Source organism: Lissotriton vulgaris, chromosome 1_1 (genome assembly GCF_964263255.1).
Source record: "Lissotriton vulgaris chromosome 1_1, aLisVul1.2, whole genome shotgun sequence".
In the NCBI taxonomy this organism is placed as follows: Eukaryota; Metazoa; Chordata; class Amphibia; order Caudata; family Salamandridae; genus Lissotriton; species Lissotriton vulgaris.
Window position 1 is genome coordinate 848,490,408 of NC_141685.1, and position 144,179 is coordinate 848,634,586.

Sequence of the window (144,179 nt, forward strand, 5' to 3'; positions counted from 1 at the left end):
TATGATCTTGCCACCTCACTTTCAAACTGTACACTATAGCACTCTGCCTAGTTGTGCTGTTTTGCATGCACAATGTGCATTCATGTGGCCAAGAGGTGATTTTGTAACACATGTCCTGTACAACTCTACACACCGGACAACCTTGCTACACTGCAGGAATGTGTGAGGGCATGTACTTACCATGTATTTCCTATTTTTGGCTACTAATTTGCTTTGATTGGCTAGACATCTGGCTTCATCTTTGTGGACAGTAGGGTACTGTGTACCAGATCTGAGGGGTTGGGCCCTGTCACACTAGGTAGGTTGCTAGCAAGGACACTGACCACAGTTGATAATTGTCAGAGTTGGGTATCTGCATAGCATAACAGATCTTTTGACTCAGGCCCTCTCACTTGTACATGCCTCCTCTCACACTCATCATTTTGTGCCAGTGACTCAACTTAATGCCACACAGTGAAGTAATCCAGATCATACATTGAGTCTCATATGCCTACAACACCATCAATATGTGTGACTATATCCAATGGACTGACATGGCTGGCTCTTATTGAGGTCTATGGCTAAGCTGTACCCCAAATGGGGGTAATGCTACAATTGGTGGCATGTATGTATGTATGTATGTATGTATAGCGTACTTATATAGCGCATACTGTCACCCAGAGGGTATCCTGGCGCTTTGACTCAAATCACGGCATCACATACAGAGGAGGATTACACAGCCTTAGGAAAGAGGTGGGACTTCAGATCCTTTTTAAAAAGGGTCAACTCGTTCAGCTTCCTTAAAGAAGGCGGAAGAACATTCCATAATTTGGCGGCAGTGAAGCCAAAAGAGCGACCACCCATTCGTGTCCTCAGAATTCAGGGGACCGCCACCAAAAAAGCAGAGGAACGTAAGGGCCTAGCTGCCGAGTACCAGTTGAATCTATTCTGAAGTGCAATGGGCCCCAGTCCATGAAGTGCTCTGAAGACAATTCAAGAAACAATGTCCCACTAGGTATCAATAACAGAGACAATTCAGATTTTTGCATACAGTACGTATTGCAAGAAAGGAACACCAGGGAGTCTCAATACATTTTGTGAGAAGGTTATTAATCACCAGTTACATTAAACACTGGAAGCACAGTTAAAAGGCAGCACTGTACATGAAAAGCAATCATGAAGCAACCCAAATGACACTTGGTGAAAATGTGATGACGCAGTGATAGTGACGACGCAAGTGAAAGTGAAAGACAGCGTGGTCGGCGCAAAGTGATAAAAACAATCAATTAAAGGCTTTCACATTGAATATATACAAATAGACAAGTTCAATTTGGCATGGTGATAAGCCTATTGGTAGTGCGCCGTGAAATCGCGCTGTTGTTGTCGACGGCGTTTCGATCCTCTATGATTCGGGATCCTCTTCAGGACAGGGTTGGCGTTGAATTAGGGTGCTGCATGGGAAAATAATTAATTTTAGGAGATCGGGCATGAAACGGAGGCTAAGGATGGAGCGTGGTTGTGAGCCGAGTGATCTGGTACTTCACAGTTAACATGAAGTCAAGGGGGGGAGGATCTATTGGTGTGGCCAGTGATGGATGGCATGCAACTCTGCAGGGTGCTTAGGGATGGTTGGACTAGGGTGGAGGGGGGGGGGGGCTTGGGGGGGGAAGGGGGAAAGGTCAAAGTTAAACAAACCTGGAAAATAGGAGCACTGACTGGATCAAGGGGTCAGTCCTCCACAAGGTAGTGGGTCCGGAACCTCGTATACACTTAACGAGTGTTGTTTCAGGTATCTGTGGGGCGCCTAAAAAGGGAAGGGAAGGCATAGATCGGTGTCTGGGTTTAAACAAACAGTTAGGAGTGGTCCAAATAGTCCATAATGGCGGCGATTCAAGGAAGTTTAGGCAGGTTACCTGAATCGCTGGAAGCTGAAAGTCACCAATTGCGAGTCAAAAGATCACGCTGGGGGGTTAATAATCCTCTGTTTAAGTCGGGCGCCTAAAGGAGAATGGAAAGAGCGATTTAGCGCGTTGGTGCAAGGGCCGTGGCGGCATGGTTGCACATTAGCGCGTTGTTAGTGGGTCAAGAGGAAGTCAATTACCTGGATTAGTCTGGCGGGGGCTGCCGATTAAATCTTTGGCGGTAACGTCCCGCGCAGAGTAGCGGGTTGACTGAAGTCCGTGAATCGAACCAGGAAGTAACCGGAGGGGAGGGGGCGGGGCTACAGGGAGTAGGGGCGGGACGGGGTGGGAAACAACAGTGGGGGTAACGCCCATAGGCTGGGTCTGTCCGTGGAGGCAGAGAAACGTTAAGGAAGGATTGCATACCTTAAACTGCTGGAATCAGAATTACATTTGGATATGTATCACAAAGTACAGATATACATCAGAATAAATATATAATCTAACTAAAAATGCAAGGTTAAATGAAAACATTTTAAGAACCAAATCACGATGTATACATTTATAAAGTATGCGCTCATGGCGCCTGAAAGTACAGACCATGACAAATTCTAGTCTGGGTGGTTAGGGTGATTTATATAGGTATATAGGTATTAGTGATGGTAGGGAATGGGAAAGGAAAGGTTACACAGTGAAGTACATGGGACTACATGGGGGTTCAAGTAATGACCGTGCTACTCCATTCATCAAGGGTATTCAGGCCCCTATTTACGGAGTCTGTGAGTGAGATCCATTTACATTCAGCTCGGTTTAGGAGTGCGTTTATATTGCCACCTCTGGTTGGAAGTGTGAGATGTTCAATTACTTGCCACCTAATATCAGTGTCCCGGTGACCTTTTTCAATGAAGTGTGAAACAAGGGGGGCTGACAGCACTTGACAGTTGACTCGGCTCTTGTGTTGGATAATGCGCTGTTTCACCATTTGGGTGGTCTGGCCGATGTAGAGTAGGCCGCAGGGACAGCGGATCGCATAAATCACGTTAGTGGTTTTACAATTGGTATGACATGTGAGTTCATATCTTTTCTCATTGTACAAAAATTCTTTAGTGTTGGTAGTGAGTTCGCAGACGCTACAGCCTTGGCACTTGAAATGTCCAAGGATTGGGGGCAGGCCCCAGGCAGAGGTGATACTGTTTTGGTTTTTGGTTGTTTCCGGCCAAGTAATCGCACGTACCAAATGATTCGCAATGTTGTTACTGCGTTGGTATGAGAACAAGGGTGGATCCCGGAATTGTTCTTCGGATCTTAACACCGTCCAGTTTTTCTTAATGATGGAACTCACTTTATTGCTGTCTGGTCCAAAGGTCGAGACGAAAGGAATCCTTGTCATTGGTTCCCTGGCTTTGGGTATTGGTAAGTTTTTGCGATGGAAGTACAAGGCACGTTTCTTAGCTCTGGTGACCAATCTACGGGGATAACCTCTATGTATAAGTTTGTTCATCAGGATGTCTGCTTCGCGAAAGTAGTCTTTTCTCCATTTACAGTTGCGCCTGATACGTAAAAATTGACCAAAGGGCAATCCATCTTTGAGTCCTCTTGGGTGATGACTTGAGTAGTGTAGCAGGGTGTTCCGTTCTGTAGGCTTCCGGTAAAGGACTGTGCAACTTGGAACACTATCGACCTCTCACAAAAGACCCCTTGCAAGACATCAAATCCAAAATACTCAGGACGACATCCTCAGCTAGAGAACTTGGCATTATTACCAAAAAAGAACATGCCTTCCTAAACAATTCTCACCCCAGGACACCTGTCCTATACGTTCTGCCTAAAATCCACAAGAATACAACCAATCCCCCGGGTCGACCAATTGTTTCCGGGTGTGGCTCAATCCTCGAACCCCTGGGCAAATTTATCGACGCCATCATAAAAGAATTTGTGCCTCTAACCGACACCTATATACGAGATACTATGGATCTCATTACCACTATAGAGAACAAAGATTTTGACACTACCGTTCAACTCATGGTCAGTCTGGACATAGAATCACTATATACTAACATCCCTCACAGAGAAGGCCTCCAAGTCATTCATGACCTACTACTAACCAGACCACTACCCGCAAGAATTCCAACGGAATTTATCATGGACTTGCTTCGAATTGCCCTACAAAACAACTACTTTCTATATCGCGAGACATATTATTTACAAATTAAAGGAGTCTCAATGGGCGCTTGCTTTGCGCCCAACTTTGCGATTCTCTATGTACATAATCTGGAGAAATCATTATTCCTTAACCCAGTTAACCCCCACCTCCAACATGTGGGGCTTTGGCGTCGCTACATTGACGACATTCTCCTCCTCTGGCATGGCTCTTCCGATGACTTAACACCTTTCATTGAGTGGCTCAATAACAGTCAAGAACATCTAAACTTCACCAGTGAATCTAAAGTGAACGATCTGCCATTCCTAGATGTGATTATACATGCCGAGGAAGGTAAACTGGGTACCATCCTTTACCGGAAGCCTACAGAACGGAACACCCTGCTACACTACTCAAGTCATCACCCAAGAGGACTCAAAGATGGATTGCCCTTTGGTCAATTTTTACGTATCAGGCGCAACTGTAAATGGAGAAAAGACTACTTTCGCGAAGCAGACATCCTGATGAACAAACTTATACATAGAGGTTATCCCCGTAGATTGGTCACCAGAGCTAAGAAACGTGCCTGGTACTTCCATCGTGAAAACTTACTAATACCCAAAGCCAGGGAACCAATGACAAGGATTCCTTTCGTCTCGACCTTTGGACCAGACAGCAATAAAGTGAGTTCCATCATTAAGAAAAACTGGACGGTGTTAAGATCCGAAGAACAATTCCGGGATCCACCCTTGTTCTCATACCAACGCAGTAACAACATTGCGAATCATTTGGTACGTGCGATTACTTGGCCGGAAACAACCAAAAACCAAAACAGTATCACCTCTGCCTGGGGCCTGCCCCCAATCCTTGGACATTTCAAGTGCCAAGGCTGTAGCGTCTGCGAACTCACTACCAACACTAAAGAATTTTTGTACAATGAGAAAAGATATGAACTCACATGTCATACCAATTGTAAAACCACTAACGTGATTTATGCGATCCGCTGTCCCTGCGGCCTACTCTACATCGGCCAGACCACCCAAATGGTGAAACAGCGCATTATCCAACACAAGAGCCGAGTCAACTGTCAAGTGCTGTCAGCCCCCCTTGTTTCACACTTCATTGAAAAAGGTCACCGGGACACTGATATTAGGTGGCAAGTAATTGAACATCTCACACTTCCAACCAGAGGTGGCAATATAAACGCACTCCTAAACCGAGCTGAATGTAAATGGATCTCACTCACAGACTCCGTAAATAGGGGCCTGAATACCCTTGATGAATGGAGTAGCACGATCATTACTTGAACCCCCATGTAGTCCCATGTACTTCATTGTGTAACCTTTCCTTTCCCATTCCCTACCATCACTAATACCTATATACCTATATAAATCACCCTAACCATCCAGACTAGAATTTGTCATGGTCTGTACTTTCAGGCGCCATGAGCGCATACTTTATAAATGTATACATCGTGATTTGGTTCTTAAAATGTTTTCATTTAACCTTGCATTTTTAGTTAGATTATATATTTATTCTGATGTATATCTGTACTTTGTGATACATATCCAAATGTAATTCTGATTCCAGCAGTTTAAGGTATGCAATCCTTCCTTAACGTTTCTCTGCCTCCACGGACAGACCCAGCCTATGGGCGTTACCCCCACTGTTGTTTCCCACCCCGTCCCGCCCCTACTCCCTGTAGCCCCGCCCCCTCCCCTCCGGTTACTTCCTGGTTCGATTCACGGACTTCAGTCAACCCGCTACTCTGCGCGGGACGTTACCGCCAAAGATTTAATCGGCAGCCCCCGCTAGACTAATCCAGGTAATTGACTTCCTCTTGACCCACTAACAACGCGCTAATGTGCAACCATGCCGCCACGGCCCTTGCACCAATGCGCTAAATCGCTCTTTCCATTCTCCTTTAGGCGCCCGACTTAAACAGAGGATTATTAACCCCCCAGCGTGATCTTTTGACTCGCAATTGGTGACTTTCAGCTTCCAGCGATTCAGGTAACCTGCCTAAACTTCCTTGAATCGCCGCCATTATGGACTATTTGGACCACTCCTAACTGTTTGTTTAAACCCAGACACCGATCTATGCCTTCCCTTCCCTTTTTAGGCGCCCCACAGATACCTGAAACAACACTCGTTAAGTGTATACGAGGTTCCGGACCCACTACCTTGTGGAGGACTGACCCCTTGATCCAGTCAGTGCTCCTATTTTCCAGGTTTGTTTAACTTTGATCTTTCCCCTTTTCCCTCCCCCAAGCCCCCCCCTCCACCCTAGCCCAACCATCCCTAAGCACCCTGCAGAGTTGCATGCCATCCATCACTGGCCACACCAATAGATTCATGTTAACTGTGAAGTACCAGATCACTCGGCTCACAACCACGCTCCTTCCTTAGCCTCCGTTTCATGCCCGATCTCCTAAAATTAATTATTTTCCCATGCAGCACCCTAATTCAACGCCAACCCTGTCCTGAAGAGGATCCCGAATCATAGAGGATCGAAACGCCGTCGACAACAACAGCGCGATTTCACGGCGCACTACCAATAGGCTTATCACCGTGCCAAATTGAACTTGTCTATTTGTATATATTCAATGTGAAAGCCTTTAATTGATTGTTTTTATCACTTTGCGCCGACCACGCTGTCTTTCACTTTCACTTGCGTCGTCACTATCACTGCGTCATCACATTTTCACCAAGTGTCATTTGGGTTGCTTCATGATTGCTTTTCATGTACAGTGCTGCCTTTTAACTGTGCTTCCAGTGTTTAATGTAACTGGTGATTAATAACCTTCTCACAAAATGTATTGAGACTCCCTGGTGTTCCTTTCTTGCAATACGTACTGTATGCAAAAATCTGAATTGTCTCTGTTATTGATACCTAGTGGGACATTGTTTCTTGTTATATTCTACATACCCAGTCCCATTTTGGTCTATGGGTTATACTCCTGTCTTCTTCACTCTGAAGACAATGCAGGCAGCCTTGAAGCATATCCGCTGATGTATCGGCAGCCAATGAAGGTCCCTGAGTGCCAAAGATGACGAAGCAGAGCGCGCACGTGAGAGGGCCAACTTGGCTGCCATATTCTGGATCTGCTGCAATTGTGTAATCAGAGAACTAGGGCCACCTAGAAGCAGTGTGTTACAATAGTCTAATCTACTGAGTATGATACTACGCACTACCTCAGGTCTAGCCAGCGCCGGTAGCATGGGGAGAGTTTTACGCAGCATTCTTAGCAGCATCATACAGGTGCCAATGGTCTTATTCACATAGGCGTCCAGTTGTAGATGCGGACCAAAAATAACTCCCAGATTGCGAGCAGCATCCACTGGCTCAACAGTAACCATGGTAGTGGGAGGCCAGAAGTCAACGGGCAGGGGGCGCGGGATTTTATCTAGTGAGCAATGCAGCACCTCTGTCTTTGATCCATTAAACTGGAGGGAATTTTCCCTCAGCCAGTCCGCCGTGGCTAGCATACAGCGGTGAAAGGTCTCTGTAGAGACAGCATCCTTACCTTCAAAAGAGAAGATAAGTTGCGTGTCATCTGCATAATTTATTACTGTAATACCAAAAGATTTAATCAACTTGATCAGGGGGCAGAGGTAGAGGTTAAACAAAATGGGGCTGATCGCTGAGCCCAGGGGGACGCCTTGCCCTACCATTCTGGTATCAGACATGAAAGGAGGCAGAGTCACTACTTGATGTCTATTATGGAGGTATGAGACTAGCCAGTCCCGAGCCATGCCGGCCACCCCACTATCTTCCAGTCTCCAGATCAATGTAAAATGGTTCACAGTGTCGAACGCGGCCGACATGTCGAGCAGCACCAAAAATGCTGCTCGTCCACTGTCGACTCGCGAACGTAAGTCATCCAGGACAACTACCAGTGCCGATTCCGTGTCATGTGCTGGCCGAAAACCGAACTGGGCCATATCTAGGCAGGCATTCGCCTCAATAAAGTGTGATAGAGACTTAGTAACAAATGTTTCCAAGATTTTAATTAGAAAAGGAAGTAAGGAGATGGGCCTATAGTTCGCGGGGCAAATGGGATCCAAGGTGGCTTTCTTTAATAGGGGGGATACCACCGCCAGTTTCCAACTGTCAGGGACAGTGGCAGTTCTAAGGGACTGACAGCAGATCGAATATAAGAAAGGAAAAAGCTCAGTTTGAAACAGCTTCCAAAACTTATGGGGCAATAGGTCCTGTGGAGGCCTGATGATATACTGTTGGCCATGGTACAAAAATCCTCATATGAAGGGAGGGTGAAACTGGACAGCACCATATGCACAGTGCAATCCCCCTTGTCAGATAGAGTCTGTATAGGTACCAGCTCTACAACAACCTGAGTATGTATCTACCCAGATTTGCAACATAACTGAGCACATCCATCTCAGTCTCCCACCATTGGTGACTCCTGACCTTTGTGGTGGCAGACTAGTTTTTCATGTCCCTTGACAGACCCCTATTTTACATCCTCCAACTGAAACATATGTGGCACAGTGAGACAATTTCCCTTCAGATTTCCCCCCGGCACATGCTACATCTTTACCCAGGACCACATCATATGTAGGTTGTTGAACCCCAGCGGGCTCTTCTCTGTCATCCCTTCCCAGATGCAATGCAAGTGTGACACTGTCAGACACAGCACTGCATGTGAATTAGTTAGGCTACCTGGCCACACATATATGTATTCTGACCTCCTTGCTATGCAATGTCTCCCCATTCAGACACAGTGGCGGTTCTAGCTATTCAACTAGCACTTACAATGCACTGCACAACCAGAGGGCCATAAGGGCAACACATCATATTTGGTTTCAACAAACATGGTCCTCTGATGTCCATCACTTGCATTAAAACTGATCTAGTCAGTTTTAGTACATGGTGGGAATCCTGTTGGCCCCTATCATGGCAAACTGATACCTGTGTGGTCTCACCCCGCACATCAACACAGCTGTGCGCTATGTATTATAATGCCAGATAATGTACATGTGGCTCTTGGCATGTTCCTATATGATGATACTTCACATACCCCACACCTGACCCCCTCTCAGGTGAGCTATTTCTCCTCTGACAAGCCAATCCCATTTGTTTGCTTTAAGGTGGAGATTTCTGTGCATGGGTCCAAGTAACACACAGTGGCCTCATGGTGCAAGGTGGGCTGCATTGTCACCATCAAGTTGTGCATTGTTCAAAGGGCTTATTTACAAGGCCATTGAGACGCGGCTGCTTCACTTTTTGACGCACGGGCAGAGCGCATTCCAGACCCATATCTGCGAGGCCATGCAAAGCCTCATGGGCTCGTAGATATGGAGCTAGGCAAGTCCCTGCATTGCCTTACTCTTTGTCAGAGGGGCGTACCATGGGTGCTGCAGTTGGTTTTCCCAAGCAACGCCCATGGTTTTTGTTGCATTTCCAGATTTCCAAGGATATGTACCCTGAGAATGCGTTACAAGGGTTCGCCTCCCCAGGGAAAGGGTAAATGTTGTTTTTGTGACAGAAGGTACCCCTTCCTGCACAAATGCAACCTGATTTCAACACAAGCACCCTTGCACCATGGTGGAAGGGTGCCTGTGTTGACACTAGGCAGCCATGTGAGTGTCAGCACAGTGTAAGAGGAGAGAAATACACCATAACTCATAGATATGGCACATTCCTGCCCTTTTCTTTTGACACGAGGCAGCACAGCAAATTGCCATGCAGCGCTATCCTGCGTCAAATTGTAGCATTTAAGCGCCTCCTTTGTGCAATCAATTAGACGTGCCACTATATAAAAGTGGACCAGGACTGAAACTGCTCTTCACACATGGAATGGAGAAACATGACAGAGCTGGACGGACCTGTGCAACATGTAACTGGGCAGTGTGACAGACATTTCTAAAATATTAATAGAAGCCCTAATTACATATATCCAACAACTATTTACATCTCTATCTATCCTATATTTATCCACACAGTGCACCAAAGCTGTGACACTGATCACCAACAATAGAGGCCTACCGTCACCAGGAGCAATAAAATAATTGACGTGTCGCGGACATAGGGGTATACCACTCTGCATTAGCACAGGACTCTTCTAATTTCCTACCATCACCCAATGTGACTCAGGACCTAAGGTGCTTGGGTCAAATTCAAAGACAAACATTCAATCAATCAATCAATCATAACATTTGTATAGCGCGCTACTCACCCGGAGGGTCTCAAGGCGCGTGGGGTGGGGGGGGTTCGCTACTGCTCGAACAGCCAGGTCTTGAGTTGCTTCCTGAAGGAGAGGTGGTTTGAGGTCTGGCGGAGGTGGATGGGGAGGGAGTTCCAAGTCTTGGCTGCCAGGTAGGAGAAGGATCTTCCTCCCTTTGTGGCTCTTCGGATGCGTGGAACAGAGGCGAGGGCGAGGCTGGTCGATCGTAGTTGGCGAGTGAAAGTGTAGAAGGTCAGGCGGTTGTTGAGGTACTTGGGGCCCAGGTCGTGGAGGGCCTTGTGTGCGTGGGTGAGGAGTCTGAACGTGAGTGTCTTGCTGACGGGGAGCCAGTGTAGGTCTCTCAGGTATCCAGAGATGTGGCTGTGTCGGGGATGTCCAGGATGAGTCGTGCTGAGGCGTTCTGGATGCGTTGGAGTCTTTTCTGCATTTTGGCTGTGGTTCCGGTGTAGAGGGTGTTTCCGTAGTCCAGTCGGCTGGTGACGAGTGCCTGGGTGAACGTCTTCCTGGCTTTGGTGGGGATCCATCGGAAGATCTTTCGGAGCATGCGTAGGATGTTGAAGCATGACGAGGAGACGGCGTTGACTTGTCTGGTCATCGAGAGGGAGGAATCCAGGATGAAGCCCAGGTTGCGTGCGTGGTCCGTTGGTCTGGGTGCGCTGCCCAGGGCATGGGGCCACCAGGAGTCGTCCCAGGTGGAGGGTGATGATCCCAAGATGAAGACTTCCGTCTTGTCTGAATTCAGTTTCAGGCGGCTGTTCTTCATCCACTCGGCTACGTCTTTCATCCCTTCGTGTAGGTTGGTTCTGGCGGTGGCGGGGTCGTTGGTTAGGGAGAGGATCAGCTGGGTGTCGTCGGCGTAGGAGATAATGTTGATGTTGTGTTGGCGTGCGATGGCCGCGAGGGGGCTCATGTAGATGTTGAAGAGGGTGGGGCTGAGAGATGATCCTTGTGGTACGCCGCAGAGGACTTCGGTGGCCTCGGATCTGAACGGGGGAGGCGGACTCTCTGGGTTCATCCGGCGAGGAACCCATTAAGGGTCTAAACATAGTACCATCAAAGTTTCCAGGGATACCACCACAGCTCCCTGTGCTCATAAATTCTATCCATATCTTAGTGCTCCCCACAATCAATTAAATCAGACACGGGACCACTTCCCCCTACCTATGCGCTTGCTTCACATCATTGGATCCGCTCTCTAACTCAGAGTTGAAACCATACCCTGAGTTTGGGCACCTTCAGCATTCCGGTGCTTGCTCTCTCGAAGGTGCTACCTGTATAAGTGGGAAAAAAAGTGATCAAGAGTGGGTTCGGAGGGCCTCTCTTCAAACAACATGCTAAGCAACTCCGAATGCGGGGATTTAATACTAAATCAAATGACTTTGTATATCCGGAAACCAGAAACCGGAAAAAGAAACAAGCTTCCGAGGACCGGTTTCTGGCATTCCAGCCGTCTTCAGCCCGGCTTGCTTGAATCCAGTCCATCACCTCCTCCTTTTGTACCGCTTTTGGCCGCCATAAGTGTGGCAGGGTATGCTCAGACGTGAGTCCCTTGCTCACTTTGCCACTGGATTCAAGCAAGCCGGGCAGAAGACGGCTGGAATGCCAGAAACCGGTCTTTGGAAGCTTATTTCCGGTCCAGGGAAGACATGGCTCGGCAGTTCGGGCTGGACTGTTCCCATGAGGCACAGGGTCAGACTGATTTGCATATAGCCATGTCTGAACTGGGGTGACAGAGTGGGCTAAAGAACGGTGATGGATTAAACCCAGATCTTTTGACTGGGTGTGAGTGTTTGATTGATTCAGATGCTCCGTCCATCACCACCCCCTTTTGTACCGCTTTTGGCCGCCATAAGTGTGGCAGGGTATGCTCAGACCTGAGTCCCTTGCTCACTTTGCCACTGGATTCAATCAAGCCGGGTAGTAGACGACTGGAATGACAGAAACCGGTCCTCGGAAGCTTGTTTCCGATCCAGGTAAGACATGGCTTGGCAGTTCGGGCTGGACTGTTCCCATGAGGCACAGGTCAGACTGATTTGCATATAGCCATGTCTGCACCGGGGTGGCAGAGTGAGCTAAAGAACGGTGATGGATTAAACCCAGATCTTTTGACTGGGTGTGAGTGTTTGATTGATTCAGATGCTCCGTTCATCACCACCTCCTTTTGTACCGTACTGTTCCTAAAAGCGTGCGTCCTATTACACCCCACCCACTACTCTGAAAGGCCCTGCGCCACACCATTCGAAACTGATAGCCTAATATCTGGCTCCCGCTGACCTGCAAAACACCTATCTAACCTCTTCCGCACCCGACAACGCGTTCCAACGATGCGCCTACGCTAGGAGAATGTCAACACGGGCCAAGCTAACACCAGATAAAAACTTATCTCTCAGCCTCTCTGGTCTGATTTTAAGCTGGCCTGCCATAAATGCACCCCCCTCTGAGAAAAATACTTCCTTTCAAAAATGTTCCATTTCAACTTGGTGCTTAACAGCTCGGAGACTCTAATTGCGCCGAAAAACAAACATGCCATAAAGTAAAAAACAGCCAGGACTCAAATCTATCCTTACAAACACTTGGTAACACATTCACAAGTGTGCTAACCCTTGCCATGACAAAGAGCTGCGTAACAACGCTCCCCGTCTGACTGCCCCTATTCCTCCACTCGCCTACAGGCCTATGATGCTAAGAATTCCTAGGAGTGCTTAGAGCCTCTGCGTATTACCACTGGACCATCTCTTCTGACCTGGCCCTCTGCTCTGCCTTACCCTGCTAATATATGCCAAAACTAAAACTGCCTGCCGCCTCTGAAAACAATTTTGACCTCCCCTTGGAAATTCCAACTCCTTATTCAACGGAACTCCCTTAAAAGAATTGAGAAAAACTGCCCCCATGCGCCAGTCCTCTATCGAAAAAGTTTAGAGAGCCCCTGTTGGTTACCACTGGAACGTCTGTTCTACCTCCAGACGACAGGTGGACTCGGCAGCGAAGCAGGTGATAACCCGCCAAATGCGCCCCCCAAAATCCTACAAAAGGTCCTACCCGCCCTGACTACCCTGCAGACAAAATTAAGGTGGTCAAGCAAGACCTGTATATCTGTCACCATCACTCTCTGTTTTGAGAGCATTCGCTCCAATAATTGTAACATTGCACTTTTGTCATACACAGGCAGGTGAATCTGCATTGCCACATAGTCCAGTTCCATTCCCAAAAAATACGTTGTTGTGTAAGGACCCATTGTCCTCTCTGGGTCCAATGGCACCCCCAAATCCTCCATGCGCTCATGGAACGTGACCAGGGCTACCTGGCACTCCTTAGAGCCCGGGGAATCAACGAAAAGAGTCATCCAAAGAATGTGACACCACCACATGACCGTGTGCTACATGAAGTACTGTAGCAAAAACAAAGTGCTAAAAAGTCAAACAGGGCCCAATACATTGAGCAACCCCTCGCTACTGCTTTGTCCACGTACCATTCTCCATGAAAATGGATCCTCAGAAGATTCCCATCATCTGGATGGACTGGAAGCCACCGAATTGCCGAATTTTTATCACATTTACCATCTCGGCAGTTGCGCCCGCGGTCACAACTAGTGACACTGCAACGTCAACTAAAAGGTGCAAAAATGCCCCAAAACAGGGCACAATACCTTGAGCCACCCATTGGAAATGCTTTTTCCACGTATAATTTTCCTTCAAAATGGATCCTCAGAAAATTCCCATCATCTGGATGGACTGTAAGCAACCGAAGTGCAGATTTTATATCCATTTTACCATCTCTGCAGTTGCGCCCGTGGTCACAACTAGTGACATTGCAACGTCAACTGATGACTATGAACACCAGCCGCCTCCTCAACCTTAAATTCATGAACTGAAGACCCCTTTGGCCATGACAAATCCTGGATCATACGGTAGTGGCCCAACTCTTTTTCGGGCACCACTCCGGTCGGAGAAATAATCAAATCCTCCAGTGGTCAGGCATCAAAGGACCCGCCATTCTCCCTTCTCTCAACTCCTCGACCAGTTTGTCTCGCACAACTGCCTTAACCTCCGCTGCCTATTTTAGATTGCGCACCCTTTAAAATGTATTGAGAGCCCCTGTTGGTTGCCCCCATCAGAAGCACATGTCTTGCCCCTACAAACTCCATACTCTCTCAAACCCTCAGCCAGCGCCCTCAGCTTAACTGGTGTAGGAGCCTATAGGCCCAGATCCTTGAGATCTCTTACCTCACCTACTACTCTGGAACTGTGAAGAGGGCCCCTGACCGGTAGCACCTGTCTGTTGCCACTACTGGCTTCCCTGTTGCTTGCCTCCCCAACATTGAACCAAGGAGTGTTTCTTCCCGCACTAGGCGCGCTCATGACGGACTTACAGTATTCCCTTGTGCCCAGGCCCTTGTTAAACTCCCATCATGCCCGGTCCCAGATTGTGTAGCTGTTGTGCTCCCCACCACACCACGGGTGGACTTCCCCTGGAAACCCCACTAGCCGTAAATATGGTCTTGCCCCCAGTGGTGCATCGTGTGGTGCTACCAGCCCATGTCGAACTACACCCCACTGTGCCTCCGGGTCCCAAGCCTATACGGGCCCAAAGTTCCTCCTCATATTGCGCCCACACGTAGCCACTACCCATGATCTGGGCTTTCTTAATAACATCCTAATATTAGAAAATGGCAACACAGCGCGTTGGAAACCTTAAGCAAATACTCGCTGGCATAAATTAGAAATGCAGCCATTCAATTTTCAAATTGTCAAGGGCACCTTGTGCTGCTTAGCAAACTCATACTCCTCCTCTTTCAAACCTTCCTTTGACTTCACCTTCTTGCAAAGAAGTTTGAGAATGTCAACCTATACCCACTTCCATATGCGATCCCTGGTGGCTAACATTAAATGCGCACCCAGGAGCTTTGTCACGCCCATATAAGACAGGTTTTAACTCTTCCGCTCTTTACTCCGTAAAGGCTCTTTACCTGCGTCAGCTGCCACAGTATTCGTCCTGCTCTCCACGTTATCACCCTGCGCCCCCCCACCTCTCTTGTTTCCACCCCTTGATACGAAACGTATTTACCTTTTTAAAGCTTACCTTCCAACTATCCACCCTTCTCCTTCCCCCCCGTCCCCCCCGTCCCCACAGACACCATATTTGATTTGGCCCGTGGTTCACCAATCTCACCTGGGTCTAACAAAACTGTCCGCTGTGCGCCGACCTCCATGCCACTTGCTCCGTGCTGTCAACCTTCCGAGGAACCCTCACCTAGGGGCCGCACTCTCTTATGGGTCCAGCCGCCACTGCCCTCCTGGGCTGCACCACCACCGGTGCCTTTAAAAAACTATGAGACACGTAAGAAGGCCCCCCCATACAGATCATCCTTCAGATCCCCTTCCACTGGGGTATCATCAACATATTCAAGCATCACTGGCTCCTCCATGAGCCATTTATCTGAAACCACTTCAACCTCACGGGCCTTAACAGACCCTACATTGACCACATTAGCGCTACCGGCCCCTGAATGTCTTCCTGAGTGGGGAGCCGACGGTACACGCCAATACTCCCCCAAGCGTTGATCACCATGAAGAAATCCGTTGCTGGCTTTTCTGGCCAAAGATATCCTGCTTGACGTTGGGGCCAGTGAGGTCGCGCCGGACCTTCGTGTGCTGGCCGCACCGGGATCCCCCGCTGGTATGGAATGTGCTGTGCCAGGCTCCACCCTCCCTTCTCCTCGGCGATGTTGGGCCGCACTTCGCCCTACCGAGTCTGCCATCCTGAAACACTCCCTGCCCCAGAAAGAAAAATCTAGACTGATGTGCCGGGACCCTCAAACTTGCTAACTCCTATGCTCTCTTGCCTGTCCCAAGCGCTATTCCCAAACTTCTGACCCCTACCCGCCCTACGTGACCCGAACTGCCCCCACCCATAGGAGAATAGCCAGGGGGTCAGATTCCCCCTGTCTTCATCCTGAGTAACTTCCAACCAGCAGCCAGCTGACCAGCACCCCAATTGTGCCCCTTCCCCCCCCCCCACTGAGCTACCCACCACAGAAGCCACTTCGCCCCTAGGAAAATATGAGTGAGAAAAAGGAAGAATAAAAGGGGGGGGGGGCTAAAAGGAATCCCTGCCTGCCACAGACATATGCCCCATAAAAATGGGCCCCCCCTAACTGTTCTGCCGACCCGCAGGGGCCCCTATAGCTAAAGAATGTAGCCCACACCGGAGTGCTGTGCACCACCCCCCCTACCCCAGCTCCAGACACCATGCCCTGGTCTCACACACGAAAGGGAAACAAACAGAACCTGGCGCTCCCCCTCCGCTGCTCTTGGCAATATTCTCAGCGCTTGAGGACTCACACCCCCCCAGGTCCCCTTCCTCCCCGCTCTCCCGAGTAGCCATTCCTCTGAAGTCGCGGACACTGAGGTAGAGCGCCTCATGCCGCCCCATGCCCCCCGTGCATACCCCTGAGCACGGGGGCTGAATAAGCCACGTAAAGCAGCCCTGGAGCGGGTATTTATTTATTTATTTTATTCATGCGTTTTTATATAGCGCAGACTTTACCCGAAGGCGTCAGAGCTCTTCCCCATAAGAACAGTAATAATACATGAGGAGAAAATTACCCATGAACAAATTACAAAAGCAGCGTTAAGTTACATGAGGTAAAAGTGACAATTGTGTATAATACTGCAATATATGCTGGACACTCAGGCACAAGAGCAAACGTTACGTAGGCAATGGTGGAGCAAGAGTCAAAAGCCAACAAAATGTGAGAGGTAGCAGTGCCAGCCCTCCCTCCATGCCAGACACAGTCTCAGAGCCGAGGCTTGCCGTACGAGACGTGGAGCCTCCGTGAAAGCCCTATGACTTCTCAGCCCCTATATAACACCCCCGTACCAAAAACCTAGAGCCACAACAAACCTCACAAAAAAATCCTGACTAACAACCTCACCAAAAAATCCTGACTAACCAGGGCTCCTGACCACCAAGTCACCAGAGACAAAATGGTGGCCGGGAGAGGGAGCCCGAAGCATTTATGCTTGGGCTCCCTTTAGGCTATAAACAAGCCCAAAACAAAATGTCCAGCCCGTAGCTGCTAGCCCCTCCACCCCCTTCTCCTCCCAAACCACCTGCGGGGGACCTCCCTGTGGTCGGCTGCCCCCCCAAGCCCCCCATGAGAAAGAGCACCGTGCACCTTGCCGTAGAAGCACCACATTTCCCTACAACATAATATCGACAAATCCTTACTCAATGTTCCACAATGTTGTAAATATGACTCATCCATGGCAAAGGATTCTGACGTACAGAAGCACAAGGTGTTTTGATGCATCACTGATGCAACACAGAGATTCGTAATTTTTTTGTTAATATGCCCCATGGAGTGCAGGCTCTGGCGCACTGTTTTTGTTGCTAGAGTAGTACAGTTTAAAAGGTTGGCCAATTTTTCACAAATAAAAAAACAGAACAAAGTGAACATTCTCAATTTGTTTTCTTCTCATATTAAGAACCAAAATGTATATATATATATGCCTGTGATCAAGGATGTGAGAATCTGAAACGCGTAAGGCACTGTAATTTACCGGTGAAGCCGCAGACTGCGCTGCTGCCTCTTGAGTTTGATGGAGAGTGCGTCCTAAAGCTTGGGCATTGTGAAACTTGGATGTTAAACACGGCTACCCGGCCGTGAGGACTGCACCATGCGCTGGACTGAGCGTACCTGCGGGCACCCTATTTGGAGAGCCATGTTTGGTTCATCATTATGGCAAGGAATTTGAAGCAGCGCAAGACACGGCTCACGTGGAGCCCACTAATGGCTGTATGGAACTTTGAAATTTAGAAGCGGCAGCAAGTTTTATTATGAACTATGGCTTATGTAAATGACTACTGATCCCAGAATGCACACTGTGATGTCATGTGATGCTCCACCTGTGAGTGATTAAAGGAACTGATAAAGTGATCTGTAGTCTTACGCCATTTCTACTAACTGCTGCTTATGCCTGTGATCAAGGATGTGAGAATCTGAAACGCGTAAGGCACTGTAATTCACCGTTGAAGCCGCAGACTGCGCTGCTGCCTCTTGAGTTTGATGGAGAGTGCGTCCTAAAGCTTGGGCATTGTGAAACTTGGATGTTAAACACGGCTACCCGGCTGTGAGGACTGCCCCATGCGCTGGACTGAGCGTACCTGCGGGCACCCTATTTGGAGAGCCATGTTTGGTTCATTATTATGGCAAGGAATTTGAAGCAGCGCAAGACACGGCTCACGTGGAGCCCACTAATGGCTGTATGGAACTTTGAAATTTATAAGCGGCAGCAAGTTTTATTATGAACTATGGCTTATGTAAATGACTACTGATCCCAGAATGCACATTGTGATGTCATGTGATGCTCCACCTGTGAGTGATTAAAGGAACTGATAAAGTGATCGGTAGTCTTACGCAATTCCTACTAACTGCTACTTATGCCTGTGATCAAGGATGTGAGAATCTGAAACGCGTAAGGCACTGTAATTTACCGGTGAAGCCGCAGACTGCGCTGCTGCCTCTTGAGTTTGATGGAGAGTGCGTCCTAAAGCTTGAGCATTGTGAAACTTGGATGTTAAACACGGCTACCCGGCCGTGAGGACTGCACCATGCGCTGGACTGAGCGTACCTGCGGGCACCCTATTTGGAGAGCCATGTTTGGTTCATCATTATGGCAAGGAATTTGAAGCAGCGCAAGACACGGCTCACGTGGAGCCCACTAATGGCTGTATGGAACTTTGAAATTTATAAGCGGCAGCAAGTTTTATTATGAACTATGGCTTATGTAAATGACTACTGATCCCAGAATGCACACTGTGATGTCATGTGATGCTCCACCTGTGAGTGATTAAAGGAACTGATAAAGTGATCGGTAGTCTTACGCCATTCCTACTAACTGCTGCTTATGCCTGTGATCAAGGATGTGAGAATCTGAAACGCGTAAGGCACTGTAATTTACCGGTGAAGCCGCAGACTGCGCTGCTGCCTCTTGAGTTTGATGGAGAGTGCGTCCTAAAGCTTGGGCATTGTGAAACTTGGATGTTAAACACGGCTGCCCGGCTGTGAGGACTGCACCATGCGCTGGACTGAGCGTACCTGCGGGCACCCTATTTGGAGAGCCATGTTTGGTTCATCATTATGGCAAGGAATTTGAAGCAGCGCAAGACACGGCTCACGTGGAGCCCACTAATGGCTGTATGGAACTTTGAAATTTATAAGCGGCAGCAAGTTTTATTATGAACTATGGCTTATGTAAATGACTACTGATCCCAGAATGCACACTGTGATGTCATGTGATGCTCCACCTGTGAGTGATTAAAGGAACTAATAAAGTGATCGGTAGTCTTACGCCATTTCTACTAACTGCTGCTTATGCCTGTGATCAAGGATGTGAGAATCTGAAACGTGTAAGGCACTGTAATTTACGGGTGAAGCCGCAGACTGCACTGCTGCCTCTTGAGTTTGATGGAGAGTGCGTCCTAAAGCTTGGGCATTGTGAAACTTGGATGTTAAACACGGCTACCCGGCCGTGAGGACTGCACCATGCGCTGGACTGAGCGTACCTGCGGGCACCCTATTTGGAGAGCCATGTTTGGTTCATCATTATGGCAAGGAATTTGAAGCAGCGCAAGACACAGCTCACGTGGAGCCCACTAATGGCTGTATGGAACTTTGAAATTTATAAGCGGCAGCAAGTTTTATTATGAACTATGGCTTATGTAAATGACTACTGATCCCAGAATGCACACTGTGATGTCATGTGATGCTTGTTGGACAGGCCTCGTGAAGGGCTCGCTCCCTCCCCGCATGACAGAGCCTGGACACCGGCTCTCCCGGTGCCACCAGAAGAACGACCCCGGCGACCCACAGAAGCAACCCGCAACCCGTCCCCTACGGGACACCTACTCCCGGACATCTCTGTATCACTGGCCCGGGCCCCCGCCAACACCATTGCCCGGCCCAGCCGCCATCTTGGACACTGCACCACGAGGCCACGTGGCCTCAGCTCGACCCCAACCCTGGGCCTGGCCAGGCCCTGACATCCCGGCACCACCATCCACCCAGGAGGTGAACGGACCACTTGGCAGGTCAATGGGAGAGAGGAGTGTCGATGGCTCTCCCCCGCCAGGTGCCGATCGCCCCCAGCCTCGCCGGGCGCTGGCTCCACCCCCCTGCTGGATGTCTGGACTCCCTCATCCCGGACCTTCCGACCTCCAAGAGCGAGGGTCCGGACATCAAAGGGGGCCAGACCTATAACTGGGGCAGCTCCAGAGCAGGAAGGCAGTTGTATCCTGGAGTCGAGAGACACCTAGAAGAACTCATCCTTGACGGACTGCTGGCGCTGCCGCAGCCCTGCCTTGTGAACCATCGTCCTGCCTGCTGGCGCTGCCGCGGCATTCTGCAACCTTCCTCCTCGACGGGACCTGCTGGCGCTGCCGCGGCCCTCTGCAACCTACATCGTCTTCGGGACCTGCTGGCACTGCCGCGGCCCTCTGCAACCTACATCATCGTCGGGACCTGCTGGCGCTGCCGCGGCCCTCCTCAAGTGAGACTTGCCATCCGAGCCTGCTGGCGCTGCCGCGGCCCGACCTTCCAGAACTCCGAGCTCGAGGATTGTGAGCTATCCATCAGACCACCTCAATACCAGAAAGGTATCAAGACTGTCCCGCTACCCCCTTTCCCTTCCAGAGACTAGAATTGAGAGGACCCTCGTGTCCCGATCTCACTGTACCGTGATACTTTGCTTCGAGAACTGCATATAAAAAGCTGTAACCTTATCTCTGTGTGGTGTCCATCTGTGGGGGGGGGGGGGGGGAGTTACTTGTCCATACGATCGCTGGAGACAGCCCTCACCGGAGGCCCACACTCGGCAACTCTGGGCATTAGCTTGCCTAATCTTCACTAACGGCCCCACCAGACCGCCGGGGATGCCTGGTCTCACCCTGGAGATACCCATTAAGGGACCATCTCTCAGGGAAGCCAGGAAGGGTTTTGCAGCGGTCGAAGCGCCTTGGGACCCTACGGGTAAGTAGTGCGCTATATAAATGCCTATACATTACATTTACATTTACATCGAGAGCTAAAGCAATTTTGCATGGAACTAGGCATTGCTACCACCGGGCTGAGCACGAAAGAGGACTTCAAACACGCCCTAGAATCTTGGGCAGAAACGAGTACGGCTGTACCCCGGAACCAAAACAGCGAGACACCAGAAACAAACACCAATCAGACGGAAGAAAGGAGAGCGGGTCTCTCCATGGAAGAGATCCAAGAACGAGAGAAAAGCAGACTCCATGAATTGGAGTTGGTACGGCTCCGGTTGGACGGAGAGCTGAAACTGGCGGAACAAAAGATAAACTTAGAACACTTACGGCTCCGAGAGGAGCGAGAAGAGAAACAAAGGCAGAGAGAACTCGAGGAGAAAAAACTGGCATACGAACACGAGCGCAAGCTAGCAGAAATAGAAATGCGGAAACAGAATAAAGATCTAGGGGTGCCCGAGCGCCCGCACACCCCGGGCACTACCGAACCAAAGGTCCACATCCCCAAGGATGTCGTCAGAGAATATTATCGGAACGACGACATCCAGCAGTGGTTCAAGGCCTACGAGATCGCCATGACCTCCCACCGGATTGATCGAAGTGACTGGGGAGCCGGGCTATGGGGGAGGTTCGTCAATGAAGGCCGCGATGCCCTGCTACAGCTCCCGGACCATCAGATGACCTCCTATGACCACATGAAGGCCGCCCTCCTCACTCGATACGGACTCACGCCCGAGATGTACCGCCAGAGGTTCCACGACTGCAAACGGATCCCGGGTACAACTTGGGTAGAGTATGTGAACTATTTCAGCCGAGCCTTCGAGGGGTGGATCAAGGGCAGCCACGTAACCACCTACGAGCAACTCTTTAACCTCATAGTGTGGGAGCACCTCTCCAACAATTGCTTCGTCGAGCTCAGGCAGCACCTTCTCGACAGTAAACTGACTGAACCTCGGCAGCTCGCCGCTGAAGCTGACCGATGGGAAAGCACTCGAGTGGCCCGGAGTGGGCCAAGTGAACAAAACAGAAACAACCAAGGTCTCCATCGCCCCCGAGGAGGAGGAGGAGGCCAGGGCCGGGGCAGAGATGCCGTCCCGGCAGCTCCCGCCAGCAGCACCCCGCCCCCGGCCGGTCGGGGAAACCCCCCGATGGCCCAGGGTTCCGAGCCAACGTTACTTGCCACCGGTGCCAGCGAATCGGACACTATGCCAACGACCCGAGCTGTCCGAAGAACCAGACTCCCGTGCCCCGCCAGGTCGCTGTCGCCGCGCTAGGAGAGGAGCAAACCTCCGAAGAGTATGAAGAGTACAAGCAGGAACAACCCGAGTGGGAACCCGCCGCCATGACCCTGGCCTGCCTGGGGGAAAGAGACATGATCCCGCGGGCTACCCTACCCGCCAACACCAGAAAATACAGCCAGTGGGTGAACATAAATGGGCGCAAGGCCGAAGCCCTGCGCGACACCAGGGCCAGTGTGACGGCGGTCCGCTGTCACCTGGTGACCCCGGAACAAATCCTGCCAAACGTTCTTTGCCCCGTCCGATCAGCCGACAATTCAGAGAGCCTGTGTCGGATGGCCTGCGTCCCCTTCGAATGGGGAGGAGTGTCCAGTATGCTAAAAGTGACTGTCCGCGATGATGCCCCCGTGGACTGCCTCCTGGGAAACGACCTTGAGAGTTCCCCGTGGGCGGCCGTTGAGAGAAGAGAGCACCTGGGGATGTTGGGCCTCCCGGACTGGGCATGCGTAACAACCCGGTCCATGGCCACCCGTGCCATCCCTAGACCCGAAGAACCTGAATGGCCAGCACCTCCTCCCCCGATCACCACAGAGGAAGACGCCCTCAGTACTGATCCCCCAGAGCAAACCCCAGGAGGGCCCACTCCGCTCCAAGATCTTCCAGAACTGGCTCAGTGGCGTCAAGAGGGTGGACCCACCCAAGAACAATTCCGGCAGGAGCAGAAGACCTGTCCTTCCCTCGAGGGACTCCGACAGCAAGCACTCGCCCAGAGCGCGGGAGACACCGCAGGGGCCCACTGGATCTATTGGGACAATGACCTACTATACAGCGAGCAAAGAATTGCCGAATTGGGGGCCAGTCGAGCGCTGGTGGTGCCCCTCCGCTTCAGAGACTTCCTTTTGAACTTGGCACACAATGTCCCCCTTGCTGGGCACTTGGGGCAAGACAAAACATATAACCGCCTGGTAACACACTTTTACTGGCCCAAAATGCGAAATGACGTCTCCAACCACTGCCGGGCCTGCCCCACCAGCCAGGCCAGCGGGAAGAGCGGCCGAAAACTCAAAGCACCCCTGCAACCATTCCCCGTCGTAACCACCCCGTTCGAACGGGTGGGAATAGACATTGTGGGGCCCCTGGACCCCCGAACAGCACAAGGGCATCGATTCATCCTGGTCCTGGTGGACCACGCCACCCGCTATCCGAGGCCATTCCTCTTCGGACTGTAACAGCACCAGTGGTGGGCCGAGCCCTGATGGGGATCTTCTCCCGAGTAGGATTCCCCCGGGAAGTCGTCAGCGACAGAGGCACGAACTTTATCTCCAAATATATGAAATCTCTCTGGCAGCAGTGCGGGGTTACGTACCGGTTCACGACCCCCTATCACCCGCAAGGAAACGGACTAGTCGAGCGGTTTAACCGCACTCTCAAGGGGATGATCATGGGGCTGGAGGAACCCCTACGTCACCAGTGGGACGTGCTGCTCCCGTGCCTCCTCTTCGCCTACCGAGAAGTCCCCCAGAAATCCCTCGGTTTCAGCCCCTTCGAGCTCCTGTACGGACACCCTGTCCGGGGGCCCCTCAGCCTGGTTAAAGAAGAATGGGAAATGGCCCCCCAGAAGACCCCTCCGGACGTGTATAAGTACCTCCTGGCCCTCCGCAACCAGACCCGGCGATTCAGGGAACTCGCTAAAGCCAATCTCGAGGCCAGTCAGGAGGACATGAAGAAATGGTACGATCAACATGCCTCCTCTATTGAGTTCGAGCCTGGTCAGCAAGTATGGGTAATATCTCCCATCGAACCTTGTGCCTTGCAGGACAAATGGACAGGACCCTTCAAGGTGGTCGAGCGCAAGGGCCCTGTCACCTATCTAATCGACATGGAGTCCCCCCGGAACCCCCTCCGGGTCCTCCACGCCAACAGACTCAAACCACACTTCGTACGCTCGGAGCTCAGCCTACTGATGGCCACAGATAGTGGGGCAGAGGAAGATTCCGAGCCCCTCCCTGACCTACTGAAGACCCGTGAGAAAGATGGCTCGGTGGACGGGGTCCGACTCTCCGATGCCCTGACCCCGGAGCAGCGCCAAGACTGTCGGGCCCTCCTGCGGCAATTTGCAAACCTGTTCTCCCTCACCCCCGGGGTCACCCCCTGGTGCCTTCACGACGTGGACACTGGGGACAGTCCCCCTATCCGACACCGGGCGTACCGAGTGCCAGATCGGGTGCGCGCCTGCATCCAAGACGAAGTCTCCAAAATGCTAACACTCGGAGTCATCGAGCCATCCGACAGCCCCTGGGCCAGCCCAGTCGTACTGGTCCCCAAAGCTGCTGCCCCGGGCACCACCCCGGAGCTACTATCGGGGCCTGAACGCTGTCACCCGAACCGACGCTCACCCCATTCGCCGAGCAGATGAACTGGTTGACCGCATGGGGGCTGCCCGCTACCTGAGCATCTTCGATCTGACAGCGGGCTACTGGCAGATCGGCCTCACCCCCAGAGCCCAAGAACGATCCGCTTTTTCTACCCCGGATGGTCACTACCATTTCAAAGTGATGCCATTCGGCATGAAAAATGCACCCGCCACTTTTCAACGGCTTGTGAACCAGGTATTGGCGGGCCTCGAAGAATTCAGTGCCGCCTACCTGGACGATATCGCTGTGTAAAGCCGCCACTGGACAGATCACCTCCACCACCTCCGAGAAGTCCTGCACGCCCTCCAACAGGCCGGCCTCACCATCAAGGCCAGCAAGTGCCAAATTGGCCAGGGGTCCGTGACCTACCTCGGGCACCAAGTGGGGAGCGGTCTGGTGGCCCCTCTCCAGCTCAAGATCGCTGCCATCCAGTCCTGGCAGCCACCCGTCACCCAAACCGAGGTCCGAGCCTTCTTGGGGCTCACCGGATACTACAGGCGGTTTGTGAAAGACTATGGCAGCATTGTGGGGCCTCTCACGGAACTCACATCCAAAAAAAAGCCCAAAACCGTCAACTGGACCCCGGACTGTCAAGCGGCCTTCGAGAAACTGAAGGCCGCCATGTGCACCGCCCCGGTGCTCCAGGCCCCCGACTACAGCCATGAGTTCATCGTCCAGACGGATGCCTCAGACCATGGCATTGGGGCAGTCCTCTCCCAACTAAACACCGAGGGAGTCGACCAGCCAGTGGCCTTCATTAGCCGACGCCTGCTGGCCCGAGAACAGCGCTGGAGCACCATCGAACGGGAGGCCTTTGCCGTAGTGTGGGCCCTCAAGAAGCTCCGGCCCTACCTCTTCGGTACCCACTTCCGGGTACAAACAGACCATCGACCCCTGCAATGGTTGATGCAGATGTGGGGGGAGAATCCCAAACTGTTGCGATGGTCCATCTCCCTGCAGGGGATGGACTTCACTGTGGAACACCGTCCAGGCCAGGACCACGCCAACGCGGACGGCCTGTCTCGCTTTTTCCGCCTCGACGAGGAGAGTCCCCAAGAGGATGGGTGACTCTCCCCGCCTTCAGCTGGGGGGGACGCATGTTGGACAGGCCTCGTGAAGGGCTCGCTCCCTCCCCGCATGACAGAGCCTGGACACCGGCTCTCCCGGTGCCACCAGAAGAACGACCCCGGCGACCCACAGAAGCAACCCGCAACCCGTCCCCTACGGGACACCTACTCCCGGACATCTCTGTATCACTGGCCCGGGCCCCCGCCAACACCATTGCCCCGCCCAGCCGCCATCTTGGACACTGCACCACGAGGCCGCGTGGCCTCAGCTCGACCCCAACCCTGGGCCTGGCCAGGCCCCGACATCCCGGCACCACCATCCACCCAGGAGGTGAACGGACCACTTGGCAGGTCAATGGGAGAGAGGAGTGTCGATGGCTCTCCCCCGCCAGGTGCCGATCCCCCCAGCCTCCCCGGGTGCTGGCTCTACCCCCCTGCTGGGTGTCTGGACTCCCTCATCCCGGACCTTCCGACCTCCAAGAGCGAGGGTCCGGACATCAAAGGGGGCCAGACCTATAACTGGGGCCGCTCCAGAGCAGGAAGGCAGTTGTATCCTGGAGTCGAGAGACACCTAGAAGAACTCATCCTTGACGGACTGCTGGCGCTGCCGCAGCCCTGCCTTGTGAACCATCGTCCTGCCTGCTGGCGCTGCCGCGGCATTCTGCAACCTTCCTCCTTGACGGGACCTGCTGGCGCTGCCGCGGCCCTCTGCAACCTACATCGCCTTCGGGACCTGCTGGCGCTGCCGCGGCCCTCTGCAACCTACATCATCGTCGGGACCTGCTGGCGCTGCCGCGGCCCTCCTCAAGTGAGACTTGCCATCCGAGCCTGCTGGCGCTGCCGCGGCCCGACCTTCCAGAACTCCGAGCTCGAGGATTGTGAGCTATCCATCAGACAACCTCAATACCAGAAAGGTATCAAGACTGTCCCGCTACCCCCTTTCCCTTCCAGAGACTAGAATTGAGAGGACCCTCGTGTCCCGATCTCACTGTACCGTGATACTTTGCTTCGAGAACTGCATATAAAAAGCCGTAACCTTATCTCTGTGTGGTGTCCATCTGTGGGGGGGGGGGGAAGTTACTTGTCTGTACGATCGCTGGAGACGGCCCTCACCGGAGGCCTCTCCCCTTGTCCTCGGCCGACCCTCCAGGTCCCCGTCTAACAATGCTCCACCTGTGAGTGATTAAAGGAACTGATAAAGTGATCGGTAGTCTTACGCATTTCTACTAACTGCTGCTTATGCCTGTGATCAAGGATGTGAGAATCTGAAACGCGTAAGGCACTGTAATTTACCGGTGAAGCCGCAGACTGCGCTGCTGCCTCTTGAGTTTGATGGAGAGTGCGTCCTAAAGCTTGGGCATTGTGAAACTTGGATGTTAAACATGGCTACCCGGCCGTGAGGACTGCACCATGCGCTGGACTGAGCGTACCTGCGGGCACCCTATTTGGAGAGCCATGTTTGGTTCATCATTATGGCAAGGAATTTAAAGCAGCGCAAGACACGGCTCACGTGGACCCCACTAATGGCTGTATGGAACTTTGAAATTTATAAGCGGCAGCAAGTTTTATTATGAACTATGGCTTATGTAAATGACTACTGATCCCAGAATGCACACTGTGATGTCATGTGATGCTCCACCTGTGAGTGATTAAAGGAACTGATAAAGTGATCGGTAGTCTTACGCCATTTCTACTAACTGCTGCTTATGCCTGTGATCAAGGATGTGAGAATCTGAAACGCGTAAGGCACTGTAATTTACCGGTAAAGCCGCAGACTGCGCTGCTGCCTCTTGAGTTTGATGGAGAGTGCGTCCTAAAGCTTGGGCATTGTGAAACTTGGATGTTAAACACGGCTACCCGGCCGTGAGGACTGCACCATGCGCTGGACTGAGCGTACCTGCGGGCACCCTATTTGGAGAGCCATGTTTGGTTCATCATTATGGCAAGGAATTTGAAGCAGCGCAAGACACGGCTCACGTGGAGCCCACTAATGGCTGTATGGAACTTTGAAATGTATAAGCGGCAGCAAGTTTTATTATGAACTATGGCTTATGTAAATGACTACTGATCCCAGAATGCACACTGTGATGTCATGTGATGCTCCACCTGTGAGTGAGTCACACAGCACCACACACTAAGATGCCTTGCTGTACTGTCATGCATGCACTTTGTGCATTATTGGGCCCTAGGAATCATATCTCACAAACATCCACACAACGCTACATGTCAAGCAACTTTGCTGCACTGAGTGTAAGGGCCTTCACATGCCATAGTTCCAAGTTTTTCAGGAGAATTCTATAGTTTTTGTGCACAAACACAAATAGTCAACTCCAGACTCCACAACACTAAGAACCAAAGATCATCTCTGCAGTGAATAGCCTGATTCAGTATTGGTAGTATGTAACAGCTCATGCTCACTTCACTCCCTCAGACCCAAAGAAGCTCATCTGCAGAGTCCGGCAAATATCTTCACTCTGCCCCACTCTCTTGAGCATGTTGTTATGCTATGTTATAGAAAACTTGTAGAGCACACGTTCACCATAAGGTCTCTTGAACCATCAAAGGGATTTGGAGCACCCTTCTGACACGTCACAGCTGAATTACCTCATGCATCATGGTCGATGTGGTGCAATGTTGCTCGCTTCACACACAGTTCTCACAGTTTGTTGGCCAGTACCAGTATTCTTTTCAAATGTATCCCCAGACACGTGTTTCTAGATTCCTCTTTCATCAGTGGGGAAAAATGTTCATAGGTCGCTGGACGTGTTGCCTCAGTTTCCTCAGGGTTAGTGCCACTCTCAGCGCGCAGGTGCTCACAGGGCTCGTCAGCTCACGGCCCACGGGAGCCATCTTAAACAGTCAAAGGGATTTGGAGCACCTTGCTGACAGGTCACAGCTGAATTACCTCATGCATCATGGTCGATATGGTTCAATGTTGCTCGCTTCACACACAGTTCTCACAGTTTGTTGGCCAGTGCCAGTACCAGTATTCTTTTCAAGTGTATCCCCAGACATGTGTTTCTAGATTCCTCTTTCATCAGTGGGGAAAAATGTTCATAGGTCGCTGGACGTGCTGCCGCAGTTTCCTCAGGGTTAGTGCGACTCTCAGCGCGCAGGTGCTCACAGAGCTCGTCAGCTCACGGCTCACGGGAGCCATCTTAAACAGTCAAAGGGATTTGGAGCACCCTGCTGACACGTCACAGCTGAATTACCTCATGCATCATGGTCGATGTGGTTCAATGTTGCTCGCTTCACACACAGTTCTCACAGTTTGTTGGCCAGTACCAGTACCAGTATTCTTTTCAAGTGTATCCCCAGACACGTGTTTCTAGATTCCTCTTTCATCAGTGGGGAAAAATGTTCATAGGTCGCAGTTTCCTCAGGGTTAGTGCCACTCTCAGCGTGCAGGTGCTCACAGAGCTCGTCAGCTAAGGTCTCTTGATGCTAAGGTAGCAAAAGAACACCGACTAGCATCCGGGTTAGACATAAGTTTGTCTAAACAGACAGGTTTATAAGAGTTTTGTAAAACCCATATAATTGGATGATGATCTAATGTCAGGAGGAAGAGTGTTTCAGGTGTAGGGAGCCAATATGGAAAATATAACCCCTCCTAGCCCTTTTCTTTTACTTCTTGAGATATAAGTAGATAGTGGTGGGAAGATCTAAGATGGTGATTGGTGGTGTAGCCTTGAATTCTGGAGGATACAAAGGCTGGACTTTTGCCATGGAGAGCTTTAAAAATATTGTAAGCTGTTTTGAAAACGGTCCTCTGAGCTACAGGGAGCCAGTGAAGCTTTTTCATCAATGGCTTAATATGGCAGAGTCGTGGCTGTCAAAACACCAGCTGGGCTGCCTGATTTTGAATTAGTTGCAGTCTGTTGTTTAGCGCAGTAGGAAGTACCAAATAGAGCGCATTGGCATAATCAATCCAAGTTATCAGTAGGGCAATGAGAATTTGCATGACAGCCTCTATTGTAAAGTATCCCCTAATTTTCCTTATTCCCCTAAATTGGAGGAAGCATAAGGAAGACACAGCTCCAATCTGATGATTCAGGGTTAGATCCTCATCAATAACAACCCCAAGGCTTTTCACAGCTTTCTGGCACATGGGAGGAGAACCCAAATCTAGGGGGACCAGAAAGAGTGATTCAATTGAGACAGTTTGTTCTTAGTGACCACAACGTTGGTTTTGTTGGAGTTTATCTTGAACTGGTGACTATTCATCCAGTCCTAAATATAGAGCATGATATTTTGGAAAAAAGTATTGGATTCCGTGGTGTTGTCAATGGTGAAAATCAACCGCATGTCGTCAGCATTGTTGTATAGTTCACCTTTGGCTCCTGAAGGGAATGTATTAACAGGTGGATATAAAGATTGAAAAGATGGGGTGATAAGGAGGATCATGTACATGATTCCTCTGAAAATCATCACTCAGACCCAGAGACTGTACATCATCTCTTACTCTGATGACACCCAGATCATACAATAACTGTCAGGAGACACCACAAACAGTAGTTACATTATGCCATTGACCAACATGGTTACCTTTATGTGAAATTAGTTGCTCATACTCAACCAGACAAGTTAGAAGCAATGCCATTCTGCAGCATGTACTCACCCTGGTTGCCCACATGACTAGGCCTGAAACTCTAGCCCTCCAACCACCACAGACAACTGCCCACTATCCTGGAAACCTACATCACCATCAGACTTCAAATTCCTCCATCTGCTTTCACTTTATTTGCATGGTCAGACGTTTCTTCATGTGGCTCCCTCCTGACACCTGTCCGGCAATAACCCAGGCCATTATTACATGTTGACAGTAGTCCACCAATGACCTCTACTCCAGCATCTGTGCACACCTGATAAACAAGAGGCAATCTATCCAACAAACAAATGCCAGACTATCACTCAGCCTACCTTTCGGCATGCACCTCAGAAAATTAAATTGACTCATCATTCAGACACACTGGCAGTTCCAGATGCCACACCTACAAGGCACTAAAATATGACAGACCCCCCTAGCTCACACACCATCTACGCTTCTATTAACCAATCATGAACCTCCACTATCCCTTGTACTCACCCCCAAGAAATAAATGAGGCTACAAGTCCCAGTATTGAGAGGTAATATCTTGACTGGGTCAGGACATCACAAATGGGTCTTGGAAACTTGTCAAGGCTGGACTGAGCTGGTAAAATTGGTACTGCCCAAGGAAAGGACAGTTATGTGAAGAATGATTTGAGATGTGGGGCATTCCTGCCCGTTCCCTGTCATGCAGCGCAGTAAAGGGTGTTGCTGCATTGCCCTGCATGACAGTATATTAATATATGGTCCCTTGTTTTATTTGCCTTGTAGTTCTTTCTGGTCCTCTACTTAAGCACTTTCCTGCCTTTCCACTCCAGCTACCAACTCCATTAGAGGGAGGGATGGCCCCAGCTCCTCCAATTGATCCAACTTCTCCTGGACAACACGTCCGCCTCCACTCCGCATTGATGCTTTAATGTTCCTGGGGAGTTTTTCTTTGGTCATGCTCTTGTAGTTGTGCAACCTCTTCTTGCACTCCAGGATGGCTTTTTTATTTGTGCTACACAAGTAATTTTATCCACTATGGATTGGCAAATGGCAACCTTCCCTTCCTCCCTATTGGCAATTTTGATGTGACAAATAGGAGATGTTACATTTTTGTCACCTAACATTAAAATCTGATTCCCCTCCTCATTGAAGTTAGACTTCCTCTTCCCCGGGGATGATGGCAAGTCTTCCAGGTTGGGGTTGTTACCCTCCTGGCTCCCTGAGGCTCCTTCCATAATTCTCTGTTTTGTGGACTATGGCTGAGTTGATTTTTCAGATGCTCCTGTAGTGCAAAATACTCCTGTGTGATGCAACACTGATTTGTGGCATGTATAGGGGCTTTGCGGCACACATATCAGCTGTGCCTGCTGTCATTTTCAACACTGTTGCATCGTAATTCTTGATGCGTCAATGGTCCTTTCGCCATGGTGTGCCTAACATAAATATGGAGCATTCATCATGCAGGGAAATGCCGCAACACAGCGCACATTTTTATAATGTAATGCTACATTGCGCAGCATTGTGTCAGTTTTAATAAATGTTTCCCTATATATTTTAAACACATAACCTGTCCTCAATTTTTACTGAGTGTTATGTGTTAGAAACCACGTGAGGCAACCACAATGCCCTGGTGGTAGTAAGACTTTTCCCAGTACAAAAACTGAACCCCATGAGAGGCAGTTACACAACTTCCGTCTCTTTCCAACAATGGACTCAGACTATATTTGTTAATGCACGCACTGTAGCCCTTTGTTTCTTGCCTCCTTGCCAAATATTTAGAGATTTTCCTTGCCTGCATGTCAGATGTTACTGGAGGGGAAGCCATGCTGCTTCATTTTTGGAATCCCAGCAATTGCTTTAAAGAGAGCCAAATGAAGTCTGTAAAGATGTCTTTTCAGTGTCCTAAATGGTCCAACACCAAATGTTCTGTAGCTAATTGTTGCCTTAGGAAGGACCTGATGGCCAAGCCTACGATCCACGTTAAGGTTATGAAAGCCTTCAAACATTATAAAAGTATACTAAAAAAAAGGAGAAATGAATTGTCCAAGGCGGACTGAGTAGAGCAGGAGGATGCAGCGGTTAATAAGAATAGTAAAATGTTCTGGGACACAGTCAATACATTTTGACAGGGAGTGCCCCGCTAAACACACTGCATTTCCAGTCCATCTAGCAACCTATGGAGGAAGGGTGCCTAACTCATCTACAAAAGAGTTGGTTGGAGGGTGCCTCGTGTATGTAACTCACATTAGCTGAAGTCACCTTGGCTACTAAACAAAGCTTGGGGGTAAAGCCATAGGGCCTGATGGTAAGACCATTGTTTTGATCAAGTGTAAACCTGAGGGGGGATGTGGCGGTGATGGCGGAGCAGACGGGAGCGGAGACGGATCAACGACACGCCTAATCTTCGTGTATCGACTCCAAAACGGAGGATGTGGTACATGAGCCAGCTGTGAGCTTCATGAGGGCTCTTTTGAAGCTTTGAGATTCGGAATGACTCGTTAATTACGAGTTTCAGTATCGACGCGGCTCCACTGGCCCCCCGACCACCATTTTGAGAAGACTGCTGAGGGTCTAATTTTCTCACAGCGCCTTCCTTATCTTTTTAGGTGCTGCCCACCCTTCGACCATTTCACAAGCATTTCAAGACTTTGCAGGTATCTTTCCTCAGGATGCACTTTGTTATTAATTTGCAGCTCTTTCCTCACAATTTAGGCGCATAATAGCTCTCCTCAGCTTTCATCCGCCATTTCGCTTAACACCTATCTATGTCACTGACGGAGCTTTCATCCTATGCGGTACTTTGTTGAACTTTCATTATCACAAAATAAATACTGTCTGCGCTGCTGGGACGCTGTTTCCTTCAAAACCCTTCGCGAATGCCACAATAGATGACTGTATCAACTGTCTTGTTGCGACGTATTCTGAATTCATGCAGACGGGCTGATTACATTTTTCTGGAACATTTCCCCCTCATTCTCCCAATCTGCTTGTTGCATTACTAGCCTCAGATGCCTTAGTTGTTGTTTATTGTGTGCACAACCAATGCCTTTTATCTATTATATTTATGTGACTCACCACTGTTTTCCATGGTATATTTTTAGGTATGTTTACAATTCCCTTTTCATGATTGTTTGCTACATGTTTATTTGTATACTCATAAAATTACGCTACTGCAGGATTTTTTACCTTCTTGCTTGTTTTCCTATTATGTTGTGAAGCTCATTTTCTAAACTCTCTACTTGGAAGCGGTACCACTATCGATTTTCCATTGCAGTTTTTAGTTTCTTTACGGGAAAACAAGTTAAAGAGTCACTTCAATCCAAATCTTCATCCCGCAGATTTCTTCTTTATACTAGTTCACGCTACCAGTGCTTAGATATGAATGACCCAGCTAATTCTTCACCAAAAAGTGCATCATCAGCGGCGACTACCATAGCTTCTAGTGGTACTAAAACATCAACTTAAAGACTGAAGAAGGATCCTCCCTCTTCTCCTAAACAAGTCTCTTCAGTCACCATGGACTTATTGTTAGAGGAAATTAGGGCTTTACGCCCATTTGTTGAAGAAACCACTTCTACACTCCAGGAAACTACGTCTATACTCCAGGAACTTTCTAATAAATGGTCATGTGTAGAACATCGCGTCACAACTCCGGAACAAACTGTTGACTCTTTGCACTCTTCTACTTCGAAAATTGACTCCTTATGCTCTCAGGTGTCAACTCTACACGAACAAATAGAAAAATTGAAAGTAGAAATAGAAGAAATAATCTCTGTATTTATGGTTTGCCGGAAGGGACAGAAGGGTCAGACTCAATTGCTTTCTTCAAGACTTTTATTCCCAAACTTCTGAAACTTCCAGAAAGCACCAACTTAAACATCCAAAGAGCTCATCGACTAGGTTCATTGTCGCACCTAGCATCTGCTTCCTCAACGAGTAAAGCAAGAGGAGTGATATTATATTTCTTGACTACACCGACTGTTGAAAATTCTTTCTGCAGCCAGAGCATTGAATAAAATCACTTGGTCGGGGAACTCATTATTCTTCACTCAGGATTACGCTAAATCAACAGCAGACCGTCGCAAGGAGTTCTTGGCAATAAGACCTCAGTTACAATCGATGGGAGCGAGATATGGTCTCTTTCACCCATGCTTATTCAACGTGACTATTAACGACAAAACTACTACTTATGAGGATCCACTAAAGCTCAAGAGCTTCCTCTATTCTTCTCAGGCTGATTCAATGGATACCTCTTTTTTTGTCACACTCTAAGTAGATATTTTTCATTCTGTTTTGCCTTCATTCCTTGCATGAGCCTCACCTTACTTATGGTGTAGTCACAAGTATACCCATGGAGCATCTCATGGGCTGGTTTTAATATTGTTACAGTTTTACGTCTCTCATTACTGTACATTTCACTTTTTGCCTCGTTCGTAGATTATTCTTATGTCAGCATGGCACTATTTTTACTTCTATGTTCTTAAACTATGATTAACCTCTTTTTTCCTTTTACAGGTTTGTTATTTGCGTCTTCCTCCTTTCCACATGTTTTTCTACAGTTCATTGGTACCGTTCTCCTCTCCCGTCTCTCCTCGTGGGTCTCGGACACGTCAGTGTTCTGTGTGGCCTCCAATCCCCCCACCCCTCGTATGGTTTGGAATTGATGTAACTTTTTCTTCTCATTTATCCTTTTTAGCTTCTGTACTATCATCCTTCCCGTTCATTTCTTTTTTCCTCTTTTTCTTGTTTGCTTACTTACACTTCTATTCATATCACAATCTTTCTTTCTCTTTCCGCACATTCTATACTTTCAAACATTGTATACTTCTTGCATCTTACTTTTTTTCTTTTTCTTATTCTTATTTCAAACACTTTACTATGTATACAGTTGGTTTATTGATAGAAATGTTTTTATGCTTTCAACACTTTGCCTACTTCGGTATTTATTATATTACTTGTTTTATGCCTTTAAAAATTATATCTTGGAATGTCAGAGGTTTACATTCACCTTATAAGCGGCAGAGAGTTTTGACTCATTTAACTAAACTAGGAAAAGATATTGCATGTCTGCAGGAATCTCATCTATCAGCTGAGGAATCTGCAAAGTTGAAAAGAGGTTGGGTAGGTGAAGTCCTTTTTTCCCCTGGTAATGGCAAATGTAATGGTGTCCTTATTCTCTGCAGAAAGTCCCTTTCTATCAAGGTACTCTCACATACCTCAGATCAAACGGGTAAATGGTTATTTGTAAAGCTCCTGGTGGATAATGTCCTACTCTCTATATTGAATATTTATGCACCTACAGTTGGAGACCCTTCCTTCTGGATATTCCTGTCCCAACATGTTACACAACACTATGCGAATAATTTTATCCTTGCAGGGGACTGCAATGAAATTTGTGACCCCTTTATTGATCGGAATTCCTCAGCCCCTTTTGTCCCTCATAGATCTCACAAATCATTCCCACAAATGATTAGACAACACAAACTTATAGACGCCTGGAGATTATGAAATCCCACACTCAGAGAATACTCCTTTTACTCATCAGTACATCACACTCAGTCAAGATTACATTACTTTTTTCTCTCTCACAATCTCACTTAATCACTAGTGGGTGCAAATATTGGTTATATCCTAATATCAGACCATGCACCCGTAATCATTCGTCTTGATGTGTTGCAGCCACCTCCAGATTCACGCAAGTGGCATTTTAATAACACTTTGCTTTTAGAACCATTATTCACATCTTCTTTTATCTCTTTCTTTAATGAGTACTTTCTTTTGAATCACAGGGACAACATACCTTTTCTTGTGGTTTGGGACGCCTTCAAGGCCTCAGCTAGAGACTTCATTATTAACTTTGTCTCGAAAAAAAGTTGAACATGCTACTATTGCCCTTTTGACCAAAATTAAACAGCTGGAACACTCCTATTATTCTTCCTACTATCTACTAAAATCTAGCGCAAAGTATTATGGTGGTCAGAATAAAGCAGGAAAACTACTAGCTAATTACTTAAAGGTGAAACAAAATAAGCTTAATATAGAATCTATCTTTGATCAAAATCATCAGCTGAAATTTAAGGATAAAGACATTTTAAATGAATTCCTTCTTTTTTACAAGTCACTCTATTCCTCTGAAACTCTTGCCTTAGATCATACTATTTCCCATTTCCTCTCCAAAATTCAGTATGCTCCAAATGTGCACCCAGATCTCTCACCTTTAGAATCTGACCTGTCAAAAAAGAAACTCCTTAATGCCTTAAAAACGCTTAAAAAAGACAAAGCACCGGGCCAAGATGGTTTCACTGTAGAATTTTTCACCCATTATGCACACTTACTCATTCCTAAACTGCATGCCCTCATACTCGCTTTTCTACAATCTGGTGAATCTCATGGTTCCTTCTCAGATGCCCTTATTTGTATTATACCTAAGGAAGGCAAGGATCCCCAACTTTGTAAAAATGACCGTCCCATTTCTTTGGCAAATATTGACTATAACATTTTCTCCAAGGCTTTGGCTTTAAGTTTAGAATCTGGTATGCCCGATTTGTTAGGAACCGAGCAATCTGGTTTTGTTAAGGGATGACTCATCACAGATAACCCACGTTTGTTTTTTGATATTCTTTCTAAATTCTCACATACTAACCACTCATTGGCAGCCATAGTCTTGGACGCAGAAAATGCTTTCCACAGAGTTGAATGGCCTTACCTCTTCAGCACACTAAAATGGTTTGGCTTTGGCCCAAAAAACACTGCTTTCATATCTCTTTTATATTCTAATCCAAGATTAGCTATATCAGCCTATAATGCAGTTTCTTCCTATTTTCATCTGGGCAGAGGTGTCCGACAGAGCTGCCCTCTATCCCCTTTTCTCTTTAATCTTGCTCTGGAACCTTTCTTGCTGCGGATTTGCCAAAATGGTAACATTCACGGTTTCACTTTTAAGGATACTAATGTTAAAATGGTGGCTTACGCTGATGAGATCCTTCAATTCCTTTCACAACCTCAGGTTTCCCTTCCCACTTTTATAGAAGAAGTTGACTCATTTGCATCTGTCTCTGGCTACAAATTAAATAAAGATACATGTGATATCCTACCCCTTACCAAGTATACTTTCAAAGCTGAATTTACTACTTCAGGTTTCATGTGGAATCCTCAATATATTAAATACTTAGGCTTACATTTTACTTCCTCCATATCAGGAACGATATCTCGCTGCTTGGACAATTGTATGCAAAGACTTTAATCTCTAACAGCGAGATGGCATCCCTTATATTTGTCTTGGTGGGGTCGCTTAGACACCATAAAAATTATGCTCTCTCTTATAGTTTTATACACAATTTCTAATATTTCAGTATCTATTCCTTCAAAATATTTTAGAAAGCTTAATTCAGTCTTATCTTCCTTCCTGTGGAGAAACAAAAAACAGCGTATGTCCTTATAAAAATTAATTTGTCCAAACACGGAAGGTGGAACAAATTTCCCCGATTTTCCTACTTACCATAAATCCTTCTTATTATATCAATCGTTAAACTGGCTTTCTGAATCTTCTGTTAATCGTCCTCTCTGGACTACTCTTGAGCAATCTTTTCTTTCACCTTTTTCCTTTCAGGAATATCTATTTTTCACGCGTAAACCACAGTCTGTATCTTCCCCTATAGTTAAATTTACCTCCAAAATACTCCCTCCTACTACCTTACCCTCTTTTCTTAACCTTCCTTTATGGCATAATAAACTTATTGTGATCAATAATAAACCTCTTTTCTGGAAATCCTGGAGACAACGGGGCTTGATTTGGGTGCATCAGTTATATGACAACAGTCAACCTTTATCCTTTACACAGGTCCGTACATTATTTACTTTGCCTTCTAATCTCAGTTCTAAATATTCTCTTTTTTTGAAAGCTGTTCAAGTTGCTTATACACATTATACACCCTCTGTATCACCCGCTCCTCATAGTGATGAATTGAGATCCCTTATTATTAACAATTCCAAGGCATCTGTCATATATACATTTCTTCATATCTCACCTGAATCAAGAGACAAAACCGAAGAAGTAGAAACGTTGTGGGAAAAAAGATTTAGAATCTTCCTGGACAGTGGGCCTTTCGGATGATATATGGCGTAAACTTAGAAAATCTTCTAGGGCTGCAAATACTACACAGACACTTTCCTTCATATATAATAGGCTCTTACTTTCTCCATTAGTTCTCAATACACAACACTCTCATCTTCCTGATACTTGTTGGTCATGCTCGTCACCACGTGCTGGCCTATGCCATATGCTTTTCTACTGCAAATTGGTTAGGGATTTTTGGGAAAAGATGTGGTCTCAAATTAATGCCATCTTTAGTTCTGCTCACCCCCTCTCTATACATCATGGGCCCGATGTAGGAGCCTTAATACCGGTCGGAAACGGCCGATTTCGGCCGTTTCCGACTGGTAAATGGCCATTTGGTATGTAGGTGCCCGTTTCCAAGGGCATATGTAGGTAACTGCACATTTACCGAATCGGTAAAATGACCTAATCGGTAAAATACCGATTCGTTAATTCTACCGATTCGGTAAATTCCTAATGTAGGTGGGACTCTTCTGAGTCCCACAGGTGTTACTGAATTGGTATTTTACCATGAAATACAACTTCATGGTAAAATACCGATTCCGGTGTGCATGCACATGTGTGCAGCATGCACACCTATGCCATGTGGCAGGCAGACCTGCCCCTAGGGCACGTATGCCTGCCACATGGCACCCAAGCCTGTATTGGGAGTGCTAGGGGGTGTCAAAGTGACACCCCCTGCACCCTTGCAGAAATCGGTAATTACCGAATCGGTAAATACCGATTCGGTAATGCCCTTTGATTCCTATGGGCTTCAAGGCCCATAGGAATCAATGGGGGATACCGATTCGGTATTTACAAAATCGCTAAATACCGAATCTTACAGATTCGGTATTTACCGATTCTGAAATACCCACATCTCCCCCCCTCCAATTTACCACTTCTCAAATACCGAATCGGTATGATTTGGTATTTAAGAAGTGGTAAATTGGAGTTTACCTACATCGGGCCCCTAATCTTTTTAGGAAGTTTAGCCCCTGTTTGGATAGGTTGCAACTCTAATATTCGGATCATAGATTTATTATTGGCAGTGACCTTTCAACAAATCACCAAAAATTGGAAAGATTTTACTATATTATCTTAACAGGCATGGTGGTATGCTGTTTGTTATAACCACAGACTGGACACGTCTTTTGTGTATCCATTACACATGGCAATAAAACGTCTAGATTTGTGGTCACCTGTCACGACGTTCATTGACATGAGTGCCAGACGTTCTCTGTCACATACTCCTCGCCAACAAGAAGTGCCTAAACCTCCATGACTTCCCTTATGCTGTTGTTATATAGTTTATCCTACATTGTATTTTATAATATACTTTCTTGTAGATCATCCAAGTTTCCTTTATAAACCAATATTCCATTTATTGTTGCTCTATTATTTGTATATGTTATAACTGACTGTATTTTACTTAAGTGTTTTCTTTTTATTCATTTTACATTGATACTTTATATGTAACTCTTTTATGCTTATTATTATTAATATGTATTTTACATTATTGTATTACTTCAACTTAATGAAATTATTTTGAACTAAAAAGTGTAAATCTGAGATCTGGGGTCCATCTGTTACCAATGTGTTCAACATCTTCCTGAGCGATAGTTTACCCAGCTCTTGGGCATTATCGGTGATTGTCTGATTTTTAACGAGGGAGATTCAAATGCCCCCCGGTGCTCATAACCAATTTCTTTAATTGACAGCACTGTGAAGATCATAGGCAGGGTCGTTTTCTCTCACTTTAAACATTCATCCAAACAAAATAAAATCTTAATCCCCAGTCAATATATTTGAGGTCAGGGCTAAGTACAGTGGAGCAGTGTTTGAACCTGAACCTCATCCTGGGCAAGTACAATATCGCCAGGCGCTGCCCCATGGACCTAGCCTTCAAGCACTTGCCCACAGCTTTTTATTTTGTTAAACGTACCTAGCTGTGGTAGATTTTATTGGATCTGGGGGTAGAGGTATCATTGGTCAATTTTCTCCACACCCTTCATGTTAATTTAGCTGACAGAGTCTGCTATGGTCCTTCGAGGGGGGACTGATTGAATCTTTTTACCTCTCCCGTGCAGTCCACCGAGGATATATCCTTGTCTCATTCTTATTCATTCTCTATATTAACAATGTTTTTCCCTGTCTTACCAATGCCCCTAATGATAATCCTGTGGTGGGGACGAAGCTTGTCCCAGCTTTGTCATATGCTGAAGATGCAGTACTCATGGCCTGTACACCTAACACTCTCTGTAAGCTAGTTGTTTCCTTCATATCTTTTATGGGCGAGTTTGACTCAGTAACCAATCTAAGTCCGGGTAAACCCATCTCAAATTTATCCATGGGCAGTAACATCTTGGCCAGGGCTAGCCACTATACTTACTTAGGAGTTTTTTTGGCTCCTCATGTACTTGATATACTCAGATTAAAAATGCTTGCCATAAATCGTCCAATTCTGACGAAGCCATATTTAATCTAGACCAATCTCAAGGTCACACAGCAGTGCTTCCATTACTTACAGTCTACAAAGTCCAGTGCGGTCGGTTGCATTTAAGGGGCAGGTGTCTGAAGTTGCCCTATCTCATCACTGCTCCAATATGAGGAAAACCACGCATGTCGACAACTTCTTTCAGTTCCACTATGCAGTTCATATTATATTATGCACACTGAGTTGAAGAATTTATCGGATCTATTGCACCTGGCCCCTTTTACCATCTAAGTATCACTATAGACTTTTCAGGAACCAGCTTGAGTAGGGCGATTATAAAGGATTGCTTATCCTGTGAGTATGAGCTTAGAATACCTTGGCTTGCTTACTTGAAGTACTCATGTAATATGATTAACTTTCATGAATGTTTTAATTTTTTTTGATTTCACTGATTTTAATGCATTTTAGCCTGTGAATATATATATTTTTTTGTTTAAGACATTTTTATTGAAATTTTGCAAATACATATCTAGCCATAAAATATCATATATAGCATAGGAAAAATAAACAAACAGACAAATAGCAAATTAGCAAAATAGTGATATTAGAATTAAAAAGAAGGGGAGAGAAAGAAAGAGCAGAAAAGGGAAAGGAGGAAGAAAGAAAAAAGAGAGATAGTAAAACAAAAAGTCAGGGTGGAAAGAACAAGAAATCGTGTTGGATGGTAGTGGAAAGGAAAAGAGAGAAAATGAACGAGCAGGAGGGTGTGTAGAGAGATAAGTAGTAAAAGGAAGCCAAAGAAGATCTGATTTGATTTTATGGGCAACAGAAGAAGAGCAAACAGAAGCAATTTGATGTTCATCACAAATAAAGTTCCAACAAGTGAGAAAGGAAATCTTTGAGTTATCTTTCCAAGATGATAAAATAACTTTAAAAGCTAATGCAATAAAAAGGTCCAATAATCTAGGAGAAGAAAATGCAACATCTATATCAGGAGATAAGGAGCCAGGGAAAACATTCTGTTAAGTTAGAACAGTATTAAAGTTAAATACTAACATGCAAACGTTCCAAACAGAATTCCAAAAGGATAAAACATTGGAACATTCATAAAGGAAATGTGTTAACGTGCCCGTTTCAGTGGAACATGACCAACATAATGGGAATGCTGTGGATGAAAATTTACAAATGGTAATAGGAGTAATAAGTGCTCTTTGATAAATAAAATACAAAGATTGTGTTATACAAGCATCAGCAGAAACTTTAAATAATTTAGACCACAGTTTGTCCTAGGTAATAACAGAAAAAGAAACGGATAAATCTGTTTCCCATGCATTCTCAATTGGAGATTTAGGGCGTTCAGCAACAGTAGACATTAATAACTTATATACAGCAGAGGCTTTAGGTCTGTGAGTTGATAATAAAGAATATAAAGGTGTGCAAGGGGAAATAGACGGTTTTTGAGGAGGGAGGGAAAGAGTAGCTAGATGTGATTGTATGGCATTAACAATAATATCATTTTAAAATGGGGTTTGTAGACAAAAAGGTACAATTTGACATGAAAACTATCTGTTGAAGAGAGAAATCTTTCAAGAGGGAGCGTTCAAAATGATCCCATTTGGGAACGGGGAAATCCACAAAATCATACGCTAATGAAAAAGATTGTTTAATCAAAAAAGCAGAATGATAAGCAGTAAAATGTGGAAAAAGCACACCACCCTTATCCTTAGGACGTATGAGTTTGTGTAGAGCAATTTGTGGGTGTTTACTATTCCACAAACATTTTGTGCATATAGAATTTTAACAGGAAGCATAGATAGTGTATATAAAACATGAGGCATAATCATCAACAGATAATCCATCGGGTCCCGGGGCTTTTGATTTCTTTAGGGCTTTAATGGCATTGGTTATCTCCTGAGAAGTTATGTCTTTTTCTAACGCATTAAATTCATCAGATAAAGATGTAGGGGCGGAGAGACCTGAAAAAAGGTGTTTAAGTTCAAATCAGTGGGAAATGTGTCATCGGTATAAAGAGATTTAAAATAGTCATGGAAAACTTCAGCAATGTCTTTGTCCAATAATACTAGTGTATTAGGAGATTCATTAAGAATAGTGCCAATAGTCTTACGTTCAGATTTAATCTTTAAATAGTTAGCTAACATTTAGATTTAGATGTAATCTTAAGTAAAACATGACATGCATCAGTTGTTGCTAATTTGTTGAGTTCAGATTTAGCCTTGATTAAATCATGTAGGACATTAGAGGAACTGGAAGTAAAATACATATGTTCTAAGCTTTTGATTTGTCGCAGTTGATCTTCATATTTTTTCCTGGTAGATTTCTTTTTCTTAGATACAAAAGAAATGGTAAAGGCACGGAAAGCAGCTTTTAAAGCATCCCAATTGTTAGGAACAGAGGTATATGATGGGTCATTAAGACTAAAGAATTCATTAATAGAAGAGGAAGCTTCTTTAAGAAAAACCGTATCATTCAACAAAAAAGGTATTAATTTTCCATCGGCTAAATTGAGGGGAGACATGTGTAAGATCCAAAACAGCATACACAGGGGCATGATCTGATATGAAAATGGAACCAATTTCAGATTTTTGGATAGAGGGGAGCAAAGATTTACTAGTTAAAATATATTCAATTCTGGAACGGGTGCGATGTACATTAAAAAAAAAGGTAAATTCAGTTAGGTCAGGATCACAAGTTTTCCAATCATCATATAATGGACGAGAGGCAATGGCCGACTGAAAAGATTTGTGAGATCTATCAGGTTGCAATTTACAATTGGATAATCTATCAGAAAAGGGGTCCAACCATTGGTTAAAGTCGCCTGCAACAACAATATTGGGGCAATCAATTGAAGAGATGAGGACTTTAATATCGTTCCAAAATTTGGGATCAGGCTTGACAGGACCATAAATATTCAGTAGAACTAACGTTTAATTTTGTATTACAATCTTTATTCTAATCAAGGGTGTGGGAGGTGGATTCTGGACCCATTCACTTTCCAAAATAGCATGAAATCATCAAAGGGGAATGGATCACTTGTCCTGCTCAACCATTGGGTATACAGGAAATGAGGATGTCCCAGATGAAAAAAGGCCCTCATGCACGTGATGGGTATGGTGGTATCTGAAGCGGTATATGTTGATTCTCCGCTTTTAGATCACGTCAGTGCATAATCATTGGGTCTGATTTCGATTTATGCAGCCTCCACCAGGAGGTTTTTACCCATGGTTGACACAGTAGTGAGCCAGTGGTAAAAAAGTTATGTTAAAAAGACACATCAACCTAAGTTCTGCTGCTTTATTTTACTTGGTTGCAGGTCTAGTAAACTCTATAGGAGTGCATCACCTTGGACTGAGTTACGAGTACTGGATGCACTCAGAGTAGTAAAAAACTAGAGGGGGGGAGATTGTGAGGGTATTTAAAAAAAGGTCGACATGTTTCTGCCTTGGTCTGCCTGGGTATAGGACTTAAGGGCATTCATCAGGACCAGTGATTGGGAAACGTGAGGTTTAACGAAAAATAAGTGCTCAAATGTGAACGAAATAGGTATTAACCTGTTTCTTCGGACTGGAGGTCTTATGGTACCTGTAAAGAGTAAGCACATGGTTTTCGGCATACATACAGGGTTTGGGGGAAGGGCGGACATACATACCGAGCAGAACGTTGCTGCTTCTATCTATTCATACGTGAATATATAAACAACTAAAAAATGGCAATACTTTAAAACCGGTTAACAATCATGGCAATGTCAACTCTCTCTTTTTCTCTCCATACTCATGCAGCGGGTGTTTAGCGTGCTATTCGACAGTGGTTACATTGTGTTTAGTGTCGATCAAGAACGCCAATATTGACTACGGTAGTGATGGTGGTGAGCCAATGGTGGGTGGCTATGCGATAAGGACTATGTTATACAATGTGAGTGCTCAGCACTTGTTACCTCGCGCATTTAATTAACACGCTCCTGTCGGATAGTAGAGTTCTTGGAAGGGGCTAGAGGGTAGAGAAGGGGTAGTTAGCATGGGTGGTGTGGAATACTTGCGGTTTTAGGAGACACCTTCATCGGTCTCGCTACCTGTTGCACCCGATCCTCAGCTTGCTTCGTCAGTGCGCTGCTCTGCCCCTACTGATCCGGAAACGATAGGTACTGTTTCCGGGTCGTTTTAAACGACGGAATGGCCCTGTCGGTGACTCCCTATTGGTCTGCTGCTGTTGCTATAGTAACCTGGGGATGTTTTGTGTTCAAGATTACATAGAATTTATTTATTTGCCAGCGCCAGCCAGGGTATATTATCATTCAGTCCATCGCTGTCAGTTTTGAGCCTATGCACCCATCTTTGTTCTTTTTCGAAAATAACTTTTTCGGCATTGTGGTCTTTGTTTGGCAAGGTTTCAAGGATGACCCACTGTAAGTCTTGGACGGTGTGGCCCTTTTCTAGATAGTGAGTGGCCATCTTAGTAGTGCTCTTTTTACACTTCACGTTGCCTCTGTGTTCGCACAGTCTTTGTTTGGCTTTCCTGCAGGTCATTCCTATGTATCTCAGGTTACATGGACACGTGGCTTGATTTGGGTGCATCAGTTATATGACAACAGTCAACCTTTATCCTTTACACAGGTCCGTACATTATTTACTTTGCCTTCTAATCTCAGTTCTAAATATTCTCTTTTTTTGAAAGCTGTTCAAGTTGCTTATACACATTATACACCCTCTGTATCACCCGCTCCTCATAGTGATGAATTGAGATCCCTTATTATTAACAATTCCAAGGCATCTGTCATATATACATTTCTTCATATCTCACCTGAATCAAGAGACAAAACCGAAGAAGTAGAAACGTTGTGGGAAAAAAGATTTAGAATCTTCCTGGACAGTGGGCCTTTCGGATGATATATGGCGTAAACTTAGAAAATCTTCTAGGGCTGCAAATACTACACAGACACTTTCCTTCATATATAATAGGCTCTTACTTTCTCCATTAGTTCTCAATACACAACACTCTCATCTTCCTGATACTTGTTGGTCATGCTCGTCACCACGTGCTGGCCTATGCCATATGCTTTTCTACTGCAAATTGGTTAGGGATTTTTGGGAAAAGATGTGGTCTCAAATTAATGCCATCTTTAGTTCTGCTCACCCCCTCTCTATACATCATGGGCCCGATGTAGGAGCCTTAATACCGGTCGGAAACGGCCGATTTCGGCCGTTTCCGACTGGTAAATGGCCATTTGGTATGTAGGTGCCCGTTTCCAAGGGCATATGTAGGTAACTGCACATTTACCGAATCGGTAAAATGACCTAATCGGTAAAATACCGATTCGGTAATTCTACCGATTCGGTAAATTCCTAATGTAGGTGGGACTCTTCTGAGTCCCACAGGTGTTACTGAATTGGTATTTTACCATGAAATACAACTTCATGGTAAAATACCGATTCCGGTGTGCATGCACATGTGTGCAGCATGCACACCTATGCCATGTGGCAGGCAGACCTGCCCCTAGGGCACGTATGCCTGCCACATGGCACCCAAGCCTGTATTGGGAGTGCTAGGGGGTGTCAAAGTGACACCCCCTGCACCCTTGCAGAAATCGGTAATTACCGAATCGGTAAATACCGATTCGGTAATGCCCTTTGATTCCTATGGGCTTCAAGGCCCATAGGAATCAATGGGGGATACCGATTCGGTATTTACAAAATCGCTAAATACCGAATCTTACAGATTCGGTATTTACCGATTCTGAAATACCCACATCTCCCCCCCTCCAATTTACCACTTCTCAAATACCGAATCGGTATGATTTGGTATTTAAGAAGTGGTAAATTGGAGTTTACCTACATCGGGCCCCTAATCTTTTTAGGAAGTTTAGCCCCTGTTTGGATAGGTTGCAACTCTAATATTCGGATCATAGATTTATTATTGGCAGTGACCTTTCAACAAATCACCAAAAATTGGAAAGATTTTACTATATTATCTTAACAGGCATGGTGGTATGCTGTTTGTTATAACCACAGACTGGACACGTCTTTTGTGTATCCATTACACATGGCAATAAAACGTCTAGATTTGTGGTCACCTGTCACGACGTTCATTGACATGAGTGCCAGACGTTCTCTGTCACATACTCCTCGCCAACAAGAAGTGCCTAAACCTCCATGACTTCCCTTATGCTGTTGTTATATAGTTTATCCTACATTGTATTTTATAATATACTTTCTTGTAGATCATCCAAGTTTCCTTTATAAACCAATATTCCATTTATTGTTGCTCTATTATTTGTATATGTTATAACTGACTGTATTTTACTTAAGTGTTTTCTTTTTATTCATTTTACATTGATACTTTATATGTAACTCTTTTATGCTTATTATTATTAATATGTATTTTACATTATTGTATTACTTCAACTTAATGAAATTATTTTGAACTAAAAAGTGTAAATCTGAGATCTGGGGTCCATCTGTTACCAATGTGTTCAACATCTTCCTGAGCGATAGTTTACCCAGCTCTTGGGCATTATCGGTGATTGTCTGATTTTTAACGAGGGAGATTCAAATGCCCCCCGGTGCTCATAACCAATTTCTTTAATTGACAGCACTGTGAAGATCATAGGCAGGGTCGTTTTCTCTCACTTTAAACATTCATCCAAACAAAATAAAATCTTAATCCCCAGTCAATATATTTGAGGTCAGGGCTAAGTACAGTGGAGCAGTGTTTGAACCTGAACCTCATCCTGGGCAAGTACAATATCGCCAGGCGCTGCCCCATGGACCTAGCCTTCAAGCACTTGCCCACAGCTTTTTATTTTGTTAAACGTACCTAGCTGTGGTAGATTTTATTGGATCTGGGGGTAGAGGTATCATTGGTCAATTTTCTCCACACCCTTCATGTTAATTTAGCTGACAGAGTCTGCTATGGTCCTTCGAGGGGGGACTGATTGAATCTTTTTACCTCTCCCGTGCAGTCCACCGAGGATATATCCTTGTCTCATTCTTATTCATTCTCTATATTAACAATGTTTTTCCCTGTCTTACCAATGCCCCTAATGATAATCCTGTGGTGGGGACGAAGCTTGTCCCAGCTTTGTCATATGCTGAAGATGCAGTACTCATGGCCTGTACACCTAACACTCTCTGTAAGCTAGTTGTTTCCTTCATATCTTTTATGGGCGAGTTTGACTCAGTAACCAATCTAAGTCCGGGTAAACCCATCTCAAATTTATCCATGGGCAGTAACATCTTGGCCAGGGCTAGCCACTATACTTACTTAGGAGTTTTTTTGGCTCCTCATGTACTTGATATACTCAGATTAAAAATGCTTGCCATAAATCGTCCAATTCTGACGAAGCCATATTTAATCTAGACCAATCTCAAGGTCACACAGCAGTGCTTCCATTACTTACAGTCTACAAAGTCCAGTGCGGTCGGTTGCATTTAAGGGGCAGGTGTCTGAAGTTGCCCTATCTCATCACTGCTCCAATATGAGGAAAACCACGCATGTCGACAACTTCTTTCAGTTCCACTATGCAGTTCATATTATATTATGCACACTGAGTTGAAGAATTTATCGGATCTATTGCACCTGGCCCCTTTTACCATCTAAGTATCACTATAGACTTTTCAGGAACCAGCTTGAGTAGGGCGATTATAAAGGATTGCTTATCCTGTGAGTATGAGCTTAGAATACCTTGGCTTGCTTACTTGAAGTACTCATGTAATATGATTAACTTTCATGAATGTTTTAATTTTTTTTGATTTCACTGATTTTAATGCATTTTAGCCTGTGAATATATATATTTTTTTGTTTAAGACATTTTTATTGAAATTTTGCAAATACATATCTAGCCATAAAATATCATATATAGCATAGGAAAAATAAACAAACAGACAAATAGCAAATTAGCAAAATAGTGATATTAGAATTAAAAAGAAGGGGAGAGAAAGAAAGAGCAGAAAAGGGAAAGGAGGAAGAAAGAAAAAAGAGAGATAGTAAAACAAAAAGTCAGGGTGGAAAGAACAAGAAATCGTGTTGGATGGTAGTGGAAAGGAAAAGAGAGAAAATGAACGAGCAGGAGGGTGTGTAGAGAGATAAGTAGTAAAAGGAAGCCAAAGAAGATCTGATTTGATTTTATGGGCAACAGAAGAAGAGCAAACAGAAGCAATTTGATGTTCATCACAAATAAAGTTCCAACAAGTGAGAAAGGAAATCTTTGAGTTATCTTTCCAAGATGATAAAATAACTTTAAAAGCTAATGCAATAAAAAGGTCCAATAATCTAGGAGAAGAAAATGCAACATCTATATCAGGAGATAAGGAGCCAGGGAAAACATTCTGTTAAGTTAGAACAGTATTAAAGTTAAATACTAACATGCAAACGTTCCAAACAGAATTCCAAAAGGATAAAACATTGGAACATTCATAAAGGAAATGTGTTAACGTGCCCGTTTCAGTGGAACATGACCAACATAATGGGAATGCTGTGGATGAAAATTTACAAATGGTAATAGGAGTAATAAGTGCTCTTTGATAAATAAAATACAAAGATTGTGTTATACAAGCATCAGCAGAAACTTTAAATAATTTAGACCACAGTTTGTCCTAGGTAATAACAGAAAAAGAAACGGATAAATCTGTTTCCCATGCATTCTCAATTGGAGATTTAGGGCGTTCAGCAACAGTAGACATTAATAACTTATATACAGCAGAGGCTTTAGGTCTGTGAGTTGATAATAAAGAATATAAAGGTGTGCAAGGGGAAATAGACGGTTTTTGAGGAGGGAGGGAAAGAGTAGCTAGATGTGATTGTATGGCATTAACAATAATATCATTTTAAAATGGGGTTTGTAGACAAAAAGGTACAATTTGACATGAAAACTATCTGTTGAAGAGAGAAATCTTTCAAGAGGGAGCGTTCAAAATGATCCCATTTGGGAACAGGGAAATCCACAAAATCATACGCTAATGAAAAAGATTGTTTAATCAAAAAAGCAGAATGATAAGCAGTAAAATGTGGAAAAAGCACACCACCCTTATCCTTAGGACGTATGAGTTTGTGTAGAGCAATTTGTGGGTGTTTACTATTCCACAAACATTTTGTGCATATAGAATTTTAACAGGAAGCATAGATAGTGTATATAAAACATGAGGCATAATCATCAACAGATAATCCATCGGGTCCCGGGGCTTTTGATTTCTTTAGGGCTTTAATGGCATTGGTTATCTCCTGAGAAGTTATGTCTTTTTCTAACGCATTAAATTCATCAGATAAAGATGTAGGGGCGGAGAGACCTGAAAAAAGGTGTTTAAGTTCAAATCAGTGGGAAATGTGTCATCGGTATAAAGAGATTTATAATAGTCATGGAAAACTTCAGCAATGTCTTTGTCCAATAATACTAGTGTATTAGGAGATTCATTAAGAATAGTGCCAATAGTCTTACGTTCAGATTTAATCTTTAAATAGTTAGCTAACATTTAGATTTAGATGTAATCTTAAGTAAAACATGACATGCATCAGTTGTTGCTAATTTGTTGAGTTCAGATTTAGCCTTGATTAAATCATGTAGGACATTAGAGGAACTGGAAGTAAAATACATATGTTCTAAGCTTTTGATTTGTCGCAGTTGATCTTCATATTTTTTCCTGGTAGATTTCTTTTTCTTAGATACAAAAGAAATGGTAAAGGCACGGAAAGCAGCTTTTAAAGCATCCCAATTGTTAGGAACAGAGGTATATGATGGGTCATTAAGACTAAAGAATTCATTAATAGAAGAGGAAGCTTCTTTAAGAAAAACCGTATCATTCAACAAAAAAGGTATTAATTTTCCATCGGCTAAATTGAGGGGAGACATGTGTAAGATCCAAAACAGCATACACAGGGGCATGATCTGATATGAAAATGGAACCAATTTCAGATTTTTGGATAGAGGGGAGCAAAGATTTACTAGTTAAAATATATTCAATTCTGGAACGGGTGCGATGTACATTAAAAAAAAAGGTAAATTCAGTTAGGTCAGGATCACAAGTTTTCCAATCATCATATAATGGACGAGAGGCAATGGCCGACTGAAAAGATTTGTGAGATCTATCAGGTTGCAATTTACAATTGGATAATCTATCAGAAAAGGGGTCCAACCATTGGTTAAAGTCGCCTGCAACAACAATATTGGGGCAATCAATTGAAGAGATGAGGACTTTAATATCGTTCCAAAATTTGGGATCAGGCTTGACAGGACCATAAATATTCAGTAGAACTAACGTTTAATTTTGTATTACAATCTTTATTCTAATCAAGGGTGTGGGAGGTGGATTCTGGACCCATTCACTTTCCAAAATAGCATGAAATCATCAAAGGGGAATGGATCACTTGTCCTGCTCAACCATTGGGTATACAGGAAATGAGGATGTCCCAGATGAAAAAAGGCCCTCATGCACGTGATGGGTATGGTGGTATCTGAAGCGGTATATGTTGATTCTCCGCTTTTAGATCACGTCAGTGCATAATCATTGGGTCTGATTTCGATTTATGCAGCCTCCACCAGGAGGTTTTTACCCATGGTTGACACAGTAGTGAGCCAGTGGTAAAAAAGTTATGTTAAAAAGACACATCAACCTAAGTTCTGCTGCTTTATTTTACTTGGTTGCAGGTCTAGTAAACTCTATAGGAGTGCATCACCTTGGACTGAGTTACGAGTACTGGATGCACTCAGAGTAGTAAAAAACTAGAGGGGGGGAGATTGTGAGGGTATTTAAAAAAAGGTCGACATGTTTCTGCCTTGGTCTGCCTGGGTATAGGACTTAAGGGCATTCATCAGGACCAGTGATTGGGAAACGTGAGGTTTAACGAAAAATAAGTGCTCAAATGTGAACGAAATAGGTATTAACCTGTTTCTTCGGACTGGAGGTCTTATGGTACCTGTAAAGAGTAAGCACATGGTTTTCGGCATACATACAGGGTTTGGGGGAAGGGCGGACATACATACCGAGCAGAACGTTGCTGCTTCTATCTATTCATACGTGAATATATAAACAACTAAAAAATGGCAATACTTTAAAACCGGTTAACAATCATGGCAATGTCAACTCTCTCTTTTTCTCTCCATACTCATGCAGCGGGTGTTTAGCGTGCTATTCGACAGTGGTTACATTGTGTTTAGTGTCGATCAAGAACGCCAATATTGACTACGGTAGTGATGGTGGTGAGCCAATGGTGGGTGGCTATGCGATAAGGACTATGTTATACAATGTGAGTGCTCAGCACTTGTTACCTCGCGCATTTAATTAACACGCTCCTGTCGGATAGTAGAGTTCTTGGAAGGGGCTAGAGGGTAGAGAAGGGGTAGTTAGCATGGGTGGTGTGGAATACTTGCGGTTTTAGGAGACACCTTCATCGGTCTCGCTACCTGTTGCACCCGATCCTCAGCTTGCTTCGTCAGTGCGCTGCTCTGCCCCTACTGATCCGGAAACGATAGGTACTGTTTCCGGGTCGTTTTAAACGACGGAATGGCCCTGTCGGTGACTCCCTATTGGTCTGCTGCTGTTGCTATAGTAACCTGGGGATGTTTTGTGTTCAAGATTACATAGAATTTATTTATTTGCCAACGCCAGCCAGGGTATATTATCATTCAGTCCATCGCTGTCAGTTTTGAGCCTATGCACCCATCTTTGTTCTTTTTCGAAAATAACTTTTTCGGCATTGTGGTCTTTGTTTGGCAAGGTTTCAAGGATGACCCACTGTAAGTCTTGGACGGTGTGGCCCTTTTCTAGATAGTGAGTGGCCATCTTAGTAGTGCTCTTTTTACACTTCACGTTGCCTCTGTGTTCGCACAGTCTTTGTTTGGCTTTCCTGCAGGTCATTCCTATGTATCTCAGGTTACATGGACACGTGATCATGTAGACCACGTGTGTTGTATTACAGTTTGTGTGGCTATTCAGGGTCCATCTGAAGTTAGGAAGTAGTTGGAGCTCTTTAGTAGGTTTTGTCAGGCTGCAGACTGAACACGAGCCACAAGGGTAATGTCCTTGTACTTGTGGGTTCCCCCATAAGTTAGTATGTTGTTTTGGTGGTTTTGGTGGTGGTCTCGTGTGCACCAGTATGTCTTTTAGGTTTTGGCTCCTTTTATTTGCAAACCTGGGTTTTTCCCATGTAAGGTTGCCTGACGTAAGTATGCGCCAGTTCTTGTTCACTATTTTCTTGATGTTATTCGTCATGGCACTGTATGTGGTAACACATGTGAGGACATCCTCCGGTTGGTCTTTTGGGGTGCATTCGAGCAGTGCCTCTCTGTTTTGGTTCCTGGCACGTTTTTTGCATTTGGAGATTACTTTTTTAGGGTAATCGCGAGCCTCCAATTTCTTACAAAGATCTTCAGCTTGTGTTTTGTACTCTTTTGTGTCACTACAATTCCGTCGAAACCTGAGGAACTGGCTGTATGGTAAGTTGTCTCGTAGAGGTCGGGGGTGGAAGCTGTTGAAGGATAACAAGCTATTTTTCGCTGTAGTCTTAAAGAAAGTACGGGTTTGTAAGGTGTTGGCTTCAGCGTAAATCGTGACATCTAGGAAGTCAATGCTCCTATTGTTGGCACAGTAGGTGAACTTGAGGCAGTCATCATTTTGGTTGAGCCAGTTGTGGAATTCTGTCAGTTTTTCTTGATCTCCCTTCCAGATGACAAAAATGTCATCAATGTATCGTTTCCAAAAAAGGATACATTGATGATAGGGGTTGCTTGCTGCATCCAGGATATGTCTGTCCTCAAAGGTGCTGACATACAGTCCGGCAACGCTCGGGGCAAAAGTACTGCCCATCGAGGTGCCATGACATTGAAGGTACAGTTTGTCCTTGTACTGGAAATATTTTTCCATAAGTGCCATCCGGCAGCACTCCAGAACGAAATGTCTGGGTGTCTTGTATGCCCAAGAGGTGCTGAACAGAATGCTTTCCAGGGTCTCCATGGTTTTCTCTTGTGGGAGACAGAACTCTCACAAAACATGAAGAAAGTGTACTAAACAAAGGTTTGGGATACGTACTAACACCGAAACTGGATGCATTCAAGACAAAATGCGAGATGGCAGAGTTCTGTAGAAAATTGAAACTTAAAGCCTTTTTTCAAGGAGAACAACCACAAATAAATGATGGGGATACCACACTGAAGAAGAAATCAACCTTTTGCCCATTGAATCACCAAGTCCCAATTGAGATACTAGCATTCGAGCAGGCACTATTCAAAGGCATTGACGACCTCGCTCATGACACTCAGAAACCATTTCAGAACATTACCAGATCGGAACAACTAGCACTGAATGCACTGAAAAGCGACAGTGACATAGTCATAAAACCGGCCGATAAAGGCGGAGGAGTGGTCCTCCTAACAAAGTCAGGATACGACCAACAATGCATGGATCTGTTGGCAGATGAAAAATTCTACAAAATACTATCAGAAGACCCCACGGCCAGACTGCAAAGAACAATCGCAATGATGATCGAGGAAGGAGAAACGAACAATTGGATATCCAAGAAGGAAGGGGATTACCTTAGGACTAACACACCATGAACCCCTTACTTCTACTCATTGCCAAAGACACACAAAGGACGACTCCCACCACCAGGGAGACCAATCGTGTCAGGAATTGGATCCATCCTGGAACCCCTTTCCCAATTTGCTGACCAGTACCTAAGACCACTTGTACAAAAAACTCCAACATACCTGAAGGATACAAGAGATCTCCTTAATCAAATAAAAGACATCGAATACTCACCCAACACCATGCTTCTGGTTGGATTCAATGTGGAAAGCCTTTATACTAGTCTCCCACAAGAGAAAACCATGGAGACCCTGGAAAGCATTCTGTTCAGCACCTCTTGGGCATACAAGACACCCAGACATTTTGTTCTGGAGTGCTGCCGGATGGCACTTATGGAAAAATGTTTCCAGTACAAGGACAAACTGTACCTTCAATGTCATGGCACCTCGATGGGCAGTACTTTTGCCCCGAGCGTTGCCGGACTGTATGTCAGCACCTTTGAGGACAGACATATCCTGGATGCAGCAAGCAACCCCTATCATCAATGTATCCTTTTTTGGAAACGATACATTGATGACATTTTTGTCATCTGGAAGGGAGATCAAGAAAAACTGACAGAATTCCACAACTGGCTCAACCAAAAAGATGACTGCCTCAAGTTCACCTACTGTGCCAACAATAGGAGCATTGACTTCCTAGATGTCACGATTTACGCTGAAGCCAACACCTTACAAACCCGTACTTTCTTTAAGACTACAGCGAAAAATAGCTTGTTATCCTTCAACAGCTTCCACCCCCGAACTCTACGAGAGAACTTACAATACAGCCAGTTCCTCAGGTTACGACGGAATTGTAGTGACACAAAAGAGTACAAAACACAAGCTGAAGATCTTTGTAAAAAATTGGAGGCTTGCGATTACCCTAAAAAAGTAATCGCCAAATGCAAAAAACGTGCCAGGAACCAAAACAGAGAGGCACTGCTCAAATGCACCCCAAAAGACCAACCGGAGGATGTCCTCACATGTGTTACCACATACAGTGCCATGACGAATAACATCAAGAAAATAGTGAACAAGAACTGGCGCATACTTACGTCAGGCAACCTTACATGGGAAAAACCCAGGTTTGCAAATAAAAGGAGCTGAAACCTAAAAGACATACTAGTGCACACGAGACCACCACCAAAACCACCAAAACAACATACTAATTTATGGGGGAACCCACAAGTACAAGGACATTACCCTTGTGGCTCGTGTTCAGTCTGCAGCCTGACAAAACCTACTAAAGAGCTCCAACTACTTCCTAACTTCAGATGGACCCTGAATAGCCACACAAACTGTAATACAACACACGTGGTCTACATGATCACGTGTCCATGTAACCTGAGATACATAGGAATGACCTGCAGGAAAGCCAAACAAAGACTGTGCGAACACAGAAGCAACGTGAAGTGTAAAAAGAGCACTACGAAGATGGCCACTCACTATCTAGAAAAGGGCCACACCGTCCAAGACTTACAGTGGGTCATCCTTGAAACCTTGCCAAACAAAGACCACAATGCCGAAAAAGTTCTTTTCGAAAAAGAACAAAGATGGGTGCATAGGCTCAAAACTGACAGCGATGGACTGAATGATAATATACCCTGGCTGGCGCTGGCAAATAAATAAATTCTATGTAATCTTGAACACAAAACATCCCCAGGTTACTATAGCAACAGCAGCCGACCAATAGGGAGTCACCGACAGGGCCATTCCGTCGTATAAAACGACCCGGAAACAGTACCTATCGTTTCCGGATCAGTAGGGGCAGAGCAGCGCACTGACGAAGCAAGCTGAGGATCGGGTGCAACAGGTAGTGAGACCGATGAAGGTGTCTCCTAAAACCTCAAGTATTCCACACCACCCATGCTAACTACCCCTTCTCTACCCTCTAGCCCCTTCCAAGAACTCTACTATCCGACAGGAGCATGTTAATTAAATGCGCGAGGTAACAAGTGCTGAGCACTCACATTGTATAACATAGTCCTTATCGCATAGCCACCCACCATTGGCTCACCACCATCACTACCGTAGTCAATATTGGCGTTCTTGATCGACACTAAACACAATGTAACCACTGTCGAATAGCACGCTAAACACCCGCTGCATGAGTATGGAGAGAAAAAGAGAGAGTTGACATTGCCATGATTGTTAACCGGTTTTAAAGTATTGCCATTTTTTAGTTGTTTATATATTCACGTATGAATAGATAGAAGCAGCAACGTTCTGCTCGGTATGTATGTCCCCCCTTCCCCCAAACCCTGTATGTATGCCGAAAACCATGTGCTTACTCTTTACAGGTACCATAAGACCTCCTGTCCGAAGAAACAGGTTAATACCTTTTTCGTTCACATTTGAGCACTTATTTTTCGTTAAACCTCGCGTTTCCCAATCACTGGTCCTGATGAATGCCCGTAAGTCCTATACCCAGGCAGACCAAGGCAGAAACATGTCAACCTTTTTTTAAATACCCTCACAATCTCCCCCCTCTAGTTTTTTACTACTCTGAGTGCATCCAGTACTCGTAACTCAGTCCAAGGTGATGCACTCCCATAGAGTTTACTAGACCTACAACCAAGTAAAATAAAGCAGCAGAACTTAGGTTGATGTGTCTTTTTAACATAACTTTTTTACCACTGGCTCACTACTGTGTCAACCATGGGTAAAAACCTCCTGGTGGAGGCTGCATAAATCGAAATCAGACCCAATGATTATGCACTGACGTGATCTAAAAGCGGAGAATCAACATATACCGCTTCAGATACCACCATACCCATCACGTGCATGAGGGCCTTTTTTCATCTGGGACATCCTCATTTCCTGTATACCCAATGGTTGAGCAGGACAAGTGATCCATTCCCCTTTGATGATTTCATGCTATTTTGGAAAGTGAATGGATCCAGAATCCACCTCCCTCACCCTTGATTAGAATATTATCAGCAGCGCACAGCTGTGGGAGTCTCTCGAAAAATCCCTGGATTAGACAACATACCCTGACCTGCCAATATCCAAATGGCAGAAAACCTGGGATTAAGCTATTCCCTGGAAGAAATTGATGAAATACTTTCCAGACCGGCACGCTTCGTGAACAGTGACCTCGCTCAGACTCTCTCCAGCTCTACAGAATGGGACGAACTGACCGAATTAAAAAAAGAACAGGTCAGAACAGCCGTACACGGCATTATCATGACGGAGTATCTCAGAGTAAATACGGCACCGAGAGGACTCTGGGTCACAACTGCACCGAGAATTTTCCTAAAAGATCTAGCCTTTAGAAAAGACTGGTCAGTCATATCATGGAAGTGCACAAGAGACTACCTAGTCCTCATCATAAAAACGGCCACCAGACTAACAGATGAACTAACAGTAAAAATCCAGATCCTGGAAACCAAACTAAATAACACTGTTAACATCACAATATACAAAACCAAATTGGACGAAATAAATAAAGAGATGAGTGAATCCCACGAATACTTGGTACAGACTAAGCTACAGAAACTCGCAAAAGAACTGAAAAAGTTCTCAATGGATAAAGTACATCCGTATAGCAGTAAAGACTACAAGTCTGATGACAACGCCTCTAACTATGGATCAGACAGTGGTGCCTCCAGCACTGGCTCAGATCAAGAAACGGACAATTACAACAGTCCCAGGAATCGCCAACAGAATAAACGAGGCAACCGACGAGAACGCAACTTCTGGCGCCCACCTTTCTTCCAAATGGGCAACCAAGGGATGCCGTTCCAACCCTATAACCCTCATTTCCAGGGATGGATGAATCCATACTTCCAAGGCCCACAGATGATGAGCCACCAGTTACCACATCAAGGAGGTCGAAATTTCCAACAAAGGATTCCTTTTTTAGGGAATGGCCGGACAACCGAGAAAACAAGGAGAAGAGGGGTCACCTGGTCCGACCAAACGAGACAGGTACAAACAAGGAGCGTGGCAAAAGCGAAAACAGGAACAAACGCGACTCCCTCATCGTCAACCTAACAGACAGAACTCTCACGAAACATGAAGAAAGTGTACTAAACAAAGGTTTGGGATACGTACCAACACCGAAACTGGATGCATTCAAGACAAAATGCGAGATGGCAGAGTTCTGTAGAAAATTGAAACTTAAAGCCTTTTTTCAAGGAGAACAACCACAAATAAATGATGGGGATACCACACTGAAGAAGAAATCAACCTTTTGCCCATTGAATCACCAAGTCCCAATTGAGATACTAACATTCGAGCAGGCACTATTCAAAGGCATTGACGACCTCGCTCGTGACACTCAGAAACCATTTCAGAACATTACCAGATCGGAACAACTAGCACTGAATGCACTGAAAAGCGACAGTGACATAGTCATAAAACCGGCCGATAAAGGCGGAGGAGTGGTCCTCCTAACAAAGTCAGGATACGACCAACAATGCATGGATCTGTTGGCAGATGAAAAATTCTACAAAATAATATCAGAAGACCCCACGCCCAGACTGCAAAGAACAATCGCAATGATGATCGGGGAAGGAGAAACGAACAATTGGATATCCAAGAAGGAAGGGGATTACCTTAGGACTAACACACCACGAACCCCTTACTTCTACTCATTGCCAAAGACACACAAAGGACGACTCCCACCACCAGGGAGACCAATCGTGTCAGGAATTGGATCCATCCTGGAACCCCTTTCCCAATTTGCTGACCAGTACCTAAGACCACTTGTACAAAAAACTCCAACATACCTGAAGGATACAAGAGATCTCCTTAATCAAATAAAAGACATCGAATACTCACCCAACACCATGATTCTGGTTGGATTCGATGTCGAAAGCCTTTATACAAGTCTCCCACAAGAGAAAACCATGGAGACCCTGGAAAGCATTTTGTTCAGCACCTCTTGGGCATACAAGACACCCAGACATTTTGTTCTGGAGTGCTGCCGGATGGCACTTATGGAAAAAAATTTCCAGTACAAGGACAAATTGTACCTTCAATGTCATGGCACCTCGATGGGCAGTACTTTTGCCCCGAGCGTTGCCGGACTGTATGTCAGCACCTTTGAGGACAGACATATCCTGGATGCAGCAAGCAACCCCTATCATCAATGTATCCTTTTTTGGAAACGATACATTGATGACATTTTTGTCATCTGGAAGGGAGATCAAGAAAAACTGACAGAATTCCACAACTGGCTCAACCAAAAAGATGACTGCCTCAAGTTCACCTACTGTGCCAACAATAGGAGCATTGACTTCCTAGATGTCACGATTTACGCTGAAGCCAACACCTTACAAACCCGTACTTTCTTTAAGACTACAGCGAAAAATAGCTTGTTATCCTTCAACAGCTTCCACCCCCGAACTCTACGAGAGAACTTACAATACAGCCAGTTCCTCAGGTTACGATGGAATTGTAGTGACACAAAAGAGTACAAAACACAAGCTGAAGATCTTTGTAAAAAATTGGAGGCTCGCGATTACCCTAAAAAAGTAATCGCCAAATGCAAAAAACGTGCCAGGAACCAAAACAGAGAGGCACTGCTCAAATGCACCCCAAAAGACCAACCGGAGGATGTCCTCACATGTGTTACCACATACAGTGCCATGACGAATAACATCAAGAAAATAGTGAACAAGAACTGGCGCATACTTACGTCAGGCAACCTTACATGGGAAAAACCCAGGTTTGCAAATAAAAGGAGCCGAAACCTAAAAGACATACTAGTGCACACGAGACCACCACCAAAACCACCAAAACAACATACTAACTTATGGGGGAACCCACAAGTACAAGGACATTACCCTTGTGGCTCGTGTTCAGTCTGCAGCCTGACAAAACCTACTAAAGAGCTCCAACTACTTCCTAACTTCAGATGGACCCTGAATAGCCACACAAACTGTAATACAACACACGTGGTCTACATGATCACGTGTCCATGTAACCTGAGATACATAGGAATGACCTGCAGGAAAGCCAAACAAAGACTGTGCGAACACAGAAGCAACGTGAAGTGTAAAAAGAGCACTACGAAGATGGCCACTCACTATCTAGAAAAGGGTCACACCGTCCAAGACTTACAGTGGGTCATCCTTGAAACCTTGCCAAACAAAGACCACAATGCCGAAAAAGTTCTTTTCGAAAAAGAACAAAGATGGGTGCATAGGCTCAAAACTGACAGCGATGGACTGAATGATAATATACCCTGGCTGGCGCTGGCAAATAAATAAATTCTATGTAATCTTGAACACAAAACATCCCCAGGTTACTATAGCAACAGCAGCCGACCAATAGGGAGTCACCGACAGGGCCATTCCGTCGTATAAAACGACCCGGAAACAGTACCTATCGTTTCCGGATCAGTAGGGGCAGAGCAGCGCACTGACGAAGCAAGCTGAGGATCGGGTGCAACAGGTAGTGAGACCGATGAAGGTGTCTCCTAAAACCTCAAGTATTCCACACCACCCATGCTAACTACCCCTTCTCTACCCTCTAGCCCCTTCCAAGAACTCTACTATCCGACAGGAGCATGTTAATTAAATGCGCGAGGTAACAAGTGCTGAGCACTCACATTGTATAACATAGTCCTTATCGCATAGCCACCCACCATTGGCTCACCACCATCACTACCGTAGTCAATATTGGCGTTCTTGATCGACACTAAACACAATGTAACCACTGTCGAATAGCACGCTAAACACCCGCTGCATGAGTATGGAGAGAAAAAGAGAGAGTTGACATTGCCATGATTGTTAACCGGTTTTAAAGTATTGCCATTTTTTAGTTGTTTATATATTCACGTATGAATAGATAGAAGCAGCAACGTTCTGCTCGGTATGTATGTCCCCCCTTCCCCCAAACCCTGTATGTATGCCGAAAACCATGTGCTTACTCTTTACAGGTACCATAAGACCTCCTGTCCGAAGAAACAGGTTAATACCTTTTTCGTTCACATTTGAGCACTTATTTTTCGTTAAACCTCGCGTTTCCCAATCACTGGTCCTGATGAATGCCCGTAAGTCCTATACCCAGGCAGACCAAGGCAGAAACATGTCAACCTTTTTTTAAATACCCTCACAATCTCCCCCCTCTAGTTTTTTACTACTCTGAGTGCATCCAGTACTCGTAACTCAGTCCAAGGTGATGCACTCCCATAGAGTTTACTAGACCTACAACCAAGTAAAATAAAGCAGCAGAACTTAGGTTGATGTGTCTTTTTAACATAACTTTTTTACCACTGGCTCACTACTGTGTCAACCATGGGTAAAAACCTCCTGGTGGAGGCTGCATAAATCGAAATCAGACCCAATGATTATGCACTGACGTGATCTAAAAGCGGAGAATCAACATATACCGCTTCAGATACCACCATACCCATCACGTGCATGAGGGCCTTTTTTCATCTGGGACATCCTCATTTCCTGTATACCCAATGGTTGAGCAGGACAAGTGATCCATTCCCCTTTGATGATTTCATGCTATTTTGGAAAGTGAATGGATCCAGAATCCACCTCCCTCACCCTTGATTAGAATATTATCAGCAGCGCACAGCTGTGGGAGTCTCTCGAAAAATCCCTGGATTAGACAACATACCCTGACCTGCCAATATCCAAATGGCAGAAAACCTGGGATTAAGCTATTCCCTGGAAGAAATTGATGAAATACTTTCCAGACCGGCACGCTTCGTGAACAGTGACCTCGCTCAGACTCTCTCCAGCTCTACAGAATGGGACGAACTGACCGAATTAAAAAAAGAACAGGTCAGAACAGCCGTACACGGCATTATCATGACGGAGTATCTCAGAGTAAATACGGCACCGAGAGGACTCTGGGTCACAACTGCACCGAGAATTTTCCTAAAAGATCTAGCCTTTAGAAAAGACTGGTCAGTCATATCATGGAAGTGCACAAGAGACTACCTAGTCCTCATCATAAAAACGGCCACCAGACTAACAGATGAACTAACAGTAAAAATCCAGATCCTGGAAACCAAACTAAATAACACTGTTAACATCACAATATACAAAACCAAATTGGACGAAATAAATAAAGAGATGAGTGAATCCCACGAATACTTGGTACAGACTAAGCTACAGAAACTCGCAAAAGAACTGAAAAAGTTCTCAATGGATAAAGTACATCCGTATAGCAGTAAAGACTACAAGTCTGATGACAACGCCTCTAACTATGGATCAGACAGTGGTGCCTCCAGCACTGGCTCAGATCAAGAAACGGACAATTACAACAGTCCCAGGAATCGCCAACAGAATAAACGAGGCAACCGAAGAGAACGCAACTTCTGGCGCCCACCTTTCTTCCAAATGGGCAACCAAGGGATGCCGTTCCAACCCTATAACCCTCATTTCCAGGGATGGATGAATCCATACTTCCAAGGCCCACAGATGATGAGCCACCAGTTACCACATCAAGGAGGTCGAAATTTCCAACAAAGGATTCCTTTTTTAGGGAATGGCCGGACAACCGAGAAAACAAGGAGAAGAGGGGTCACCTGGTCGGACCAAACGAGACAGGTACAAACAAGGAGCGTGGCAAAAGCGAAAACAGGAACAAACGCGACTCCCTCATCGTCAACCTAACAGACAGAACTCTCACGAAACATGAAGAAAGTGTACTAAACAAAGGTTTGGGATACGTACCAACACCGAAACTGGATGCATTCAAGACAAAATGCGAGATGGCAGAGTTCTGTAGAAAATTGAAACTTAAAGCCTTTTTTCAAGGAGAACAACCACAAATAAATGATGGGGATACCACACTGAAGAAGAAATCAACCTTTTGCCCATTGAATCACCAAGTCCCAATTGAGATACTAACATTCGAGCAGGCACTATTCAAAGGCATTGACGACCTCGCTCGTGACACTCAGAAACCATTTCAGAACATTACCAGATCGGAACAACTAGCACTGAATGCACTGAAAAGCGACAGTGACATAGTCATAAAACCGGCCGATAAAGGCGGAGGAGTGGTCCTCCTAACAAAGTCAGGATACGACCAACAATGCATGGATCTGTTGGCAGATGAAAAATTCTACAAAATAATATCAGAAGACCCCACGCCCAGACTGCAAAGAACAATCGCAATGATGATCGGGGAAGGAGAAACGAACAATTGGATATCCAAGAAGGAAGGGGATTACCTTAGGACTAACACACCACGAACCCCTTACTTCTACTCATTGCCAAAGACACACAAAGGACGACTCCCACCACCAGGGAGACCAATCGTGTCAGGAATTGGATCCATCCTGGAACCCCTTTCCCAATTTGCTGACCAGTACCTAAGACCACTTGTACAAAAAACTCCAACATACCTGAAGGATACAAGAGATCTCCTTAATCAAATAAAAGACATCGAATACTCACCCAACACCATGATTCTGGTTGGATTCGATGTCGAAAGCCTTTATACAAGTCTCCCACAAGAGAAAACCATGGAGACCCTGGAAAGCATTTTGTTCAGCACCTCTTGGGCATACAAGACACCCAGACATTTTGTTCTGGAGTGCTGCCGGATGGCACTTATGGAAAAAAATTTCCAGTACAAGGACAAATTGTACCTTCAATGTCATGGCACCTCGATGGGCAGTACTTTTGCCCCGAGCGTTGCTGGACTGTATGTCAGCACCTTTGAGGACAGACATATCCTGGATGCAGCAAGCAACCCCTATCATCAATGTATCCTTTTTTGGAAACGATACATTGATGACATTTTTGTCATCTGGAAGGGAGATCAAGAAAAACTGACAGAATTCCACAACTGGCTCAACCAAAAAGATGACTGCCTCAAGTTCACCTACTGTGCCAACAATAGGAGCATTGACTTCCTAGATGTCACGATTTACGCTGAAGCCAACACCTTACAAACCCGTACTTTCTTTAAGACTACAGCGAAAAATAGCTTGTTATCCTTCAACAGCTTCCACCCCCGAACTCTACGAGAGAACTTACAATACAGCCAGTTCCTCAGGTTACGACGGAATTGTAGTGACACAAAAGAGTACAAAACACAAGCTGAAGATCTTTGTAAAAAATTGGAGGCTCGCGATTACCCTAAAAAAGTAATCGCCAAATGCAAAAAACGTGCCAGGAACCAAAACAGAGAGGCACTGCTCAAATGCACCCCAAAAGACCAACCGGAGGATGTCCTCACATGTGTTACCACATACAGTGCCATGACGAATAACATCAAGAAAATAGTGAACAAGAACTGGCGCATACTTACGTCAGGCAACCTTACATGGGAAAAACCCAGGTTTGCAAATAAAAGGAGCCGAAACCTAAAAGACATACTAGTGCACACGAGACCACCACCAAAACCACCAAAACAACATACTAACTTATGGGGGAACCCACAAGTACAAGGACATTACCCTTGTGGCTCGTGTTCAGTCTGCAGCCTGACAAAACCTACTAAAGAGCTCCAACTACTTCCTAACTTCAGATGGACCCTGAATAGCCACACAAACTGTAATACAACACACGTGGTCTACATGATCACGTGTCCATGTAACCTGAGATACATAGGAATGACCTGCAGGAAAGCCAAACAAAGACTGTGCGAACACAGAAGCAACGTGAAGTGTAAAAAGAGCACTACGAAGATGGCCACTCACTATCTAGAAAAGGGCCACACCGTCCAAGACTTACAGTGGGTCATCCTTGAAACCTTGCCAAACAAAGACCACAATGCCGAAAAAGTTCTTTTCGAAAAAGAACAAAGATGGGTGCATAGGCTCAAAACTGACAGCGATGGACTGAATGATAATATACCCTGGCTGGCGCTGGCAAATAAATAAATTCTATGTAATCTTGAACACAAAACATCCCCAGGTTACTATAGCAACAGCAGCCGACCAATAGGGAGTCACCGACAGGGCCATTCCGTCGTATAGAACGACCCGGAAACAGTACCTATCGTTTCCGGATCAGTAGGGGCAGAGCAGCGCACTGACGAAGCAAGCTGAGGATCGGGTGCAACAGGTAGTGAGACCGATGAAGGTGTCTCCTAAAACCGCAAGTATTCCACACCACCCATGCTAACTACCCCTTCTCTACCCTCTAGCCCCTTCCAAGAACTCTACTATCCGACAGGAGCATGTTAATTAAATGCGCGAGGTAACAAGTGCTGAGCACTCACATTGTATAACATAGTCCTTATCGCATAGCCACCCACCATTGGCTCACCACCATCACTACCATAGTCAATATTGGCGTTCTTGATCGACACTAAACACAATGTAACCACTGTCGAATAGCACGCTAAACACCCGCTGCATGAGTATGGAGAGAAAAAGAGAGAGTTGACATTGCCATGATTGTTAACCGGTTTTAAAGTATTGCCATTTTTTAGTTGTTTATATATTCACGTATGAATAGATAGAAGCAGCAACGTTCTGCTCGGTATGTATGTCCCCCCTTCCCCCAAACCCTGTATGTATGCCGAAAACCATGTGCTTACTCTTTACAGGTACCATAAGACCTCCTGTCCGAAGAAACAGGTTAATACCTTTTTCGTTCACATTTGAGCACTTATTTTTCGTTAAACCTCGCGTTTCCCAATCACTGGTCCTGATGAATGCCCGTAAGTCCTATACCCAGGCAGACCAAGGCAGAAACATGTCAACCTTTTTTTAAATACCCTCACAATCTCCCCCCTCTAGTTTTTTACTACTCTGAGTGCATCCAGTACTCGTAACTCAGTCCAAGGTGATGCACTCCCATAGAGTTTACTAGACCTACAACCAAGTAAAATAAAGCAGCAGAACTTAGGTTGATGTGTCTTTTTAACATAACTTTTTTACCACTGGCTCACTACTGTGTCAACCATGGGTAAAAACCTCCTGGTGGAGGCTGCATAAATCGAAATCAGACCCAATGATTATGCACTGACGTGATCTAAAAGCGGAGAATCAACATATACCGCTTCAGATACCACCATACCCATCACGTGCATGAGGGCCTTTTTTCATCTGGGACATCCTCATTTCCTGTATACCCAATGGTTGAGCAGGACAAGTGATCCATTCCCCTTTGATGATTTCATGCTATTTTGGAAAGTGAATGGATCCAGAATCCACCTCCCTCACCCTTGATTAGAATATTATCAGCAGCGCACAGCTGTGGGAGTCTCTCGAAAAATCCCTGGATTAGACAACATACCCTGACCTGCCAATATCCAAATGGCAGAAAACCTGGGATTAAGCTATTCCCTGGAAGAAATTGATTAAATACTTTCCAGACCGGCACGCTTCGTGAACAGTGACCTCGCTCAGACTCTCTCCAGCTCTACAGAATGGGACGAACTGACCGAATTAAAAAAAGAACAGGTCAGAACAGCCGTACACTGCATTATCATGACGGAGTATCTCAGAGTAAATACGGCACCGAGAGGACTCTGGGTCACAACTGCACCGAGAATTTTCCTAAAAGATCTAGCCTTTAGAAAAGACTGGTCAGCCATATCATGGAAGTGCACAAGAGACTACCTAGTCCTCATCATAAAAACGGCCACCAGACTAACAGATGAACTAACAGTAAAAATCCAGATCCTGGAAACCAAACTAAATAACACTGTTAACATCACGATATACAAAACCAAATTGGACGAAATAAATAAAGAGATGAGTGAATCCCACGAATACTTGGTACAGACTAAGCTACAGAAACTCGCAAAAGAACTGAAAAAGTTCTCAATGGATAAAGTACATCCGTATAGCAGTAAAGACTACAAGTCTGATGACAACGCCTCTAACTATGGATCAGACAGTGGTGCCTCCAGCACTGGCTCAGATCAAGAAACTGACAATTACAACAGTCCCAGGAACCGCCAACAGAATAAACGAGGCAACCGACGAGAACGCAACTTCTGGTGCCCACCTTTCTTCCAAATGGGCAACCAAGGGATGCCGTTCCAACCCTATAACCCTCATTTCCAGGGATGGATGAATCCATACTTCCAAGGCCCACAGATGATGAGCCACCAGTTACCACATCAAGGAGGTCGAAATTTCCAACAAAGGATTCCTTTTTTAGGGAATGGCCGGACAACCGAGAAAACAAGGAGAAGAGGGGTCACCTGGTCGGACCAAACGAGACAGGTACAAACAAGGAGCGTGGCAAAAGCGAAAACAGGAACAAACGCGACTCCCTCATCGTCAACCTAACAGACAGAACTCTCACGAAACATGAAGAAAGTGTACTAAACAAAGGTTTGGGATACGTACCAACACCGAAACTGGATGCATTCAAGACAAAATGCGAGATGGCAGAGTTCTGTAGAAAATTGAAACTTAAAGCCTTTTTTCAAGGAGAACAACCACAAATAAATGATGGGGATACCACACTGAAGAAGAAATCAACCTTTTGCCCATTGAATCACCAAGTCCCAATTGAGATACTAACATTCGAGCAGGCACTATTCAAAGGCATTGACGACCTCGCTCGTGACACTCAGAAACCATTTCAGAACATTACCAGATCGGAACAACTAGCACTGAATGCACTGAAAAGCGACAGTGACATAGTCATAAAACCGGCCGATAAAGGCGGAGGAGTGGTCCTCCTAACAAAGTCAGGATACGACCAACAATGCATGGATCTGTTGGCAGATGAAAAATTCTACAAAATAATATCAGAAGACCCCACGCCCAGACTGCAAAGAACAATCGCAATGATGATCTGGGAAGGAGAAACGAACAATTGGATATCCAAGAAGGAAGGGGATTACCTTAGGACTAACACACCACGAACCCCTTACTTCTACTCATTGCCAAAGACACACAAAGGACGACTCCCACCACCAGGGAGACCAATCGTGTCAGGAATTGGATCCATCCTGGAACCCCTTTCCCACTTTGCTGACCAGTACCTAAGACCACTTGTACAAAAAACTCCAACATACCTGAAGGATACAAGAGATCTCCTTAATCAAATAAAAGACATCGAATACTCACCCAACACCATGATTCTGGTTGGATTCGATGTCGAAAGCCTTTATACAAGTCTCCCACAAGAGAAAACCATGGAGACCCTGGAAAGCATTTTGTTCAGCACCTCTTGGGCATACAAGACACCCAGACATTTTGTTCTGGAGTGCTGCCGGATGGCACTTATGGAAAAAAATTTCCAGTACAAGGACAAATTGTACCTTCAATGTCATGGCACCTCGATGGGCAGTACTTTTGCCCCGAGCGTTGCCGGACTGTATGTCAGCACCTTTGAGGACAGACATATCCTGGATGCAGCAAGCAACCCCTATCATCAATGTATCCTTTTTTGGAAACGATACATTGATGACATTTTTGTCATCTGGAAGGGAGATCAAGAAAAACTGACAGAATTCCACAACTGGCTCAACCAAAAAGATGACTGCCTCAAGTTCACCTACTGTGCCAACAATAGGAGCATTGACTTCCTAGATGTCACGATTTACGCTGAAGCCAACACCTTACAAACCCGTACTTTCTTTAAGACTACAGCGAAAAATAGCTTGTTATCCTTCAACAGCTTCCACCCCCGAACTCTACGAGAGAACTTACAATACAGCCAGTTCCTCAGGTTACGACGGAATTGTAGTGACACAAAAGAGTACAAAACACAAGCTGAAGATCTTTGTAAAAAATTGGAGGCTCGCGATTACCCTAAAAAAGTAATCGCCAAATGCAAAAAACGTGCCAGGAACCAAAACAGAGAGGCACTGCTCGAATGCACCCCAAAAGACCAACCGGAGGATGTCCTCACATGTGTTACCACATACAGTGCCATGACGAATAACATCAAGAAAATAGTGAACAAGAACTGGCGCATACTTACGTCAGGCAACCTTACATGGGAAAAACCCAGGTTTGCAAATAAAAGGAGCCGAAACCTAAAAGACATACTAGTGCACACGAGACCACCACCAAAACCACCAAAACAACATACTAACTTATGGGGGAACCCACAAGTACAAGGACATTACCCTTGTGGCTCGTGTTCAGTCTGCAGCCTGACAAAACCTACTAAAGAGCTCCAACTACTTCCTAACTTCAGATGGACCCTGAATAGCCACACAAACTGTAATACAACACACGTGGTCTACATGATCACGTGTCCATGTAACCTGAGATACATAGGAATGACCTGCAGGAAAGCCAAACAAAGACTGTGCGAACACAGAAGCAACGTGAAGTGTAAAAAGAGCACTACGAAGATGGCCACTCACTATCTAGAAAAGGGCCACACCGTCCAAGACTTACAGTGGGTCATCCTTGAAACCTTGCCAAACAAAGACCACAATGCCGAAAAAGTTCTTTTCGAAAAAGAACAAAGATGGGTGCATAGGCTCAAAACTGACAGCGATGGACTGAATGATAATATACCCTGGCTGGCGCTGGCAAATAAATAAATTCTATGTAATCTTGAACACAAAACATCCCCAGGTTACTATAGCAACAGCAGCCGACCAATAGGGAGTCACCGACAGGGCCATTCCGTCGTATAAAACAACCCGGAAACAGTACCTATCGTTTCCGAATCAGTAGGGGCAGAGCAGCGCACTGACGAAGCAAGCTGAGGATCGGGTGCAACAGGTAGCGAGACCGATGAAGGTGTCTCCTAAAACCGCAAGTATTCCACACCACCCATGCTAACTACCCCTTCTCTACCCTCCAGCCTCTTCCAAGAACTCTACTATCCGACAGGAGCGTGTTAATTAAATGCGCGAGGTAACAAGTGCTGAGCACTCACATTGTATAACATAGTACTTATCGCATAGCCACCCACCATTGGCTCACCACCATCACTACCGTAGTCAATATTGGCGTTCTTGATCGACACTAAACACAATGTAACCACTGTCGAATAGCACGCTAAACACCCGCTGCATGAGTATGGAGAGAAAAAGAGAGAGTTGACATTGCCATGATTGTTAACCGGTTTTAAAGTATTGCCATTTTTTTGTTGTTTATATATTCACGTATGAATAGATAGAAGCAGCAACGTTCTGCTCGGTATGTATGTCCCCCCTTCCCCCAAACCCTGTATGTATGCCGAAAACCATGTGCTTACTCTTTACAGGTACCATAAGACCTCCAGTCCGAAGAAACAGGTTAATACCTTTTTCGTTCACATTTGAGCACTTATTTTTCGTTAAACCTCACGTTTCCCAATCACTGGTCCTGATGAATGCCCGTAAGTCCTATACCCAGGCAGACCAAGGCAGAAACATGTCGACCTTTTTTTAAATACCCTCACAATCTCCCTCCCTCTAGTTTTTTACTACTCTGAGTGCATCCAGTACTCGTAACTCAGTCCAAGGTGATGCACTCCTATAGAGTTTACTAGACCTACAACCAAGTAAAATAAAGCAGCAGAACTTAGGTTGATGTGTCTTTTTAACATAACTTTTTTACCACTGGCTCACTACTGTGTCAACCATGGGTAAAAACCTCCTGGTGGAGGCTGCATAAATCGAAATCAGACCCAATGATTATGCACTGACGTGATCTAAAAGCGGAGAATCAACATATACCGCTTCAGATACCACCATACCCATCACGTGCATGAGGGCCTTTTTTCATCTGGGACATCCTCATTTCCTGTATACCCAATGGTTGAGCAGGACAAGTGATCCATTCCCCTTTGATGATTTCGTATTACAATCTTTGCCATTACCCATCGTCCATCAGCATTACATTGTGAAGATAAAATTTGTACTGGTAAAACTTTATGGAAAAGTATAGCAACATCCCCTTTTTGTGGATAGCAGGAGAACAAACAACTTGGCCCACCCATTGTCTTTTTAGTTTAAGAGATTCAACATCATTACATTGAGTTTCTTGAAGAAAATACATTTGTGAATAAAGTTTTGATAAATGAGACAGTACCTTTTGTCGCTTGATTGGAGACCCAAGCCCACATACGTTCCACGTGACAAAATTACACATAATGGAGGTAACAGAGGGTAGAACACAAGTGGAGGTGACACATCTCAAGGGCACAACTGTAAGGGAAAGCACACCACAAAAAAAATTACATATGAAACATACCACAAAAAGATCAACATGACCATGTAATAGAGATTGCAGAAGAGTGGTGAAGAAAGAGAGAAAAATAGAAAAAGAAGGAAAAAGAAAAAGGGAAACATAAGTAAAGAAAAAGAAAGATGCGAACAAGCAAAGGGACAGGAGGATAGAAAGAAGAGCGAACAGGTCAAGGAAAAATAACCCGACCTGTAAAGAGAAAAAAAGTCAAGAAATGACGAGCATGGTGACGCCAAGAAGCACGGGTCTCAGAAGAAATACAAAGAGGGTAAAGAATGAAAAACCTCATAGAAAAGGGTATGTAAGAAAGAAAAGAATTAATGACAAAATAATTATGAAAAAAGAAAAATATGAGTCATTAGAACAAAAACATAATTAGGATTAGACGTTAGTGTCCATGCCATGTGGTGATAAGCTCTGAAGGTAAAGTCTGAGTTTTCCAGGATCATCAAAAGATCGGGAGCGACCATCGTGGGTAATCTTGCAGAAACATGGATGGAGAATTCCATACTGGATATTGAGCTGTCTTAGTTGAGGGCGTAACGCAAGAAATTCTTTACGACGTGCATTTGTTGCATTGGAAAGATCTTGAGATATGAAGAGATTATGTCCTGACCAACTGAGACGACGTTTGAGTTTCACCGCTTTCAGAACCCGCATCAAATCAGTGAATTCAAGGAAGAGCATGATGATGCCTCGTGGTTTAGCAGCAGTAGGATTGAGGCGACCCAAACAATGTGCTCTTTGTATATTAAGAGGATTCATGGAGGCTTGAAGGTCAAGAAGTTCTGGAAGGAATTTTTGAAGAAAAGATATCATATCAGGACCTTCAATATTTTCCGGCAGACCATACAGGCATAGATTATTGCGCCAATTACGATTTTCAAGGTCCTCAGCATGAAATTTTAATTTTTTTATTTCTTGCTCTAAAAGGGGAATCTTAATGGAGACATCATGAAGGTCACTAACTCGTTGTTCAATATCTGCTACCTTATTTTCCATAACAATCCATTTTTCCTCAATTTGTTTACGTTTTTTATTGTTCGATGTCATAAAGGGTTGAAGACCAAAGACCTCATCCAGTATCGAGTCCAGAACTGGGTTTTGAGAGGAATGAATGGGAGAAGGCGGGTCATTTTTCTGCCTTTTGGATTTCGTCCCAGTAAGAGAAGAGCGAGCCGATGAGAGTCACTCGCCATAATAATACTTCAAGCACAAAACCAAAAAATGAAAAGTGAATGAAAGTCACTGGTGGAAGGGGCCAGCAGTATAGGGATACAATTATACTGAGACAGGTAAGGCAGGGGTAGAGTAGACCACCAATCCAAATATGTTAGGCACAAAAAGACAATCCAGAGTCCTCAAAAAGGTCAAATCCAATGAAAAAAAGAGGTTTGCTGATGCCTCACATTAAGGAACACTCCTCATTCATATAACTCATGTGTGCTGTCATAAAGGCTCAGAATGAGTAGCGTCAAAATCACTCCCATTCAAAAAATTGGAGAACAATGCAGGTATGGATAAAGGGTAACACCCAATATAAAAACACTGTAATTTTGTTGGTAACTACCATGGTGATCGCAACAGCACATATACATGAGCAGGTGAAGAATATTGCAAAAGCTCATCCCACAATTGCAGGAGATAAGAAAAAAGAGGTGTAACAACAATAATGTTGTAGTAATTGCTACAGTAAATAAATAAAAATTAGAAGGGCTGGTTAGGAGGTGAATGACAAAGCGATGAAGAATTCATTTGAGGAGAGCAAAGCTGTGAGAGTCAAAATGGCGGCAGTGCATACCACAGAAGGAAAGAAACGCCAGCATCTGGTAAAAAAAACATGAGGATTGCAGTTAAAAACCACCAATAGTAATATCAGAGGGCAGAAAGTGGTATCGCACAGAATAATTGTGAGAAAAGCATACCGTTGAGTTGGTGACAGAGATGCCAGACGCGGGCTTAGGGGCGCAAAATGGCGGCTGTCCGCGTCTCAGTCACGGCAAAAGCACCGGCAGCTCAAAAGTCGAAGTAAATGCTCGGAGCACTCCAGAGACCCCGTCCTCATGGGCACAACATCTTTAGAGGACAGAGAGCGCTGTTCGGTGCTCCCAAGACAACATGAGAGGCTTTCTAATGCAGATAGAGTTCCAGGGTATTGCCGAGCTCACGCCAGTTCCGCCATTGCTCCACGGCGCGCAAGCCACGCCCCTCAATGTTTTAATTTTTAAGCATCTAGCGTCCAAGCAGTGCAGTATTATGTTACTCTATCTGCAGCTTCTAGATAATTCTAATGTGTGTTTTAGAGTGTGCTCCTTACTCAAAGCAGCAGTTAGAGCACACAAGTCTACGAAAGGATTACTCAATTTTAGCATGTTCCATTTTTGCATTTTAATTAAGATGTTCATTCCTTTAAAAAATGTCCCCCATCAGCTCGCTACTAAACTCTGCTACAAGGAGTACCCACCGAGGTTTTTGTAAACAGAATTGTTCTGTAGCTGGCATTTTGCAAGTGTACTTTTATTTTATTTATTTTTTACTATATTGTATTGCCATTTATTCATTGACAATGCATACACTAATACGTATCTTGGTGCAGTTTCCAATGTGCCTTGATCAATTGCAAGTGTACTTTTATGATCTTATTTTAAATAGAATGAAGTTTTTCTGCACTGAGTGTGGGGTAGCAAGCGTGTGATTGTGTTAGAGAGATCATGAATGTCTAACACTGCCTATTTCTGAGACAGTGGACTGGAAAGCCTGCAGAGGGTTCTGCAGTTTTGTGATTTGTGTGTGACATTAAAGTTCTTTACAGGATTGACTGATTTGTGCATAGACGGAGCTGTTGGGGGGAAGATAGTGGCAGTGATTTGGGTGGCATGGTGTTGAGATTAACCTCTTGAAACAGGAAATAGAGCTGATACCAGGATGTTGGCAATTGTGAGATGCCCAAAGTTGCTGTGTGCTTGTTGAAGTTGTTGTCGTGATGGTAGCTGAAGTAATTCGGTTAAAATGTGCTAAATATCAGGGTAACATTTTAAAAGATCTATGTTGGTTATGTTTTTGGTTTGTGTATTCACATCGAAGCCTCTGGCTTTTGGAAGTTCCAGATCTGTGTGTATTAGTGGTGTTGTGTTGCGTTTTGGGCACATGGCACACTGTTGGTATAATTAAGCTTTGCACAACTGATATCACAGATTGTGTTCTTTGTAAAAGGATGGGTGTAGTGTGGTATATTTAGTAGTATATGTGATGTAGTATTTCGGGTGGTGTGGTGTTGCTTCCTTGGTGGCATCCGTGGATGTGTATCATGTCTGCTGGGTCCATTTTTAACGTTGTGAATTGTGATGTTGTATTAGGGTCTAATCAATGATGGCATAAACAGTAGTTCTCTGGATGCTTTTTATGCAGTATGTGTTCTTGTTCTACCATGGTCTACGTGATATGGTATAGAATTGGAGAAATGGTGTGATGTATGACATTTCTCAATTGACTTTCTTAGCTTTGGCAGTGCTACCATGGACATAATGTTGATTAAAATGGAGGCCTTAGTTTCCTTGCGTGAGTGCAGTGTAATGCCATCCGTTTTTCTCAGGGGCGTAACTTCAATTGGTGCAGCAGGTGCAGTGGCACCGGGGACCTGGGGCCCAGCGACATGACGGGCCCATTGAACACTGTTTACTGCTATAATTTATAAGTCAAACGGCAGTCATGGGGCTCAGTTCCTTCCTTGCACTAGGACCCATGACACCCTGGATAAGCTGCGGGTTCATATAAGACTGCATGATCTGCTTTCTCAGTGTTAAAGCAGAATAACTGACAAGACTTGCCTTCGGCGGCAAAGACAGGCACTGGTTAATCTTCAAAATTAATTACTTGACTGTCTTTCTCGTGAAAAGTGGAATATTTGATATCTATGACTGCCCTTAGATAATTTTCGTACATTTAAAATATTTTCTAAATCCTCCATTGAGTGTTGAAACTAATTCTGCTCTAATGAAGGACCTGTAATAATACATAAACACTGTACATAAAAACAAAGTAAGAGCGGTTTACTTGTAAATGTGAAAATATGTTTCTTGCAAAGAGAAAAAAGCGCATATGGATGAACGAAAAAGAAAATACTCTTTTTTCCCGGCATGTGACGAATTTGTAAGCGAACTGAACTCTGCAAGCGACAAAGAGCATAAATAAAGAAACGAATATAGTGAGCCAGACTGCCTTTTTGCACCCCGTTATGCCTCCCAAGAAAACAGAGCCCTCCCCCTTGGCCTAAAGTGGGAAGTTGACACCATGACCCTGGCCTTGATTTCAAGTGGGCTTTTTAAAGGGGTCATTCTTGCTCTGCGACAAGGCTGGGGAAGACCACGAAATGAGATCACACAGCCACCAATCACCATCGGCTGCAGCGGAAAAAGAGCTCGTCTTTGATTAATACTGACGTCCCCAGAGATAGCTTAATTGTAATTGGAGTGCGATTACGAGACATTGAGAAATGAAATCTGTGTGCAGGCCAAGAAGGGAGAGGGGAGGGTACCACCTGGGTCAAAAGTGCAGGGCTGGCGGGATGGCCATCCCCTATGGTGTGCTGCCACTGAGAGAGTGTATGAGCTGAGGTCATGCCTCAGACAGGCCAGGTCAATGGGTGTCAAATGGGGTGAAAGTGTCACACCAGGCTGACATAGAGTCAGGTGCAGAATGACAAACGTAGCAACTTCATTGGTCGGGTCACCCAGATGGATTTGTAACAGTAAATGTCCGATGTTTTCATTTGGAGTCTTTTACATCCTTTAGACCGCTGTAAGCACTTTCGCCAGAGATAAATGTTTATAAGGCGATTTTCCCTAGGCCGCAGAATTTCATCTAGCTCCCAGAGTGCATCTATCTTCTGTGGGCCTTATTGTGAGTTATACTTTAATTCAGATCAGGTTGGTTACGTGAGAAACCGTCCCCATCGAAATTAGGGGCACTGCAGTAACTCAGTGCATCTGCCGTGTTTTATCTAGATACGCCACCTGGTGTAGGCTGAGAGCAGCTGGAATCAGGCGAAAGGAAGAGCAACAAGCACTGGTAAATGCGATCGGTTTCGCCTATTTGATTAATAATACGCTGTTTTTCATCGTAAGTTGTAGCTTAGTGAGCAGTTGTGCAAAATAAGTCCCTTTTCAAGATTTATATTAAATATATTAGATTTTACAAGCACATCGCGAGCGCTTTGGAGGCCAAACCTAATAAACAAAGAGCAAGTGCTGTTCTGGCAAAACCTAAAAAAGGAAAAAAAACAGACCAAGTATTTCAATATTGGAAACTTACAAAGCAGACACCAGGCTGTGGAGGATTCAGTGTCAGAGAGATCTATGCCCAGCCTCATCTATTTACTTACAGCACAGTCCCCACACAGTGAAAGTGAGGCTGTGGGAGTCCCTCAAATGAAACCCATTCAAGGGTACGCTATACAATGTTTAAATACGAAAACATAATTTTCAACAAAGACATGCTTTGCATTAGGAATCATTAATTTGAGGACAACTTTGATACCTTTGATGTTCCCCAAAAATAAGGAGCCTTTTAACATAGTTATGCTTTTTTAAGCATCCCATGTGGGTGATGAAGCGGAAATCTAATTTACTTCGTAGGGGTGTATCATAATCACATGTAAAACGCATCCATGTATAATCATGCCATTATTGTTAACATGAGGTGGTAGAATTGAGAAATATATTAACTCAATTATATGACGTGTTTTAGTTTACAGATAAATGTCATGGAGAATTAATGTAGGAAATAGGTGTAAGTAGCAGAAAATGTTAACATAAGAAATTCGTGCTGTGAAACGGACTCTTCTCACTTATTAAATGTGCGTGACAAAAAATGTTTCTACTTGGTAGGTAAATGTATTCATTTAAACGCTAAAAATGGTTATGCAAATTGTATTGTTGAAAGACACACCTCTTGTGTTAGCTGAAGTCGTAGCCTGAAATGTATGTCCCTGGAAACTCTTGCTTTAAAATTAATAGTTGAATTTCATGTGCATCGCAAATTCTGTTCTTTCTCACGTTTCCATTGCAGGTGGAGAATATGCACTTTAGGAAAAGTAAATTCTTTGTTCTAGTAAGTTAGGCAAGAAGGGAACAAGAAATAATTGTGTGGATTGAGTCGATAAGGGAAGATAATTGTGCCTCACACAGAAGAAGGCCTGGGAACCAAGAACATTTTGTATCAAGGAAGGTACACCATCAACATCATGGAAAAATACCTTCAAGGCTGTACCTAGGATGGATGGCGTGACCCGAACTGTACCATGGGAATGCTACCTCTGGATAACTGGCTGTTGGAAGTAGGGATAGTGTGCCACTTTTCTTGCCTTCAGAGAGAGAGCATCTTAAAACGAGCTCTGTCTTTTGTAGCTTCATGCTACTTTACCCACGGGGAAACTTCTTAGGGAGACTCCACAAGCTGACACCTTTTATCCTTCCTCCTGAAAAGGCTTATTTAGGAATGTCATCACATTGTGAGAGTAGGGATAGATTTAATGCTTCCCATTCACCAGCCCTTGATGCAGAGAAAAGTGTACTCATACTTCCTGATTTACTGTAATTTACTTCTTGAATTAACTGTGGTGCACATGCTACACCTTCCAAACTGCATGCACATATTTGACTTCATGCTGATCCCTCTGTATTTCTTTACACTTGTGTTGAGGTGTCTCTATGTTCAGTTATTTTTGGCTTTGTAAGAAATTAACTAAACTCAGATAGTTCTCTGTGGGTTATTATGTATCCAAAGGAATCATTTGCTAATTGTTTGTCTTCCTCACAACGTTTCTCCCCTTTATACTTTCATTCTGTGAAAAATACCCATCAGAGTGTTACTCTAGAATTGGTTAGAACATGTGGGCAATGCCCTTTAATGGGCTGAGCAGGAAAATGTAAAATCAAAGCTCCGTGTTACAACCTCAACGTCAACGCACAAGATAAAATACTAATCTCATTGTTGTGAAAAGCTGTTTATGTGTGTTGCTTTCTCTTGAAAGTTTCCTGCATCTCGTCTATTCATACTCTGAAACCTTTCTCGACAGATTAAGTTCTCGAGTTTTGTTACCTTTTGAATGCCTAGCATGACAAGGTACATAGAACACCAAGTACCCCATAATGTTGCTTTTTTTCATGTAAACATTTCCCTAAAATGGGCACAGATTTATAACCATCATCCGAGAACACACCTGAGAAGCAACAAATGCAAATGTGCTTCTGCCATGATGGAAATTGTGACTCCATGTATAACAAGAAGGACAGTGACAAGTTACACATGCTCACTCATCACATCTTTGAAATATTTTTGTTGCTCATAGCCTCGAAAGGAGTTGCACAGCACTGCATCAGAACTCCTAACCTGTTGCAAGGCAACTCAGCATTGCATAGAAACCCCAAAAAAGCTCAAACAAGCCTCTGCTTTTTTCGTAAAATAGTAGATTACTTACATCTGGATATCAGAGACTCCAGTAGAGGAAGGCATTTTGAAGTTAGAGCCAACAACATTTGGCTACCAACACACATTCATCTGCAGTGACAGCTGAAGCTCAGCATTGCGTGTTCAACACACAAGATAAAATAAGTCAAGTCAAGTCAAGTCAAAGAATTTATATAGCGCACTACATACCCAGAGGGTCTCAAGGCGCTTAGGGAGGGGAGGGGGATTACTTTTCAAATATCCACGTTTTAAGTAGCTTTCTGAATGCTAGGTGGTTCTGGGTAAGGCGAAGGTAAGTGGGGAGTGAGTTCCATGTTTTAGCAGCCAGGTAAGAGAAGGATCTGCCTCCCATGGTGGTCTTGTTGATGCGAGGTACAGTGGCGAGGGCTTGGCTGGAAGAACGTAGTTGGCGGGAGGGGGTGTAGAAGGACAGACGTGAGTTGAGGCATTCTGGTCCGATGTCGTAGAGTGATTTGCGTGCGTGGGTTAGCAGTCGGAAAGTGATCCTCTTATTGACGGGTAGCCAGTGGAGGTCTTTCAGGTGACCAGAGATGTGTTCGTTGCGGATCACTGAAATAATATCGACGGACACAATATCGACTTGCCAGAATATCGTGGACAAAATATCGACAGTCAAAATATCGAGTTTGTATCTACAAACAGGTAAGTACAAAAATATCGAGTACAAAATATCGTTAACAATAATATAGATGTAAAAAATATCGACTTTATTAAAAACAGTGTTAAATTAAATTAATATTAAATTTAAATTACTAAAATATACTTAAAACTACTTAAATTAAATTATAATAATTAAATAATAAATGAAAATAATAAAAATAATTTTTTACAATCTTATTAGTTGACCCTGAACCCTAAAAATACCCCTTTACCCAAAAACCCCAAACTGACCCTGAACCCTAAAAATAACCCTTTACCCAAAAACCCAAAACTGACCCTGAACCCTAAAAATGCCCCTTTACCCAAAAACTGAAAACTGACCCTGAACCCTAAAAATACCCCTTTACCCAAGAACTGAAAACTGACCCTGAACCCTAAAAATACCCCTTTACCCATGAACTGAAAACTGACCCTGAACCCTAAAAATACCCCTTTACCCATGAACTGAAAACTGACCCTGAACCCTAAAAATACCCCTTTACCCATGAACTGAAAACTGACCCTGAACCCTAAAAATGCCCCTTTACCCAAAAACTGAAAACTGACCCTGAACCCCAAAAATACCCCTTTACCCTAAAACTGAAAACTGACCCTGAACCCCAAAAATACCCCTTTACCCTAAAACTGAAAACTGACCCTGAACCCTAAAAATGCTCCTTTACCCAAAATGTATCAATATTATTTAATTACCAATTAATTATTAATTAACAATAACAATAAAGTAAATATATCAGAACATTAGCTGTAATTATTTTAATAATTAATATTATTTTTTCCAAATTAATTACTTAAAAATAACACAAAATTAAATATATTAAAAATTTACTCTAATTAATGTAATTAACTAATTACAAATAATTAATTAACAATTAATTACTAATACAAAATATGTTCAAAATTATATTAGTTAATTAACTAATTAATATGAATTAATTATCAATTAATTATTAATTAAAAATATTAACAAACATATATTAATTAATTAATTATTATTAAATTACTTCCCACCCTATTCCCCTATAAACCCACAACCCGCTACAGAATTACATTACGCAATTATTATAAAAACAAAAGTCATTTAATAAAATATTTTATAACATTAATACACACTATTCACACATATTATTACATAAAAATACACTATAAAATATTATATATTATTAAAAATTCGATATTTTTGCTATCTATATTTTATACAGTCGATATTACTTCACTTACCTGAAAAACGATATTTTTGTAGTCGATATTATGTCCAGTCGATATTATGTCCAGTCTATATTTAAAACTCGATATTATGTCCAGTCGATATTTTGGAGTCGATATTTTGTCTGTACACCGTTCGTTGCGCGGGATGTCTAATATGATCCTGGCTGAGGCGTTTTGGATTCGTTGGAGTTTCTTCTGGAGTTTGGCGGTAGAACCTGCGTAGAGGGTGTTTCCGTAGTCCAGTCGGCTTGTAACCAGAGCATGGGTGACTGTTTTTCTGGTTTCGGTGGGGATCCAGCGAAATGTTTTTTTGAGCATGCGAAGGATGTTGAAGCAGGATGAGGATACGGCGCTGACTTGTCTGTTCATTGAAAGTGAAGAATCCAGGATGACGCCTAGGTTCCGTGCGTGGTCTGTCGGGATGGGTGCTTTTCCAAGGGCTTCCGGCCACCAAGAGTCGTCCCATGCAGAGGGGGATGTGCCTAAGATGAGGACTTCTGTTTTATCTGAGTTTAGTTTCAGACGGCTGTGTTTCATCCATTCGGCAACTTCTTTCATTCCTTCGTGTAGGTTAGTTTTGGCGGTGCTGGGGTCATTGGTGAGAGAAAGGATCAGTTGAGTGTCATCCGCGTAAGAGATGATGTTGAGGTTGTGTTGGCGGGCGATGGCCGCGAGGGGGCTCATGTATACGTTGAAGAGGGTGGGACTGAGTGAGGATCCTTGTGGTACTCCACAGATGACTTCAGTGGCCTCGGACTTGAATGGTGGAAGGCGGACTCTCTGGGTTCTTCCGGTGAGGAACGAGGTGATCCATTCAAGTGCTTTTCCTTGGATTCCGATGTTACTGAGGCGTTGTAAAAGGGTGCTGTGGCAGACTGTGTCGAAGGCTGCAGAGAGGTCGAGGAGGATGAGGGCGACTGTGTCTCCATTGTCCAGTAGAGTTCGAATGTCGTCTGTTGCTGCGATGAGGGCGGTCTCAGTGCTGTGTTTTGCTCGGAAGCCAGATTGTGAGGAGTCGAGGGATTTGTTGGCTTCGAGGAAAGCGGCGAGCTGGTTGTTGACGGCTTTCTCGATTACTTTGGCCGGGAATGGAAGGAGCGAAATGGGGCGGTAATTTTTGAGTTCGGTGGGGTCCGCTGTGGGTTTTTTCAGAAGGGCGGTGAGTTCAGCGTGTTTCCAGCTTTCCGGGAAGGTGGCGGAGTTGAAGGAGCAGTTGATGACGTCTCGGAGGTGCGGTGCTATGACGGAGTCTGCTTTGTTGAAGATGTGGTGAGGACATGGGTCTGTGGGGGATCCTGAGTGGATGGAGTTCATCAGGCGGATGGTGTCCTCAGTGGAGATTGGGTTCCAGTCGTTGAGGGTGTTCAAGGGGGGAGAATGTTCAGCATATGGTTGGGTGGGTTGGTCTCCGGGTTGGTTGTCGAAGCTGTTGTGGATGTCTGCAATTTTGTTGTGGAAGAATGAGGCTAGGGAGTCGCAGAGGGCTTGAGAGGGGGTGATGTCGTTGGAGTTGGCCGAGGGATTGGTAAATTCCTTGACGATGTTGAAAAGTTCCTTGCTGTTGTGGGCGTTGTTGTCAAGTCGATCCTTGAATGCTGTTTTCTTGGCCTTTCGGATTAGTTGGTGGTGTGTGCGAGTGGCGTTTTTGAAGGCGTCTTTGGTGCTATTGGTTGGGTCTTTTTTCCAGGCCTTTTCAAGGGAGCGGCAGAGTTTCTTGGACTTCTTAAGATCATCGTTGAACCATGAGGCCTTCTTGCTGCCAGGTTTGCTTTGACGTTTTTTCAGTGGTGCTAAGGTGTCGGCGGTGTTGGATAACCATAGGGTGAAGTTGGCGGCGGCTAGGTCTGGGTTAGAAGGGTGGGCTGGGGTGTTTAGGAGGAGCGATGAGGAGATCTGGTCGATGGTGATTTTGTTCCAGTTTCTTTGCAGCGTTGGTTGGAGGTGGTTGATGGGTTTCGGCTTGTTGTAGGTGAAGTGGACGCAGCTGTGGTCGGTCCAGAGGAGATCCGTAGTGTGGCTGAAGGAGACATGATTGCTGGAGGTGAAGATGGGGTCGAGTGTGTGACCTGCGATGTGGGTGGGGGAAGTGACCAGTTGTTTAAGTCCGAGGTTGGCGAGGTTGTCCAGGAGGGTGGTGGTGTTGCGGTCATTGTTCTTTTCAAGGTGAAAGTTGAGGTCTCCCAGAAGGATGTAATCTTTGGAGGGGAGCGCGTGTGGAGTGATGAAGTCCGTGATGTCTTCACTGAATTTTGCGCGGGGTCCTGGTGGTCTGTAGAGGAGGGTGCCTCTGAGTGTGGTCTTGGGGTCGATGTGGATCTGGAAGTGAAGGTGTTCGGAGTTGGCGAGGTTGGCGTCAGAGCTGGTTGAGATGCGGATTGATTTTTTATGGACGATAGCGATTCCTCCTCCTGTGTGGCCGGTACGGTCCTTGCGTGTGATCTTGTAATCTTCGGGGATGGCAATGGTGATGTCTGGGGCGGAGGAAGCGTTCATCCATGTTTCTGTTAGGAAGGCGACGTCTGGAGAGATGGTGTCTAGTAGATTCCATAGGTCAATGGCGTGCCTGTGGACCGATCGGATGTTGAGCAGGATGCATTGTAGGTGGTTGGGGTCGGGAATCAGAGGTGTGAGCGTAGCGGAGTTGGTGACGTTACTGATGAATTTGCAGGAAATGCAGGAGAAGGGTCCATGGGTGTGTCCAGGAGCGGCTTGGACGCAGTTGGGGGCGCGACCGGGGTTGAGGGCTAGGAGGGAGGAGGCATCATAGGTAATGCGGGCGGGATGGGCAGCGCGAGGGGCAGGGGGTCTGGCGCTGGGCGCGGTCCAGGCGCGGACGGGCGTAGACGGGCTTACCTTTGGCGCACCTTCGGCGCGAATTGGGCGCGGTCGCTGCGCGTGAACGCTGCGCGCGGGCACTACTGTCATATATGGAGAGTGGAGGGGGAGGGGCGAGGGCGGCTCAGCTGGGAGGCGGGTCGGGCACACGAGGACGACAGCAACAAACAAAATGGAGGCGGAGGGGGGAGCAGAGCGGAGCGCTATTGGCAAACGCGCAAACAATGTTATGAAACAGCACAATCAATTAACTGGAGCGCTAATGAGGCAAAGCGGTATACAAAGCACACAGCAGGCTAAATTAAATGCAGGTTTTAGAAGTCAATCTAGGCAAAGCAGCGCTACGATACCAGGTGTCTTCCAGGGACACTGGGAGCGACCACTCAGTCCGTGAGGAGGAGCGAGTCACAGCGTTTACAGGGCGAGGAGCGCTATTTCAGGTCAGTGGGAGGGCGTCTCAGCTGGGAGGCGGGTCGGGCACACGAGGACGACAACAACAAACAAAATGGAGGCGGAGGGGGGAGCAGAGCGGAGCGCTATTGGCAAACGCGCAAACAATGTTATGAAACAGCACAATCAATTAACTGGAGCGCTAATGAGGCAAAGCGGTATACAAAGCACACAGCAGGCTAAATTAAATGCAGGTTTTAGAAGTCAATCTAGGCAAAGCAGCGCTACGATACCAGGTGTCTGCCAGGGACACTGGGAGCGACCACTCAGTCCGTGAGGAGGAGCGAGTCACTAATACTAATCTTTTTGTCGTGAAAAGCTGATTGTGTGCCTTACTTTCTCTTTAAAGTTCCCTGCCTTGCATCTATTCCTACTCTCTGCAACCTTTCTCGACAGACTAAGTTCAAGCATTCTGTTCACATTTGAATGCCTAGCATAACAAGGTACATAGATTACACAGTACCCCACGTCGCTGCTTTCTTATTCTTTTAAACGTTACCCAGAACGTGACTGCATGTATAATCTTCATCTGAGAACACACATGAGAAGCAACAAATCCATATGTGCTTCTGCCATGATCAAAATTGTGACTCTAGGTATAACAAGGACAGTGACTAGTTGGGAAACAAGAAGAGTGAAAAACAATAATGTGAACGAGAAATGCTGTCAATTCAATTACCCGTAAGCGGTCCCTGTGCCTCCTGTGGCGTGCCCAGTAGGGAAGCAGCATCTGTTAAGGAAATCTCAATTTTTAAGCCTGGGCATGAAAGAAAGATGTAGAAAGCGAGCACCAGGCTTGACAAGAATTGTAGGTCAACTCAGTCAAATGCCATCCTTCAAATACCATACACTGTAGGTGCCGGGAAGAATAATCCTAGTCACAATTTTGGGCATGACAATCGAAATTCTGAATCTGCTATGACCCATAAAAATATGTGGATGCAACAGAATTGTGTAGGCAGGAAAAAGGGAATGCATCAACAGGGGAAAGACATAAACTAAAATACAAGCATAGGGGGCAGGACAGGATGTGGTATAACAGCCAGAACTTCCGACCTTGGTGCTGAGGAGCTGGGTTTGAGTCTCAACATCAGCTCAACATCCTGTACAAGCACGCTTGAAATATTAAATCAAAGACATTGCCTGCAGTTGACAAGCAAACTTGCAGACAGAGATAGATTATGTAAAAGTAAACCAAAAATGTGGTGCAGACGAAACGAAATAAAAGAGGTTCCACCCACTAAAGTGGATGAAAAGGAGTACTTAGGCCACAGGACACTGATGAGAGCAACATACAAGGAACAACAGGGAACAGAATGCTACAACCAATAGAAACAGAGAAAAAGTAAGTGGCAAACACACAAACCAATGAAAAGTGAGAGCAGGATGTAAGCCCCATTTAAGATTTAGATTAAATACAATAGATTTCATAAGCACAGCGCAAGTGATATGCGGCAAAACCTGAAAAGGAGAAATCACTGGGTAGTTGGGACTAGAATTACAGATTCACTTGGTAGTGCCTCATTTCTAAGGCGATTCAGAAAAGGGGGTGGTGATGAACAGAGTGTCTGAATTAAGCAGACCACTCTTACCCAGTCCAAAGATCAGGGCTTGATCCATCACCGTTTTTTAGCTCACTGCACCATCCTAGCTCAGAACTTGGCTATATGCAAATTAGTCTGACCCTGGCCCAGTGCATCATGGGAACAGGGCAGACCAAACTACCAAGCCAATTCTTATACTGGGAAGGAAACAAGCTACCGGGGACCGGTTTCTGGCATTTCAGCCGTCTTCGGCCCGGCTTGCTTGAATCCTGATGGTGCAATGAGCTAGGGACTCACATCTGAGTATACCCTTCCACGCTTATGGTGGACAAAAATGATTCAGAAAAGGGGGTGGTGATGAACAGAGTGTCTGAATTAAGCAGACCACTCTTACCCAGTCCAAAGATCAGGGCTTGATCCATCACCGTTTTTTAGCTCACTGCACCATCCCAGCTCAGAACTTGGCTATATGCAAATTAGTCTGACCCTGGCCCAGTGCATCATGGGAACAGGGCAGACCAAACTACCAAGCCAATTCTTATACTGGGAAGGAAACAAGCTACCGGGGACCGGTTTCTGGCATTTCAGCCGTCTTCGGCCCGGCTTGTTTGAATCCTGATGGTGCAATGAGCTAGGGACTCACATCTGAGTATACCCTTCCACGCTTATGGTGGACAAAAAATGATTCAGCACCCCCTTTTCTGAATCATTTCTAGGAGGCTCATGGTCCCCATTGTAATCCCCAATATTTCTTATTCCCAGATATATAGTTGCCCGGTGCTTGATTTGTAAAAGAATGAGTGCTAAAGTCTCTGGGGCCGATTCACAGAACTAACTTAAGACAAAATCCTAAACGTACTACTTTTGGTATTCACAGAAATTAGGATTTTGTCTTAAGTTTGTCTCACGACAGACTTAAGACAGACTTAAGACAAAATCCTAACTTAAGTCTGTCTTAAGTCTGTCTTAAGTCAAACTGCAGGCCTGCAAATCCAACATGTCAGGTGGGAAAAAGCACCATAAAAGCAGAGAAAATAAACGGTGAAATGACAACGTGCTAGCACATCCCCACTACTGTGGCGCAGAACAAATGCCCATTGTCCAAATCAGATATGCAATTCCCAACAAACAGCCACAATGTACATAGACATGCATTCAGTATGTAACCTGCGCCAATGCGGAAAAAAACATGGTAAACCCCGTGAAATCGCATGTCCCCCTCACATAGCATAGGGACAACCAACACCCCATGCACACCGACAAGCCATGTCCACGATTAAACAAGAAAGAAAGCATGGACTAATGTAGGGGCAGTGACTCCCCCTTATGGACATGTTGCCCATGTATTGGGACGTGAGACACGGTGCATCCCTGCAACATGGTAGCACATATCAGAGCACAAAAATATCCCTCTTGTCACTTGTAGGCCACATATGACAGCCAAAATTGGAATGATTTGGGACACATGTGAAACGCTGAAGAGTGGGATACTTTAACAACTGTGACAAACAGAACTGGCAGTTCGGATACGTGACACCATAAACAGCCTCACTGCGCAGAGGTGACACACCCACCATCCATCAACAAATCCCTCAATTGACAGCACAAAATGTCGCACCCACACTTATCTGAGTGAAGTGCCTGTACATTTACCATGGTGGCAAGTCATAATGAAATAGATTTTCTTGATAATCATATAGAAGCAGCAGACTCAAGAAAAGTGACATTCCTTTTCAGAAAAGAAACAACAGGAAACACTATACTGCATACATTAATTAGCCATCCACGCCACATGAAATGCACCGCTCTCTCTGTCGGTACCCCTGGCTACTCCGAGTACAACGGAGAGAGCGGTGCCTCACGTACTGAGCAGTGGCTAGGTGAGGTGAGGTCTCTTACCCACACACTATGGGTTTGATTACTATACCACGCTCCTAGAACTGAGAGGTTTGGTGTAATTGGTTGTATCTGTTCCCTTTTGCAGTTACACCTGTGTTTTTCATTATCTTTTTCACTTAATATGCAGTAGCTGATACTTTTAGGTACTGAGGAAGGCTAGTAACTCTATAGGTCATGATAGCTGAAACATTTAGACCGGCCCTTTAACTAGATAGTTGCAGTTATTTTTTCAAAACAGCCTTAGCACTGTTTTAATTCTGACACCACGAGATACATAATAAAACATTTTTCTCCTGGTAGTTAGTTTTATTACACTTTTATCACATTTCTTTTGAGCACTGCACCTATCACTTAGAAACTAATTCTACTGTATCATCTGGTGGATTGTATTATATCCTAATAAAACACTGAAAACATCCCTGAGCTCCTCCCTCACAGTGAGGGGGTTATAGCCCTCTGCTGTACTAGGAGTTACAGCTGGGAGGAGATCCCAGATGATGAAGCATGTCACCTCGGTGAGTGATGGGATTCTGTCCTTTAATTAGGGATTTCCTGTGTGAGATTTTGTACACTCCACTTGTGTTTTGGATGACATAGGGCACCAAGTAACACATTAGACCCACAGATGATTCAGTTTGTTTTGTAGTCTCCTAGGGAAAGTATCTGTGCAGGTCTCTATATTTTCCAGTGGACCCTCCGACCCCCTGTTTTGTATATGCTGGTTAGGCTTCACCATGCAGTACTATCACTAACCCCAAAGATGGTCTATGGTTTCACACTAATAAATCCTTAGCTCAGTCCTGGTAGCGTGGCAAAGAGCAGCCAGGCTTTACTAGAATAACATGGGTTAAGCATTTCAGAGTACCAACATGGACAATAAGTAATTGACACAATTCGATAGAAATCCAACATTAATTTATAAAAAAAAAGGGCCCCATTCCCAGAGCTAACTTAAGACAAAATCCTAAACTTACTACCATGTTGGTATTCACAGAAGGCACTTACTAATTTTGGTATTCACAGAAGGCACTTACTCATTTCGGTATTCACTGAAGTTAGGAGTCCTAACTTTAGGACTCCTAAATGACTTCTGTGAATACCGAAAGTCTTAAAGTTAGGATTTTTCTCAGTTTAGGAGTAGTAAAGTTAAGACTCCTAACTTTAGGACTCCTAAATGACTTCTGTGAATACCGAAAGTCTTATAGTTAGGATTTTTCTCAGTTTAGGAGTAGTAAAGTTAGGACTCCTAACTTTACGACTCCTAAACTGAGAAAAATCCTAACTTGAAGACTTTCGGTATTCACGGAAGGTATTTGGGAGTCATAAAGTTAAGAGTAGTTGTAAGTAGTTATAGTTAGAACCTTGTTTCCATAGGAAAAGCATTCAATTATTTTGCAAATAAATTTGGCTCCTTTTGACGAACCTTCATGAAATATTCAAAACTAGCTGCTGTCTGGAAAGTTTTGGGCTGAGAAAAATGGGGGTCCAAGCACGTTTTCCATATGCAGTTTCCCATATTGATTTTAGACATGACTACTGCCTGAAGCGCAGAACGGAATTAAACCAAATTTGGTGGAAAGGTAGATCTTCATCCAGAAAGAGTGCTTTTTTGGTAATTTGGTGTAAATCTGTTCAGTAGTTTTGGAGATATTAAAGAAAAAAGATTGATGTATATCTAGCCATGCAGATCCACTGTGGATCCATGCACCAACAGCAAAGCCATGAGTGGCTGGCCACTACCTGAGAGAAAAGTTGTAGCTGCCATTTTGTAAATCGGGACACATTTACCAGGTGCGGAAATAAAAGTCTAAAAAGGATATAAGGGTCTAGATAGAGGTATCCCAACCCCATGGGACTGATGAAGGGGTCTGTGAGGGACCCCTCATGGGCATGAAATTGTCCAAATATGTTTTATTTTTGGCATGTGAGGATCTGTGGATTCACCACGGTGCTCAATGTGGCCCCCGTGTGAATCCGTGGCAGACCTGTGGATCCAGACCCCACATACACCCACTCACAGACCCACTTACATACTCTCTCACACACCCACACAACCCCTCACACATTCACTCACACATACATACACACACTCACACCCCCATACGGTCACACACCAGAGACCCAGGGAACCACTCACACCCCCACTCTCAGACCCACACAGGCACTCACAACACCCTCCCACACAGCCACTTACACACTGATACAGGCACTTACACACCCACTCACAGACCCACACAGCCACTTACACTCCCAATCACACACCCACACAGCAAAACTTCTCGCAGCCCACTTAAGCACCCATACAGCCACTCACACACCACTCATAGACCCACACAGTGACTTACACAGCCACTCATACACCCACCCACCATACACTCACATGCCTACTTACACCTCCACACAACCACTCACATACCCACTTACAAACTCCCATACAGCCATTCACACACCCAGTCACACATCCATATAGCCACTCACACACCCTCTCACATACCCACACACCCTGTAAGAAACCCAGAAAACCACTCATATATCCATCTACACACTCTTACACCCACTCGCACACCCAGTCACACATCCATACAGCCATGCACACACCAATTCACAGGCTCATATAGCTAGTGACACACCCATTCACAGACCCAAGCAGCCTCATACACACCCAGGAGCCCGCGGGATGGGTGCTTTGGAGGGTTGGTCACAGGGCCTGACCAAAGGCCAAGCCTTTTCGCCAACCCCTGCTGCGTACGACCAAACGCTGTGTGCAGCATGGGCTTGGCTGCATGGGGGGGGGGGGGGTTGGTCACAGGGTGCCACCGGCCAGGCCCTGCTGCAAACCCCCTGCTGAGCAGGGCCAAAGGCATTGTGTGGCGGTGGTTCGATTAATGTATGGTAATTAAAAATTACTTTACAATTTTTTTCACCTAGAAATTCACCCAAAAAAACAATAATGCTATATTTAGGAAATAACATTGAAGAAAAAGTAGAAATAAACAGAAAAAAATAAATGTTACAGGGACAATTATAGTTAGGTTCAGATTTTACACACATAAAACCAAAGAAATTCAGCAATTATAGTTATAGTTATCTCAAGAAACTATGGGGTATTTACAAGGGAATTGTGCCACTGGAACTTCACTTTTCGCGACTCTCCGGTGGCGCAATGCCTTTCACCATTTTACAACATGGCATTAAGCCACTTTACGTGGCTTAACGCCGCTTTGTATATATGGTACCTGGTCCCACAGTTTTCTGCATGAAAGGGCTGCGAAATGGGTGTTCCTGTAGGCTTTCTACCGCAACACCCATTGATTTTTTATGTGTGAAGCACCACGCTGTGCTAGTTCCTTGTGCATATCCCCCAATAATTTGTGCCCTAAGTTAACTCTAACAAGCACCCTTGCCATGCACTGCTAATTACCCCACATATTAAATCAGTCATGACATCTTCTATGACACTATTGATAATATCACTACAACATTTGCAATAAAATTATTGATGAGAAAATGTGTATGATGGGGGCACAAGTTATAGTTTATAGAGATAACTATAACAATTTCTATGGATTTAAGAGTGTAAAATCTGGGGGGCGTGGCTTGCAGCCAGAGGGTATGGTCATTTTCTAACGCGGCTCCCGGCCCTTGCCTGATAATCCACCTCACATATCCGATATCTGACCGGGGACTCCTCGGAGATCGAGACGTCCCCAACAAGAACCCGAGGTGCACACCAGGGCCACGATGCTGGCCGCACGATTGGCGCCGTGAGGGAGAATGAGTCGGTTGTTGGGGGATCCCTGTCGTGCACAAGATGGTGCCTGCTGCGGAGACCCGACACTGAGACACTCTGACCGCCGGTGCTGGCGACGAGACCAAGCCCGCAGCACCACAGCCTGCTCCTCTGCCGCCCATCGGAGTGGATCGGACAACCTCTGTGGCTGACTGAGACCCACTGCATCACCAGGGAACCCAGGTGAGGCGCACTGGAAGAGAGGCTTGCCGCCGCCCATAACCTCTTGGCGGCATTCACGCGATGCCCCAGCTTCTGGGCCTGGACTTTCTGGGTGCCCGAGACCAGATCCTTCCGCCTCTCATATTGACTGTGGCCCCCTCGCCCCGACTTCCTGGCAACCCTTCACCGCACTGGAGAGATCAGTGGCGGTATTCTATATTTTATGCTGGCAAGTGAAGTGCGGGCCCCGGGGAGATTGACTCACTGCGCTCCACCACAACTGCGCAAAGAGTCTCAGCTTCGCCCCACATCCGACAGACTGGTCCTGCGCTTTAACGTGCGTCAGAGCCCCGGCGGCAACAGTGGGGGTACTGGCCCCTCTGCAAAGGGATCTAGAGCCGGGGCTGGAAGTGGCTGCTACCCGGTCTCCTTGCACAACACGGTCTGGGCCTAGACGATCTGTGTCTAGAACTGGGACTACCTGGGATAGATCTGGAGCCCCCTAGACTCCCCCTGCTCAGCACCCACATTGAGGATATTATACCGTGCTGGGGTGGTAGAGGCTGGTTGACCAGTTTAGCTTGACTTTTAGTAGGCTTGAGCTGCGGACCTTGGACCTTTACGGCTCTTCCCTGTGCATTCCCTGTAGTGATTCTACTGCCAGGCCACTTGAACTGCAGCTACGGTCGCCACCAGGAAGAGTTCCTGCTATCACAGTCCGTTTTACGTTTGCTGCTCCAGTGGGCTAGTACTGAAATTCCTGATGGCGTCGTCCAAGGGGGCCAAGTCATTGACTCAGAGACAGATTAATAAACTCTCCTGGGGCTCCAAAGGCGACAACAAGGTTGCGAATTCATCCGGAGACCCGAAACACACGTCCCCATTGACTGGAGGAAAGTCTCTCACCCTTGAAGACGTTATGGAGGCGATCGCAGGGGTCCGGTCCTCCCTAGAGACCCGTATCGACAATGTTAACATAGAGGTAACCCTACTAAGAGCGGACCTTCGAAAAATGGACACAAAGGTCAAGGACCTTGAGGTCAAAACTGCAGCCCTTATCGATGACACGTCTACCCTCCAGCAACAAGTTGCCCAGCTTCAGAAACAGCAGAAGCAAATGGGGGATCTCTTGGATGACTATGAAGGGAGGGCAAGACGGAACAACATCCGTATCCTGGGCGTTCCGGAGAGGATGGAGCTGCCAGCAGCGGACCTATTTGTTGAGGACCTCGTCACAAAATATCTCCAGCCCAAAAACCTCTCCAATTATTTCTCAATTGAACGGGCTCACAGGGTCCCGGGAGGGAAGGTGAAACCGGGGCCCCCCCCGCCCCATCATAGCGAGGGACTTCAACTTTCGAGACCGAGACGCAATCCTCCAGACGGCACGCTCGGACCGCCTTTACTCCTGTAGAACACCCATATCACGATTTTCCCTGACTTTACGATGAAGATGCAGGCATAAAGACGCAGCTTTCTAGAAGTCAAGAAAGCCCTCCGAGACAAACACATAAAATATTCTATGCTCTTTCCTGCCAAGCTGCGAGTGGAAATGGATGGTAAAGCCTGGTTCTTCCTGTCGCCGGACGAGGTATGGGACTGGCTAGAGGGCTGGCGCCGGGTCGGGAGGTCTCCGAAGAATTGTGACTCCCCTGACGACCACCCAAATGATAACAACCTGCCAGGAAGCCAAGAGCTGTTTACTGGAACCAACGAGGACAGGGAATGACAACTCTCTACCACAAGGGGTTTAGGAGGAGTCACAGTTCGGACCCTGCATATCGGATTTACGCCCACCAGGCGGGAACTGATGGAGGTGACGAGTTGCAGCCACATACTTCTTTCTTCCCCCGAAGGGCTCTTTCTCCGGCATGGAACAGGTTGAAACGGTGGACCAAATTGTATCTTTTATAATATGTGAAAGTGCACTGGGTTAGGATTTTTTGTACAGACCTTGCTATGTCAGTTTATTCTACTACTTGTATTAGGCGAGAGGCTTCAACAGCTCACCAGGTATCCCTGATATGGTTGGGAGGGCGACAGGCACTCTGCCTAGTTGGGGTGTGGATAGTTTCAAATCAGCAGGCAGGGAAGCAGGGAGGGAGGATTGTAAGGGGGGAGGGGGGAACTTTTACATTTTGTTGTTGTGTTATGGGGTTTCATAGGCGCTTATTGCAGAGTCTTTCCTAGTCACAAGTCACTTTTCCTACAGGGTCCTCTGAGAGTTACCTACCCCCCGAGACGTCCAGGTACCCCCTGACATTACGCCCCTAATACTTCCGAAACCTGGTCACACACGTCGCTTTTCCCCTGGTCATAGGCACAGACCCCACATCCACTACCACCATGCCACAAACCACTTCTAGGACCATCACGATAATGTCGTGGAATGTTAACGGACTGGGGCACAAGATAAAACGTATAGTCCTTCAGTTTTTACGACACCACTCTCCGGACATAGCATTGTTGCAAGAGACACACCTGGTGGGTAACACGTGTCAAGCACTCCAAAGAGGTGGCTACAGATTACTAGTTCACGCAGGGTTCACCTCTGGCAGCCCGTGGTATGGCGATTCTTGTTAAGAAAAATCTAGCCCTAACCTACACAGCGACATGGGCCAATCCACTAGGCCGCTTCGCATTAGTTGAGGCTACCTGGGAAGGGCACCCCCTGAACCTTGCGTCGATCTACCTCCCACCGACCCTAGGCCGAGACTCCCTCAGGGAGCTAGGCACGTGACTGCTGGGCCTGCCCACTTCTTTTAGGGGGAGACTTCAATATGACGATGAACGACAAACTAGATTGTCACCCTAAACGCACCTTGCATAGACATAGCAAGAACCTGTCAGACTTCGTACAGGCAATGGGACTCGAAGATATCTGGCGACACTACTACCCTGACACGCCTTATGTTACACACTATTCTAACGTGCACAGAAGTATGTCCCGTATGGACTATTTTCTCTGTCCCGCAACAGACTTAGATTTCTTCACACGACCTAAGGGCTTTCCCGAGGTATCTTGGACCATTCTCCTATCACAGTAGAACTAACGTATCACCGCCCATTCACCCGAGGTCCCATAATTATTAATCCTTGGCTCCTCCAGATCCCTGACATTAAGGACAGCTTGATAGAACAGACCGGACACTATTTTGAAGAAAATGTCGGTTCAGTGAGGTCCGCAGTCACAATCTGGGAGGCGTACCTGGCGGTTATTGAAGATGAGGCACTAGCGCTGAAAATGGAATACTTACGTAAACACGACAAACAGATCTCCTCAGGCTGAGTCTGACCTCCTTAGTCTTGAAACATCGCATAATGCAGCCCCCTCGGTCGAGACAGCACGCCGCCTCAGAACCCAGCAGCTTGTATATAAATCCTTGGCTCAAGAGAAGGCGCAGGCCCGCTTACTCCACACTTGACACCGTATACACGAGCACGGGGATCTAGATGGGTCTCTTCCATAGAGAGGTCAGACGGGTCCAAGATCGTGGATCCACAGACCGTAGCGGAAGCCTTTGCTGACCACCTGGAAACCGTCTACACAGCGAGGGTGTACTACTCCTCGGAAGACTCCAGGCAATTGTTGGAGGAAATGCGCTTACCCACCCTCTCAGAGTCCGACAAAGAGACTCTAGACGCAGACATAACTGTAGACGAGCTCACTACGGCAGTTTTTAGCATTAACTCTGGCAAGGCCATAGGTCCAAATGGTGTCCCCATTGAGTTCTTGAAAGCTATGGCTCTCGAAACGGTCCCCCATCTGAAGAATATGTTTGAAGAGAGTCGAGTTAGAGGTATCCTGCCTCCCGCCTCTGGCCTCCATAGCAGTTATCCTCAAGCCTAATAAACCACCCTCTGACTGCGGTTCCTGTATACCGATCTCTCTAATCAATGCAGAAGCCAAGGTCCTGGCCAAGTTACTGGCGGCTCGCCTACTCCTCGTGCTTCCCTCCCTAATCCATGATGATCAATCAGGCTTCATCCTGGGCCGTAATACGGCCCTCAACCTGCGACGAGTCAATAACGTCCTAAGTCGGCAATCTACCATGCAACACGATGCCGCCATTTTATCCTTTGAGGTTCTTCGTAGATTTGGCTTCGGCCCCAAATTTATCTAATGGATGCGACTTCTCTATACTGACCTATCGGGTCAGGTGCGGGTCAATAACCACACATCTTGACAATTCTGACTCCACAGGGCGACCCGACAGGGTTGCCCCCTATCGCCATTACTATTTGCCCTCACTCGGGAACCCTTGGCCCACTGGGTACGTACAGACGTGTCCATTAGAGGCCTCCAATGGAACGACGAGATATTAGACAAAATTTCTCTCTATGCTCATGACATCCTGGTATATGTAGCCTCCCCCCGATCTTCAATTAACAGCCTCTTCCATGTCCTCACTAACTTTGGGAAATATTCGGGCTACTCGATCAATTGGTCCAAATCGATACTTTATGTGCTGCATGGCCCCCCCCCAAGCTGCCTAGGGGGTTTACCATTACGACGGCTCCGGATGGTTTTAAGTACCTAGGTATCTTCATCACGCCGGACCCGGTGGTGTTCCTGGACCGGAATCTAATGGGCCCCCTGCGAAGGCTGCACAAGGACGTAGCAGACTGGCGCTCTCTTCCACTATCGCTTCCTGGTAGGGCTGCCCTATTTAAAATGCTATCACTCCCGCGTTTCCTATACGCCCTGCAAAACTGTCCCTTTCCAATCCCTGACTCCTACTTTGGCGCCGTTGAGAGTGACATACGTCAACTGTTGTGGAACGGTGGGACGGTGAGGCAGCCCGCATAGCCCTTCATAAACTCACCCAAGGCTGGTATGATGTGGTATAGCCCTGCCCGACTTGCGTCTCTACTACTGGTCGTCGCAACAGGTGGCCATCAATCATTGGATTCACGGGCTCCCCCCTGAATCCAGCCTACCTCCTTGACAAGAGTCAGACCGGGCGGGAGGGCTACCTGGGGGCCCTGTACAGTAAACCAACTAGGAAAAGATATGTTGGGCCCATGGCACACACGATTGCAATATGGCATAGGACCAACAAGTGTTTGGGATGGTCGCACAAAATTACTGAAGCGACTCCTCTATGGTCGGCGCAGCAGTTGAGTTCCCTCTGTTTTCTTCAGGGTTTCGATAAATGGGACACGATTGGGCTTTCTACTGTGGGCGACTTAGTACACAGGGGCAAGTTACTGACTTTTGCAGACCTACAATCCAAATACTCCCTGGCACCAACAGAACACTTTCGATATCTTCAAATCAAACATGCCCTTCTCACTGCCATCCCCGACCTCACTTCCATACCTGAGAGTTCCCCCCTAGAGGATAGACTACTGTCGGAACCTCTCCCCGAAAAGGCCATATCCCTCACCAATCGTAAGCTTTGTAACAACCTCCCCGACACTTTCCGACCCCTACGAGATAAATGGGAGGAAGACCTGGGGCTTCTAGAAGAGGAGGAATGGCGGGCAGCCTTAATGCCTGGGAAGTCGGCCATCAACCATAGATTCCGACTAATCCAACTGAAAGTCCTACATCGAGCTTATATGTCTGCTCTCACACTAGCTAAAATTGTCAGGCGCCCTGACACATTATGTCTCAGAGGGTGTGGCCAGCCGGGCACCTTCTATCACGTCCTAAGGGACTGCCCGAGAGTGCAACAATTTTGGGAGGGAGTCTTACGTAAAATTAGGGCTTCTTTTGGTAAGCCAATTCCGCTATCCACAAAAGAGAGTGTCCTTAATATATGGGGGGCCACAGACCTGAACGAATTGGAACTACAGTGGGCAGCGCTGACCTTCCTGTTGGCCAAACGCTCCACTGCTATGAAGTGGGGCTCCCCTGAGAGGCCGCTGGTGGTGGGTTGAGTAGCTGAGCTGGATCGTTGCATGCTTGCTGAAAAAACAGTGTACAAAATTAGAGGTTGCTCCACGAAATGGGATAGGAAATGGGGACACTGGAATAAGTTCCGGGGTGAACTGTGTGACTCTCCAACGCTTGAACTGGCAATGTCCCGGACTGGACCCAATTCTTGAAATGCTTCTCAAGTTATTAATGTGACTACTATGTAACTAGATTCAGACGTATGTTTTCTACATGTGACTAATTTATCGACTTTGCTTTCTCTTGAATAAAATCTTATGTTAAAAAAAAAGAGGGTAAAATCTGAACCTAACTATAATGACCCTGTAACCTTTGGTTATTTAGTGTGAATATATATATGTAAATAAAGTTTTAACATAGTTGGAAACTTAAGTATTTCATGCATTTATGCTGTTATTTTGATATGATATATTGAATTTCATATTAAGATTTCTTTCACATTATTCAGAGGAATTTTAGAGGTTCTGTGGTCATACTTTTTACATTATGTTTGATATTTGTGACCTGGAATAATCCATACTTTTGGAGTGTTTCTTCTATGTTTATGAAATTGTTGCACCGCACTTGCACTTTAAATAGCGATTGAAAATGCCAAAGAGTTGTCATGTGATCAAGGGAGGGATCTCCTGAAACGCATAATTGCGGCACTGGCTAAATAAAATATTTGCACTGAAAATCGAGTCCACGCTCGTCTGTTCGTGTGCAGAAGAGAAGTGAAGGCGGGTTTGGAGTGATTTATGCCAAACTGACTCTCTCCGACTCGTGGACCCCTTACATGTTTGAGGCTCTGCAAGCGGCGAGTTTTGCCTCGGATACAAAAATGGCAGGTCGAGGTCATGGACACAAGCCCACCTAGCGGCGGTGGTACACTATGCAAAACTAGAGACAGGGCACAACCCGTTAGCATCACACTACATCAAGACGGCCATGAAGGGCTGGAAGAGGAAGGAAGGGAAGAAGGCAGACACCAGGCCGCCTATAGACTTCAACAGGCTAGGGGCGCTGCTGCAGGCGTTAGACCACGTGGCGGCAGGCGAATACGAACAGGTGCTCTTCAAGGCGGCATTCACCACAGCCTTCTTTGGGGCGTTCCGCATCAGCGAACTCGTAGCCCCAGCACGGGGGGGGCCCAGCCGAGCGATGCCTGCGGGCCAGCGACGTATCCCCGAGAGGGGGCAGTGTAGAGCTGGTGCTGCGCAGATCCAAGACAGACCAAGCAGGCAGAGGGGCCACAGTGAGTCTGCGCTGCATCCAGAACCAGGACCTCTGCGCTGTGTGTCGCCTCCTAGCCTTCATGGCAATTCGCCCAGCAGGCGATGGCCCCCTGTTCATACACGGGGACGGGTCACACTTGAGTAAATTTCAATTTATAGCAGTGATGAGGACGGCCCTCAGCAAAGCGGGCTTGCCCCCAGGGGCCTTTGGGTCACACTCATTCCGGATAGGGGCGGCCACGACCGCTGCCCAGCACGGGATGCCAGCAGCAAGCATACAGGCACTAGGGAGATGGCGCTCGCGCGCATACAAGACATATGTGAGGCCCCAGCTATTGTGACAGGGCCTCAGTCAGCGCGGGGTCTGCTTAAAGGTGACCGTTTCCCCCCTTTCTACTTCCACCAACAGGGAACAGACCCCACCTGGTATGGGTAGTGGGCCACTCCTTCGTCAAGCGGATGGGGGCATGGTGGAAGAACAGGGGACGCGGACTCAAGGCCAAACCGAAACACACGTGCATCCGCTGGTTTGGACAGTCGGGCATGCGCTGGGGGCTGCTGGCGGCAGCCCTCAAGGGGCTGAGGGAGACGGCGGGGCACCACCCGGACGTTCTGATCATCCACCTCGGGGGGAACGACCTGGCCTGCTTGGGGCGGAGGGCCCTGTTAATCGGAATACAAAATGATCTGGTGGAGACAGCCAAGACATGCGGGCGGGCGACGATAATATGGTCCAAAGTCATCAGCAGACGGGAATGGAGAGGCGCGGAGTCTTACAAGGGGGTAGAGAACTCAAGGAAAAAGCTGAACCTCACAGTGAGCAAGTTCTGCAGGGCGAACGGCTTGGCCTCAATCAGGCATGGACTGATACACACAGGGCACCCGGAATATTATGCGGCCGATGGGGTACACCTATCCGATGAAGGGATGGAGGTCTTTTGGAACAACCTCTGGGGCGCCATGGTGCTAGCCGGTTGCCAATGATAGAAGGGGCGTTGGGGGGAGCCGCAGGAAGACGGCAGCCTCCCTGTCGGCGTGGCGAAGTGCTACGCTGAGAACGGTTGGTACAGAGGCACACCGGAGGGCGGTGCGCCAGAATAGGTCCACTCACCTTCTGATGCCGCACCGCTGGGTGAGATGGCCTAAGGACAACGGCTCTGGGATGCCTCACGGCTGGGCAACATGGCAACGAAGGGAAGGGGGAATATGCAGAGACGGCGCTCGCAGCCCAGCCCCCGCCGGATGGCAGGGCACAACAGGTCGGAAAGGTAGCGAGGCAGCCTAACTCTGGGACAATCGATATCCCCTTCCCGCGCAGAGGAAGCGCAAAGAAATCCAACCAACACAAAACCGCCCCAGAAGGGGCAAGAGACAATGGCAAAGAATGTATAATGGCATAACATACAAATGCAAGTGATACCTGATGCAAGTGATACAATACCTGTTTTTGCCTTGTAACCCTAATAAACTGCGGCCAATAAATGACCACCACAGAGAAAAGGTGTAGTGGCATTCTTGGCGGGACGGGGGAGGCAAGAAAAAAAGGTACTTAGGGATCACTGCGGGAGTGGGGCAGAGTGGGCAGGTTATGCCTCGGAGTTTACCTGACTGACGGCATCACAGGCTCATGGTGCTCTTTGGGGGGGGACCCCCGGGGCACTGTGTGAAGTGTCCGGAGAACAGAAGAGAAGCAGAGCCCCCTGCGAGCTGTGAAAGTAAAGTGCACGTAGACGGTGACTGCGGTCATCAGCAGCAATACTTCCTAACCTATGGTGGAACCCGGAGAAGGGTGCATTGGCGGAAGGGAGTGTGCAGCGGGACAACAAGGGTATCGTGAAGGTATGGCACAAATCAGCATTGTGCAGGTTGGAAAGTGTGCGACGCGGTGCGGCAAGCCTCTTGGTATTTACCGATAGAGTAGCAAGCATTGCGCAGAATATACAACAAAGGCCAAGTATGTCCGCGGATACGCTCAAGGATCGCGAGCTGGCAGCTGTGGGGTTGTTCTCAGACACCCCGGAGGAGACACAGGGGGCCAGTAAGGTGATGAGTGAGGACCCCAGCGATAACAAAAGCAAAGGGCTCAGGGACAGTTTTCGAGCGTTTGAGAAGTTAAAACTTCAAAAGCAGGCAAAGTGGTGGGAGGCCCGGTCCCTCCAAAGGTATTTGGACATGGGCAGGATACCGAGGGGCCTCCGCATTATGATTGCCCCAAGCTACGAGTGTCCAAACCCTTTGATGAAGGCCGAATGGGGGGAGTGTAATCTAGAATCATCTTGTCAGCTGGTGGAAATATTAGTAAAATATAATGCTATTAACAGGAGCATGCCCCAGGAGAAAATCGAGCTGTTAGAGAAAGAAATTGAGCCACAAGGGGATCCACGGTTTAAACATAAAATGGTGGAGGAAATGAATGCTCGCCTTAAGAAGAAGGAAGAAAAAAGAAAAAATAGAAAAAGTTACAAGTTCAGGTGTGACAGGGATGATTATGCGAACGGACAGATTTTTACATTCGCCAAAAGATATGACTTAATGCGGGTGGCTATTGCAAACAAAAGTATGGGCATTGGCAATGCTGAAGAAAGAGCAAATCGAAGAGCTGGAGAATCCCCATCGGTCTCAGACCTTAGCTCAGCCGTGGAAAGTGGTTCTGAGTCAGACAATTTGGGAACAAGGTCAGAGTCAAACAGTATCAAGTTAACTTTGGGGGAAGAATTGGAGATTTTGAAAAGCTGCCGCAGGGATACTCTAAGACCTCGCAACAAAGTGCCCGTCAAAACAGGGCAACAAGGAGAAGAAGGGGACGCAGGCAAGCAAGGAGACGGTGCCAAGAAGCTTGGGAGAGGCAGAGCTCGCATAGATAGGTCGAGCAAGGGGCTGGACTTAATGAGAACCAAGCAGTCAGCCCCCCTCCCCCACATCTAAAAGCAACACTATTATCAATTTAGCAGGCATCGACCTTTCGGCAGCAGAGAAACAGCTCTTATGACTGGGTTTGTCTTTCTTTCCGGAATCTAACTTTAGCTACACCCAAACCTGTGCAGACATATACAGGTTCATATGGAAACTAAAGTTAAAGAAGTTTCATCTACAACGGGGCAACCAGGGAGGTGTTGAAGAGGTAGTAATATCACAGAACCCTGGGATGCAGGGCCTTGTAGGGCCGGACTATGAACTTTCACATGATATGCAAAAATTGAGATATCAGTGTTGGTTGAAGAAAATATACAGTAAACACAAGTACATGGGACTAATGTCAAGCCTCAACCTCCTTTTAAACAAAATTCCAAGTTTGTACCCATCATGGCGCGGGACTCAATAGATGTTTTTAATGAACAATTGATAGCACAAGTAAAAAGACTCAACATTGTCACCCAAAATTCAAAAAGGAAAATTACAAATCATGAGAGGAAATACTGGCATCTTGTAAATAAACTGAAGGAAAATCACCAAATTGTAATGTGAAACTCAGACAAAGGAGGTAATTTGGTGTTATGGCCCCTACAAGATTATCTGGAGGAGGCATATAGCCAGCTGAACAACATTGAGTGCTACAGAAAAGTTCCATTGATAAAATATAAGGATAATCAAGAGGCATTGTTTAGCTATTATGGGCCTGGAAAAGCATTCGGCTACTGAACTGGGAAAACTTCAAATATATTAAGAAAGAACATCCTATTGTCCCGGTAATATACCTCATACCTAAAATTCATAAAAGTATGGATAAACCACCGGGACGTCCCATCATTGCTGCGTGCAATGGCCTTCTGGAAAACCTTTCAAGATATATAGAATTTTTCTTGCAAGAATTTGTTAGAGGTCTAAAATCATATGTGCAAGATACTAGCGAATTCTTGAGAAAGATACAGAATATAAAATGGAAGTCTACCTATTTATTGTTAGCACTTGATGTATCCAGCTTATACATGTGTATTAAGAACAAGGACGGTATAAGAGCAATAGAGTATTTCTTGTTGAAGCGGCCCATAATTTACTCTCAACATTCCAATATGCTGCTCAAAATGTTATTGTTCTGCTTGGAAAATAGCTTTTTTTTATTTGATGGTAAGATGTTCCAGCAGACTCAAGGGGTAGATGATTTGTTTATAGTGTGGGATGGGGACATTGAAAGTGCTACTGATTTTATGGAAATATTGAACAACAACAAAGTTAACCTACAATTCACAGCTGAGATAAGCAATGAAATGGTCACATTCCTTGACGTAACAGTCCAGGTTGTTAATAATGAATTGTCTACTACCCTATATCGAAAGCCTTCAGCTGGTAATACACTCCTATATGCCTCCAGTCCGAATCCGCCTCATTTAATTAAGAGCATACCGTATGGAGAGATGCTCCGTTTTTGATGGATTTGCAGCAGAGAGGATGACTTTAATAATAAACAAAGTGAGTGTAAAAGCAGGTTTTTGGATAGGACATACAGCTCAGATGTAATTGAGTCAGCGATTGTTAAATCTAAATCGTTGGCCAGACAGGATTTGTTGAAGTATAGGGACAAACATAGTAGTTTGAATCCACAGGAAGAACCCATAAGACTTATCCTTGGTTTTTCATGACAAGAGAAACAGATCAGGGAGATAGTCAGAAAGAACTGGCCAATCATTAAGGGAGATCCATTGATAGTGGGGTTACTGCCTAACAAAGCATCAGTAACCTTCAGGAAAACTAACTGTATGGGTTCATCACTGGTCAGGAACAATATCGAAACAAAAAGAAAGAGCTCTTGGTTAATGGCTATAAAGGGGTTCTACAAATGCTCTGTGTGCAAGGCGTGCCAATATGGTATAAATACTACCACCTATACCATAGCATTTGACCCTGGGATATGTAAAATCAAGCAACACTTTACATGTAAATCCGATTTTGCTGTTTATGTGCCCACCTGCAGTTGCAATTTAAGGTATGTAGGGAGCACTAAATTACCGGCACATAAGAGGATTCTTCAACATATTCTCGCTATTTTCAACAATGATGAGAATTACCCAGTTGCAAGGCATTTAGCTTAGCCATAATTGCGATCCTAAACATCTGAAATATTATGTAATTGAGGCCATGACACTGCAGAAAAGAGGCGGTGACAGAGAGTCCAAATTGAGGAGGTTGGAAACAACTTATATCCTGCAATTTGATTCCAAGTACCCGAATGGGTTGAATACTTGTGAGGATCTGTACACTTTCTTATAAAACTTGTAGATTAACTCAATCATGCTGGAAAATTTGTAAATATCTATTGATTCTGAAATGTCCGCCCAAGAAGGGCTAGAAGACTCCTTCTCAATGAAATATGGAATGTTTATTAGGTCCACCGGATGTGAAATTTTAGGATAGTGTTATTTATACATTTATGATATTAAGGATTGGTTTTAGAAATCAATAAGTGGAAAGTATATTTTTATACTTCTGGTTATTTATAGTGATTTTCTGATGGATCATCCTACAATATAATATGAAATGTATTTATTACTGTCCTGAAGCTAATTTGCACTTTAAATTTCATAGTATTTTGCACATGATTAATAGTCACCTTACTGACAACCAGAAACGTCTGAGTGTTGTTAAGTCTATTAATTTATTCACTTGATAATAATTGCACTGATTTTGGTTAAGCACTTAGACAGGTTTCACTGTTTTAACATAGTTGGAAACTCAAGTATTTCTTGCATATGGCCTGGATACCCGTCACCCCCTCCCAACACAATTCCCAAGAATGGGAAGACGGATACAGTTCTTGAGCTTTTGGAAGGCGGGAGGGAGTTACCCTCCCGGCCGTATTTATTAAAATATGAAACAAAATCAAAACATTAAAATAACAGTTTCATATCATGTACAATTTCATTTATACATTTCGATGTTTATTGGCTAACCTTAACATGTCTCTAATACAAAGGTTCTCCTAGCCGATTCTAAAACATCCTGTAAATGCATTTCTCAAAATTCAAATTGTACATCCTAACATTACGGGCCAACGGCAAGGTCGTAACCGGTGTCAGATCCCTAATACCAGACTCCCACCTTACTTGTAAGGGGCGGGCGCACAGAGGACTGTACCTCTGTGCCAACTTCCAATTTCCCTTGTCTTAACGGGGGCCCATACTTACTCGACGCCATCTTGGTGGTCGTCAGAGGACTCGTGTGAGGTGTCTAGAAGGTAGCGTAGACCCCCCTCCCACCCCACTCTGCTTACCACATCCGCTGTCGCGGATATCCTGGCCCCGGGAAATTCCAAGGAGGGGACCCGTAGCCCCTCCTCCCCAGGGAGGGGTCTTGACCGCCTTCCCTTTCGGCGGTCCCATCCTTAGAAGAGTACCGCCTCCCCGTGTGAGGGGCCAATGGCCGCCTCCCCCCGGGCGCTCCCATCCATAATGGGTGGCGCCCCCACCTCAAGGGATCTTCCAATTACTGCTCACCGATCATGACCTTACCGCCCGACCAAAAATAAATACGACATTGTTTAATCTAATGAGAACGACATATAAAGTTATACCAGCATTTCAAGTATAAACTTTTATCACTACAATACACTACATTTATCACAACTGCGATACTCGCCTGAGTTCATGCTAAAAAGCAACCATTTATTGCATATCAAAACATCAAACTTTATTAAAACGACCTGAAAAAGAGACATCACACTTTGTTAGAAACCACCTGAAAAGAGGTCATATCGTCATAACTCGACTTCATTGCAATACCCAACGCTGTCATCGGGGGCTGGTGGGTGGGTCAAAAATGGCTCTTGTTCTGTCAAGGGCTCACGTGCAACGAGGAGGTGCAGCTTCCAAGCACGGGAACAAGAGGATGCTTCCTTGGATTGCTGCTCCATTTATTCTTCTCCGGGAGGGCGTGGACCCTCCTCCGACCGCCTACAGGGCGTGGCCAACGGTGTAGGTGTCTAGGACAACCCCTCTTGGGCGGGAAAAGGCGCGCCCCGGCTACGCCGCTTCGGGCATACCAGCCGTGACAGGCCCCCCGCCCAAAATGGCTTCCCGGGGGGATCGGGGCACCCGACCATACGTTCGGGGGGACCGAGTGGTCGCCCCTTTCCATTTATGCTGTTATTTTGTTATGATATATTGAATTTCATATTAAGATTACTTTTACATAATTCAGAGGAATTTGAGAGGTTCTGTGGTCATCATTTTTACATTATATTTGATATGTGTGACCTGGAACAATGCATACATTTGGAGTGTTTCTTCTATGTTTATGTAATTGTTGCACTGCACTTGCACTTTAAATAGCGATGGAAAATGCCAAAGAGTTGTCATGTGATCAAGGGAGGGATCTCCCGAAACGAGTAATGGCGGCACTGGCTAAATAAAATATTTGCACTGAAAATCGGGTCCAGGCTCGTCTGTTCGTGTGTAGAAGAGAAGTGAAGGCGGGTTTGGAGTGATATATAAATACTGATGGCTTCAGTAAACAGGAACATTCCATCACCCAAGTATTGACGTGCAAAACAGAGTTTGCTATTTATATTTTGGAGTGCCCATGTCAGTTGAAGTATGTAGGGAGCACAAAGCTCCCAGTACATAAGCGCATACTTCAACATTTACGTGCAATTGCAAATCAGGATAATACTTATCCTGTGGCACGGCATTTCCGAGAAATCCATCAAAGTAACAATAGCAGTCTTACTTATTATGTTGTTGACTCTGTTAAGGCTAGTCGGCAAGGGGGTGATAGAGAGAGCAAACTCCGCAAGCTGGAAACCCGTTATATATTACAACTTGACACCAAGGCACCAGGAGGCCTGAATACTATGGAGGATCTGTATACCTGCCTACCATGATTATACAATTGCAGCATTATTCCTCTCCCTTACTTTTCCTGTGGACTATTGTCTGCTCATTGAACGCAGGAATAGGCGGCTGGCATCCCTGGAGTTTGGTGAATACGACATTTCCAAATGTTTATCTTGTCTCTTTTCTTCTAATTTTAAGGAATTACCTTACAGCCATGCTCCGGCTGGGGCATGGATTCGGGGTGTTAAAAGGAGAAGGGATTTCAATTTCCCGACCAGTACTGCTCCAGTGCATAAGTCCCCTTTGTGACTTCACTTTGTGTATATATGAATTATACGTAAGATCATACAGTGTATAGTACACTGCTGGCCTAGAAGGAGGCCGGAGTGATGAAGCCCTCACGAACGATTGATTACTGTACCGTCGCTGCACTGATGGAACTCACCCCAGGACATTTGCCCGTCCTCCGGATTGAAGGGTGGTGATGAGGGGCACTGGGATGGCGAGAGGGCTTTGACCTGCAGGGACGATACATGCCAGGCACCACCCCACCTTCTCTGTCTTTCCCGTATGTTACATGCGGGTCGGGGGGGGAGAGTTGGGGTGTTTCTGTGCGTACCTCTGATGTTCCCAGGAGGGAATTCCCCACATGGTTTTTCTATTGTTCTTGACAATGCGGGTTGGGGCGGGGGGGGGGTCATGGTACTGGCAAGTTTGGGTTGCTTCAGTGGGAGGGGGGAGGGGATGGACAGCCAGGGTTGGGTGGCTGTGCATGGAGTATGAGGGGTTGTTCGTGTGTTGCATCGCTAGTTGTTGGAAGTGGCGAGTTTGATGCGTATGGCGTTTTTGGCAGGAGTACAGGTACTGTGGGGAGCATGTGTGTGAATATGGTTGTTCGATTGGCGAGACTGTACTGGGCAGCGGAGAGATTGACAATTGGTACATTTCGAGTGAGAGCTGGAACACCAGCTGTTGGCTTCATTCAGGGATATGGTAACGCATGTAGGTGATGATACTTTGGATACAGTCACCGTAGTGTCCTGGAATGTCCGGGGACTCAATGACCCCCGGAAATGCAGAAATGTACTTGCATATCTAGATCGGCACCATGTGCAAATAGCGATGCTCCAGGAAACCCACCTTAGCCCGGGGAGTGCCCCCAGGTTTGCGAGCAGATGGGCATGTGTGAGAGAGTTTTCCTCCTATTCCACATATTCTAGGGGGACGGTAATATTGGTCAATAAGAGGCTGCCATTTCAAAAGTTGGGTGTGCGAGTGGATAAGGAGGGGAGGTATGTCATCCTTTGGGGGAGGCTGGGAACCGATGTGATAATGCTTGTGAATTGCTATGCACCTAACGTCGATACTCCTGGTTTTTTCTTGTCATTATGGGGCCACATGTTGGAGACCGAAGCCACGCACATTGTCTGGGGGGGGGGACTTCAACTTATCGTTACGTACCACGATGGATAGATCGGACGGTAGTGGACATTACAACACGAAGGCCAGAGACGCTCTTCAGGGGATACTTACGGAGGCAGGACTAGTGGACAGTTGGAGGCACACACATCCAGCGGCTAGGGAAGGCACTCACTTCACAACACATGCACGCTCGTGGGCAAGGATCGACTACTGCTTTGTCTCACGGGGCCTCGCTGGGGGGATAGTTCAGGTGAAACATCTGCCTCGCACGTGCTCGGACCATTGCCCGGTACTGACTGTCCTCGAAGTGCCAGGGCATACTAGGGTAAGGCCACCATGGCGGCTTTTCCCCTCGGCCTTACTGGACCCTGTCTTTAAACACGAACTCGGAGAAGAGATCGAGGCCTTCTTCCCTAGGAACAAAGGGTCTGTGGATAAGGTCGAAACCATTTGGGAAGCTTTTAAAGTCACTGTGAGGGGAGTCACGATCTCCAAAAGCTGTGGAATATTGAGAAGCATAGTGCGCACGTTAACTACACTGGAGGGGGAGCTTAGGGCACTGAAGGCGGAGATGGTAGGGAATCCCAGCCCTGACCTGGCGGCACGATTCAGAGCTAAACTGACGACCTATGAGGAGGAAGCAGCCAGGGAGGTAAAATTCCGGGGTAAATACTGGACAGCTAGGCGCTATTGTGAGGGGGACCGACCGGGGAAGGTACTGGCGGCACTCACGAGGCACCAGCGCTTTGCCTCCCATATCCTAGAAATCTCTGACAAGGAGGGGAGGATCCATCAGGACTCTAAGGGGATTCAAGCCACCTTCCTACAACACTACAAACGCCTATACTCCACGCAGCAGGAAGGTGAGGTAGAGTTCGGTAATTACCTGGAAGACATAGCGCTTTGCTGGTTAAGTGATGGTAACAGGGAATTCTTAGGGTGCCCTTTCGAACTGGACGAGATTAGAGAAGCGATCATGTCCCTCAGTAATGGCAAAGCAGCAGGACTAGACGGCCTACCGGCCGAATTCTATAAATGTTACATCGATATCATGGCGCCGGTACTGAAGGAGGTCTTCGAGGAATCGCTGGAGGTGGGGATACTGCCAGGATCCATGAGGGAGGTGGCGATCACCTCGCTGCTGAAGCCGGGAAAGGACCCAACGGACACTGATGCCTATAGACCCCTGTCGTTGCTGAACTGTGACGCGAAGATTCTTGCGAAAGTGTTGGCAACTAGACTGTCCCTACTTATGACTACTCTTGTACTGCCGGACCAATCTGGCTTTGTCCCGGGGAGAGCCACATCTCACAATCTGCGCACGTTATTTTCTCTAATTCCTTCCATTGCACCCGAATTGCCGGTTGCTGCTGTGTTTCTGGACGCCACCAAGGCGTTCGACTCAGTGGAGTGGGGTTATCTGCTGGCTATCTTGGGCAGAATGGGGTTCCCCCGGATATTTATTGCCTGGGTGACATTGCTATACACTTCCCCAGTCGCCAGGGTCGTCGTCAACGGGGTGCTTTCGGCACAGATGCCGATCACGAGAGGGACTAGGCAGGGGTGCCCCTTGTCGCCCTTACTATTCGCCCTGGCTATAGAACCGCTGGCCTGCAGAATACGACAGTTACACAAAGACAAGGCCTTTAACTGTAACCAGCGGCAGATTGGCATCTCCCTCTATGCAGACGACGTCACCCTATATGTGCGCCATCCACGAGACAACCTCAATCCACTTCTGAGGGAATTTGTAGCGTTTGGAGGCATATCCGGTGTACATATTAATTGGCAAAAGTCGCAATTCTTCCCCCTCACGGCCTCGGTCACCCGATTTCCGCTGGATTACCCCTTGGAATGGTGCAATTCTGACTTGAAATATCTGGGGATTGAAGTATTGCTTACTAAGGAGGACACTATCCGCTTAAACTATGGTGTAGCCATTACACGACTGGCTGACAATGTGACTCGCTGGCTGGCACTCCCGCTCTCGATGGCAGGCAGAGCCTCCCTGATCAAGATGGTCGTCCTCCCACGCCTCTTATATCTATTTCAAAACATACCATACTACCCAGGCGCTTACTTTTTCAAAAGACTTCGCTCTGAGCTGCTTCGCCTTTTCTGGGGAGGTAAACAACCACGCCTTAGTTGGTCGGTCTTGATGCAGCCGTATGATAGGGGTGGATTCGATGTGCCCGACTTGGAAGTATACTATCTCAGTGCGCAGGCACAGCATGCTTATCACTGGATTCGTCCCGTTCCCTTTATGCCACAGGTCGCTGCGGAGGACTGGATCGTGCATCCACTCCCGCTCGAGGGCATGCTGATGGGACTGGTTGGGGATGTTGAGACGCCCGCCGCTACTGTGACCTGCACAATTGATGCCTGGCGGAGAGTGGCCAAACTGCTGGATGCCCCCATGCTCTACTCGCCGGCATTGCCTCTGGCATACCATCCGAGACTATCACTTACTGGAGGGAGGTTTCCGATCGATGTGCCACCGCATACACCTCAATACGTGGGGAGACCTATTTCAGGATGGATTGTTCCGCACCAAGGATCAGATGTTCCAGAATGCTCCCCCGACTCCTATGGAGGTGTTCTACTACATCCGCCTCCGACAGGGTATGCGAGATATTCTCCCTAACTTCCCGGAGGAACCAGGGACGGTATTACCATTGCATGTCATGCTCGTATCGGATGGCACGCGCTTGGTGTCTAAACTCTATGCTGCCGTTCGTGAGCAGCGCCCGGTTGTCCTGTCTAAAGCACGGACTGCCTGGGAATCGGAACTGCCGGTCGCACTCACGGATGAACAGTGGAGGTACTGCTGCTCGGTCACGGCTAGAATATCCTCCAGTTGCCGAATGAAAATTATTCATTATAAGTTTGTGCAAAGATATTATTATACACCAGTCAGAAAGTTGAGGTTTCGCCTTTCGGCGGATGATAGGTGCGCTAGATGTCGGATGGAAGGCGCGGGTTTCCTGCATCTTGCCTGGGACTGTGGAGCAATACAGACTTACTGGAGCCAGGTACATGCCGCCCTCCAGGTTATGATTGCTGGCCCTCTCCCTATGGACCCGATAGTGATGCTGCTAGGATATACCAGGAATGTGCCCAAATCGGATCGTAAATTTGTTGACATTGCGTTACTCCTCGCTAAGCGGAGGATTGCTTGCAGATGGGGAAGGGGGAGGGTGCCAAAGTTTAAGGAATGGTTGGACGACCTCCAATACTGTCAGGAACAACATGGCGTGTATGCGGAACTGCTACCCGCCCGCTGCGCTCCCGGTGACTTCTGGTCCCCCTTACAGGTATACTGGCTGGCTCAGGCGACGCAAAGTGACTCCTCTGGAGACGACGAGCCGGTCCCGGGCCCATGAGCGTATCGGTACTTTACACTTCATACACCCCACTACACCCCACACTACATGCTGAGCATAGTGCCGCCTAAATCGGGATAAGACGACGAGCCTGTTGGTGGAATGCTGTGGGGGAGACTTGGGTAATTGTGGTCCGTGAGATACGGCTCTAGTGACAGAATTCCGCTAACCCTCCCATCATCGTGGCACTAAGGGATGGTGGAAATGTATACACAATGTATACTGCAATAGCATGGAGCGAAGAGCGACACAGTGTTGGGAAAGTACAGCATACCGTCCTCAGGTGAATCTCATGTTCTACACTCATATACATATCACACGCTGAGGTACAGGGCGGGGATGCGCACACTAGATACACAAGGAGCGTGCCACTGCACAAGGCTACGCAGTTAGCTGACTGATACAGACAACGACGATACAGGATTGGGACGGACCGCAATAGTGTACCTATTTGACTAATGTCCCAACTGTATGCGGGGAGAGGTGGTTTCCCTTTTCCGTATGCCCTCCCCCCGGTTGGATAGGATGAGAGGACTCTAGCCACTTGACCGCCCACTGTGGGACAATGGGAAGTGTGTATACATTGTGCTGGCCGCAGTATTGATGGTGAACCTAATGCTCATCTTTTTCTTTCTATCTAATGAATGTACCAAACATATTGCCATATTGAATTGCAGATGCTGTAACTGTCATGCCTTTGTGTTGAACGCATATAATAAAGGTTTAAAAAAAAAAAAAAAAAATCATTGAGGTCCTGTACATATGTTGTTGACACTGCTTTTATTCGACATTAGCAGACAGAATGAATATACATAGATTTATAACCATCACGAGCACTTAAAAACTTCACAATTAAAATGATATAAAATGATATGATTCGTGTAGAGGGCAGGTCACCTACTACAGATTCGATCAAAGTAACTTATGAAAGTTTTGAGGGTCACCTATTTGAGCATATGGAGGCAACCTTTGTGCTAGCCATCACATTATTGGTACTATATTATATGCTTAATAGTAAATTTACGTCATTAGCCTTTTAAAGATGATCAGGAAACTTATATTTGTTTACATGGGAGTAATGTTTACATAGCGTATTTTGCACATGTATCTAAGTCATTTGCACTTTATAATTCTAAATGTTTACATTGCATTTTTTGCACTATTAGCATTATTTTGCACATGAATAGACAACAGTCCTGACCTACCCTTAATTTTATCATCTGGCTTTTAGACTAACCTATGGGGACATACAATGTGGTTTTTAACATGCAGAATTAATGTGCCTCGAGTGACCTGGCCATTTTTTTTAAGTTGTAGACCTGTAGTTGTGGAAATTCAATGATTTTAGTATGAGTTTTATGGTACTTAACCGCTATTGAAAAACTTGTTTAATTATCTAAATATATTTACATATTTGAATGAATATTGTACCATTTGATATTATACGCCTTTTTTATGTTTTAATATCTCTCGGTCCACAATCTTGCCGTTTAACTGGTGAGCCTCTGGAATTACATGAATCCTTCTTCACTGTTTATTATTTAAATTAATCATGTGGTGATGATGAAACTGAGCACTGACACTTTAAAAATGAGTAACAGGAATCAGATATGTGGCGTTGTCATGTGAGCAAGGCTCCGAGGAGCCGAAACGTCATGCGGCAGACTCTGTGTCATTAAAAAAGAGTTGCACTTAACTGGTCCGTGTCCGAGGTTTCTGTGCAGCGCTGCGAGCAGGCGAGAGGCTGCCAGTGAAACGTGGTAAGTGGTGATATATATATATATATATATATATATTACCTACTGGTCGCCAGTAGGTAGCTATAGTTACAACCTATTTTCCATAGGAAATCTGCAACATTCTATTTGGAATAACTTTGGCACCGGTCGACGAATCTTCACGAAATGTTCCCAACTTATGGCCAGCTCCGGTCCGCTCCTATCCTGAAAGTGCTGGGGTGATCCGTCAAGCGGGGGCCAAGAAAAAGGGGGGTCCCAAAACATGTTTTGCCCATGCAATTTTCCATTGAAACCTTTAGACGCAGCTACAGCTCGAACTGCTGAACGGAATTACACCAAATTTGGCAAAGAGGTAGTCCTTGGTTCACACTTGTGCCTTTTGGTTAAATGGTGTAAATCTGTTCAGTAGTTCTTTAGTTATTAAAGGAAAAAAATACATTTATATCTGTGCGGAGCCTAACAACACATCTCATCGTGAGATCTGATTGGCTGTCAGCACTTCTTCCAGGAAGTGTTGGCAGCCATCTTGGGACCAATGTACATGATAGCACCTCATTAAAAAGCATTGCAGTTAATAGAAGGTTTTAAGACTTTAGTTACATTATAAATCATTTGTTGATGGTACCATACTCATTTTAGGAATTGTGGTGTGTTCTACGTTGATTTTACCATGTGAAAAAGCCTTCTGCTGGGGTATCATGAATCATGTTTGACAGAAAACTTGTTCTCATGCTTTTCCCACAGAGGTTTGGAAGGTGATCTATAAGCTAAACTGAGAGCATATTTTCTATAAATTCACATTATCTTTCTCAGTCATGTGAGAATGAAGTCTGACATTCTCAGTAAAACATGTACATCCAACAAGGGCAGAGACTGTCAGTTGATTTCTTTGTATTCTACTGCAGCTTCCCAGAGTGTTCTAAAGAGCAACTAGAGTGCTAACAGCCTTACTCATAAAAAAGTATAGCACACCTGAAGCCATCTTGATTGGAATAAAGTGGTAACTCTTAAAACATTTAATTTCAAAAGGAACAAAAGGAGGGGGGTTATTTTGCCATAGAAATAAAGATTTGTGCTGCAGAAAGAAAAAATAGGGCACATTTTGAGTGCCTTCTCAAATCCTCTTCTATTTCATTAAAAAAAATTCTGACATGCAGACTGAATCATGTACTTTCAATACCAGCAGCAGACTTCCCTGGTGAGCAGTAGCTTTACTACAGTGATCTAATGAGCAACTAGAGTGCTAACATTCAGAATTTATGGCAAATGTGTGACACATCTGAATGCCTTCTTGGTGGAACCAAAGCAAAACACTGAAAGTATTTCCTACTGAGGAGACTGTAGTACATGAGGAAATTAGGAAACTTCATACCAAATAAATCTCCCAAGATGGCCGCCAGAGACAAACGAGCCCAAATGTAGCACAAATATCACCCAAATGTAACCCAAGTATTTCCCAATGACAGAATGTCCCAGAGTGTTCTAAAGATCAACTTGAGGGCTAATAGTCTTACTTATTACAAAAGTATGGAACACCTGAACCCATCTTGATTGGAATAAAGTGGTAACACTTAAAACATTTAATTTGCAAAATGAGGGGCTTCATTTTGCCATAGAAATTATGATTAGTGCTGCAGAAAGAAAAATTAGGGCACATTTTGACTTCTCAAATGCCCTTCTATTTCATTAAAAAATTCTAACATGCAGCCTGAAACATGCACTTTGAATACCAGCAGCAGACTTCCCTGGTGAGCAGTAGCTTTACTACAGTGATCTAATGATCAACTAGAGTGCTAACATTCAGAATTTATGGCAAGTGTGTGACACATCGGAATGCCCTCTTGATGGAACCAAAGTAAAAAAGCATTGAAAATGCAATAGGTCTCGCCCTCGTTTAAGTTAAAGCAATTCTGTTTGTAATTAGGTGGCTTTTTAGCTTTGCTTTTATTAGTGCTTTTTCAAACTTTCATGTACATAACATGCATATGTATGCATATATGTATATGTATATGTATGCATGCATTCATATTTGTGTTTATATAGATATGCAGATTATATATATGTTTATATATGTATGTGTATATATATACACATATTTAAATGTATATATATGTATGTATATATATTTGCATATGTGTGCATGTTGAGAGAGGTAGAGAGGCTAGAGGTTTAGAGGTAGAGGTGTAGAGGTAAAGAGGTAGAGGTAGAGAGTAGTATAGAGAGGTAGAGAGTAGAGTGTGAGTAATAGAGACTAGAGAGTAGAGAGTGATTATTAGAGAGTAGTAGAGAGTAGTAGAGAGAGTAGCAGAGAGTGAGTACTAGGGAGTAGTAGAGTGAGTAGTAGAGAGTGAGTGGTATAGAGTGAGTAGAGAGTGAGTAGTAGAGAGTAAGTGAGTAGTAGAGAGTAGTAGAGAGTGAGTAGTAGAGAGTAGTAGAGAGTGATTAGTAGAGTGAGTAGTGGAGAGTAGTAGAGAGTGAGTAGTGGAGAGTAGTAGAATGTGAGTAGTAGAGAGTGAGTAGTAGAGAGTAGTAGAGAGTGAGTAGTAGAGAGTAGTAGAGAAAGAGTAGTAGAGAGTGAGTAGTAGAGAGTAATAGAGTGAGTAGTAGAGAGAGTAGTAGAGTAGTAGAGAGTGAGTTCGGGAGAGTGAGTAGTAGAGAGTAGTTGAGTAGTAGAGAGTGATTAGTAGAGAGTAGTAGAGAGTGAGTTGTAGAGTGAGTAGTAGAAAGTAGTAGAGAGCGATAATTAGAGAGCAAGTAGTAGAGAGTGTTTAGTAGAGAGTGAGTAGTAGAGAGTAGCAGAGAGTAAGTAGTAGAGAGAGTAGTAGAACATGAGTAGTACTGAGTAGTAGAGAGTGAGTAGTAAAGAGTAGTAGAGAGCGAGTAGTAGAGAGTGGGTAGTGGAGAGTGAGTAGTAGAGAGTAGTAGAGAGCGAGTAGTAGAGAGTGAGTAGTAGAGAGTGAGTAGTAGAGAGAATAGTAGAGAGTAGTAGAGTAGTAGAGAGTGAGTAGTAGAAAGAACAGTAGGGAGTGAGTTGTGGAGATTGAGTCATAGAGAGTAGTAGAGAGTGAGTAGTTGAGAGAGTAGTAGATACTAGGAGAGTGAGTAGTAGAGAGAGTAATAGAGAGCGAGTAGTAGAGAGTGAGTAGTAGAGAGTGAATAGTAGAGAGTGAGTAGTAGGGAGAAAGTAGTAGAGAGTGAGTAGTAGAGAGTAGTAGAGTGAGTAGTAGAGAGTGAGTAGTAGAGCAAGAGTAGTAGAGAGTAGTACAGAGTGAGTAGTAGAGAGTGAGTAGTAGAGAGTAGTAGAGCATAGTGGAGTGAGTAGTAGAGAGTAGTAGTAGAGTGTAGTAAAGAGTAGTAGAGAGTGATTAGTAGAGAGTGAATAGTAGAGAGTAGTAGAGAGTAGTGGAGAGTGAGTAGTAGAGAGTAGTAGAGAAGTAGAGTGAGTAGTAGAGAGTGAGTAGTAGAGTAGTAGAGAGTGGGTAGAAGAGAGTAGTAGAGAGTGAATAGTAGAGAGTAGTAGAGAGTGAGTTGAAGAGAGAGAGAGTAGTAGAGAGTGAGTAGTAGAGTAGTAGAGAGTAGTCAGTCAGTGTCAATTAGTGTCAGTCAGTCAGTGTCAGTCAGTCAGTGTCAGTCAGTGTCAGTCAGTCAGTGTCAGTCAGTGTCAGTCAGTCAGTGTCAGTCAGTCAGTGTCAGTCAATCAGTGTCAGTCAGTGTCAATCAGTCAGTGTCAGTCAGTCAGTGTAAGGTAGTCAGTGTCAGCTAGAGCAGCTCTGCTGCCCTGGTTCTCCGGCTCTACAGCAGGGCTGCTGACCTGGTTCTCTCCCTCTAAAGCAGCTCTACTTACCTGGTTTCTCTAGCTCTACAGCAGGTTTGCTGACCTTGTTCTCTGGCTCTCAAGCAGCTCTGCTGATCTAGTTCTAAGGCCAAAGAGCAGCCCTGCTGATCTGGTTCTCTGGCTCTACAATAACTCTGCTGACCTGGTTCTCTGGCTCTAGAGCAGCCCTGCTGACCTGGTTCTCTCCCTCTAGAGCAGGTCTGCTGACATGGTTCTCGCCCTCTAAAGCAGCTCTATTGACCTGGGTTCTCTGGCTCTACAGCAGCTCTGCTGACATGGTTCTCTGGCTCTAGAGCAGCTCTGCTGACGTGGTTCTTAGGCTCTAGAGCAGCTCTGCTGACCTGGTTTTATGGCTCTAAAGCAGCTCTTCTGGCCTGGTTCTCTGGCTCTAGAGCAGCTCTGCTGACCTGGTTCTCTGGCTCTAAAGCAGCACTGCTGACCTGGTTCTCTGGCTCTAAAGCAGCTCTTCTGGCCTGGTTCTCTGGCTTTACAGCAGCTCTGCTGACCTGGTTCTCTCTCACTAAAGCAGGTCTGCTGACCTGGTTTCTCTGACAGCTCTACAGCAGCTCTGCTGACCTGGTTCTCTGGCACTAGAGCAGCTCTGCTGACCTAGTTCTTAGGCTCTCGAGCACCTCTGCTGACCTAGTTCTCTGGCTCTACAACAGCTCTGCTGACCTGGTTCTCTGGTTCTAAAGCAGCTCTGCTGACCTGGTTCTATGGCTCTAAAGCCGTTCTGCTGACCTGGTTCTCTGGCTCTAGAGCAGCTCTGCTGACCTGGTCCCTTGGCTCTAAAGCAGCTCTGCTGACCTGGTTTTCTCCCTCAAAAGCAGCTCTGCTGACCTGGTTCTCTTGCTCTAAAGCAGCTCTAATGACCTGGTTTCTTTGGCTCTACAGCAGTTCTGCTGACCTGGTTCTCTGGCTCTAGAGCAGCTCTTCTGACCTGGTTCTTGGGCTCTAGTGCAGCTCTGCTGACCTGGTTCTCTGGCTCTAAAGCAGCTCTGCTGACCTGGTTCTATTGCTCTAAAGCAGCTCTGCTAATCTGGTTCTCTGGCTCTGAAGCAGCTCTGCTGACCTGGTTCTCTGGCTCTAAAGCAGCTCTGCTGACCTGGTTCTCTCCCTGTTTCTCTGCCTCAAGAGCAGCTCTGCTGACCTGGTTCTATGGCTCTAAAGCAGCTCTGCTGACCTTGTTCTCTGGCTCTAGAGCAACTCTGCTGACCTGGTTCTCTGGCTCTAAAGCAGCTCTGCTGACCTGGTTCTCTCCCTCTAAAGCAGCTCTGCTGACCTAGTTTCTTTTGCTCTGGGCCAAAGTCAAAAAAGAAACCCCTTTGGATAAAGGCTCATTTCACACAAAATTCATACACAAACCCGCCTCTCAACAGTGGTATAGCTATGGGTACGACGGATGCAGTAAAACAAGAAGAAATCATCTAAAAAGATACAGATCTGAAAAAATAGACACATTTATTGATAGTTAAAAATGATTAAAAACTCTGTGCACATCACAATACACATCAAATTCGTAACATTTCCAGTCATAGGCTGAAAGGAAAAATTGTCTTTCTTTTTTCTTTAGATCACGGTATAGGCTCTATTAAAAACACAAATGTATATATGCACAACACATTGATATACACAAAATTCATATACATAAAAGTAATTGGGAACATACAAGGAAAAACTGATTCCTATTACAAAAGAAAGCCAGTACATTATACACGGATCAATTGTAACAGCTATACTTTATATACGAAAATGCTGTGATTAGAAACAATTGTCACCATAGATTTTACACGGTTTTCTCTTAAAAGCATCGACGCGTTTCAGTGGGTGCTTAATTGTTGGCCAACACCTTCTTCAGGAAAATTTATAAAAAGTCCCAATCAAAGAAAACATCTCAAAAACAGGAATGTTACATTAAATATATGCAATCCAGTCATTTAATAAACAAAACCTTCTTTTAATACAACATCCCCTCGTCCGTACCATAATCCACTGAGGGAAAGATGAGGCCAACACATACATACTCAAGAAAGCCACACAGTTCTGCCTGTAAACAGTCTAGCAGATACCCAGTATACCGCTATTAGTTCTTTATCTCTTAAAGCTATATTTCGGGGGTTCCCCTGTATATTTATTTAATTATATTACCACCCATATCTAGGTTTCTCCACATTTATTTGGCATACTCCTAGTAGTGTATTCAGGATATTTCCCTCACATTCGTCTTAATATTCAAAACTTTTTCTCATGTTTTGGCACTTTTGTAAAAGATATCACTAACAATAATTAGTCATAGTGGTACGTTTTAATTCTTGGAATCTTAAAATCTCCAGAGTATAATGCCAACTGGAACTCAGAAACAGTACTGCCAACAGGTTCTGTATATCATGTATACCTGTGCAGAAAGATCAATAGATTATCTATACTGTCTCCATAACATAGCATAGGCATCACTCCTAACCGTACATCCAGCAATATTTACCTTTAAGCAGGTTTTAAGTCTCCGAATATTGGGTGATTGTCAGATATCCGCAATTCGGCAAACTTCTTCCATCCTTAGGTAGTTCAGTATATTCTGAAGGGGTGATGAGAGGTAAAGGCCATGATGGAATCATTACACATTACCATCTTATGGTCTTTCATGGATCTTAGTAAATATCACTATTCACTCTATTTTACCACCATTATATTTTATAGAAAGTCTATGCCCTTTGATTGTTTACATAATAGAGCACAGGCAGACTCGCTATAGTATAATTCCTTTCGTGAATAAGGACAGTTTTCCCCATTTTAGCCCTTTTTTCCGACCCCAGCTACTCTCATAGTGGGCCCCCTGATTTTTCCCAAACTTCAATCACCTCTTAAGCTATATTCCTAAGAGAGTGTGGATGAACCTACCGGCTACCTGGCCCTCCTCATATACCACGTTATCTAAATGCAGTATCATTTCCTGTTAGGTTGTTAGTGTGAGCCACCATACATTCCTAAGTGGCTTCACAAGTAAGAGTTTGCGACACTCCTTCACGAAGTCTCCTGCCTGTACAAGTGCTTGCCGGTGCACCTCCAGTCTGAAATTATATGGGCTCTAGAGCAGCTCTGCTGACCTGGTTCTCTGGCTCTAAAGCAGCTCTGCTGACCTGGTTCTCTCCCTCTAAAGCGCTCTGCTGACATGGTTCTCTGCCTCTAAAGCAGCTCTGTTGACCTGGTTCTATGGCTCTAAAGCAGCTCTGCTGGCCTGGTTCTCTGGCTCTAAAGCAGCTCAGCTGGCCTGGTTCTCTCCCTCTAAGCAAGCTCTACTGACCTGGTTTCTCTGGCTCTACAGCAGCTCTGCTGACATGGTTCTCTGGCTCTAGAGCAGCTCTGCTGATGTGGTTCTTAGGCTCTAGAGCAGCACTGCTGACCTGGTTCCCTGGCTTTAAATCAGCTCTGCTGACCTGGTTCTCTCTCACTAAAGCAGGTCTGCTGACCTGGTTTCTCTGGCAGCTCTACAGCAGCTCTGCTGACCTGGTTCTCTGGCGCTAGAGCAGCTCTGCTGACCTAGTTCTTAGGCTCTCGAGCACCTCTGCTGACCTAGTTCTCTGGCTCTACAACAGCTCTGCTGACCTGGTTCTCTGGTTCTAAAGCAGCTCTGCTGACCTGGTTCTCTGGCTCTAGAGCAGCTCTGCTGACCTGGTCCCTTGGCTCTAAAGCAGCTCTGCTGACCTGGTTCTCTCCCTCAAAAGCAGCTCTGCTGACCTGGTTCTCTTGCTCTAAAGCAGCTCTAATGACCTGGTTTCTTTGGCTCTAGTGTGAACCACCATACATTCCTTAGTGGCTTCACAAGTAAGAGTTTGCGACACTCCTTCACGAAGTCTCCTGCCTGTACAAGTGCTTGCCGGTGCGCCTCCAGTCTGAAATTATATGGGCTCTAGAGCAGCTCTGCTGGCCTGGTTCTCTGGCTCTAAAGCAGCTCTGCTGGCCTGGTTCTCTCCCTCTAAAGCAGCTCTGCTGACATGGTTCTCTGCCTCTAAAGCAGCTCTGCTGACCTCGTTCTATGGCTCTTATGCAGCTCTGCTGGCCTGGCTCTCTGGCTCTAAAGCAGCTCAGCTGGCCTGGTTCTCTCCCTCTAAAGCAACTCTGCTGACCTGGTTTTTCTGGCACTACAGCAGCTCTCCTGACCTGGTTCTCGGCCTCTAGAGCAGCTCTGCTGGCCTAGGTCTCTGGCTCTAGAGGAGCTCTGCTGACCCTGGTCTCTGGTTCTAGAGCAGCTCTGCTGACCTGCTTCTTAGGCTCTAGAGCACCTCTGCTGACCTGGTTCTCTGGCTCTATAAAGGCTCGGCTGACCTGGCTCTCTGGCTCTAAAGCAGCTCTGCTGACCTGGTTTTTCTGGTTTTACAGCAGCTCTGCTGACCTGGTTCTCTGGCTCTACAGCAGCTCTGCTGACCTGGTTCTCTGGCTCTACAGCAGCTCTGCTGACCTGGGCCTCTGGCTCTACAACGGCTCTGCTGACCTGTTTCTCTGGCTCTAAAGCAACTCTGCTGACCTGTTCTATGGCTCTAAAGCAGCTCTGTACACTCCTACAATCATCCTGACAGAAGCATGTCCTTTTCTAATCACTCTGCTGAAACATAAGTGCTTATAATCGTATCCTGCTGTCAACTACTAGCACTCTAGGAACCCATTCACTGTCTATGCACTTGCAGAATGACTCAGGCATTGAGACAATACCTAAGCACTTATAAATTAACTGAGCACTCTGTTTGCAGCACTGTCATCATTCTAGTTACTAGTGAAGTTCTTATAGAATGACCAAGGCACCAACACAAGTACATGTACTTTATTCTGTGCACAATCCCTACAAACCTCTAAGCAGATACATACTATTGGTACACTCCACTAAATACTGAAGTAGTACTCATGCAGCCTAGGATACCTCCTGTCAGTCTCATGCAGTTCGTCAATCAGCCATCCAGTGCTATGTTTTTATTGTATCACTCTGCCAATACCTAAGCACTTATGGGGCAGATTTACAAGCCCCCTGCGCCACCAGTATGTCACTTTTTGTAACATAGTGATGGCGCTGGGGACTCCTCCATATTTACAAGGAAATGAAAAGCCATCCTGCATGGCTTTTCCTCTCCTTGAAAATATGACCCATTCAAATGCAGCACTTTGCGTTGAAGGGGCGTTCATTGGGTGTTGCTGTGTCTGTTCCCACACAACACCCATGGAATAACACAACATCATAACTTACGAGAAAGTGTAAATCTGTAGATAGGTATGAATGGTGCGCCACCCTAGAGGTGGTGTAGCGAGGCACAACTAGGCGAAATGTTTTCATTTCTCCTCGTTTTTTCCTCTTTCAATGCATGCTGCATTCCACAGCACACATTGAAGGAGGAAAATGCCTTTTTAGTGATTGTTTTTGTGCAGAAAGTAGTCCCTTCCTGCACAAAAACAATCTCCCCACTACAGATATCCTTGCACCGTGGTGCAAGGGTGCCTGCGTCACTACATGACTGCAGTTTGTGTGCTAGTGCAGATGGAGCACAGAATTGCAACATTGTCATGTAAATATGTAACATCCCTGTGCTTTAGAAGTGATGCAGCACGGTGCAGCTAAAGGGCTTGCAGTGTTATGCTGCAGCACTTCCTCATAGATCTGCCCCTATAAATTCACCATACAGTACTAATGCATTCTTTTAGTCAATCATGCTCTACACATACATTAAACCAAACTTTCAGACATTACCATGCAATTTTAGTTCTTTTTTAAACCAGATAAGGTAGTTCTGAACGTTTTTTTCTACTGTTTTTGTTTTCTATTTTTTTGTAGTTTTTTAACAATGTTGCACTTTTTTGATGTTTTTTAAAAAATTTGCAAAAAAGGAACTAAGTAAACAGTTAGCTTTTGGAATTCAACATCATTCCAAAAACAAAAAAAGAATAAAAATTGCATTTGTGGTTCCGTTGAGCTGCACAAATAGCGTCCACTGACTGTTCACCATAACAGATGATGGTTTTGCACTTATGCAGTGCTGCTGCAGAAAAGCAAATTCTGGGCGAATGTCTACTGGTGGTGCTGAAGTGGATGCTCCGGAGGTGCTAGCAATGCCTGGTGGTGGATTTTTTGCTGAACGCCTAATTTCTTCTCGTGCCAGATTCTTCGGGTGAATGGTCTGCAGATGTTTATACATACTCGCTGTTCCACAGGAGTATTTCTTGTCACTGCCTCGCGACAGGACCCTGTCACACAGCAAGCATGTGACTTTTCTTGTGTTGACCTTTTTTTCTCCGGCAGGAAAGGAGAAAAATTTCCATACCACTGATTCAGGCCTCTGCTTGGGTGGATCTTCCTACAAGATATCTTCATCTGAAAAATGATGAGGAGCTTGCGAACCAGATGCCATTTCTCCAATGCAATTTTTTAAAAACACCAACAAAATTCCAAAACCAGCTCTGGAAGAAGAAGAGATGTCTTCCATCAACTGCTCTAAACAGAATAATGAAAATGGGTGGGGTCCTTCAACAGTTACAGTGGGAAATGTTATGAACCAATCAAATCTTTTTTTTTGAGGTCACGTGGGATCCGCGCACCGTGCACTCAGAAAGCACGCACCCAACGCGACTTCGCGAAAATATATTTTAAAATATTATACATTTATTACTAGTAGAAATATATTATTTTTATGAATACCTTAGATAATCTCTTGCCTAATATGTACATTAAGGACACGTACATATCATTTTAGAACAAAAAAAATTCACAGGAGTCGCGCACCCAGCGCACCCCAGCACATATATGACGTCATGTAGGGCCTGCCACCGCGCAAGCATCACATACCTTAATACGCATGTGTCGTGAATGCGCGGGAGCAGGTGTCACGGACCGGTCGCATACCAGTTGCGCAAACCACATAAAATTGTACATATATGATGTAACTGGAAAAAACACACACTCGTCGCTCACCATACGCGGATCCTTCACGACTTCCAAAATGGCAGCTAGAATACGCAGACCCGCTGTGGTATGTATGCTTTGGGTGCGCAACTCCAAAAAAAATTGAAAAAAAATTTACAAATAAAATTATGTAAATATATTAAAATACAAAAAATAATAATAATTAAAAATATTTCAGTTTTAAATGTATTTAATTTTTTTTGCAATTTTCAGAAAAATATATAATGTTGTTTAATGTCATCAGTGATGTCATTTGAGATGTCATCAGTGATGTCATCAGTGATGTCACTGACCATGTCATGAATTATGAAATATGTGACATCATCAGCAGTGCATTGCGGGCGCGCGAGTTATAGTTAGCACAGCTAGCTATAACGTAGGAGTTTCTATTGTTTTTTACGAGTGAAATGTCCAGCTAACTATAACACTAATGAAACCTATGTTTTTTTCAGTGAATATATATATATATTTATATATATCCTACCAAACAAACCTCTCCAGTAGGCAAGACGTGAGCTCACATAGGTAGGTTAAAATCGACCTCCTTTTATTTCAGGAAACAAACGGCATTATGCATTGCGGCACTCCGTCCCTTCCTCAGATGCCATTGCTTGTTTTAATTGAACTATCCACTTCAAGTAATGGAGCATCTCTCTAAGATACGTGGAGACACACCTCCCACCTTTAAAGGGAAGATTTTCAAACTTGCTGCCCCGAGTTTACTGGCTGCAGTCACACATGTGGAAGTCCTTGCCCATTGGGCGATAACTGCAGCCCCCTTAGGCGTGTGGTTCTTGTAGTGTTCTGGCGGCTCGATTTGCTGACCTTCACCCTACCATCAGTGATCACAGCGAGCCAGTGTACCTTCACCTAAGTAAGCAGAGACGCCGCAATGTTGTCATCACCCAGTTTTCTGGCCTAGCAATACACTGCGAGTTGGGTGGTTCAGCGTTTCCTCAAGCGCCTTGAGATGCACCACCAGTTGCCACAGTCCACCAAACTCTTAAGGGTGGGAGCTCAAGTATGAGTGGCCACGCACACAACATCCGACCAAACGAACCTCTCCAGTAGGAAAGACATGAGCCCAAACAGGTAGGTTAAAATCAACCTCCTTTTATTTTAGGAAACTAACGGCATTATGCATTTCGGCACTCCGTGCCTTCCTCAGATGCCATTGCTTCTTTTAAATGAACTGTTCACTTCAAGTAATGGAGCGTCTCTCTAAGATATGTGGAGACACTCCTCCCACCTTTAAAGGGAAGATTTTCAAACTTGCTGCCCCGAGTTTACTGGCTGCAGTCACACATGTGGAAGTCCTTTCCCCAGTGGGCGGTAAGCCCCCTTAGAATTGTGGTTCATGTAGTGTTCTGGGGGCTCGATTTGCTGACCTTCACTCTACCATCAATGAACACAGCGAGCCTGTGTACCTTCGCCTAAGTAAGCAGAGGTGCCACGATGTAGTCATCACCCAGTTTTCTGGCCTGGCAATACGCTGCGAGTTGTGGTGGTTAGGCGTTTCCTCAAGCGCCTTGAGATGCAACACCAGTTGCCACAGTCCGCCAAACTCTTAAGGGTGGGGGCTCAAGTGCGAGTGGCCATGCACACAACATCCGACCAAACGAACCTCTCCAGTAGGAAAGACGTGAGCCCACACAGGTAGGTTAAAATCGACCTCCTTTTATTTCAGGAAACAAATGGCATTATGCATTTCGGCATGCCGGGCCTTCCTCAGATGCAATTGCTTGTTTTAAATGAACTGTCCACTACAAGTAATGGAGCGTCTCTCTAAGATATGTGGAGACACTCCTCCCACCTTTGAATTAAAGATTTTCAAACTCGCTGCCCTGAGTTTACTGGCTGCAGTCACTGCTATGTAAGGAGCACGATACATCGGGCTAAGAAGCTGGTACATGAGCACAGTCGTGCAATAAGACACAACAACAGGCAGTTCCCCGTAGCTCGCCATTTTTATGCGTGTCATCTTCAAGATGAAAATGCTGTCCGAATGGTTGTTATCGATTCTGTAGTTATGGGGGTAAGAGGTGGCAATTGTGGACTCTGATTAAGAAAGCTTGAATCACGTTACAATATTGATTTTGAGAGCAAGTCACCCAAAGGCTTGAACTCTTGTGAGGAGCTTGCATCCACCTGAATGTTTAATCAATTTGTATACTGTGGCAATATCCAGGTTTTAGTGATTTTAATCTTTATTGTATCCCCTTTTTCTAGGTTTGGGCACTTCATCTATCAACTGTGACAAGAATGATGGGTTGTTGATTTTGTTATGCAGTCATTTTATGGTGATAATATGATTGGAATTTGCATTATGGCCCACTAGGGCTAGATTGTGTGATCATGACTCACCAATATTGGGTCCCGGAATGCCTATAAGTCAGCGTCAATCTTTGAGCCACTGGCCCACTTGGGCGAGATTGTTATGAGAGTGGCATGATGCAGAACATTACATTGTGTTTGCCTAATGCATTTTTCATAGGTTTTGGATTTGAGTTCATGTAATTCGAATATAAGAGGCACAGGACTCTGGAGCATTTTTTGAGTGTGATTTCTATTATAAACCAATTGTATTGATTCATTTAAGATATCACCTATGGGTAATGTATTAAGTTTGCATATTACAAAATGGTCGCCACAGTTGCTAACAATGTATATACACTGTAAAACTATTAGTCCATTTTCTAATGAGTTTAAGGAAGTGGATATAATCACGTGTGTTTTGGTGTTATACCAGCCTGAGCAAGGCGGAAGCCGAAACGCGTCGTTTTAGTCTGGCATTAAAGACTTTAAGAGATAAGTACATATTAAAAACTGTTGGCAGCATTTGGAAGTGTCCGAGTGTTTCCTGTGATTAGCAGCGAACTGTGTAGAGAATATTTGGGATTTCCAGTATCCCGACTCGGACCGCCCGTGACAGCCTTTTATATTCCTGACCGGGAGTTGTGGAGCATATATATATATATGTATATATATATATATATATATATATATATATATATATATATATATATATATATATATATATATATATATATATATATATATATATATATATATATATATATATATATAATGCTCCAATTCCTCCTGATATAAACAGGAAGACAAACAGCACTCGGAAAGGTAGATTTGCCAATCACGCTGATTTTATTTTCGCGGAAGGGGCTCACACAAAGGCGTTTCGGCGTACTGCCTTCGTCAGTGTGTGTTACACCGAATGCAATGACAACATGTTTTTAAAGCTGTTAACTGATTAGAGATATGAACATAGACAAAGGACTCTCATCACAACGTCCAAAGAGCATGCCATCTTTGAACGACATTAAATATAATGTGTCACAATCAATGCATAAGATTGAGTGCAATATATATATATACACACACACACATACATATATATGAGGCTGGGCACTCGCGATTTTAACTCAAGGATGCACTAATTTGGCAATAAAAGCATAGCATTAATAATCCACGTTGTGGTCTGTACATGTTCTGTTGCTGAGGAATAGGCGACATAAGGACTGTGATTATCTTATATATATATATATATATATATAGATATAGATGTATAGATATAGACATATAGATATAGACATATAGATATATATTTGGGATTGTAGGAGGTACCCACATTGACGACCTGAATTTCAGAACAGGTAATTTAGCTGCGAACTCATTGAGTGTTTGCATAGCCACGGCGACCCCCTACACAATTGCCAGCACTCTCTTTATAGTGCCGCCGTGATAGACTTCGTCAGTCACTAATAAATGCTAAATAAAAAAGTAACCTGCGACATTAAAGCCGCACGCTGTCATTAAATTACTACACCGCCAGCGATAAACCTTTGTGGAGCCCTCTGGCGCGTGCAGTAATTCCACTAACCACACGATAATGCTCCGCACAAATATTTCTCTGTAAGTCCAGGGCAATACATCAGGGAAGCATTTACTGATAAAAAGCAGATTGAGAGCAAATGCATCTTGGGGTGCGATGAATAAAAAGCTCTCGCTTTTCATTACTTCATGACAAGACACAGAAATTCACTTTACTTTTCATTTAAGCTTTTCTGCCCCAGTTTATAGATGTATGCCTTCACGCTTTCAGCCCTTCCTCGCTTCAGCCCGTCCGTAATAAATGATTATAAATCTTCACATCTGACCACCTCTCAGCTGGCCACATGCTTAATGCGCAAAGTTAGGAAGCTGCAGGTGGAAATTTCGCAAAACAGTCTTATTTATGATGTTGTCCTTGGCAACGGAAATTTCAATGTACTGAAATGAAAAGTATGATTAAGGGGACACGACAGCTTGACAAGGATAGGAGAGGGCAGGCTTCCATTTCCCGCCGAAAATATATAATACCGTTTTGACATCAATTTCATACACAGCAGACATGGGCCAGTCATGAGAGGAGAAAAAAGACAGCAACATGCCTCAGACTTCAGATTTCATGGGGACTTCTTCAATTAAACGTCCCTAAGAAGAGATACGACACGTCTCCGGGGTTTAATGATTCTCGTACATGAAATAACTGAGATTTGATCCGAACATAACTAGGTGATGTGTGGGCTGCGTTAAATCCCACCGCGCGCCTCTCTATGAACTTAAAAGTTGAGGACCAATGGGGCAAAATGGTAAAAAAATAACAATACGGAATTTGAATAAACTCTGACGATTATACTGTCTACCCAATTTTTCTAACGTTAGATCCTATATAAAACGTCGTCACATTTAATAGCAGTCAATAGTATAGAAAGACAGAGGAGCCTGCAAAAAATATACTTTACCTGGAATTAATACAACATTATCAAGGGAAAACCTCCAAAGGGGTCACGTAGGAGAAACAGGGGTCTCAATGGCCTCGCCCTGGATTCATTTCCACCCCTTGAGTTTGACCATTCCAAATAACAAACAGTTAAAAGTTAAACTATGCATGTTCTCTTTTTTCTAGACTCAGATGCTGGCTGTTCCTACCGGACATTAATCAACGTCTATTGGACCCCAGTTGAGAGAGGTATAATCGGCTCAACCAACCAGATTGCTGAAAATTCTGGCATTACATCATAACCTCAGAAAAAATCTGAAACAGGGAAAGGAAATAAGAAAAGACAGTTGTGTTGCTTGTTGGCTTGTAGGGTGCACGTTTATGGGAGTTGGTGCTAGTGGCGTCCAAATAAAAGCAGTCAATATCCTCAACTGAGAGTTTTAAAAGCTGCTGTCTCCCGCAGCAGAAGGCAATAACACTTAATTAACATACATTCAATAAATGGTGTCTAAAGAAAATCTTACACTGGCAGGTTATCGGAGGTTAAATTGTGTGTGTTGTTATTTCCTTTAGTGTTATTGGGGGCCAAGGGGGTGTGATCTGACTTATACCACCAGTATGCTTTTGATAAATCGATTCCACTGAATAAGTGTGTGGATTTTTAAAAGCAACTCCAATGCAGGGATGCCGAGATACTAGGTAAGATGCATTGACATCACATTAACTGAAGTTTTCAAAAAGTCCTGATTGTTTAAAAAGAGCTTACAATGGCTGGTCATTTGGGAAAAATGTGTCTGATGTCACTCAGGCCCTGAATTAGTGCTTGGTGGACAGGATACTCAATCGCAATGGTGGAGGAGTACCCTGCCCACCAAACTCTCAGTCCTCCAACACAATTTAGAGATTGGAGGCCCCCAAGGTTTACTTCAAAGGAAAAGATTTACCGTCTTACTCTTCCCCTATCTTCCCTCCTTTCTGTCTTTCTCTCTCTTGTTTAAGATCAAGGTTTGATGATGAGAAATAGGTCCTGGTGTTAAAAAATGAGTGCCTGTGGGCATCAACGGCCCAAAATCAAGCACTGGCCATTGCCCATTAACAGCATACGTGGTCAGACTTCTAGGTTGGGGATATTGCAGTCTTAAGAGTCAGAATCTGTGTGCGCTGCAACCTTCAGAACCTCTCAAAAAAGGAAGTTGAATGAGCTGATTCAAGCCCTCATCAGTTCTGCTGACCCCTCTCATCCATAGTAATGGCCTCCAATTTACAGGTTGAATGCCAGAGCCTTCACTAATCTTATATGTGCAAGCTAATTTAAAACAATCTAGAAGTTTATATGCAACTTCAAAAATAAAGAACTCTGGGGCATATTATCAACAACTAGCGATACTTATCGCTAAATGAGCTTCGCAACATTTTTTTTATCGCCGCGCATCGCCAGATTTTATCGAAGAGATAAGGGCTATTAGCAACGTTTATCTCCAATGCGATAAAATATCCGGCGATAGCGGCAAAATGCTTGAATACCGCTGGAAATACAGCGATATTCACAAATTATCGTTAATAGGGACTTAACCTGAATATCCACCTCCCTTTGGATATACAGGCTTAGAAGTGGTCTGAGCAGGCGTTAGGTTTTGATGATATTCGCGCTTAGCGCAAATTTTTTCATCGCTACGCCTGCGTTGATAATAGGCGATAGCGTTGTTAGTGACTGCTTTAAGTCGCTAACAGGTTGGGTACGCCCACTTTGCATGTCATTAGCTATAAATATCGCTAACATGCAAAGCGGGCCCCAAACCGCTCTCTATCGCCTACAAGCAGACACTAACTGCTGTTAGAGACAGCTTGCTAATAGGGCGATAAAATTATCGCCGCTTTGCGGCCGAAAACAGCCGCTATAGCGGCGATAATCTCATTTCGCCCGACTTGATAATATGCCCTTCTAAACGAGACCGGGTTGGAGACAAAAAGAATAAGCACAGTCGCTTTTATGGACATCAAGCCAGGTTCTCTTGAGGGAACATCCGGCCAGGCTGTAAATTCTTTTTGAGTTGTTCGAGGTTTCTGAGGATTTTACTACTGAATATCGATCCTCAGAATATCGTAGTACAAGAATATCGAGGACAGACCATCGGGCAAACTATCAAAAGATAAGTGTATATAAGGAAGTAAAGATTTACTATTCCTAACTCCAAATTTACATTCCTTGGAGATATATGTACCATGCAGCGACATAAATGTGGTGTTAGGTATGAAGAATCTGGACTTACATATCTGTTGTTATTGAATAGCACTCTTTACAACGCATGCGTTTACAACGCAAGTCGTTGCAACGATGCATTACAACGCAAATTATTACAATGACTTGCACTAGGGGGGTTTCTGGAGTTTGGAATAGTATAATTTACTACTCCAACTCCAGTGTGTGCAACAGTAGGGAAGGTGTTGGATTGAAAATCCAACAAATCCAACACCTTCTGCCCCCACCGCAAGTCGTTGTAACGACTTGTGTTGTAATGGCATGCGATGTAACAACGCATCCTTATAATGACTTGCGTGGTAAAGGCATGCTTTGTAAACGATGCGTTGTAAAGGTTGTTTCTCGTTGTTATTTTGTTTCAATATTTTGTCATCGATATAGGGTCCCTTCAATATCCTGGGCTTGATATTTGGGGGCACACCCCTCTGAGTCTCCCACTGCATATCATTGTTTTCGAATGTGTTAGTCCCATCAGTTTAGTTGACTTGAACCTGGACAACTTCAAGAATTCAAAAGAATAGTAAAGGAAAGCACAGGTCCAGAAAATTGTCCTGTTGTGCAGCTTACCACAGCAGGTTTCCCTGTGTCAGAAAACAGCAGTTGGACACAATCTGTATAACTCACCAGAGCTACTAAGGACTCCGATTCCAGCAAAAATGTGTGGTTGTTACCAGAACCCAGGACCGTCTTAACAGCATATAGGCCCCTGGTCAAAGCAGTGCACTGGGTGCTGCTCACACAATCACTCAAGGGAATAAAAATGTTTAACGGAAAAATCATGTTAAATTCTGGTCTGCATGGGGCCCTATGCTTGTGGGGCCCCCGGGTAACTGCCCAGCGTGCCCATGCGTTAAGACGGATCTTCCAGAGCCTGGTCATTTACCACAGTATGGCAGCACTGGAGGGTTTAACATTGCACCCTAGTAGTGTGAGCAGGTCTTACCTTGAAGTTGGTAGCCAGGAAGGAATAGTGCACAGGGGTAGGAAGAGACAGGTAAGGTTGGCACCTTTGGGTGAAACTGGGTATGGGCCTGCTGTTCCCCAAGCATCGATCATACGCCTTTAGAAGGTTGGCTACCTGCTGATGTACTTCTGCATTATCTACCACACGTCCATGGAAAGCACTAAGACAAATTCCCTGGGCAATTAACAGTCCCTGATAAGTAATTAGGCAGCCCCTGCCAGGCAATGAGCAATCTATACTGGGCAAATAGATTCCTTCGTTAGACACTGAGCAACTGCTCCAAGGCAGTGAGAAGCCCGTGCCAGACAATGAGGAAATGATGTGTGTGTGTGTCCAAATCTGCAAGAAAGCCCTTGTTTAAAATGACTTTGATCATAATGTATTTGAGTTATATGTAAAACCGCTATTAGCACAAAAACATTTTATGCAATTCATCAAGCTGCAGTAAAAGCTGTATTTATATTTACGTAAACGTATTTATGAAGATAAAGCGATAATTTAATGTACATTTCTAACTGGTGTAATTTTATTTTGCCATTATTTATCATTCACTACATTATAATTGTTTTGGTTTTCCTGTCTCCCACTCGCTTACTGTTAATAGCACTAGTGTACCAAAAGCAAATACATTGTGTAAAATTCAACACCAAGGACGTATCTTGATGCTACTATTGCCAGATAAGAGAGGTTTATTGTTACTCAAATAAATGGTACTCATTTTCTCCACCTCGGAAGGATGAAAGGCTGAGTGGGTCTGCAAGGATTCAAATTATGATCTTGGGTTCAATAAATATCCCTGGAGTGGATGCATTAGACCACTGAGCTACCAGAGCCGGCAAAGAAGATGTATCACTTTCATGATCACAATGTGTCATTTCTAGGTGTCTTTGGTCCTTATTGCATATGTTTAGCAATATGAACACACACCAGTCACTCAGTTCATGCTTGTCAGATCTGAGCAGTGAGGATGGTGGAGTAGTAGCAGAGCTGCAGTAGTTTGCCAGATTGAAAAGAACACACAATTAAGCACTATAAATTGATAACTGCTTCATGGCAGAATCTATGCTCCGGTTTAAATGTGAATAACATTTTTTTGAGTGGCACACCTGGACAACAGCTTCCAGATTTCATCAGATCAATAAAGGAAAGCACAGATCTAGAACAATGTACCATATGCAGCCTACCTCAGCATGTGCTGCTGTGTCTAAATTACTGAAATGCGTCCATACTTTTTCTATAGCTAACCCCACATATATGTACATTGGTGATATACGCGTAAAAATGTGTTTGAAAATAAATAAATATATATATATATATATATATATATATATATATATATATATATATATATATATATATATATATTTCTTTTTTTCAAGGTACTTACGTGTGGAGTTAAGATTAGTAAAGCCTTAGCTCCCTCTATGCACCTACCTTTCGATATTTTTTCACTCTATTTTGTTGTGAGGATCTCCTGTCCCGTGTGGTTTCGGCCCTCGATCTACCGTACTACAATCCTTCGATATGGCTTCCCATTTGGGTAGGTCTGTGATACATAAATATCCGTAACACAATAAATAACTAAAACATCGTATGTACCTCCTTTTAATGCACTCGCCATATATAGATACTAAGCTGAATATCTCACAATGCATTTTTTCCCCTGAAAGATACTTAAACAGAAATTTGCGTCCTGGTCTTTCACGGTCGTCACTTCATCTTTTTCGGATTCTCTTCTGTCAGAAGTTATAGTTACTTTCGGTTGTGCTGTTTTCAGGAAAATGTTGAAAGAAAATTATTTTACTCAGATTCTAGATCTTTTTTAACATATTTTATTGATTCTCCCATCCGCCATATACTTCTTGGTTCTATCTGTTTTGTGGGTGGTTAGATTTAAATGCCAATGTGTAAAACACTAGCACTCGGTTGCCTCCACTTGTGTTTATAATGTGAACATTAAAAATTCGATGTACAGTCAGTGTTTCATTGAGCAATGGGTGGTTTAGTTGTTAGCTGTTTTCGGACCACACTTGGGCTTCATTCTGTAGCTCTGCTGTGGCAATTCCTTCTGTAGGGAGAACGGGTTCTGGAATTCAGGTGATATGGAACCTCCTTGCTCAAGACATTGATGGAGGTAAAACTGAAATCAAAACATAAATTACAACACAAATATTTGACCTAAGACATTGTGAAGGTAAATCATGGGTTCCTTCGCTGTTTTTCGTTTAAATGTCGAGGCTAATTATTGTGGAGAGATTAAGGTGAACATTTCAGCGAATTTGATGAAAATTACGTTTTTCGCAAATATAGGAAAGTGAAAGAAAAAAAAACCAAGCAAACATATTCTGCAGATTTCACTTTTGTTGAAAGAAAAATCAACCGATGTGCTTTTTTGCGGGAAACTTTTCAAGCGAACTAGGAGACTGCCCTCATGGGCAAAATTCGACAAAGAATTTATTTTGTAATGTCAGCACGTGCAATATTATATAAGTATTGGTCAATTCCGCAAGCAGAATGTAATTTTCAACAAATCTGGCTTTATATAGGAAGAAATTTATAACCAATGCAAACTCTGGGTTCCATTCCAGCATGGACTGTGAAATTTGTCATCGATTTCCCAGTCTATATGCAATTTTTCATTGGAGGTAAACGAAGCAATTTAACACACAGGTCCAAATTATTAAAAGAATGCCACCTCATTTGGGTACCTTTTTGAATAATGCTCAAATTCCAGAGAAAAACGACCAGGAGTGGATTACTGTTGTTGGTGAGAATTTCCTTCTAATTGTTTTTAGTTTATGGGTTAAACTTTTTTTGCAGCATTTTTGTGTATTTATTTCTCAAAGTTTCCTTAAGTATTTTGCTAATGGCAATGGGGAGAGGAGTTACAGTGCTGTGATATGGTGTTATCTTATTACGGGGCTGCATGTTCCCACCACCAATAAAGATCTCACTGCGAATCTGGAAAAAGTGCAAAATCAGTCAAAAATGTGTAGTAATCAGGTCAATGCGTAGTTTTCCTATTTCATCACAGGTTCAATGAATACCATTGTAGTAACTAGATAAGGGCCAGATGTACGAAGAATTTTTGCAGTTACAATCAGCTGGATTCACAGAATCTGGAAATTTTCAATTGCAAAAATGCCTTTTCTTTTGTACAAAGCACAAAGCTTGCAACCAGGTACAGTATTTGTAAGGTGCTTGTTTAGGGCTTCCCTTTCAAAACAGAATGGGATTGGTATCTGTTAATGTTTAGCGACAGAATTCCAGTCGCAAACCCTTAATTCGACACGGTCTGCCACCGCACCCTAGTACGGCGCCTCAGCAACGTCGGAATCCAGGACAAGGCGCTGGAATGGATCATCTCCTTCCTCGACGGAAGAACACAGAGAGTCCGCCTACCACCGTACAAATCAGAGGCCACCGAAGTCATCTGCGGCGTCCCCCAAGGATCTTCTCTGAGCCCCACCCTCTTCAACGTCTACATGAGCCCCCTCGCGGCCATCGTACGCAAACACAACCTCAGCATAATCTCCTACGCCGACGACACCCAGCTGATCCTCTCCCTGACCAACGACCCCGCCGCCGCCAGAGCCAACCTACACGAAGGGATGAAAGAGGTAGCCGAGTGGATGACGACCAGCCGCCTGAAACTGAACTCGGACAAGACGGAGGTCCTCATCCTGGGCTCCTCTCCCTCCGCCTGGGACGACTCCTGGTGGCCTCCCGCCCTGGGCACCGCACCCAAACCGACAGACCATGCACGAAACCTGGGCTCCACCCTGGACTCCTCCCTCTCCATGACCAGGCAAGTCAACAACGTCTCCTCGGCATGCTTCAACATCCTACGCATGCTACGGAAGATCTTCTGGTGGATCCCCACCGAGACCAGGAAGACCGTCACCCAGGCCCTCGTCACCAGCCGACTGGACTACGGCAACGCCCTCTACGCCGGTACCACCGCCAAGCTCCAGAAGAGACTCCAGCGGATCCAGAACGCCTCAGCCAGACTCATCCTCGACATCCCACGAACCAGCCACATCTCCGGACATCTGAGAGACCTTCACTGGCTCCCCGTCAACAAAAGAATCACCTTCCGCCTCCTCACCCACGCACACAAAGCCCTACACGACCAAGGCCCGAGCTACCTCAACAGCCGAGTCAACTTCTACGCTCCCAAACGCCACCTCCGATCAGCCAACCACGCCCTCGCCGCCGTCCCCCGCATCCGAAGAGCGACTACAGGAGGAAGGTCCTTCTCCTACCTGGCCGCCAAGACCTGGAACTCCCTCCCTCCCGACCTGCGCCTGACCCAAGACCACCTCTCCTTCAGGAAGAAGCTGAAGACCTGGCTGTTCGAGCAGTAGCGGCTCCCTCCCCCCCCCCCTCCCCCCCCAGCGCCTTGAGACCCTACGGGTATGTAGCGCGCTTTATAAGTGTCACTGATTGATTGATTGATTAATCTTTTACCATCTCCCAAAAGCAGGTGGATGGCCATTTGCAAAAGGGAAAGGTTTCCCAAGGGACCACTTCTTTTTTGTGAATTTGTCAAAAACGTTTCTTAGATTAGACAGTGGTGCTGTGACTGCACCTTATTTGTATGCAGTTTTCTGAAATTAGCAATTACTTTCAGGAAAAGTATGGAGGGATAAATATGCTGCTGTTGCTGTTAGGTATTTTTAACTTTTTTATCTTGCTGTAACTATTTATATTCTTAAAATGTTTATTCTGCCTGTTACTCTTGTTTTATATTGTTTATGTAAATTCTTGTCTCACAAATGAAATGATGATCTGTTTTTTTAACTGAATGCTTATGAATTGTGCTTTTATGATTGTTATGTTAACAATCGAATAAAGTCATTTGAACTTTAACAGTGGTGCTATGAACCATTACCCACTCTTAAAAATTACACATAAACTTTCTTTTTACACATCCCATTTTTCTGTAAGGAAAATGAACTGCATTTTTAAAAAAAAAAATGCTTTATTTAAAAGCAATCACAGACATGAGGTGTGGCTCACTGGTTAGAGGCGGCAGACCCGAGTGCAGAGAACGGCCCGGGACAAGGGTTCGATTCCCGACGCGGCAGGGTCTTGGACCAGGATCAGCGGACTGATAATTCTCGCATCGGTGCCTACTCCGACCTGGGAGCACACTCGGCAACTCTGGGCATTAGCTTGCCTAATCTCCACAACGGCCCCACACAAACGCCGGGGATGCCTGGTTTCACCTTGGAGACCCCCAGGAGGGACTATCTCACAGGGAAAGCCAGGACGGGTTCCCCAGCGGTCTATAGCGCTACGAGGCCTCCGGGTAGCAGTGCGCTTTACAAGACACAACAATTTACAATCAATTTGACCTCAGCAGGCCACCACCCATGTGATGGCTGTGATTTCTAGTCCGTAGCAATTTGCGACCTACCTTAATAATATATATATATGAGGTAGGTTGAATAACAACACACCACGAATCAGTAATTTACGAAGTGGCTCAATAGTACATAGGTTGGTTAGCAAATTACCACACTAGTCATAAGAATATCGGTCATAAATTGCGACAAGTATTTTGTTCCCAGTTCTTAGTACATCTGGCCCTCAGACCCTGCCTTTAGATGTTATGTTTTGTTACGAGCATGTGTGCAGTGTATTTCTATCATGTGGAAAGTCCCATAGCGTTTTGGCGTCCATTGCTTTTTAGGAATTTTCAGTGACCAGAGCTATGGTGCCTTACCCCTGCCATGTTTGAAAAACATCTCTCGGTCATTTGCACAAAACCTTTGAAATTAGGCAGACAGAGGGCAAATAACAGCAATGAACTCCCCAGTCGACGGCTCAGTCACTTCCCAGTGTGATGCTTCCTCTTTCACTGAAAGGAGGAGTGTGGAGTAACCAGGAGGGTCGAGAGTGACACCACAGCTCTATTCTGGAAGGCCTCACACCGTCGTCATCGTTTTGTGGATACAGCATGTGCAACAATGCAAGTGACATGGTGGCAAGTACAACAAACGCGCTGTCAGGGTCAATTTGCTGCGAGGCCGCGTCGCCATAGACATATTCCATCTCACCCCATTTATAAACACATCACGCTGCAAATTGTGGAACCCAAAACAGAATTACTCACCAATTACCCCTGAACGTCCTCTTCAATTTAGCTCAGTCTGTCCTGGTGCTTAAAGTCACCTCTCGCGGTTTTATGCCACACCGTCCGGCAGCTAACTAGTGTGGTCTTTTAATTATTCTTTCTATAATTGTTGCTAGCCCTAATGCCAGCAATCGGCATTTTGGGCCCTCTGCTCAGTGTCCCGAGCAGCAATCCGGGAGTGCTGTGGGTATTGCGGCCCGTGGTTTGACAAGCAGGCCGAACAGCAAACATGTGGCGCCAATTATGAAAACGAAAGGTTAAACGCACTGCGACACGGCTCACGCCCTCTTGTAACTTGTTAACGTCTATGACCCCCTCGTGCAAAAACACTCTAATCAGCGTTCTATGGATTTGAACCCTCAGGGTACATTGAACACTTGCTTCTCTTTTATACATATCAGAGAGGCTGCAGGACCTGGTACCCCATCAGGGCGGTGCTGAAAAAGTTAGCAGCCATTCACTGGAAGTTTGAGCACATTACCTCTTTTCAGAAGCTCATTAGCAAGGATGGCATATTTACTGAACGATTTTGCCGAAATATAACGTGAGGCATTCAGTTCAAGGCACTAGGGCGCATATTCACAACAGAAAGGCGAAGCGCGATGCTACGCCACAATTGGTAACGCCGCACTCCTACACTCTGAAAATGCAGGGATGCGCTGTATTTACAATAATACTGTGCACTCCTGTGTTTCCACTAGCGCTGGCGCTAAATTTACCTGCCTAGCGACAACGCAGGCACCCTTGCAAGGTGCCTGCGTTGCAGGGAATGATTGTTCATGAGCCTGAATGTGTCCCTTCCTGCACATGAACAATCACTAATGGCGAATTGTACTTCTAGTGTGCCGCACACATAGAAACAACAAAAACAAGGAGAAATTAATTATTTCTCCTTGTTGCGCCAGTGTAGACCAGGTTTTCCCTGGTCTTATTTTTGGCCCTGTCCCATGTTTACTCCAGCCTTGTACATAAGGGGCAGTGTCAAAAAGCAATTCAAGGTCTGCCTGAATAGGGTTATATTTACAATCCGGCGTTAAGCCACTTAAGGTGGTTTAATGCCGGCTAGTAAACAAGGCAAAGGGGTGATCGCCACCAGAGCATCTAAAAAAGTAACGTTCTGGTGGCAATAACTCCTTGTAAATATGCCCCTGGACTCCAGCATTAAAACACAGGGCACTCTGCAAAAATGGCTGTCTAAATCTGCTAGACCAGGCTGTCTCATTAGTCACACGTGAGTAGTTCTTCCAGCCCTGTGGTTTCATTGCATTCTGGTCTACATATAGTACACGAGTATCAATAAGGGTATGATTGGGTGGGGGTTCACTAGCATATGAAATGTGCCACTTTGTCGCAGGAAGTTACCACACAGAAGTGACATCACAGCCCTACCTTTAATGGGGAAGGCTCTATTTCTGGATTTTCAGCAAAAACAATCCCCGCTGAGCAGACGGGGAATTCTAAATAGTGTAGGTCAGCTGTCATTAGGTGACTGCCCACCAAGACCTAAAAGAGGGTCTGTATTTTCACTTATAGAAGGTTCTGTCGAGTCATCTAGATAGGAACATGCTCGTACAAATGAAACTGGGATTTAGATTGCCGCTATGATTTGTTAGCTCTTGTGAATTTATCCTGCATAATAAAGATCACTGGGTTACATACACAACTTTGAGACCTGTAGGTGAACTATTGGTCCCATATTCATATCACAACCTGGGCAAATCAACCTTTGATCCTTCCAATTCCAATGAAAGGAGTACTGAGTTATGGTCACACTAAGGGGCATATTTACTAGTAAAGTGGCGAAGCGTGTCGTAAACCAAAAGTAGGCTAACAACACGCTCCGTCACTCTAGAAACTCAAGGCGGCACCATATTTATAAGAATATGGTGCAGCCCTGCATTTCCCCCTGCTCTGGCACTAAATTTAGCTGCCTATGCGCCAACTCAGAGGGAGAGGGAAGCATAGGTGGTGTGGGTGGTAGAAGACCATGTATTATTTTTTTATAAGTTTAGGCGGGGTTGGGATAGCTAGAAGAGAGGGTGGTGTGGGTAAGTGGAAGGATACCAGGTTTTCTTTTTTCCCAGTTTGAGTAGTGACAGGGTGATTAATGCAGATGGTGGTGTATGTTTGGGCACAGGTGAGGTGGATTCAAGAAAAGGAGCTGCTGGTGTCATGACACCAAGGGTTGTATCATACATACAGTGGATTGTCCCTCTTTGCGCCGGGCGAGCCTTTTAAAAGGTGTGGCCAGCAAAAACAGGGAAAATGCGTCCTATTAGGATGCATCCGCTGTCCCTAGGGCAACCGTGAACAAGCGCTGCCCCCAGGGCAGCACATTCATGTGAAAAACAGAGTAGCTGCTTAGAAGCCGCTGTGTGTTTCACAGTGCAGGTGGCAACCCACTACAACGGTACAACAGCAGCTGTACGTCACTGTGATGCAATTTAAGCTGAATTCAGCTGTATAGGAAATTGCTGTTATACAATGTCAGCAGTACTGAATTATATGGGAATTTACTGTAACACACTTCAGCTGAACTGTTCTGATATATCCTGTAAAACAACTTCACATGTCTTTAAATGTACTGAAACTTCGTGTAATACAGCTTCAACTGCATTGAACTGCACTGAATGCCACTGTAATGCACCTTCCTCTTTAGTGAATTGCACTGATAAGAGCTGTAAAACTGGGTTAATCATTTTGAGCTGTACTGAAAGTTAATGCAAACTAACTTCAGCTAAATAGCACCACACTGCAGAGATACACACTACAACAAATGAATAGACGCATATTGTTGCATAGGTAAAGTTTCTACAGGTTAACGTAATCTGCAAGGTTTCAAAAGTTTTCAACGGTCCCTAAAGGTGCCTCGGTGTTACATGACTGCCACTTGGCACCAGAAGAGTAGACCTCAAATACTCATTCAAAAATGTAAATGTCTTTCTGCAACGCCTACACATATTGGGACCAGCTGCAGGAATTTACAGGTATATTAAATATTCACTGATAATTACAGCCAAGCAGCTTCATTTATATATTTATTTATTTATTTATTTGATTTATTGTTTTAGAGAACATGAACTCCACCTATCAGGGTTTTCAGAGTGCTGTATTTAAGAAGTGTAGGAGGCTGGCTTAGTACTTAGGCCCACATGCATCAATATCGGCTTTTGCGATATCAAAATTGCGAAAAATAGCGATTCGCAATTTAGAAATCGCAAAAGCCTATGCATGATTATTTTTTCATTTTTTATGCAATTCGGTAAAAATCGCTATTTTTACCGAATCGCATAAAAAATGCGAATTTCAAATTGCGAATTCGCAATTCCCATTCATTCCTATGGGCCAAAATGCCCATAGGAATGAATGGGAATTGCGAATTCGCAATTTGAAATCGCAATTCATCAATCCATTTCAAGGGTGGAGAGGGGGGTCTAAATGACCCCCCCTGCACCTATGAAATGTACTTTTCAGTAGAAGTTACATACACACATGTCCTAAGGACATGTGTGTCTGTAACTTAACAATTTAAAAAAAGCATTTTTGTGCATTTTTAAACAATTTCGCAAATTACCACGAGGTTGAACTTCGTGGTAATTTGCACTTCCAATTTGAAAAATCGCACATTTTTTGGAAATGATGCATAGCGTTTAAGAAATCGCAAAATTGCGATTTCTTATAAGCTATCGCAATTTTAGACATCGCAAAAAAGTTGCGATTTCTAAAATAGCATGATGCATCCCAAACAGCACTTTTGGAATCGCAAACGGCCGATTTTAAGGAATCGCACCGTTTGCGACTCCAAAAATGCTTGATGCATGTGGGCCTTAGTGACTTATTTAAATGAAGCACCCTGTACTAATCCAGACAACCCTTATGGTGATTTTAGTGGTCTTAGACAACCATAGAAAGCTCTCTAAGGGGCAGCTGTGGAGGTCAGCCTTCAGGCATAGTCCAGAAGGAGTGTAAAGCAGCTTGATTGACCAGTACTAATCATATAGTGTAGGTTAAGTGAGAAAGAACCACACAGTGTAGTTATAAATTATGTATTTTTTATAAACAAAATACTTCAATAGTAGTAGCTCAAATACACAGTGGTCTCCAATGGGAGACCAAACCCTATACTAATAAAGTGTAGTGCGAACTGTGACCGAAGTTGGGACTGGACCTGGAAGACTTAAAATAGCTTGGGTCCCAAGGAACCACCCAAGCTAAGTACCCAGGAACCCCTACGGAGGTCGTGAGCAGAGTGGAAACACAACTGCTTACTCAGTACAAGTCAACGAGGAAGTCGCAGTTACAGTTTTCAAGAGGAAGAACCGTTCCCAGAGGACCCTGAAGAAAGTCAGTGGAAGATATAAGGTTGGAGAGTCACCCCACCCGTGGATACCCCAGAAACCAGGATACATACACCAGGGAAGCTTGGTGCATAGGTGTGAAGTGATGTAGGAAATCGCAGAATACCACAGTAGAAGACTTAAGTGAAGAAGCCGCTGGCGAATAAGGTGAAAGAGTCCAGTGGAATCGAAGGGTGGATTCTTGAAGAGGAGTATCTGCAAGCAGAGGGAACAGAGTTTATGCCACTCGGGAGTGACCAGGAGGCACGGGCGACCAATGACCACCTATGAACATAGATGCAGGTGAGTTGACAGTGACATTGTTGCTGTAGCTATGAGGATCAGACGATGCAGTGGAAGACCAGGAGCCGTTCATGAGCTGTCCAAATTGGAAGTCAGGAGCCAGGGGGTCGGTGTCTGGCGGGAGCACCAACAAGCCTTGGCAGAAGCAACAGATGAGGAAAACAAAAACAGTGCAGTGTCGGGACCAGCAAAATCCAAGGGACTCACCAAGCACAGGAGAGTCAGAGCAGGCCCCAAGCAAGCAGGGTAGCCAACTACAACAAAGAAGACCCTCAAGAGAGCCCACATGTCAGAGGCACAGGAGTCACAAGAGGATCTAGAGCAGCTCACCAAGGAAGTGCAGAGGATGTAGTGAGGCCAAGGATCTTTGTAGCAGGAGATGTTGGAGGCTGGAGATTTTTGAAGCCTGAAGATCTTTGGAGAAGAGAGTTAACAAGCCTTGGGAACAGCAAGTCAATGCAGTGAACAATAGTACTGCTTCAGCGGCACCAATGAGGGATACTGGCTTTAAACTTGCTGAGAAGAAAGTGCAAGCCTCAAGGGAGTTGCAGAACCATGACCTGTGTTGCTGAGCCTTTCGGAGTCCATAGGACATCTGGAGCAGCAGACCAGTCAGCTTAGTTGCTATACTTGCAGATGCAGGGGAGTGGCTCCTTCACTCCAAGGGAGATTCCTTTAGTGTCTTTGATGCCCACAGGCCTGAAGAAGAACCTGGATGAAGCACAGGCACAAATGGCACAGAAGACTGGCAGGATGATGAGACCAGGAGTAGCAGGAGTCTTCCAGATGCCGTCTCGGTTCCCAAAGTGTAGTTCCACAAAGTCTAACGTGCCCAGACGCTTGAAGATGAAGTGGTTTCAGATCTGAATGTTGTCCCATGACGAATCTGAAGAGCCAACAACAGATAAGCCCTTAAGTACTCAACTGAAAAGGTTGGTACGATTCAGGGGTCCCTCCTAGAGGAGGGGCTGAACAGAGGGGAGGATACTCCCATGTCCTTTGTCCAGTTTCACGCATGAGTGGGAGCCAATGGCTCACTGAACTAGTTACAACTGGGGTATGCATGGGCACCAAATTTGCCCTATATAACAACAAGTGGAGGAGTGCCCTCGTGGAGGTTGATTACAACCACAGAGTTATAAGGTGCTTTTCTTGTACCCCGAATAAGGGACAACCTTTGTCCTTAGAAGACCACTCATTCACCAACCTAGTTGGTGGCATGCTTCATCATCGGGGTCCCATCCAGACAGCCGAATGCCATCTGGGTGTGCTGCGACACCTGACTACAGTGGAGCTGGTTTCCGTAATTTTTATATGAGCAATTAACTTTAAGTGAGTGTGTTTAAAAATTGCCCAATACTACCCACTCGTGTATTTTATTCCGGAGTGATTGGACAATGGTTAAAAAAACAGTGGGACACCTATTGCCTGATTAGGTAGGCTATTGGTGTCGATAAAGA